This window comes from Pseudophryne corroboree, chromosome 11 (genome assembly GCF_028390025.1).
Source record: "Pseudophryne corroboree isolate aPseCor3 chromosome 11, aPseCor3.hap2, whole genome shotgun sequence".
NCBI classification, from domain to species: domain Eukaryota; kingdom Metazoa; phylum Chordata; class Amphibia; order Anura; family Myobatrachidae; genus Pseudophryne; species Pseudophryne corroboree.
In genome coordinates, this window is record NC_086454.1 from 67,733,342 (window position 1) to 67,877,520 (window position 144,179).

General features: G+C 47.6%; 1 protein-coding gene across 1 annotated transcript; it reads right to left on the reverse strand.

Annotated features, from left to right (window-relative positions):
• Positions 1–7,514: 7,514 nt before the first annotated feature.
• BEST1 (bestrophin 1) lies at positions 7,515–54,154 on the reverse strand. The gene is made up of 9 exons (XM_063946096.1): positions 53,994–54,154; positions 42,552–42,646; positions 17,947–18,180; positions 17,461–17,615; positions 14,379–14,456; positions 13,306–13,458; positions 13,150–13,230; positions 12,640–12,791; positions 7,515–8,883 (listed from the first exon to the last, which is right to left on the reverse strand). The coding sequence occupies exons 1-9, from the start codon at positions 54,143–54,145 to the stop codon at positions 7,989–7,991; spliced, it is 1,995 nt and encodes a 664-aa protein (XP_063802166.1). The 5' UTR covers positions 54,146–54,154; the 3' UTR covers positions 7,515–7,988.
• Between the last annotated feature and the right edge of the window lie 90,025 nt (positions 54,155–144,179).

The following is a 144,179-nucleotide window of genomic DNA, read 5'->3' on the forward strand; positions in this document are numbered from 1 at the left end:
CCACAGCCTCTCATTACATTCAGGAGGTGGCCTCTGAAGCCAGTGTTCTGGCGGCCAAAGTGTCTACTACGTCCATTCTGGCTCACCGGATTCTGTGATTGCGGTCCTGGTGGGTAGACCTGCACTGTAAAAAGACCTTGGAGGTGATCCCTTTAAAGGGAGACATAATTTTCGGAGAAGATTTAAACAAGATTGTTGCTGATTTAGCGTCTGCTAAAACCGCATGTCTACCAAGTACTAATCCTTCAGCACCGAAGGCTAAAAGTACCTCCTTTCGTTCCTTTTGACCTCCAAGTAAAGCAATGGGTCAGGCGTACCCGAAACAGGCTCACACTTCCAAAACCTCTAAGCCCAAGCCTAAATGTTCTTGGGCTACCCGTCAGCCGGCTTCCAAACCAGGCAAGCCTGCTGCATGATGGGGCGGGCCTTCCCCTGGGGGATCCCAGGGCGGGAGGCCGACTTCTGTGGTTCACCCTGGTATGGTTACAGACCACTTTAAATGCATGGGTGAGGGAAGTCGTCACTCGCGGATACGCCATCGCTTTTAAGACAAGTCCCCCTCACAGGTTTTGCACGACGGTTATCCCTTCGGATCTGTTAAAGGCAAAGACTTTACGTTTGGTGGTGCAATCACTCCTGGACACGGGAGTGATAGTGCCGGTGCCTCAGTCTCAGAGGTACTATTCAACGCTTTTCCTAGTCCCGAAGCCGAATGGATTCTTCCGGCCCATTCTCAACCTCAAATCTTTAAACAAATTTGTGACGGTATCCAAATTCCGTATGGAAACTCTTCGATCTATTGTTTTGGCTTTGGAGCCCAAGGATTATATGGTATCCCTGGACATACAGGATGCTTACCTACACATACCTTTTGCCGTATCGCATCAGCAGTATCTGTGGTTTGCTATTGGCAACCTACATTATCAATTCCAAGCCTTTCCCTTTGGACTGACTACAGCTCCTCGGATCTTCACCAAGGTCATGGCTGTCATGATGGCCATTCTCCGTCGGCAAGGTATCAGGATCCTGCCATATCTGGACGACTTGCTGATCCTGGCGAACTCCCCAGAGGTTCTCACATGTCACCTGGAACTGACGGTCCAATTCCCACAAACACACAGGTGGCTCATCAATTGGAAGAAATCCTCACTGGTCCCTGCTCAGAGCATACTACAGCTGGGGGCATTACTGGACACACACAACCAATGTTTGTTCTTGTCTCCAGAGAATGTCCTGAAGCTTCAGGATAGGATAAGATGCTTCCTCTCTCGCCCACAAGTGTCGATACACTCGGCGATGCAAGTACTGGGCCTCATGGTGTCGGCTTTCGACATGGTAGAGTACGCTGAATTTCACTCTTGACCACTGCAGAAGCTAATCCTTGCCAGGTGGGATGGCATGCCTCACCGGATCAGATCTCACATGATCTCCTTGACTCCGGAGGTTCGTCGGTCACTGAGCTGGTGGCTACAGGACCAACAATTGAGCAGGGGTCGTCCCTTCTGGATCTCCAACTGGGTCCTCCTAATGATGAATGCCAGTCTGCAGGGTTGGGGTGCGGTGTTGGAGCAACACTCTCTTCAGGGTCGGTGGACCAGGGAGGAATCTTTCCTCCCGATAAATATTCTGGAGTTGTGGGCAGTGTTCAATGCTCTGAAACTTGCCCTGCCTCTGGTACAGAACAGGCCTGTTCAAGTACAGTCGGACAATGCTACTACGGTGGCATACATTAATCATCAAGGCGGCACACGAAGCCGCATGGCAATGTTGGGAGTGTCAAAGATTCTTCAATGGGCAGAACTCCATCTGCCAGCCATATCAGCAGTGTTCCTTCTGGGGGTCCTCAACTGGGAAGCGGACTTCCTCAGTCATCAGGACGTACACGCCAGAGAGTGGAGCCTCCATCCAGAAGTATTTCAACTCCAAGTGGACAAGTGGGTCCTACCAGATGTAGACCTGATGGCGTCTCGACACAATCACAAGGTTCCGGTCTTTGGAGCAAGAACAAGGGATCCTCAAGCAGCGTTCGTAGATGCACTGGCAATTCCATGGAACTTTCGGCTGCCGTGTGTGTTCCCTCCGATGTCACTCCTGCCCAGGGTAATAAGGAAGTTTAAGCAAGAAGGAGAAATACTACTTCTAATCGCTCCAGCGTGGCCCAGACAGCATTGGTTCCCAGACCTGCAGGGTCTCTCGATAGAGCATCCGCTTCTGCAACGCCCAGACCTCCTCGTTCAGGGCCCTTGTGTCTACCAGTATCTGGCCCAACTGGCTTTGACGGCATGGCTCTTGAAGCTTCACTCCTGAGGGCCAAAGGATTTTCTGAGGCAGCCATTCAAACTATATTGAAAGCCCGTAAACCAGCTTCGGCTCTGATTTATTATAGTGTCTGGAATTCTTACTTCACATGGTGTGCTGCTAAGAATTATGATGTATACAAGTTCAATACTGCCAGACTTTTGGCTTTTCTGGAACAGGCCTTCGCCTGTCCTCCCTCAAGGTTCATATATCTGCCTTGGTGTGGTTTCAGAGAAAGATTGCATCTGTTCCTGATGTTCATGCTTTCACTCAGGGTGTTTTACGGATTCAAACTCCCTATGTCCCTCCTGTGGCTCCATGGGATTTGTCTGTTGTTCTGAATGCCCTGCAAGAGTCTCCATTTGATCCTCTTGAGTCTGTGGACCTTAAATGGCTTATGCTTAAGGTCTTATTTTTGCTGGCTATTGCCTCTGCTAGACGGGTTTCAGACTTGGGTGCCTTGTCTTGTCGGTCACCCTTTCTGATTTTTCACCGTGACCGTGCGGTTCTTAGAACTCTGGTTATCTACATAAGGTGGTGTCATCTTTCCACCTTAACCAAGAGATTGTGGTTCCAGTCTTTATCTCTCCTGAATTGTCCTCCAAAGAGCAGTCTTTGGATGTGGTACGGGCTCTCCATATCTATGTGAAGAGAACCGCCTCCCTTAGGAGATCTGATACTCTCTTTGTCCTTTTTGGTTTTCACAAACGTGGCTGGCCTGCGAATAAGCAGACCTTGGCCAGATGGATTAGAATGGTGATTGCACAAGCTTATGCGCAGGCTGGACTTCCAGCTCCTGCTGCTATTAGGGCCCATTCCACTTGGTTTGTTGGACCTTATTGGCCGGCCCGACGTGGCGCGTCTCTTGAACAATTGTGCAAGGCGGCTATGTGGACCTCAGTGAACACGTTCATCAGGTTCTATGTCTTTGATACCTCTGCCTCCAAAGATGCCTCCTTTGGACGCCGGGTTCTTGTGCCCGCTACAGTGCGTCCCCTCCCATGAGGATCTGCATTAGGAAATCCCGATGTTATTCCCTGTGGAATCCCAATGTACCCCGCTGCAGAAAAGGAGATTTATGGTAAGACTTACCATGGTTAAATCTCTTTCTGCAAGGTACACTGGATTCCACAGGGTGCCCACCCTGTTGCACTTAGCTTCTTTGGGTGTGTATGGCATTAGCCGCTGGTACCTTCTCCTGTCATGAGATTGTGGTTCTATGTGGCTAACATCTACCATCTCTTTTACCTGCTACTGCATTGGACTGGTTAACAAAACTGATCTCCAGTGCCTGGAGGTGGGGATATAGAGGAGGCGGTGCAGTGCATCTTGGGAACAGTCAAAGCTTTAGCCTTTTGGTGCCTCGGATCAATATCCAACTCTACACCCCAATGTTATTCCCTGTGGAATCCAGTGTACCTCGCAGAAAGAGATTTAACCATGGTAAGTCTTACCATAAATCTCCTTTTTTTTCTGAGTAAAAAAACATTGAAGAAGCATCGGGAAAAATTTCCCGAAGCTTCATCATTGTTAATTGAATATCCCTCTTAATGTTTGATCACTCATACGATGAGCATAGATTAATTGAGAGCTGTTGCTGCCAGTGGTATAATGTACTTACAGAACAAAATGTAAGTTGCACCTGAATTGCACTTCCTAATTGATTTGAGCAACTTACATTTTGTTCTGTTAGTATGAGGGGCATGGATGGGACCAGTATTTGGAGGGTATGCTGGTCTCTGTATTGCCATTTGGAGATCCCGGGGGTATCTTCAGGTAAGTTAGCTCTCAATTCGGATACATTTGCTCAGATGCCATTATCATGTGGCATTATGTTATATTACCCGGAAGGGTTGTTATTATTATTATTATTAGTAGTACCTGGGGTGGGTCTGGGGTGCGGTTCCCCCTGGATTGGTGGGGCTGGGCTGCTCTGGGGTAGCACACTGCGAGATCTTATTTAGCACCCCCTTAACACATTTATTAATCCTTCTGGTCTTTTAATTACACTCTCACTAGTATATTAATTTTTGCATATAGATTTTGTTTTCCTTTTATTAACACATACTAACACTTTACCTTCTCGCGTTGTGCTGCCCTGGGGTAGCTGACCTTTACCGGTTTGTGGGGTCCTGCAAACCCGGGCCCATACCTAGAGTTAGGGACCACCAGCATCAGAGCAGCCTTGTCGGGGCCTGGTGGCTTATCATATGTTTGCAAACTGTATGTAACTAAGACCTCTGGATTTCTATTATATGTGTATATATATATATATATATATATAGTCTTTCATGTCTTGGTACAGGTACAGCTCGGTGTGCTGGGGGACACCAGGGGTTTATCCCCAATGTATTTCTAGCCAGACTACCCCCTCCCTTTCATGCACCTGAATTGTACTTCCTAATTGATTTGAGCAACTTACATTTTGTTCTGTTAGTATGAGGGGCATGGATGGGACCAGTATTTGGAGGGTATGCTGGTCTCTGTATTGCCATTTGGAGATCCCGGGGGTATCTTCAGGTAAGTTAGCTCTCAATTCGGATACATTTGCTCAGATGCCATTATCATGTGGCATTATGTTATATTACCTGGAAGGGTTGTTATTATTATTATTAGTACCTGGGGTGGGTCTGGGGTGCGGTTCCCCCTGGATTGGGGGGGCTGGGCTGCTCTGGGGTAGCACACTGCGAGATCTTATTTAGCACCCCCTTAACACATTAATGAATCCTTCTGGTCTTTTAATTACACTCTCACTAGTATATTAATTTTTATATATAGTTTTTGTTTTCCTTTTATTAACACATACTAACACTTTACCTTCTCGCGTTGTGCTGCCCTGGGGTAGCTGACCTTTGCCGGTTTGTGGGGTCCTGCACCCCGGGCCCAGACCTAGAGTTAGGGACCACCAGCATCAGAGGAGCCTTGTCGGGGCCTGGTGGCTTATCATATGTTTGCAAACTGTATGTAACTAAGACCTCTGGATTTCTATTATATGTGTATATATATATATAGTCTTTCATGTCTTGGTACAGGTACAGCTCGGTGTGCTGGGGGACACCAGGGGTTTATCCCCAATGTATACTGTACTTATGCTGCTATGTTTTAATATCTTTTGAACATCCAGCACTGCATACACTGTGTGACACATAATAAACCATAATAATTCGAGACATCTTATTCTGCCCATTGAGATGTGTAAACATCACCATACATTGTAGTTGACAACTATAAATATATTCCTTGTGTGGTGCTACCTTGATGCTAGGATTTATAGAGCCCTGACACCTCAACAGCATTCATGGTGGTCACTACTTCTCATTTGACAAATAAAATATCACCAGTATTAACCTACATGCAGTGTTGTAGCATCCATCCATCCTCTTCGTATATGATACATGTCGTCATCATCAGTGCTTCCATCCACTCGCCATGACTGAACATTTCCAACATGAAAATGCTCCATCGTGGCACACTCACACCCCTTCATTTTGATATATTTGGCTGCATTGCATATTACCCATCGAAGCAAATGCTTCCAGACCAGGTGCACAGCGAATACCCGCAATATACGCATGGCAAACAGACTTGCCTTGAACTCTTCTTCTTCATACCCTCCAACATGACCCAATCCATTAGGTACAAAATGCTCTGTTCCTAGACTTCCTTGCCAGTGGCAGTTACAGTGGTGGGGCTGCAGCACAGTCCAAAATTCAAATAGGGGAGCCACACTAACTGCCACTCCAAACACTGCCAAACATCACCGGGCAGGACTCAATGGCAGTTGGTGTGGCTCCCCTATTTGATTTTTGGACTGTGCTCCAGCCCCACCTCTGTAACTGCCACTGGCACGGAAGTCCAGGAACAGAGCATTTTGTACCTAATGGAATGGGTCATGTTGAATGGTATGCCTCTTCTTTTGATAGAACCTGACACTTTACCATACACGTGTTCCAGTTCTACTTTAGAAGGAAAACAAGACATTTGCAGGTCTCTCCATACGCCCTTCTTAATAAATATTTATTATTATTTATTAGCAGTTATTTATATAACGCACACATATTCCACAGCGCTTTACAGAGAATATTTGGCCATTCACATCAGTGAATAATTTGCCTAATAAGCTGCTTAGTATTTGCACGTCTATAAGATGTTGATAAAAGAAGCTTTGCTAGTACATTAAAATAAATAATATATTTGTTTTACAAAATTAAGTTCCATATTTCTAAAATGACATATTTATTCTACAGTTTGTTGAGTGAAGATATACTGTATATAAAACTCTAGTTGGGAAGCAGGTATCTCAGGTAGCTGGTTTAAACTTAGGCTGGGTACACAACAGGACGATACCGGCGCGACAAATCGCACATATCGTCTGATGTGTATGTCAGATTGCATGCTCAAACGGATCGCATGCGACATCTTATGCTTGGTTGTGCTGCATGGTCAATCAGAAGATGTTGCATGTGACCCAGTGCAATGTAATGAAGGACGAAGCAAGGTATTGGGGGTCATTCCGAGTTGATCGTAGCCGTGCAAAATTTTGCAGGGCTACGATCATGTCCATAGACATGCGGGGGGACGCCCAGCACAGCGCTATCCCTCTCCGCATGTCAGTGCCGCCCCCCACCCGCAGAAGTGCAAAAGCATCGCACAGCGGCAATGCTTTTGCACTTTAGGAGTAGCTCCTGGCCAGTGCAGCCTTAGCATGCTCGCCGGGAGCTACTCATCACTCCCCGGCCTGCAACGCCGCCATTGCGCCCCCGCCCAGTGACCGCCTCTGCCTGTCAATCAGGCAGAGGTGATCGTACCGGCCCGGCGGCCTTAGGCCGTCGGGCATGCGCCTGCGCACTGCGGCACTGGTGCATGCGCAGTTCTGACCCGATCGCGCTGCTGCGATAAACTGTAGCATGCGATCCGATCAGAATGACCCCCTTTGTTCCTTTGTTCGTTACATTGGGCTGGTGCAGAGATTCTCAAACGCAGATTTTAAGTTTATCTGTGCTTGGCTACAGGCAACTTAGGGCCTAATTCAGACCTGATCGTAGCAGAAATTTTGTTCTCTAATGGGCAAAACCATGTGCACTGCAGGTGGGGCAGATATAATATAACATGTGCAGAGAAATTTAGATTTGGGTAGGGTATGTTGAAACTGAAATATAAATTGCAGAGTAAAAATAAAGCAGCCAGTATTTACCCTGCACAGAAACAATATAACCCACCCAAATCTAACTCTCTCTGCACGTTATATCTGCCCGACCTGCACTGCACATGGTTTTGCCCATTAGAGAACAAATCAGGTCTGAATGAATTAGCACCTCAGTCAATTTGATGTATTCATCTGTGCTGAGCCATGGATATACATAAAACCAGGACCGTTGGGTGCTTTGAGGACCACGTTTGAGAACCTCTGGGCTACTGTGCATGGGAAATCTTGGGTGTTTCCTGGGTGAAGGGAAATCGCCGCGACCATTGTCCCGATTGCCCGTCGGCCTGATGTGTACCCACCCTTACACTGAAAGACAATCCATCCAGCGTTGAGACTGACACAACCACATCATGTTCTGCAGAAAATGGGCTCTGCACAGGTGTAACTGCTGATTGAGCCCTCTTACATACAGTACATCTATTTATGATCATAAGCTGTCTGCTGTTATGCTAATAGGCTTCTGTTTTCTCCTGCTTTTTGTTTATTATCCACTTTTTCCATCCTGTTCAGAGGGCTCACCAGCCTCCATTATTACCTCCATGAGCTGCGTAAAGTCACCCTCAGCTAGGCTGATTCCTGAATCTTTGGGAGATGGGCACTGACTTCCATGTGGTTCCTTAGTGCCTCCCTCGCAGTTTGCATCCATCTGCCCATGAGAGATTCTGGAAGCCCTCTGCAAACTTGGGGAATTTATAGGTGAAAATGAAAAGATTGAATTCGGTGCCTTGCGTCCTGGGGTGTGCCTAGCATCAGGTGATGCCAGTGCTTGGTTTCCCAGGAGCAATGCAGAAACACGCTGGGCTCTTGCTACCTTTCTAGGGACCGGTCTAGGACTCTGTACAGATTGGTCACTGGGTTTTAGGGTTGGAGTGCTTTCCACAATTGCTTCTTCTTGCTTCTCCATATTGCCCAGTGGCCATACAAAGCACTCTTTTGATCCAGGAGATAGACTCGTCTCGTCGGCTGTTTCACTAGATGTTTCCATCTTCTTGGTCCACTGTGTTTGATAAATGTTTGGAGTTACTTGGACAGGAAATCGGGAAGGATTGAAAGTTGGACCTCCGTTAAGTGGTGTTTGAGGAGCACTGTAAAACCCTGGCCTGTCATAAAAAGGGGTGGACATGAAAACGTTAAGATCACGAAGGGCTTCCCCACCCCTGAGATTTCCCATATCACGGTGTGTAAAATGATGGAGTCCAGAAGTAACCCCACTCCTGCGTCTCATCAGCAAGCTCAGACGAGAGTTTGAGCGAGGTGAACTTGGAGAGTGAACTCCTAGCAACCGTCCAAAAGGGCCGATCAGTGGTGTAGAGTGGTTAGCCTCCTCATTTTCATTAATCTGCTCAAGAGGTGGGAACTCCAAGTCCTCTTTTTGCAAACTGCAGTAAGATAAAAGGACATCTTTAATATTCAGTAATAATATACAGTATATACACTATATACAATATTACTAATTATAATCAAATGGTACTGTTTTAATAAGTAAACTGTTTAAATAACAATGTTGATATTCCCAATATAGCATTTTTTAGCCAAAACGTCTAGAATAATACCCAAACCCTGCAAGTACGTGATCAACATGTCTTTCTGTTTAACAGATCCTTAAAGTACGTCCATTATCTCCACAGTGTAGGTGGCCATTTTGGAGACAATGCATCAGTATTTAAAAATAATGTGACCCCTCCTAAATATTGTCTCTCCGTACTCATGTTTTTTTTTTTTTAATGAAGTAATTCAGTGATGTCACCGGTTTCTAGTTAAATGATGGGCCGTGTTCTGTGTTTAAATATAGAACAAGCAACTAATGTTTATATTAAAGAAATACATTTTTATTACTTTTTATTGTAGTTAAAAAAATAAAATAAAAAGTAAAACATACACCCCTTCCTCCCTCTTCAGCCTGAATATCTTTCAGGGAAATTATTTATTTTTTCCTCTGCACACAAAGATTCCAACCCAAAACTATTTTATTTTTATTTTTAGGACAGTTTCCTGAAAAGACCTAAGCCCATTTATCATACAATATTTTCAGCTATGTCCCTGAAAACACTCGGTAAGTGGGAGGGGCTAGCCACAAATATTATGTATCCCAGCAATGTAAGGAGGGATCGCTGCAGGTATCTCTGATACCTGCTGCAAAACCCCATTGCCGCCAGCAGGCGGCAAATCATTGATGCTGCCAAATTTACCAATATCCAGAATGCAAAGCATTCCGGATATTGGCCCCCGCAGCTACCACAATCTTCTGATTGCGGTAGCCCATTGTAGCCTATGGGCTACACGTCAGGAGATGTAGTTCCAGCAGGGTTCCTCAGGAACCTTCCGCCAGAAATGGACCCTGTGCATGGCGGTCACGATGACTGTGCATGACTGACACATCCTCTAAATATGTAGTGCTGCCCACCCCTATACTCCATCCTGGTACCTTGGGGTAAATTTATTAAAGATCGAAGTTAATCAATTTAAAAATGTATATAAAAAATTGATTACAATTGACCACAGTGTTTCTATTACAAATAGATCATTTACTAACAGTCGATTTTGGTTCCATTGTGAACTTGATGTTGCATTTGTTTGAAGTTCTAAATATGTTCTATTCGCCCTCAATAGAAGCAAAAATCTACCACAAATCGATCAAAAATTTACCAAATTGTACAGAAGCCCCACATGCTTCTCCCCCATGTATTTACCATCATATTGAGGTTTCAGACATTTTGATATGGTTTAAAATAAAATAGAACTGTTTCTGATGGTTTGAAATGTTCGATTCTCGGCCAATTTACAATCAATTTTACAAATAAAGCTCTGATTTACATCATACTCACGAGAAAACAATGTTTTCCGATGTACTATTTCAGTTTATTTTGACTTAGTTTTGGGGCGATTTGGAACGATTTTTGCTTGTTTCTGCCTATTTTTATTTTTAGTAAATCTCCAACATGCAAAATCGACCATAAATCGGTGGAAAACACAAAACCAACCTAAATATAACCCTGTGTTTCTTTTGTTTCCTGTCTCCTCCAAGAAAACCAAATGCTGGTCCTAATTAGGCTGAAGTACCCAAAAATTGGTTACCAAGACCCATGATAGCTCTGGCATAACTTTTTATTAGAGCCTCAGTCTCTTGTGCTGAGATACATTCCTGGTGATATCAGTAGATATATGTGAGATATATGCAGATGTAATTAATTGCCTGCGCAACGGGATTAAGCTGCTTTCTTAGATTGGATTTTTATGATGTTTAAAAGAAAGCGCTAGAGATGTTTAGATGAAATATTGCACATGATGGTTACTAAAACCGTAAATATAAAAAATGAATGTAAAGCGGTACCTGTAAAAAAGACAAAGTTGTTAATATTAAAATGTTTACACTCTTTTGAGTGAATGTGGAAGAGGAGGTAGCCAGCAACACTTTATTAATACTGAATGTCCATGAATTCCTACCTTTCCCTGTGCTAAACTCCGGTGCCGTGGAGCACACTGATTGCAGGGACCGCCGGGTGCCAATTGAGAAGCCGCTGGACGCCGCTGTGAGCACTGCGGCTCCGGTGTTGTTCGTCCGCGGCTGATGGTAGTTGGTGGTGCTGGCGGTGCTTCCGAGTACCGCTGAGTCCAGGGCTGGCAGCGTTCCCGTGTCCTGCTGTGTCCTCCGAGATGTATTCCGGCGTGATGTTGATATCAGCTGAAGTTGCAGCGGGTTCTGCTCCTCGAAAAAGTGCATTAAAGTGCATGAAACGCGTTGGAGATTATCTTTTACACTTCAAAGAGGAAAATCCATCAATAGCCGCAACACAAGCAGAACCCGCTGCAACTTCAGCTGATATCAACATCACGCCGGAATACATCTCGGAGGACACAGCTGGACACGGGAACGCTGCCAGCCCTGGACTCAGCGGTACTCGGAAGCACCGCCAGCACCACCAACTACCATCAGCCGCGGACGAACAACACCGGAGCCGCAGTGCTCACAGCGGCGTCCAGCGGCTTCTCAATTGGCACCCGGCGGTCCCTGCAATCAGTGTGCTCCACGGCACCGGAGTTTAGCACAGGGAAAGGTAGGAATTCATGGACATTCAGTATTAATAAAGTGTTGCTGGCTACCTCCTCTTCCACATTCACTCAAAAGAGTGTAAACATTTTAATATTAACAACTTTGTCTTTTTTACAGGTACCGCTTTACATTCATTTTTTATATTTACGGTTTTAGTAACCATCATGTGCAATATTTCATCTAAACATCTCTAGCGCTTTCTTTTAAACATCATATGTGAGATATATGACAGAGAAGACACAGCAGAGTATTTAGGAGATGGTCTAATCCAGTAAGGAGCCAGAATCAGGAGACAGGCCTAAGTTAGGGGAGGCTTAGGGACGAGGAACCTTTACTTGTACCAGTTGGTACCTAATTTACCTAGGATAATGAGTAATGCTATATCTATTGTAATCCTGGGATTACAATATAATTTATTGGGATGCTATCGGGATCTCTGCACTTGGGATGCCGCAGTCAGAATACCGATAACAGCATCCCGACACCTGGAAGGTAAGTATACTAACCCTTCTCTTCTACCCCCCCCCGACCCTCCCTTCACACAGTCTGACCCTAACCCCCCCCCCTGCAGTCTAACTCTCCCCACTGGTGTCTCAACCTAACCCCCCTTTCCTGCAGTCTAAACCTGACTGTCCCACTCCCTGCAGCCTAAACCTATCCTCCCCCCAAGCTTAACCTTTACCCTCCCCCTGTAACCTAAACTTAATCCCTCCCCCTGCAGCCTGATCCTATGGAGCCCCATCATACTTACGTTCGGGATGCATGCCGGCTCCGGCATTTTGATCCATGTTGGGATTCCGACATCGGCATTCCGACCAATGTTGGGATTTTGGAATTGGTATTCCAACTACCAGTATCCCGAACGCTGGTATGCTGACCTCATTCCTAATTTATTGTCCTATTTTGTGCCAACACTAAATCCACAGCAACGAATCAGAAATCAGTATGTTACTGTCGAGTGCAAAGTATATCGGATTAGCAAAGTAACCACTTCTGCCCTTTGTTCTTTTTGAGAGTTGATCTATCGTTAAGCCCCAACCCTCAAACCATCAAGTTTCCAGTCTCTGTGAGTCTCTATCTTTACCTTATATCAAATGCAGAGCCTAGAAATGATGGTCTACGAGTGTCTATTGTAGAAGCAGTGTACGGGGGCTGAGGGTCTAAATCATCCCAGTATAGGTCTTTTTCCAGTGGAGGAAGATTCTGGTGCATTTCATCCACTGCTAACAGAGAGACCTGGTGGAGAAGAACAGTGAATAGCAGATTTACAAAGCGCCTGCACAATTCTTGATGTTGTTAATGTTTCTATATTTCCAAGTTTCTATATTATCTTTCTGATTTGTTTGTCTGCGTTTCGCCAAGGCCTTTATATCATCGTATATGTTTGGTGTCCTTTTATTGGCGTCCTGACACTGCTACCCTACTGATTGGAAATAATTGTATCTACAGGTACATTTTATGTAGTATCTAAGGACAATTCATTAAAAGCATCAATGTATATAGACCTCTGAGAAAAGAACTGGCTGCAGGGAAACCACTCCTATTGGGAAAGTTCCTATTTTCAGTCTGAAATTTCCTTTTGTTGCCATTTTACCTGAAAGTTTCTGTCAATTAACCAATTGGTCTCAAAGTCATCGTCATCTTGTCCGAAGGGGTTTATTAGTTGCTCAGCCACCTGCACAGAGACACATTATTATTATGTGTTATTTCTAATATGTCTTGTTTGTCTAAAAAATGGAGTTTGACCTACCTTTAACCAGCCAGCATAGAAAAAGAATTGTAAGAGTGTAAACACTGGCACATAGAGGTCTAGCTCGTGTCCAGGATAGCCCTTCTGGGGATCTAGGAACTGACGGCCGATCAGGCAAGCCAAAAAAAAGCTGTATACAGCTACTGTGACTACCTGAGGAAAAAGGAAGAGATCTGTTGTAATGCAGATGAGGAGAACATTACTTCGTTACTAGTGCGCAAGGCACATACAAGGCCTGATTCTGAGACGGGCAAAAGTGACAATGCAGACGGACCTCAAGGATATCTGCAAACTGACCATGCACCACACCATGCACACCGTACCTGCCTGCTCTCCATGAAAGTGCCGGAGAGTCCTGATTTTTCAAGTAGCCTCCCACACCCCAGGAAGAGTGGTTTGGACTTCCGCATTCCGTCCACAACCTAGTGAAGTGGTGGTATGGGAAATAATACTGGGAATTGCGGCTCCGTATGGCATGGACAGAGATAAATTATGTAAATTGTGCCCTTTTAGCCCCACCCCTTCCCAGTTCAGGAAATGGTCAGTTGTATCTCCTCTCTGAACTTCTCCTGGAGAGGAGCAACTAAAAGTTGTTGAGTATGATGATTATGCACATGAACAGAGATTGCAAGTGTGGATGGACTGATCCATCCGTTGACGGATCACTCTTTCCATGAGATTTCTGTGGCAACCATGTGATCGCTGGAACTGATCCATCTATTGGGAGTGTCATGGCACTGCTATGGGAGTGTAAGCCAACTTCCGAGCTCATTCATTCATAGCGTGCAAACAGAAATGGAACGCCTGTCCCAGACAGAACTTTTACACCCAGCACTGAGTGGGTGCAACTCCCCATACTATTGATAGCAGCTGCGGGCTTAAAGCCAGTTGGCAGGCCAGCCTCCCCAATGCAGATGCATAGATATCCAGCATACACGGGCAGACACTTGCATTAGCATATGGTAGTAAGCGGGCTGTACGGGGGAATGGGCTGCAGATGATTCCAACTCAGAATCAGCCCCACAGTGTGGAAAGCCGATAACAGAACACATTAGGAAAAGATAAAGAAGCACCTGGGTGTAAACAAGAGGAATACTGATCCAGTCGTATGCAAACAACCGCCCACATCGTGTACGCAAAGAGTTCAGCTCCTGAGACAGAGAAGGGGTGAAAATCCTAATTAGTCACTGCAAGGTCATACTGTTTGAAAAGAAAAAGTAGCTTGGTTGGCATAGTACTACTGCCTCACTGCACTGTGGTCATGAGTTAAATAATAATGTGAAGTTTGTATGTTCTCCCAGTGTATGTGCAGGTTTCCTCCAGATACTCCAGTATCCTTACGCACCCCAAAAATGTACTGAATGGTCAATTGGATGCTGAAAAAAAACTAACCCCAGTCTGTGTAGTGTCTTCATGTGATAGGGAATTATAGATTGTAAGGTCCACTGAGGGACTGATGTGAACAACTGAAATATTCTTTGCAAAGCGCTGAATAATATGTGTGCACTATATCAATACAGTCTCTGTTCATAAAAATAAAGTTTTCAGTGACATAGGAGTATGACTGCAGTAAAGGTCACATAGAGGTCACCCTGCACAGCAGAGTTGTTTAGTGGTCATAGTGAGCAGAGGCGGATTGGCCATAGGGTCTACAGGAAAGATTCCCGGTGGGCCGACACACCCGCGGGGCCTGTTTTGTTTGAGGACATGTGGTCCTTTTTATATACATAATGAATAAGATGCCAAACAATTTGCATATATGAAAATGACTTTGCCACTTAGCCTGTGATTGCAGGTGATCTAGTATATGCTCTGTTCGCCTGCTTGGCTGATATATAAGATTGAGTGAATAGTGATTGGGATACGGTTGGTGTAATAAGCAAGAAAATATATCTTTCTAAAGAATTATATCGTTTCCTAAATTCTGAAGATGTATCACATAATGTGCTCATAATATTTAATTGTATTTCTTTTTAACTTCCCCCTTGATGCTGGACATGCCCACTATCTGGAAAGTCTTGGGGGGAGGGTGCTGCTGCCATGGCCCATGGCTAGACCCTACATCTCTGGTGCTGCCCATGTGGGGCCACTAGTACAAATTTTTTCCAGGGCCGCTTTTTGTTCCCAATCCGCCCTTGATAGTGAGTATGGTGTCACAGAAGCTACACATCACAGACTGGGACACAGAGTAGTGGGGGGTGGCGGGGGCTGATTATCTAGTCCCGGTCCTCTTGGAGGGGCCCAGCATGTGCCCAGGCCAGCTGCTAAGGGGAAGTAATATCCATCTTTGCAGTGCACAGCACTGCTTCCCAGCATAGGACTTTCATTATATTTTTCAGAGGGGCATGGCCACGTCTAACTGATTTGGCCACATCCCCTTCAGTACCCAGGCCCTGCAGCTGTCTAATGGATCTGATCACAGAGTGTGAAACGTGTTATGTACACAGGGCCTAATCAATGTTTGCATGCAATCACCGATGTTCACACAAATGAGCAGTTATCTGCAGTCTGCACATGCGCAGCAATCGCACAGTGCATGTGTCAATGTGCCTTTGCGATAACACTCGCACTGAGATATTTATAGCAGAGTGACAAAGAAGGGACCGCTTGTGGGCAGTAACTGGGAGTGGCAGCAAAAACACAGGCGTGTCATGCCCATTTTCGGGGCATGTATATGCCATCAGCTTCAAACATGTACCTAGAGAAACATGGTTCCTGCATTGCTACTACTGGTGCCAGTCTGCGTGGCCATAGAATAACTCTAGCAGTCGATGTTCCTGCATGTGGCCAGCTTCCCAACGGTCACAATCCTACCCGTCAGAATACTGGTGGCGGTATCCCGACTGGTGAAATTGGCAACTTGAAACGGTAAGTATGAGGGTTAGGGTTACGCTGCCGAAGGGGAGTTTTAGGGTTAAGCTGTGGGGGGATGGGCTGTTAGGGTTAGCCTGCGGGAGGGGTGGGTTAGGATTAGGGTTGGGGTTAGAGCATACTTGCCTACCCTCCCGGAATGGCTGGGAGGCTCCCAAAAATCGGGTGACCCTCCCGGCCCCCCGCTTTCCCTGCAGCAGCTCCACGACCCTCCTCAGCCGCCCGCAGCAGAGAACAAGTGGGCGGTCTCAGGGGGTCTGATGATGCGATTCGCGCTGAATCGCGTCATCGTAGCTCCGCCCCCCCCCTATACAGTGCCTCTTTCCTTGGCACTGCACAGCAGGGGCGGAGTCACAATGACGCGACCCTGATGCCACGCCCCCGGCCCGACCACTTTCTTGTCGGCCACGCCCATGGACTGCCCATCCTGCTGCTGGCCACGCCCCCATGTACCTACAACGCTGCCTCCTCCCGGAGGAGGGGGCAGCAAAGTGGGTAAGTATGAGTTAGAGTCAGCCTTAGAATACTTACCAAAGATTGCTGGCATTTTCACTGTTAGGATCCTGCTATCGGCAATCAGACGGTCAGGATTTTGTACTCAACCCGATGTTCCTCATTATTGCGTATAGGCTGCTTATGTGTACACGGTTGCGAATGAGTTTACAATGGCTTATCTGGGTGGCAGATTCACTTGGTACGATTTGCAGTTCTGAAGTCTTAAAAATTGCAATTGTATACAAACATGAATTAGGCCCAAAGTACCTGTCTGTGCTGGGATGTAGTCATGTGACCAGTGGTCGGGAGACCGCTGGTCACTATACTGACGCCGGAATCCAGAGCGTTGGACAGCCTGACAGTCGGCATGCCGACTAACAGGGACTATTCCCAACCCGTCTGTGCCTATGTAGCATTTGTCTTTCCCATATATTGGGATTGCAGTGAAACCCTGGTATGTTAATGCTGGTAGAAGATATGGGAACCTAAGATGCAGTGAAATTATACAGTATAATAAAAGGTGACAATTCTGATTTTCTGTGTATCCTCCTCACCTGTACTACCAGTACTTTCCTATTATGGCGGGAAAATCTGGGTGAGCCTAACAGTGCTGGATGTTTAGGCAGCACCAGTAATGCTGTATTTCTACAGCATAAACTGTAAAAAGCTGATACGTATTGCAATGCTAATCAATATTTCATCTCCTTAATTAATATATTCTATACATGAGCTGAAAGACCCTCATATTTGCCCAGTCTCTGTGGTGATACACATAATGCACTCTCTCACTTTGAGTATGAGCTGCAACACCATGCTGTCACGGATCCGTCCCTCTGTCCTAGCTGTCACTGCCAGATTAGAAAACCAGACACATGGAATCCAGAACTTGTTGTGGGGAGAGGAAATGGCATCAAATTTTAAATGCTCAGCAGGTGTCATGAAACCTGTGGTGAGAGAACATGGAAAAAAAGATGTAAGGCCTGCTGTCAAGAATGCATTGCCTACCAAAGTGTATCTGTCAACACACACAGCAGGGTCAGACACATTTTCTATTTACTAAGAATTATTGACACCACTGAGGTATAAGACACCCAATAAAGTCATTAATTCTCAGTGAAATAACAGGTTTCATTTTCCTGAATATTGATGGAGCCCCCAAAATGGCTGCTTTCCACCACACAAAATGGCTGCCTGCACTGAGTGTAGATGACAGAAACACTTTCAATGTTCCTTTCCCATTACTAGTTGTTACCTAGGTACCAGCATCATACTTACCAGCATTCACAACATGCTGTAGAGTGGGGAACCTCTTATAAACAGCGGTACTAATAGAGCGCAGGATAAGAACCCCACACAGAGAGGCATATCGCATAAGTGTCCTTCGCAGTATTCTTCCTCGCTCATCTGTGCCATGTACATTGCTGGACACCAAGCACATGAGGCGGTCTAACCAAGGTATACTCTCATACTGGGCCCACCAGCGCGAGACCACCAGTGTCACATAGAAACCTAACAGCAAGTAAAAAGAAAAGTAGATCTGACTTGAACCCATAGCACAAATATCTGTGTAGTGACCTGTATTTTGGAATTAATTTGCCATATGAGTACCAAAACAATTTTAGCTAAGCAACAGAAGATGTAACTATTATATAGGCCAGTTTCTTATATTAGCTATGTTCATAATTTCTATGTGTAATTGTTAGTGACAATTTTAGCCACAATTTTATCACATACACTCCAAATGTTAATAAAAGTAGAATCTAAAAATGTATACTAAATAAGCAAGCCTATTAGGTGTGTGTATGTTTATACATAATGTATAGTAATGAAATAGGTAGAAATGTACCATTGATGAGTTGTCTTGTCTAGAAGAAAACTTTAGATACAGTGACTGAGGCAAATGTACTAAGCCTTGGAGAGTGATATAGTGGAGAGAGATAAAATACCAACCAATTAGCTCCTCACTGTAGGTAGGTTAGGCAAAACCGTTGGAGCAATCTAACTGCTGGAGCAGTCTTGACAGTGAGCAAATGAGGAGGCAACCAGTGTTGGACTAGAGCAGTGGTTCCCAAACTTGGTCCTCAAGGACCCTAACGGACCAGGTTTTAGGTATATCCATGCTTGGTCACAGGTGTCTCAATTAGTACCTCAGTCAGTTTGATTTAACCATCTGTGCTGTTAGGGGTCCATGAGGGTCGAGTTTGGGAACCACTGGACTAGAGCGTGAAGGACCCATTGAAGGTATGCAGCGGTAGGGGCCCAAGCTTAAGTGGTGTGGCCAGCCACCAGTCCATGGTCCTTCTCCACCAAGTAACTGATTCTCTAATAGTGTAACAAAGTAGCCATATCAGGGAACATTTACTAAAGTGTGGGTTTACAGAAGTGAAGATGTTATCCATAGCAACCAATCAGACTATACTTATCATTTATCTATCCGCTTCTAGAAGATAATAGCTGGAATCTAATTGGTTGCTATGAGCAACATCTCCACATCTGTAAACCTGCACTTTAGTTATTATCCCCTAGAGTATCTGGAACCTGACCTGTAAGGCATGTCCTCACCAAGTATATCCCCTGACTTCTGTGGGGCAGTCCGATCCTGAGGGCAACCATTATTTATTGTCAAAGGGGGCATAAACAATTACTAAATATCTCATGGGGAGGCCAAATAATTTTAACAGTAATATAAATATATTAAGGGGGAAATTTTCTTTGATTTTTAATAAAGGAACTAAAAATGTATTTATGACGTGGGCAATAAACAGGATTCGTGCCAGTAAATAATATACAGTGTCTAAAATAATAATTGTTGCCCCATCTCGTATAAATAATTTACTTATTTGCCCCATAATATATTTAATACTCTTGCCCTCTTAATCCAATGATGCATTCATTTGGGCCTCTTAATTTATTCATAAAATAACTTGACCCTAATAAGATATATATATATATATATATATATATATATATATATATATATATGTGGAATAGTGGTAGTATGGCGCCACAGGTGTATGCGAATAAAGTAAGTGGAATTATGATGAATCGTGGACACTCCTTAACAGATATAAGGTGTCAGCTAGCCCCCAAATAGATACAGGCAGTGATAAGCTGCCTTAGATTTAGGGATAGATAAATGGGGATGGGGGCGCCAGCGACCAACGGTGTCAAAATAAGTCTAAAAATATTTTCTATAAGAAGTGGCTGGATACGTTCAGATTAAAAAGTAAAATTACATTTATTTATAATGGGATTTAAAATATCAAAAAGTTGTAGAATAAAAGTAAAAAATGACATAAAAAAGAGAGCTGGAGGACATAAAATGAAGTAAAAATATATATATAAAAAAATACAAAACATACAAATACCGAGTATCAAAATCTGATATGATAAAAGAATAGTGCTTATCTTTAAAAAATGGAGGGTCAATTAGAGGTACTCCCAACGCGTTTCGTCCGTTCAGACTTCTTCAAGACCCCTTCTTATAGAAAATATTTTTAGACTTACTTTGACACCGTTGGTCGCTGGCGCCCCCATCCCCATTTATCTATATATATATATATCTATATATATATATATATATATATATATATATATATAATGGTTTTATCCACTTAATCAATAAATAATGATTGCCCTCGTAATGGGCCTGATTCTGAGTTAGACGCTGTTGCGCAAATTGTTTTGTACTGCGCATGCATGCAAATTCCACAGCACGTGTTCAGATTCCATGCATAGAGTCACAGTTGTAGTTCTTCTGACGCACAGTTTCAGATGAGTCTGGAAATTGTATTGGGAGTTCCTGGGCGGTGACAGGAAGGTAACAGGAGGTGGCTATTCAGATGCACGGGATTGGTGCTGTAGGCGGCACAAAGGGAGGCTGGATGTGCAGAACCCATTTCAAAAAGGCCTGAACCTCCGGGAGGGAAGCCAACTGTTTCTGGAAGAAAATAGATAGGGCTGAAATCTGGACCTTTACGGATCCCATCCTCAGGCCCATATCCACACCAGCTTGCAGGAAGAGGAGAAACCGTCCCAGTTGAAACTCCACCGTAGGAAACTTCTTGGACTCACACCAAGATACTTTTTTTTTCTCAAATACGATGGTAATGCTTAGTCGTTACTCCTTTCCTAGCCTGTATCAGGGTAGGAATAACCTTGTTCGGAAAGCCCTTCCGAGCTAATATCTGGCGTTCAACCTCCATGCCGTCATACGTAGCCGCGGTAAGTCTTGATAAGCGAACAGCCCCTGCTGCAGCAGGTCCTCCCGAAGAGGAAGTGGCCTCGGCTCTTCTAGCAGTAGATCCAGAAGATCCGCATACCAAGCCCTTCTTGGCCAGTCCGGAGAAATGAGGATCGCCTGAACTCTTGTTCTCCTTATGAGTTTTAGAACTCTTGGAATGAGTGGAAGTGGAGGAAACATGTACACCGACTGGAACACCCATGGAGTCACTAGGGCATCCACCGCCACGGCTTGCGGGTCCCTCGACCTGGAACAATACCACCAAAGCTTCTTGTTGAGACGAGAGGCCATCATGTCTAATTGAGGTACACCCCAAAAATCTGTTACCTCCGTGAACACCTCCGTATGGAGTCCCCACTCTCCTGGATAGAGATCATGTCTGCTGAGGAAGTCCGCTTCCCAGTTGTCTACACCCGAAATGAAGACTACCGACAGCGCCAATGCGTGTTTTTCTGCCCAGAGGATGATTCTTGTTACCTCTGACATTGCAGCTCTACTCTTCGTTCCGCCCTGTTGGTTTATGTAAGCCACTGTCGTTACATTGTCCAACTGCACTTGAATGGCTCGATCTTCCAGAAGATGGGTTGCTTGGAGAAGACCGTTGTAGACGGCTCTTAGTTCCAGAATGTTTATTGGTAGGCTGGATTCCGGGCTTGACCACCTTCCTTGGAGTTACTGCGCCCCAGCCCCAGAGACTTTCATCTGTGATTAGAAGGATCCAGTCCTGAATCCCGAACCTGCGGCCCTCCAGAAGGTGAGGTAGTTGTAGCCACCAGAGGAGTGAAATCCTTTCTTTTGGCGACAGACGTAATCTCTGGTGCATGTGTAGATGAGATCCCGACCACTTGTTCAGGAGATCCAGTTGGAAAGGCCAAGCATGAAACCTTCCGTTGTTAGCGGTGGTGGTGTAGCGGGACGCGCCAGCTCCCGGACGTTGCTTGGCAACCCAGCTGGTTGCTCGGCAACCAGGGACACCAGGTGGCCGCTCTGTACAGCGGTTCCGGCGGTTGCTAATCAGCCGGGACGCTGTGCGTCGCGCGCCCAGGGACAGCTGCAGCAATCAGGATCCGGGGGCTGGGCTGCCTGATTGGTCTGCAGGGCTTTTTATGGAAGTCAGACCAAGGCAGCCCCGCCGGTGATAGCTTCTTGTTGAGCTGCTTCCTGCCTTGGAGTGTTTCTGTTCGGTGATCCTGCTTTCCTGTGATCCTGTAATCCTGAGTCCTGGTGTCCGGAGTCTGTTATTGGTGACGATCCAGCCTTCCAGTCCTGTGTGCCAGTGTCTGCAGCTGTGGGGTTCCTGTTCACCTGCATGCACCTGTATCAGTGTTGTGAGTAGCGGCTTTGCCGCACCTTACGGCCTTGGCCGTATCACTCTCTTAGTTTTACTTTGAGCTTTTTCTGCGGAGGTTTCGGATTTTTGCTGTCCTCGACGAGATACGACAGGTGTCGTGTTCATTTAGTTAGAGGTTCCCCTTGTTCTCGCCACGTCTCGGTTTACGCCTTGTCTCCAACTAAGACCGGAGGGCATCGGAGTTGGGCAGACCTAATCCGCCCTTCAAACGCGGCTGCCGTGGGCCCAAGCAAACATAGTCTCGCAGGCGTAGACTGACCACGTAGGCGAGACAACAGAGTCAGGGTTCTGAAGGGGTTGCTGCTGAACTCCTGTTCCTACTGCAGCATCACGTTCCTGTACTTGGGGCTCATCCGCCCAGTCTGTGGAGTACCAAGTACAGGGAACGTAACATTATCACCGGGCCAAAAAAGACAAATTTTACTACCAGGGTGGCTTTGAAATTCTGTCATGAATCCGTTAGTGTTAGGACAGAATCCCAGCCAGGTATTGGCCAACCAGATTCAGGAGCTCACTCAGATGGTGCAGGATCTTACCCTCCGGGTGAGGTCTCAGGAGGACCTTTTACAAGCTTTCCCGAGTGTGAGCCCTGAACCTAAAATGAATCTCCCTGATCGCTTTTTGGGAAACTGAAAAGAGTTCTTTAATTTTCGGGAGGGCTGTAAACTTTACTTTCACTTAAGGCCCCGGTCCTCAGGTACAGAGTCCCAACGGGTTGGTATAGTGATGTCCTTACTTCAAGGGGACTCACAAACTTGGGCCTTTGGGCTAAAATCCGATGACGCGGTCTTACTCACTGTGGATGCCTTTTTCAAGTTATTAGGTCTGTTGTATGACGATCCTGATAGGGAGGCATCTGCAGAGAGCCATTTACATGCACTAAAACAGGGTAAAAATCCCGCCGAGGTGTATTGTACTGAGTTTTGCCGTTGGTCGAACGACTGTGGCTGGAATGATCCTGCTCTGCGCAGTCAGTTTTGCCTCGGCCTGTCAGAAGTGATCAAGGATAGTCTCATTCAGTACCCGGCTCCGAAGACTTTGGATAAGCTCATGGAGCTAGCTATTAAGATCAATCACCGTCTCCGAGAACGGAGGACTGAAAGAGTGGCTAGTTTCAGGCCTAGTTCATGTGTGTATGCTCTCTCTGAGGAGCCCATGCAAGTGGGTCTTTCCCAGCTGTCCCCTGAGGAGAGAACCAGAAGGGCTCTGCTTATACTGTAGCGGCAAGGGACATGTTGCGCTTAGCTGCCCAAATAAACAGGGAAACGCTCAGACCAACTGAATTGTGAGGGGGTTCACTTTGGTCTGCAGTTAGTCTCCTCACATGATTCCTTACTAGTTCCCGCCAAAATATCTTCAGGAGTACTTTTGTTTCAGCGTTTGTTGATAGCGGAGCTGCCGGGAAATTTATGGATCTTGCCTGTGCTCAGGCTCTGGGAGTTCCGCTGCTTCAACTAGATAGACCGATTACTATGCGCGGGTTAGACGGTGGTCCTCTTTCTAACAGTAATTACCCATTGGACCCCACCGGTACGATTGATGGTGTGTGCGTTGCATTCTGAGAGGATTGTATTTCTTCTCACCCATTGTCCGGCAGTGCCGCTAGTCTTAGGTCACCCCTGGCTCGCCGTCCATAATCCAACCATTGATTGGCAGTCTGGGGAAATTTCACGGTGGGGTTCCAACTGTGCTATGGGGTGTATTTCTCGCCCACTACGGGTCGCGGCCGTTACTTCGGAATTTATACCCTCAATATACCAGGACTACACAGATGTGTTCTCTAAGGGTAATGCTGATGTCCTTCCACCCCACTGGTCTTATGACTGCACTATTGACCTCGTTCCCGGTGCCACTCTGCCAAAAGGGAGACTTTATGCACTTTCTGGCCCCGAGACTAAGGCCATGGATGATTATGTGCAGGAAAGCCTAAAAAATGGGTTTATTAGGCCCCTGAAATCCCCATTGAGTGCAGGGTTTTTTTTGTTGAAAAGAAAGATGGGTCTCTTAGGCCATGCATCGACAACCCGCAGGGCCGGTGCAAGGTTTCTCAGCACCCTAGGCAAATCTTCCCCCCGCCGCCCCCGCTCCCCCCCCCCTCCCCTTTAACCTTTAATACCCACTCCTGAGGTGAAAAAGAGAATTAGGGTTGGGTTAGCGGTAATGATATTAGGGTTCGTTTACTGGATTGGGCTAGGATATTTGGGATATGGCATTAGGGTTGTTTTAGCGGTTTGTGTTAGGGAATTAGGGTTAGTTAGATAGGATATTAGGGTTGGTTTAAGGTATTAGGGAAAGGTTCGGAAATACTATATATAGATATTGATAGATAGATTCCTGTACTTATGGGTGGCACTCCGCGGCTTTCAAAGAAGTATGCACTTACGCATAAATAGCTTAGCAACGTTTCAGACGCATGGAAAGATGCAGTATTACAGCACCTGAAACCTTGATAAGCTATTTCTGCGTATGTGCATACTTCTTTGAAATCCGTGTAGTGCTGCCCAGAAGTACAGAAAAATGTTTGAAATTGGCAATTTCAGGGAGGGCACTCAGGTACATGCAAAAACTTTCTTTTTAAATATACTGTATATATACAGTACATATACACATAAACACCAGAGATATGGCTCTCCCGAGTATTGTATAATGATCTGGGTGCCCGCACATGAACAAGTATATAAGAGATGGAGGTGCAGCACTCACAGATATAGAAATACACTTACTACTGCAACATGTCCCAGCAACGTTTCACTGTTTTTAGTCACAGCACTGTCATCTGCCCGACTCTGTTGTGAATAAGTGTATTTCCTTACCTGTGAGTGCTGCACCTCCAGCCTCACACACACACACACACACACACACACACACACACACACACACACACACACACACGCACACACATGCACACACGCACGCACGCATACATATACAGATGTACACGCGCTCATTGTGGCTACATCTCAGCGAAGACGTGTGCGCATCCAACTCGCAGTGAATGGGGCGGCTAATTACGCAGTTAAGCACAGGTGTGCCGAGACTGCTTGTCTGCCGCAGATGTAGTCACGATGAGCGTGGCTACATCTGTAAACATATATACATACATAGATACAGTACATATATATATATATATATATATATATACATACATACATACATGTAAGGATGTGCCCTGTGGGCACATCCATGTGGCTGTCCCTAGCTGGGGGCAGCGCTGGGGCAGCTTGTCTGTCCCCAGCGCGGAGTGTGCGGCGGCGGGTGCCTGGTGCAGGGATCGGATGTTTCCCTGCACCAGGCTGTCGGCGGCGGAGAGCAGCGCGGCGGCGCTTTAAACTTGGCGCCGCTGGGGCCGCCAATGAGAAGCGCCGCCCGCGGCCTTTTGAATCCGGCGCCGTCCGCGAGCCAATCACGGCTCGCGGGGCGCCGGCCAATCAGGAACAGGCGCGGCGAGCCAATCGGCGCTCGCCGCGTCATAGGCCCCGCCCCCGGCGTCTGACGTCAGACGCCGGGCGGGAGCCTGAAGGAGAGGCCGCGCCGAAGAGCGGCAGAAGACACGTGTGGGAGCAGCGGAGGAGGTCGTCGGCGCGCCGGAGCGCAGAAGAGCATCCGGCGCAGAGGAGAAGACGACGGCCGTGGAAAGAAGAGCTCCGGAGGCCGCTGAAGAGGCCGGAAGACGTCGGGCTCCGGGAAGATGTCCAGCGGCGGCTGGACGCAGCGAGGAGACGGCGGCGCCGCTGGCCAGGACGGGCCAGCGGCAGAAGAGTTCCTCCAGGCCGAGAAGCGCTGCAGTGGTGGGAAGCAATTGAGCTGTGCAGTTCCCCACTGCAGCCTTCTCCACCGCAGGTAGGCCCTTCTAAGGTGCCCCCCCCCCCCCCTCTCCTCCGCTAGACCACCGGGTGTTCGGGCAATAGGCCCGTGGGCACAGTCAGGCCCTCCTGGCCTGTGGGCATTGAGTCGGGCCCTCCCGGCCCGTGGGCATTGAGTCGGGCCTCCTGGCCCGTGGGGCATGTAGTCGGGCCCTCCAGGCCCGTGTCCAAGATAGGCAGGCACTAGGCCTGGGGGCACAGGTTGGGCACTAGGCCAATAAGGATAGTCAGGCCACAGGCCTGTGGGCAGTTAGGCGGGCACTAGGCCCGGGGCACATATCAGGCACTAGGCCTGTGGGACGATAGAGGGCATTAGACCCTAGCGTATTTTGGCCAGTAGGTACGATAAGGTGACCTTGGGCACAAGGCCCAGGTCACCCAACGGGCAGCAAGGTAGGCGGGCGCTAGGCCCGTGGGCAAAGTCAGGCCTCCGGCCTGTGTGCAGTTAGGGGGCGCTAGGCCCATCGAAGCAGTGTTTTCCCCGAGGTGAGTAAAGGTGGCACTGGGCGTTAGGCTCAGGCCACCCTGAGAGTACGGTAGGTGGGTGAGCTGTGCGGTCCCCACTACTGGGTGTTCTGAGTCGGGTAGACAAAGGGACAGCACCGTTTTATGTTGTAACTCCGATAGTGTGATATATGTTGTTACCGTGCAGGGCAAATTGCTGTTATGAGGTTTGTGCTAGTTATGTTGCACCACACCCACAGAGCTAGTTTGAGGGCTCTGTTGTTGTAGTTAGTATAGGGTGTGACACTAGGTCAGAGTTAGGCCCTGCACGGCTGTTTCTCTTTGCCTCCTTACAGGGACCTGTAAGTGGAGAAGATCGGAGTGCAAGACTCGTGACGGTGAGTAGCATCCGTGTACGTCTGTCCCTTGTTTGTCCCCGAGCGCCGGAGTTAGGATTGCTCACGGACGTGAGAATCCCTTTTCATCACACTACGTGCGAAAGCGCGAGTGTGTGAAATCTGGGTGGCTGAGGCTTTGTGCCGGTGATGACCATTCGCCCAACCGGTGAAGGTCGCGGCCACCCCTGGGGTATCCCCTGTTCCACCGGAAGCAGGGTCGATACCCCCTTTGATGTAAACCCTTCTCTCCTCAGCTAGGTCGTCGGTCAGCTCCGAGAGGGAATCGCCGTGTCCGGATCCGACTGAAGATTTCCAGGTCCGTTGAAGGTTCCGGTACCTGAAGGTGAGAGAGAGCGGCGCCTGGTGAGTACTGAGTCTACACCTGCACGGCAGCAGGCACCACCACACGCACCGCAGGCCCGCACCTCTCACACTTGGCGTAGTCGGCAGGATCGAGAGACCGGATCACGGACACGATGTGGAACGCCACCAAGAAGACCTCCCTGCGGACGGCTCCGGAGAAGACTCACCCCCGGACGTGTGCGGACCAGAGCGACTGGGTGACGGTGTCTGGGGCAGACATCCTGAAGATGGTGCAGCGGTCGGTCCAGCGTGAAAAAGAAGAGCGCCGGGAGAAGGGGCGCAAGAAGGCCGCTGTGACGCCCTGCAAGAAATGTCGGCAAACAGGTCACTTTGCCGACGAGTGTACTTGGCGAGAGACGTCCCCAAAGAAGGTGGTCCAGGAAGCGGACCGAAGACGTCAGAAGGGCCAAGCGAAGAAGGAGTCCTGGTGTTTGCTCTGCGGAAACTACGGGCATGAGCACAACAGTTGTCCCTGGGACGAAGAGTTGAGCGAAGACGAGGTTGATTCCCGGTGTGAAAGCTGTGGAGATCCCCGACATCGGCTCCTGGAATGTCCATGGACGGAAGACAGGACGGACTACGAGGCCACGGTGAAGCAGCTGACGGAATCTCGTCAGCAGCTTTGGGACCGGGTGGCTGCAGAGCCTGTGTGTGCGCTCTGCGAGGCGAGAGGGCATGCGCTTCCCGATTGTCCGTGGAATGAAGACCGGATGATTGCGGATGGTCGCGCCCAGAGATGGGAGGAGGAAACCAGGGAAATGGAGCGGAAGGCCTTGCTTGAAGTTAATTCGCAGGTGCCCATTTCCTCTGAGCCGGAACCAACGGGTGAAGATTCCCCAGTGAAGGAGGTGGACCAGGAACCCGTCTTGGAGAAGGTGGCAGTGGCCCTCCCTTGTTGGAAGTGTCGGCGACCAGGACATGCGGCCAGTGAGTGCCCCTGGGAAGATGCAGCGGACCTACTCTGTCCCAGGAAAGTGACCCCAGTAAGGCAGAATCCTTTCCCGCATGAGGCGGAGGTGGACGACTGGGAGGTGAAGAGACCACGCTGCGAAGAAAAGCGTGAAGACCCAGTGACGGAGACGTCCGGAATCTCCCCGCGATGGAACCGTCCACGACCAGGACGTGCGGAACAGGAGTGTCCTGGGTACCAAGAGATGCCAGCGGAAGCAAAGGAGTACGCTGAGGAAGTAACGATGCCAGCGGAAGCGAAGGAGTACGCTGAGGAAGTAACAATGCCAGCGGAAGCGCAAGAGTACGCTGAGGAAGCAGAGGTGCCAGCGGAAGCGAAGAAGTACGCTGAGGAGGAAAGTAATACCCCAGTCCAGATATCGGAGGAGGACTCGGACTACGGTGAGCTGTCCACCGACGAATCCCTCCCAGAACAGATGGAGGACGACTCTGGCATCGGAAGCGCCGACGAGAGTGACTGGCAGGATCGGGTGGAGTCATGCTCCCAGTTGAATGCCCTCCGTGAAGAGGAGGAGATAGTCCTGGAGCAAGAGTACCTGCCGGGAGTGCCGAGATGGACCGACGTACGGGGACAGGATCGTGATGCCGTGGGAGGACCCGTTTCAGAGGAAGAGACAGGACCTTTGGAGATGCCCCACGAGGAAATTCGACATGTGGTGGCTGTTGCCCGGGAGGAAACGGATGCCCCGGAGGATTCCGCTGTTGGGTGGTGGTCGATACCACACCCGGAAGACAGGGACGAAGCCACAGACGATATCGGAGGCCAAGAGTGGGTGACTGTTGTCCCCGTGGAGGAAGATTCCCCTTGGTGGCCAACGTCAAGCGACCGTGAGGAGATGCCACTTCCCCAGAGGATCCACCGATGGAGGTCAGGAGGAACGAAGAAGAGGAACCCGGAGCTGGAGGTGGAAGGATGTGGGGTCACAGCCTGTCCGGGCTGGACCCTTGAACACAACCTCGCCGGAAGGACCTCGGAATTCCCTGACCCGCGGACAATGGAAGTCGTGAGGAACTTTGTAGGGACTACAAAGGAAAAAGGGGGGGGAAATGTAAGGATGTGCCCTGTGGGCACATCCATGTGGCTGTCCCTAGCTGGGGGCAGCGCTGGGGCAGCTTGTCTGTCCCCAGCGCGGAGTGTGCGGCGGCGGGTGCCTGGTGCAGGGATCGGATGTTTCCCTGCACCAGGCTGTCGGCGGCGGAGAGCAGCGCGGCGGCGCTTTAAACTTGGCGCCGCTGGGGCCGCCAATGAGAAGCGCCGCCCGCGGCCTTTTGAATCCGGCGCCGTCCGCGAGCCAATCACGGCTCGCGGGGCGCCGGCCAATCAGGAACAGGCGCGGCGAGCCAATCGGCGCTCGCCGCGTCATAGGCCCCGCCCCCGGCGTCTGACATCAGACGCCGGGCGGGAGCCTGAAGGAGAGGCCGCGCCGAAGAGCGGCAGAAGACACGTGCGGGAGCAGCGGAGGAGGTCGTCGGCGCGCCGGAGCGCAGAAGAGCATCCGGCGCAGAGGAGAAGACGACGGCCGTGGAAAGAAGAGCTCCGGAGGCCGCTGAAGAGGCCGGAAGACGTCGGGCTCCGGGAAGATGTCCAGCGGCGGCTGGACGCGGCGAGGAGACGGCGGCGCCGCTGGCCAGGACGGGCCAGCGGCAGAAGAGTTCCTCCAGGCCGAGAAGCGCTGCAGTGGTGGGAAGCAATTGAGCTGTGCAGTTCCCCACTGCAGCCTTCTCCACCGCAGGTAGGCCCTTCTAAGGTGCCCCCCCCCCCTCTCCTCCGCTAGACCACCGGGTGTTCGGGCAATAGGCCCGTGGGCACAGTCAGGCCCTCCTGGCCTGTGGGCATTGAGTCGGGCCCTCCCGGCCCGTGGGCATTGAGTCGGGCCTCCTGGCCCGTGGGGCATGTAGTCGGGCCCTCCAGGCCCGTGTCCAAGATAGGCAGGCACTAGGCCTGGGGGCACAGGTTGGGCACTAGGCCCATAAGGATAGTCAGGCCACAGGCCTGTGGGCAGTTAGGCGGGCACTAGGCCCGGGGCACATATCAGGCACTAGGCCTGTGGGACGATAGAGGGCATTAGGCCCTAGCGTATTTTGGCCAGTAGGTACGATAAGGTGACCTTGGGCACAAGGCCCAGGTCACCCAACGGGCAGCAAGGTAGGCGGGCGCTAGGCCCGTGGGCAAAGTCAGGCCTCCGGCCTGTGTGCAGTTAGGGGGCGCTAGGCCCATCGAAGCAGTGTTTTCCCCGAGGTGAGTAAAGGTGGCACTGGGCATTAGGCTCAGGCCACCCTGAGAGTACGGTAGGTGGGTGAGCTGTGCGGTCCCCACTACTGGGTGTTCTGAGTCGGGTAGACAAAGGGACAGCACCGTTTTATGTTGTAACTCCGATAGTGTGATATATGTTGTTACCGTGCAGGGCAAATTGCTGTTATGAGGTTTGTGCTAGTTATGTTGCACCACACCCACAGAGCTAGTTTGAGGGCTCTGTTGTTGTAGTTAGTATAGGGTGTGACACTAGGTCAGAGTTAGGCCCTGCACGGCTGTTTCTCTTTGCCTCCTTACAGGGACCTGTAAGTGGAGAAGATCGGAGTGCAAGACTCGTGACGGTGAGTAGCATCCGTGTACGTCTGTCCCTTGTTTGTCCCCGAGCGCCGGAGTTAGGATTGCTCACGGACGTGAGAATCCCTTTTCATCACACTACGTGCGAAAGCGCGAGTGTGTGAAATCTGGGTGGCTGAGGCTTTGTGCCGGTGATGACCATTCGCCCAACCGGTGAAGGTCGCGGCCACCCCTGGGGTATCCCCTGTTCCACCGGAAGCAGGGTCGATACCCCCTTTGATGTAAACCCTTCTCTCCTCAGCTAGGTCGTCGGTCAGCTCCGAGAGGGAATCGCCGTGTCCGGATCCGACTGAAGATTTCCAGGTCCGTTGAAGGTTCCGGTACCTGAAGGTGAGAGAGAGCGGCGCCTGGTGAGTACTGAGTCTACACCTGCACGGCAGCAGGCACCACCACACGCACCGCAGGCCCGCACCTCTCACATACATACACTTTTTTTCTTTCACACATTACTGTTTGGCATGTTATTCTGGCAGCTGACACCTCTCAGGCACTAGAGAGGTGCAGCTGCTTCAGAACCTATGGCCGGTCACATGAATAACCAGCCAGCTGAGGTGCGAGCAGAGGCACTGACCGTGGTTGAAATTATTCACTCGTTAGTGGCTGCAGAGCTTGGACTCTCCACCGTCGCCGACAGTCAGGGCCGGCTGGGATGGGAGATAGATCCGTTCAGCCCTTGTCACCGTGGATAAAGGTGCCGCCCCTCCGGTCGTGGCCTCGGACTCCAGTGGCTTCCTGCAAGATTTAAGATCCCGGCAGGGGGAGCAGATCTTCTCCCCGGTCATTGGGACGGGGAAGGGGGGTAAGAGCGTCGCAGATAGGGGAGATGGGGACAGGCTCCGTACATGCGGCTCCAGCCCCAGCCCGACAGATCCTTCACGCTGAGCGCAGCACATATCTTTTAATTTTTTTTTTTTCCTTCAGCGCCGCCCTTCAAGGGCCGGCGCTCATAGGCAGCTGCCTAAAGCTGCCTAATGGTGGCGCCGGCCCTGACTACCGGGCCCTGAATAAGTTTTCTGTTAAAAACACTTACCCTCTACCTTTAATTTCAGTATTGTTTGATCAACTCCGCACCGCGTCATTTTTTCTAAGATCGATCTCAAAGGAGTGTATAACCTCGTCTGAATAAGATCTGGGGATGAGTGGAAGATGGCTTTTAGTATGCAGCCTGGACATTACGAGTATCTTGTGATGCCGTTCGGTCTATCTAACGCTCCTGCGGTGTTTCAGGATCTTATAAATGATGTCCTCCGCGACTTCTTAGGACGGTTCTTGGTTGTTTATTTGGATGACATCTTGATTTATTCAGAGTCTCTGGAACAGCATGTTGTCCATGTGCGGCAAGTGCTTCAAAAATTGCGGGAGAACCATTTGTACGCCAAATTGGTGAAATGTGATTTCCACATTACTGAGGTGTCCTTTTCAGGATATATTATTTCCCCAGAGGGGTTTTTTATGGAACCTAAGAAGCTCCAGGCTATCTTAAGTTGGGCTCAACCCACTAACTTGAAGACCATTCAGAGATTTCTGGGTTTTGCGAATTATTATAGACGTTTTATTCATAGTAACATAGTAACATAGTATCTGAGGTTGAAAAAAGACAATTGTCCATCGAGTTCAACCTATTTGTGGTGTCCTATGCATGATGATTTGACTATAATTTCTGACTGATGCTGCTGTCAGCCATTGCATTTTATCCCTATTTATAGTAACTATAATGCATGACTATGCACCATACCCCTGGATATCCTTATCCAATAGGAATTTATCTAACCCATTCTTAAAGGTGTTGACAGATTCCGCCATTACAACTCCCTCGGGCAGGGAATTCCAAACACGTATTGTCCTTACCGTGAAAAAGCCTTTACGCCGTATTGTGCGGAATCTCCTTTCCTCTAACCTGAGCGAGTGTCCACGAGTCCTCTGTGTTGATCTAACCAAAAACAGGTCCCGCGCAAGCTCTGTGTATTGTCCCCTTATATATTTGTAGATGTTGATCATATCCCCTCTTAGTCTCCGCTTTTCCAATGTAAACATGCCTAGTCTTTCAAGCCTTTCCTTGTATTCCATCGTCTCCATGCCCTTAATTAGTTTGGTCGCCCTCCTCTGTACCTTTTCAAGCTCCAGGATATCCTTTTTGTAGTACGGTGCCCAGAACTGTACACAGTATTCAAGGTGTGGCCTCACTAGTGATTTATATAACGGGAGTATAATACTCTCGTCCCTAGCATCAATACCCCGTTTTATGCATGCTAATATCTTATTAGCCTTCTTTGCTGCAGTCCTACTTTGGGTACTACTGCTTAGCTTGCTATCTATGAGGACACTTAAGTCCTTTTCCAGTACAGAATCCCCTAATTTTACCCCATTTAGTAGGTAGGTGTAATTTTTGTTCTTGTTACCACAGTGCATTACCTTACACTTGTCTGTGTTGAAGCGCATTCTCCATTTGGCTGCCCATGCTTCTAATTTAACTAAGTCGTTCTGAAGAGACTCGGCATCCTCCTCTGTATTTATAGCCTTACACAATTTGGTATCATCTGCAAAAATTGACACCATGCTCTCTAGACCTTCTGTTAGGTCGTTAATGAAAATATTGAACAATAGCGGTCCTAATACTGAGCCTTGCGGCACACCACTTAGCACTTCAGTCCAAGTTGAAAAAGATCCATTAACCACAACGCGCTGCTTCCTATTATCTAACCAGTTTTTGACCCAAGTGCATATTGTGCTTCCTAGCCCTGATTCTTGTAGCTTGTATATAAGTCTCATGTGTGGTACAGTATCGAACGCTTTGGCAAAGTCTAAAAAGATTACATCCACGTCTTTACCCTGATCTAGGTTTGCGCTTACTGTTTCATAAAAGCCAAGTAAGTTGGTTTGACAGGATCTGTCCTTCATAAACCCATGTTGATTCCTTTTAATGACCTTATTGGTTTCAAGGAACTTCTGAATACTATCTCTTAGAATACCTTCCAATACTTTCCCCACTATAGATGTAAGACTAACTGGTCTATAATTACCTGGTTCAGCTTTACTTCCCTTTTTGAATATAGGCACTACTTCCGCTATACGCCAGTCTTTGGGAACCATACCTGATATAACTGAATCCTCAAAGATCAAAGATAGCGGTTTTGCCAGTTCAGAGTGAAGCTCCATTAGAACCCTTGGATGAATACCATCGGGCCCTGGTGATTTATTAATCTTTAAATGTTTTAATCGGTCACAGACTACTTCCTCGCTTAAATAAGTACCTATCAGTGTGATATTGTCATTATTGAGATTGTGTGTCAGTCCCTGAATTGTGTCCTCTCTAGTGAATACTGTTGAAAAAAACTCAATTAGTGTGTCCGCTATGTCATTATCATTTTTGCTTAAGACTCCCAACTTGTCTTTCAAAGGGCCTATACTCTCCTTTTTTAATCTCTTGCTATTAATGTATTTAATTCATGCCTTTTACGAATTGGTTGCTCCTATTGTGGCATTAACTAGAAAGGGTGCCGACCCTTCTAAGTGGTCACCTCAAGCCGAGTCGGCCTTCCAGGCTCTGAAACAGGCCTTTGTCTCGGCTCCTGTCCTCAGACACCCCAACCCTGATCTTCCTTTTGTCATCGAGGTGGATGCCTCTGAGGTCGGAGTGGGAGCCATCCTATCTCAAGAAGACCCCAAGTCTCTGGTGCTACACCCTTGTGCCTTCATGTCCAGGAAATTCTCTTCTGCAGAATCCAACTATGATGTTGGTAATCGGGAATTGTTGGAAGTCAAATGGGCCTTTGAGGAGTGGAGACACTGGCTTGAGGGAGCTAAGCATACCAATACGGTATTCATTGACCACAAGAATTTGCAATATATTGAGTCAGCAAAATGGCTTAATTCCCGGCAGGCGCGCTGGGCGCTGTTCTTTACACGGTTCAAGTTCATCATCACCTACAGGCCCGGTTCTAAGAACACCAAGGCTGATGCCCTGTCACACTGTTTTCTTCCTGCTCACAATAACCAGTTTTCCGCAACTCCCATTATTCCAATATCCTTTATCCAGGCCGGCTTCGCACAGGATTTGATCACACAGCTAGTTTAGGTTCAGCAGCAGGCTCCCAGTAATACGCCTGTTTGTCGTCTCTTAGTTCCTGAGTTCTTGAGAGGCAGTGTCCTCAAAGAGTTTCATGATAATAAGGTTGCTGGCCATCCCGGTGTTGCTAAAACCTTGGAGTTAATCTCTCGCTTGGTGTGGTGGCCTAATCTTTCTAAGGATGTTAGGGAATTTGTTCTCTCCTGTCAAGATTGTGCTAAGCACAAAGTGTCCCAGTCCCTGCCCGTCAGGTAGCTTATGCCTCTGGCTGTTCCACTCAGGCCATGGTCACACATTTCCATGAATTTTGTGGTGGATCTTCCTCTGTCATCTGGGTTTCAGGTGATCTGGGTAGTCGTAGACCGTTTTAGCAAGATGGATCACTTTATTGCTTTACCCCGATTACCGTCCGCTCAAGTTTTGGCATTCTTGTTCCTCCGCCATGTTTTCAGGCTTCATGGATTACCCGTGGATATTGTCTCAGACCGGGGACCACAGTTTATTGCCCGTTTTTGGAAGCTTTTTTGTGCCTCATTAAACATGAAACTCAGTTTAACCTCGGGGTACCATCCGCAATCCAACGGGCAGATGGAGCGGGTTAATCAATCACTGAAGCAATATCTGCATCTTTATACTGCCAAGCTTCAGAATGATTGGTCAGATTATCTTCCCCTTGCAGAGTTTGCTTACAATAACGCGTGTCATTCTTCCACCAAAATGTCTCCATTCTTTTCGGTACTGGGCTTTTATCCTAGAGCCAGTTCCTTGACTCCTAATTGTCCATCTTCTTCCTTGAATTTCACTTACCGCCTCAGAGCTATTTTGAAGAAGGTACATCTTGCTCTTAAGAAAGCTGCCTTCCAGGATAATTTTTTTTCAGATAGGTTCTGACGCCCATGCACCTTTAAGGTGGGAGACAAGGTGTGGTTGTCAACACATAACATCAAACTCCGACAACCTTCAGCTAAATTGGGACCTAGGTTCATCGGGCCATTCCTTATTATCAAGAAGGTCAATCCGGTTGCTTTTCGGCTACAGTTGCCGAAGTCACTTAGAATCTCTAACACCTTTCATTGTTCTCTGTTGAAACCATGTCTTCTTTCCAGGAAATTTCTTTGGAAAATTGTCCGGGGCAGAGCATCTGTGGATGTTCAGGGCCAACAGGAGTCCCTGGTAGAGAATGTTTTAGATTCCAAGTTTTCCCATGGTCCGCTTTGTTTTCTGGTCCATTGGAAGGGGTATGGCCCAGAGGAAAGATCTTGGGTCCGGGACAAGGATTTGCATGCCCCTAAGTTAAAAAATGCCTTTTTTGGGGGAATTTCCTCATAAACCCGGGTGTAGGGGTCCGTTGACCCCTCCTCAAGGGTGGGGGGGGGACTGTTAGCGGTGGTGGTGTAGCGGAACGGCTCCCGGACGTTGCTTGGAAACAGGGCCGGCGCGTCACTTCCGCCTGTAGCTCCCCAGCTGGTTGCTCAGCAACCAGGGACGCCAGGTGGCCGCTGTGCACAGCGGTTCCGGCAGTTGCTAAGCAGCCGGGACGCTGTGCGTCGCGCGCCCAGGGACAGCTGCAGCAATCAGGATCCGGGGGCTGGGCTGCCTGATTGGTCTGCAGGGCTTTTTCTGGAAGCCAGACCAAGGCAGCCCCGCCGGTGATAGCTTCTTGTTGAGCACTTCCTGCCTTGGAGTGTTTCTGTTCGGTGATCCTGCTTTCCTGAGATCCTGTAATCCTGAGTCCTGAGTTCTGGTGTCCGGAGTCTGTTATTGGTGACGATCCAGCCTTCCAGTCCTGTGTGCCAGTGTCTGCAGCTGTGGGGTTCCTGTTCACCTACGTGCACCTGTATCGGTGTTGTGAGTAGTGGCTTTGCCGCACCTTACGGCTTGGCCGTATCACTCTCTTAGTTTTACTTTGACCTTTTTCCACTGAGGTTTCCACTTTTCGATGTCCTCGACGAGATACAACAGGTGTCGTGTTTGGCGTCAGGACAGCGTCGCCTTTTTTACTGTTTGTCTTGGTGGCCGTGCCGCACATACCTTTGTTACTGTCTGTTTTGGCGGCCCCGCCGCACATACCTTTGTTGCAGTTTTTTGTAGCCTCCCCCTACCTCCTGTGTTCCATTTAGTTAGATGTTCCCCTTGTTCTCGCCATGTCTCGGTTTATGCCTTGTCTCCGACTAAGACCGGGGGGCATTGGAGTTGGGCAGACCTAATCCGCCCTTCAAACACGGCTGCCGTGGGCCCAAGCAAACATAGTCTCGCAGGTGTAGACTGCAGGCGAGACAACGGAGTCAGGGTTCTGTAGGGGTTGCTGTTGAACTCTGTTCCTACCGCAGCATCACGTTCCTGTACTTGGGGCTCATCCACCCAGTCTCTGGAGTACCAAGTACAGGGAACGTAACATCCGTACTGTAGAGCCTCGTAAGAGGCCACCATCTTCCCCAGAAGTTGAATGCACTGATTAACTGAAACCCGGGCTTGCTTCAGGACATCCCGGACCATTGTTTGTATCACCAACGCTTTCTCCTCTGGAAGAAACACCTTCTGCACTTCTGTTTCGAGAATCCTTCCCATAAAAGACAACCTCCTGGTCGGCTCCAAATGTATATTTTGGAAGATTCAGGATCCAACCGTATTCCCTGAGCAGATGAGTCATGAGAACAATGGACTGCAACAGCGTCTCCCTGGACGATGTCTTTATTAGCAGATCATCCAGATATGGGATTATGTTCACCCCCTGCCTGCGGAGGAGAACCATCATCTCCGCCATCACCTTGGTGAATACCCTCGGTGCCGTGGAGAGGCCGAATGGCAGTGCCTGGAACTGAAAATGACTGTCTAACAGTGCGAATCGGAGAAAAGCCTGATGCGGTGGCCAAATCGGGATGTGGAGGTACGCATCCTTGATATCCAGGGATACCAGGAATTTCCCCTCCTCCAGACCTGAGATCATCGCCCTCAGAGATTCCATTTTGATTTAGCGATTTTAAGTTCAAAATGGGCCTGACCGAACCATCCGGTTTCAGTACCACTAAAAGGTTTGAATAATAACCTTTGTTTTGCAGATGAGGTGAAACTGGTACAATGACCTGTGACTCTGCCAACTTTTGGATGGCTTCCTGTAGGACAGCCCTGTCTGCCAGCAAATCTGGCAAGCCTGATTTGAAGAACCAGTGAGGCAGGAGTTCTTGAAACTCCAGCCTGTACCCCTGGGACACAATATCCTGCACCCAAGGGTCCAGGCCGGACGACACCCTGACGTGGCTGAACTGCCTGAGCCTCGTCCCCACCAGCCCGACCTCCACCGTCATGCTGAGGATTTTGATGTACCTGAAGCAGGTTCCTGTTCCTGGGAACCCGCAGTAGCAGGTTTTTTTTATTTTGCCCGACCTCCTCTAAAGTAGGGTGTAGGCGCTGGCTCAGGGCGCCCCTCACAGTGCCACCACATGTACCGTTGAGCCCCCAGATCACAGTTTGTACTATGCTCCATATCCTGTTGCCGCCATCTTCACACCGGCTCCCTGCTTGCCAGGGGGGCCGGTGACTAACTCGCCACTGAAGTCTTCTGGCTCTGTAAGGGGGTGGCGGCATACTGCTGGGGTGAGCGATCCCCTGTTGGTGGCGAACATTCGATCCTCTCAGGAGCTCAGTGTCCTGTCAGCGGAGAGATTGGCTCAGACCCCGCAGGGCGGACACTACTCCCCCCTTAGTCCCTTGAAGCAGGGAGGCTGCTGCCAGCAGCCTCCCTGTGCCTAAACTCAAAAAAAATAAAAAAAATAAAAGAATGCCTATTGAGCTCCCCTAGCTGTGACCGGCTCCTCCGGGCACAGTTTCTAAACTGAGTCTGTTAGGAGGGGCATAGAGGGAGGAGCCAGCCCACACTTTCAAACTCTTAAAGTGCCAGTGGCTCATACTGGACCCGTCTATACCCCATGGTACTAATGTGAACCCCAGCATCCTCTAGGACGTAAAAGAAAGACAGCCATGTGACGTGAATTGCAGACCTAACTAAAGCCCCCAGAGCTGCGTGGATTATTGTTACTTAATGTAAAGATTACTGCAACATGTTTTGGTCTTACTTTTATTTTTCTGTTTCCCTCTGCCAAGTAGTCTGAATTATACACATGGGAGACACACTCACAATTGTATTGGGATCAAATGCAACAGATAAACAGCACACACAGTAAGAGCCTGTGCATATTCCCTCTTGCAGAACAGCATTGTTTAACACACTTAAGACTTTATAATCTGTTTATAAACCTGTTTATAAACCCCTCATGCATGTGTAGGTAGTAGATATACCATCGGTCAATAGTTTGCTTATGCAATCCCCTAGTGACTATTACACATGTGATAAGTTTAATGTATACGGGTATGGGTCGTTGGGTCGACACTATTGGTCGACATGCATGGTCATTAGGTCGACATTTACTAGGAAACAGGTCAAAAGGTCGACATGAGTTTTGTTACTTTTTTTGGTGTCGTTTTCTTCGTAAAGTGACGGGGAACCCCAATTAGTGCACCGTGTCCCCTCGCCATGTTTCGGGCAAGGTGCCTCGCTCCGCTACCGCTGCACTCAGTACAGGTTACCGTTCCCAATTGTACCACGTGGATTGTAAAATATGAAAAAGTTCAAAACTTGGAGAAAAAAAACAACAACTCATGTCAACCTTTTGAACTGTCGACCTAGCACATGTCGACCTAATTACCATGTCGACCTAGCGACCCTGTCGACCAATAGTGGTCGACCTAATGACTGTCGACCTAATGACCGTATCCCATGTATACAATTATCAAGACACAGATTAAACTCTATATAAAATTAGGGATAATCTCAAGCATTGATCAGATTACAGGATACATTTATTCAGTGCTAATTGATACCTTGCATAAGTAATTGTAAAACAGAGATATGGCTGCAGTTAGACATATAGAAGAAGCTTATTATTACGTTAAGTGTTTCTGCATAAATACAGTGGATTTCATAATACAATATTTCTGCAAGCTTATTAAAGCCTCTATAAAACACACACACTGAAAACTATTGCACATGCATCAAGTAAAATGTAAATAAGAATTATAGTACATCAATTATAATTTTATAATCTCCTGTAAGTGATAGTTATGCTTGGACAGTAGTGATGTCAGCAGGGATAATTGGTCCCATGTTAGTATTCACTGCGAGCAATGTTACGCACCCTGAGACAGATTCTGAATTGGGAGCAGGGCCGGTGCTAGGGTGTTCGGCGCCCCCTTGCAAACTATAAATTTGCGCCCTCCCGTACTTCACAAAGGGACAGCGCACATAATGCTTATACACACAATGCTCCCTGTAGTAGTGGGACTTACACACGTAACGCCCCCTGTAGCATTGATGGTTACACATGTAAAGCACCCTGTAGCATTGATGGTTACACATGTAAAGCACCCTGTAGCATTGATGCTTGCACATGTAACGCCCCCTGTACCAGTGCCGCTTACACACGTAATGCCCCCTGTACCAGTGACGCTTACACACGTAACACTCCCTGCAGCAGTGATGCTTACACACGTAACGCACCCTGTAGTGTTGATGCTTACACATGTAATGCACCCCGTAGCAGTGACGCTTACACACGTAACACCCCCTGCAACAGTGACGCTGACACACGTAACGCACCCTGTAGCATTGACGCTTACACATGTAATGCACCCTGAACCAGTGACGCTTGCTCACGTAATGCCCCCTGTACCAGTGACGCTTACACACGCAACGCCCCATGTGCCAGTGATGCTTACACACGAACGCCCCCTGTACCAGTGACGCTTGCACACATAACGCCTCCTGTACTAGTAACGCTTATACAAGGTGCAACGCCCCCTGAAGCAGTAACACTTACACACATTATGCTGCACAGTCACACATACACCACATACACATATACATACACACACATGTACATACTGGGGGTCATTCCGAATTGATCGCACGTAGCAACTTTTTGCTGCCCGTGCGATCAACTCGACGCTGCCTATGGGGGAGGGCTTTTTGTAATAGCAAGGCTGCGAACGCTTGTGCAGCCCTGCTATGCAAAAAAAGGTTTGTGTAGAACTAGACCAGGGTAATAGTTACCCTGTGTGATGAATCCAGCGATGCAGGTCCTGGAAATTGACGTCAGACATCCACCCTCCAAATGCCTGGACACGCCTGCGTTTGCCGAACCACTCCTAGAAAACGGTCAGTTGACGCCCTGGAACGCCTTCCTCCTGTCAATCTTCTTGCGGTCGCCGCTGCGACAGCTTTCTTCGTTTGCGACGTCACTGCGCGGCGATGACTGTCGCCGGGCAATGACGCACCTGCGCAATGCAGCCGCCTCGCATGCTTAGTTCCGACCCGAGCATGCAATCGGATTGGAATGACCCCACTGTACACACACACACACACACACACACACACACACACACTGGAAACTCGTCCTCCTGTGATGCAGGCTGCAGCCTGGTCCCGTGTAGCTTCGCCCCTTATTCTTGCGAAGCTCCGCCCCCTTTTCAATCCGCCCAGCACACTGAGACTGGCTGCACTGTGAGCATGTGACAGGGGAGGAGGAGAGGGGGAGAGGAGGCTTCATGATGCCGGCGCCGCTGCCTGTCATAGAGTTTGACAGGCGCAGCAGCCGGCATCAGCAGGGCAGGGAACTCAGCACAGGGATGCAGGACAGGTAGGTGCCTCTCCCCCCTGGCGCCTACCTGCACTACATCCCTTTGCTGAGTGGTATGCGCCGAGCCTGATTGGAATCAAAGTAAATGAAAGCAGGTAATTTTGCACCTGGGCCAAAACCATGCTGCCCTGCAGGTGGGGCAGATTTACAATGTGCAGAGAGATTTAGACGTGAAAGGGGAGATTGCAAACTCAGATCTAAACTTAGTGTAAGAATAAATCTGTTCAATATTTCTGGGCTACATAATGCAAAAGCAGCTGGTATATACCCTGCATACAAGAAGAACACATGTATTGCACTCCTTGCATTGCAACATGGTTTGTCTAGGTGCAAAGTTACTTGCTTGTTTTTTGCTTTTCTCCCTGCCCAGAATCACCCCCTTGCCTGCTTTCCTACTCTCCTGGAAGGTACAGGAGACTCCTGATTTTTCGAGTAGTCCCCTGCATCCCTGAAAGAGTGGGTAAATCTCCAGCATCCTGCTCACTTCCATGAAGTACACAGGATAGGGAGATAATACCAGGAATTGCAGGTCCGTGTGGAAGGGGAGGGGCTAAATGGTGCAAATCACGTCATTTTAGACTTGCCCCTTCCCTACAGACTTGCTATTCAAAGCATTTTTTCACAGTGGGGAAAGGCAAATGATGCAAAGGGCCTACCCCTAAAATGGTCAGCTGCATCTCCTCTAGGCTCCTCCCAGACAGGAGCAACTAAATGTCATCATATCTGCCCCCCTTGTGTTACAGTTAGATAGCACCTTTTGTAGTAATTATATCACAGGGTTTATTGCCTTAAGTTAATACAGTTAGTTTGTAACATGATATATCTTCACAATATGCATTTGTAGGTACAGCAATTATTATGTATATAATGTTCCTGCTCTTACCTAGAACAAATGATATAGGGATCAACTCTGCATAGTTGTTACAATACAGCGCCAACTTCTCAAAGTGAATCTTCTGCTGCTCACTGAGTAATAGCCTGCAGTACAGATGGAATGAGGTCACTGGAATGTAGGGGGGAGGCAAAATCAGGGTGATGTCTTAGCAATCAGGGAGGAGGGCATAATGGCAGTGTCTAGAATCAATAATCAGGGAGAAGGCATAATGGCAGTGTCTAGATTTAGTAATCAGATAGGAGGGCATAATGGCAGTGTCTAGAATCAGTAATCAGGGAGAAGGCATAATGGCAGTGTATAGAATCAGTAATCAGGGAGAAGGCATAATGGCAGTGTATAGATTCAGTAATCAGGGAGAATGCATAATGGCAGTGTCTAAAATCAATAATCAGGGAGAAGGCATAATGGCAGTGTATAGATTCAGTAATGAGGGAGAAGGCATAATGGTAGTGTCTACAATTAGTAATCAGGGAGAAATCATAATGGAAGTGTCTAGAATCAATAATCAGGGAGAAGGCATAATGGCAGTGTATAGATTCAGTAATCAGGGAGAAGACATAATGGCAGTGTCTACAATCAGTAATCAGGGAGAAGGATTAATGGAAGTGTCTAGAATCAGTAATCAGGGAGAAAGCATAATGGCAGTGTCTAGAATCAATAATCAGGGAGAAGGCATAATGGCAGTGTATAGATTCAGTAATCAGGGAGAAGGCATAATGGCAGTGTGTAGATTCAGTAATCAGGGAGAAGGCATAATGGCAGTGTCTAGAATCAATAATAAGGGAGAAGGCATAAAGGCAGTGTATAGATTCAGTAATGAGGGAGAAGGCATAATGGCAGTGTCTACAATCAGTAATCAGGGAGAAGTCATAATGGAAGTGTCTACAATCAATAATCAGGTAGAAGGCATAACGGCAGTGTCTAGAATCAGTAATCAGGGAGAAGGCATAATGGCAGTGTATAGATTCAGTAATCAGGGAGAAGGCATAATGACAGTGTCTAGAATCAATAATCAGGGAGAAGGCATAATGGCAGTGTCTAGAATCAATAATCAGGGAGAAGGCATAACGGCAGTGTCTAGAATCAGTAATCAGGGAGAAGGCATAATGGCAGTGTATAGATTCAGTAATCAGGGAGAAGGCATAATGACAGTGTCTAGAATCAATAATCAGGGAGAAGGCATAATGGCAGTGTCTAGAATCAATAATCAGGGAGAAGGCATAGTGGCAGTGTCTGGATTCAGTAATCAGGGAGGAGAGCCTAATGGCAGTGTCTACAATCAGTAATCAGGGAGAAGGCATAATGGCAGTGTCTAGATTCAGTAATAAGGGAGGAGGGCCTAATGGCAGTGTCTACAATCAGTAATCAGGGAGAAGGCATAATGGAAGTGTCTAGAATCAATAATCAGGGAGAAGGTATAATGGCAGTGTATAGATTCAGTTTCAAATTAAAGAGACTCCCGCACCAGATTATGGATAGATAATAATTTTACAGGGAATATTTGTAATCTAACATTTTGTGCTGATCAAAACAATATTTCAACACAATTGTGTTGCGGTGGTGCTGCTTGTTGATCTAAATATATAATGTTAACAGAAAAAGAAAAAAGCAGATCAACTTTTTATAGCAGCACTCATTCCCTGAATAATCACTAATTATAAATATGATTCTTTCAAATAACTTATAAGTAATAATATTGACTACAAGAAAAGATTCTCAATACCCATATGTGGTATAGATACCTTTATTGTTACCACATATGATGTATTATATGTCCCCTTTGTTCTAACGGGGACAACTAAGTGAAATATTAAAAAATTTGATAGAGACAGAATAACGTGTATGGAAAAATAAATTAAATTATGTGTAGAGAATATGTTAAAAAAAATGCTAGTGTGCTGTCTTGATTTGCAGATCAACAGAACCTGTGAATCAAATGTTTTTTGATTTATTTTGATTTACTTTGATTGAAAAAGTTAGTGGTGGTTTTATCAAAATAAATCAAAAAACATTTGATTCACAGGTTCTGTTGATCTGCAAATCAAGACAGCACACTAGCATTTTTTTTAACATATTCTCTACACATAATTTAATTTATTTTTCCATACACGTTATTCTGTCTCTATCAAATTTTTTAATATTTCACTTAGTTGTCCCCATTAGAACAAAGGGGACATATAATACATCATATGTGGTAACAATAAAGGTATCTATACCACATATGGGTATTGAGAATCTTTTCTTGTAGTCAATATTATTACTTATAAGTTATTTGAAAGAATCATATTTATAATTAGTGATTATTCAGGGAATGAGTGCTGCTATAAAAAGTTGATCTGGGAGAAGGCATAATGGAAGTGTCTAGAATCAATAATCAGGGAGAAGGTATAATTGCAGGCTGTAGAATCAGTAATCAGGAAAAAGGCATAATGGCAGTGTCTAGAATCAGTAATGAGGGAGAAGGCATAATGGCAGTGTGTACAATCAATAATCAGGGAAAAGGCATAATAAAAGTGTCTAGAATAAGTAATCAGGAAGGATGGCAGAATGGCAGTGTCTAGAATCAGTAATCAGGGAGGAGGGCAGAATGGAAGTTTCTAGAATCAGTAATCAGAGAGAAGGCATAATGGCAGTGTCTAGAATCAGTAATCAGAGAGAAGGCATAATGGCAGTGTCTACAATCAGTAATCAGGGAGAAGGCATAATGGAAGTGTCTAGAATCAGTAATCAGGGAGAAGGCATAATGGCAGTGTCTAGAATCAGTAATCAGGGAAAGACATAATGGAAGTGTCTAGAATCAGTAATCAGGGAGAAGGCATAATGGCAGTGTCTAGAATCAGTAATCAGGGAGAAGGCATAATGACAGTGTCTAGAATCAGTAATCAGGGAGAAGGCATAATGGCAGTGTCTAGAATCAGTAATCAGGGAGAAGGCATTATGACAGTGTCTAGAATCAGTAATCAGGGAGAAGGCATAATGGCAGTGTCTAGAATCAGTAATCAGGGAGAAGGCATAATGGCAGTGTCTAGAATCAATAATCAGGGAGAAGGCATAATGGCAGTGTCTAGAATCAATAATCAGGGAGAAGGCATAATGGCAGTGTCTAGATTCAGTAATCAGGGAGGAGGGCATAATTGTAGTGTCTAGAATCAATAATCGGGGAGAAGGCATAATGGCAGTGTGTCTAGAATCAGTCATCAGGGAGAAGGCATAATGGCAGTGTCTAGAATCAATAATCAGGGAGAAGGCATAATAAAAGTGTCTAGAATAAGTAATCAGGAAGGATGGCAGAATGGCAGTGTCTAGAATCAGTAATCAGTGAGAGGGGCAGAATGGAAGTTTCTAGAATTAGTAATCACAGAGAAGGCATAATGGCAGTGTCTAGAATCAGTAATCAGAGAGAAGGCATAATGGCAAAGAGAAGGCATAATGGCAGTGTCTCCAATCAGTAATCAGGGAAAAGGCATAATGGAAGAGTCTAGAATCAATAATCAGGGAGAAGGCATAATGGCAGTGTCTAAAATCAGTAATCAGGGAGAAGGCATAATGGCAGTGTCTAAAATCAGTAATCAGGGAGAAGGCATAATGGCAGTGTCTAGAATCAATAATCAGGGAGAAGGCATAATGGCAGTGTATAGATTCAGTAATCAGGGAGGAGGGCATAATGGTAGTGTCTAGAATCAATAATCAGGGAGAAGGCATAATGGCAGTGTCTACATTCAGTAATCAGGGAGGAGGGCCTCATGGCAGTGTCTAGAATCAGTCATCAAGGAGAAGGCATAATGGCAGTGTCTAGATTCAGTAATCAGGGAGGAGGGCATAATTGTAGTGTCTAGAATCAATAATCGGGGAGAAGGCCTAATGGCAGTGTGTCTAGAATCAGTCATCAGGGAGAAGGCATAATGGCAGTGTCTAGAATCAATAATCAGGGAGAAGGCATAATAAAAGTGTCTAGAATAAGTAATCAGGAAGGATGGCAGAATGGCAGTGTCTAGAATCAGTAATCAGTGAGGGGGGCAGAATGGAAGTTTCTAGAATTAGTAATCACAGAGAAGGCATAATGGCAGTGTCTAGAATCAGTAATCAGAGAGAATGCATAATGGCAAAGAGAAGGCATAATGGCAGTGTCTACAATCAGTAATCAGGGAAAAGGCATAATGGCAGTGTCTAGAATCAATAATCAGGGAGAAGGCATAATGGCAGTGTCTAGAATCAGTAATCAGGGAGAAGGCATAATGGCAGTGTCTAGAATCAGTAATCAGGGAGAAGGCATAATGGCAGTGTCTAGAATCAATAATCAGGGAGAAGGCATAATGGCAGTGTATAGATTCAGTAATCAGGGAGGAGGGCATAATGGTAGTGTCTAGAATCAATAATCAGGGAGAAGGCATAATGGCAGTGTCTACATTCAGTAATCAGGGAGGAGGGCCTAATGGCAGTGTCTAGAATCAGTCATCAAGGAGAAGGCATAATGGCAGTGTCTAGAATCAATAATCAGGGAGAAGGCATAATAAAAGTGTCTAGAATAAGTAATCAGGAAGGATGGCAGAATGGCAGTGTCTAGAATCAGTAATCAGCGAGGAGGGCAGAATGGACATTTCTAGAATTAGTAATCAGGGAGAAGGCATAATGGCAGTGTCTATAATCAGTAATCAGAGAGAAGGCATAATGGAAGTGTCTACAATCAGTCATCAGGGAGAAGGCATAATGGCAGAGTCTAGAATTAATAATCAGGGAGAAGGCATAATGGCAGTGTCTAGAATCAGTAATCAGGGAGAAGGAATAATGGCAGTGTCTAGAATCAATAATCAGGGAGAAGGCATAATGGCAGTGTATAGATTCAGTAATCAGGGAGGAGGGCATAATGGTAGTGTCTAGAATCAATAATCAGGGAGAAGGCATAATGGCAGTGTCTACATTCAGTAATCAGGGAGGAGGGCCTAATGGCAGTGTCTAGAATCAGTCATCAAGGAGAAGGCATAATGGCAGTGTCTAGATTCAGTAATCAGGGAGGAGGGCATAATTGTAGTGTCTAGAATCAATAATCGGGGAGAAGGCCTAATGGCAGTGTGTCTAGAATCAGTCATCAGGGAGAAGGCATAATGGCAGTGTCTAGAATCAATAATCAGGGAGAAGGCATAATAAAAGTGTCTAGAATAAGTAATCAGGAAGGATGGCAGAATGGCAGTGTCTAGAATCAGTAATCAGTGAGGGGGGCAGAATGGAAGTTTCTAGAATTAGTAATCACAGAGAAGGCATAATGGCAGTGTCTAGAATCAGTAATCAGAGAGAATGCATAATGGCAAAGAGAAGGCATAATGGCAGTGTCTACAATCAGTAATCAGGGAAAAGGCATAATGGCAGTGTCTAGAATCAATAATCAGGGAGAAGGCATAATGGCAGTGTCTAGAATCAGTAATCAGGGAGAAGGCATAATGGCAGTGTCTAGAATCCGTAATCAGGGAGAAGGCATAATGGCAGTGTCTAGAATCAATAATCAGGGAGAAGGCATAATGGCAGTGTATAGATTCAGTAATCAGGGAGGAGGGCATAATGGTAGTGTCTAGAATCAATAATCAGGGAGAAGGCATAATGGCAGTGTCTACATTCAGTAATCAGGGAGGAGGGCCTAATGGCAGTGTCTAGAATCAGTCATCAAGGAGAAGGCATAATGGCAGTGTCTAGAATCAATAATCAGGGAGAAGGCATAATAAAAGTGTCTAGAATAAGTAATCAGGAAGGATGGCAGAATGGCAGTGTCTAGAATCAGTAATCAGCGAGGAGGGCAGAATGGACATTTCTAGAATTAGTAATCAGGGAGAAGGCATAATGGCAGTGTCTATAATCAGTAATCAGAGAGAAGGCATAATGGAAGTGTCTACAATCAGTCATCAGGGAGAAGGCATAATGGCAGTGTCTAGAATTAATAATCAGGGAGAAGGCATAATAAAAGTGTCTAGAATAAGTAATCAGGAAGGATGGCAAAATGGCAGTGTTTAGAATCAGTAATCAGTGAGGAGGGCAGAATGGAAGTTTCTAGAATTAGTAATCACAGAGAAGGCATAATGGCAGTGTCTAGAATCAGTAATCAGAGAGAAGGCAAAATGGCAAAGAGAAGGCATAATGGCAGTGTCTACAATCAGTAATCAGGGAAAAGGCATAATGTAAGTGTCTAGAATCAATAATCAGGGAGAAGGCATAATGGCAGTGTTTAGAATCAGTAATCAGGGAGAAGGCATAATGGCAGTGTCTAGAATCAGTAATAATGGAGAAGGCATAATGGCAGTGTGTAGAATCAGTAATCAGGGAGAAGGCATAATGGCAGTGTCTAGACTCAGTAATCAAGAAGAAGGCATAATCGTTGTGTCTAGAATCAATAATCAGGGAGAAGGCATAATGGCAGTGTCTAGATTCAGTAATCAGGGAGAAGGCATAATGGCAGTGTCTAAAATCAATAATCAGGGAGAAGGCATAATGGCAGTGTCTAGAATCAGTAATCAGGGAGGAGGGCATAACTGTTGTGTTTAGAATCAATATTCGGGGAGAAGGCATAATGGCAGTGTCTAGATTCAGTAATAAGGGAGGAGGGCCTAATGGCAGTGTGTATAGAATCAGTCATCAGGGAGAAGGCATAATGGCAGTGTCTAGAATCAATAATTAGGGAGAAGGCATAATAAAAGTGTCTAGAATAAGTAATCAGGAAGGATGGCAGAATGGCAGTGTCTAGAATCAGTAATCAGCGAGGAGGGCAGAATGGAAATTTCTAGAATTAGTAATCAGGGAGAAGGCATAATGGCAGTGTCTATAATCAGTAATCAGAGAGAAGGCATAATGGAAGTGTCTACAATCAGTCATCAGGGAGAAGGCATAATGGCAGTGTCTAGAATTAATAATCAGAGAGAAGGCATAATAAAAGTGTCTAGAATAAGTAATCAGGAAGGATGGCAAAATGGCAGTGTTTAGAATCCGTAATCAGTGAGGAGGGCAGAATGGAAGTTTCTAGAATTAGTAATCACAGAGAAGGCATAATGGCAGTGTCTAGAATCAGTAATCAGAGAGAAGGCAAAATGGCAAAGAGAAGGCATAATGGCAGTGTCTACAATCAGTAATCAGGGAAAAGGCATAATGTAAGTGTCTAGAATCAATAATCAGGGTGAAGGCATAATGGCAGTGTTTAGAATCAGTAATCAGGGAGAAGGCATAATGGCAGTGTCTAGAATCAGTAATAATGGAGAAGGCATAATGGCAGTGTGTAGAATCAGTAATCAGGGAGAAGGCATAATGGCAGTGTCTAGACTCAGTAATCAAGAAGAAGGTATAATCGTTGTGTCTAGAATCAATAATCAGGGAGAAGGCATAATGGCAGTGTCTAGATTCAGTAATCAGGGAGAAGGCATAATGGCAGTGTCTAAAATCAATAATCAGGGAGAAGGCATAATGGCAGTGTCTAGAATCAGTAATCAGGGAGGAGGGCATAACTGTTGTGTTTAGAATCAATATTCGGGGAGAAGGCATAATGGCAGTGTCTAGATTCAGTAATAAGGGAGGAGGGCCTAATGGCAGTGTGTATAGAATCAGTCATCAGGGAGAAGGCATAATGGCAGTGTCTAGAATCAATAATTAGGGAGAAGGCATAATAAAAGTGTCTAGAATAAGTAATCAGGAAGGATGGCAGAATGGCAGTGTCTAGAATCAGTAATCAGTGAGGAGGGCAGAATGGAAGTTTCTAGAATTAGTAATCACAGAGAAGGCATAATGGCAGTGTCTAGAATCAGTAATCAGAGAGAAGGCATAATGGCAAAGAGAAGGCATAATGGCAGTGTCTACAATCAGTAATCAGGGAAAAGGCATAATGGAAGTGTCTAGAATCAATAATCAGGGAGAAGGCATAATGGCAGTGTCTAGATTCAGTAATCAGGGAGGAGGGCATAATTGTAGTGTCTAAAATCAATAATCGGGGAGAAGGCCTAATGGCAGTGTGTCTAGAATCAGTCATCAGGGAGAAGGCATAATGGCAGTGTCTAGAATCAATAATCAGGGAAAAGGCATAATAAAAGTGTCTAGAATAAGTAATCAGGAAGGATGGCAGAATGGCAGTGTCTAGAATCAGTAATCAGTGAGGGGGGCAGAATGGAAGTTTCTAGAATTAGTAATCACAGAGAAGGCATAATGGCAGTGTCTAGAATCAGTAATCAGAGAGAAGGCATAATGGCAAAGAGAAGGCATAATGGCAGTGTCTACAATCAGTAATCAGGGAAAAGGCATAATGGAAGTGTCTAGAACCAATAATCAGGGAGAAGGCATAATGGCAGTGTTTAGAATCAGTAATCAGGGAGAAGGCATAATGGCAGTGTGTAGAATCAGTAATCAGGGAGAAGGCATAATGACAGTGTCTAGACTCAGTAATCAAGAAGAAGGCATAATCGTTGTGTCTAGAATCAATAATCAGGGAGAAGGCATAATGACAGTGTCTAGATTCAGTAATCAGGGAGAAGGCATAATGGCAGTGTCTAAAATCAATAATCAGGGAGAAGGTATAATGGCAGTGTCTAGAATCAGTAATCAGGGAGGAGGGCATAACTGTTGTGTTTAGAATCAATATTCGGGGAGAAGGCATAATGGCAGTGTCTAGATTCAGTAATCAGGGAGGAGGGCCTAATGGCAGTGTGTATAGAATCAGTCACCAGGGAGAAGGCATAATGGCAGTGTCTAGAATCAATAATTAGGGAGAAGGCATAATAAAAGTGTCTAGAATCAGTAATCAGGAAGGAAGTCATAATGGCAGTGTCTAGAATCAGTAATCAGGGAGGAGGGCAGAATGGCAGTGTCTAGAATCAGTAATCAGGAAGGAGGTCATGATGGCAGTGTCTAGATTCAGTAATCAGGGAGGAGGGCAGAATGGCAGTGTCTAGAATCAGTAATCAGGAAGGAGGTCATAATGGCAGTGTCTAGATTCAGTAATCAGGGAGGAGGGCAGAATGGCAGTGTCTAGAATCAGTAATCAGGGAGAAGCCATCATGGCAGTGTGTCTAGAATTGATGGTGTTGGATATACTACATTCAGGTTGTGATATGAACGTCTTTTGCTGTACTTGCCAAACTGAGACTATATAGAGAAAGCTCTATCTACAGCGAAAACACCCTTGTTCACTGTGAATAGAGCTTTTTGTCATATCATAAATATAACTCTATATGCCAGTGATAGGCAACGGGCAGCTGTAGGGCCAAATGTGGCCCTCCAATCGTTTACTTCCACCTCCATGCTCTTTCTTGCTTTGTTGTCTATTTGTATGTTATCGCTTGTAATGCTTGTGTAAAAGGTCTGCTAGTGTGCTATTACAGTACAGATAGCTGTCCATTTAATTGAAAACAATATCTTAACACATTACTTTAACTTAATACTGAGCATAAGAGTAATGTGATGCCATTTTGGATGTTAAAGGGCCATACAATGCAGCTCCCAAAGTGTATCAGGTTGCAGGGCTGTAATCAGGGGTGTTCAACATCATCACTGCCCGAGTGGTACCTTTCTCTGGCTTGTGGGGTGCATGGAAGGGCACCCTGCTGCTTGGAGAGGCGCCCCTTGCCCAACTCCTTGCTACTGGCTCCCTTATCTGTGACATGATAATATCACATTTGCTGGGGGCAGGAGTGGCTAAACCAGGGAGCAGCAGTGTCTTACTATAGCAGAGTCAGCTTGCCTATCACTACTATATGCTGTCCTAGATGCCATTACGGAACGACCGCTCCAGGTGCTCTAGAAAATTACGCTTTCCAGAGATTGATGAATATGAGCACATTACAAAATAAAAGATTATATCATATGCGCTACAATACTTGATGGGTATATACACACAAGTTGTCAGACTGGTTTACTTTCAAGTGTCCCAATGATTGCAATTGCAGTCTCAAAATGATTTCTCCACGAGCAGGTACATGTGAAGGAAAGACAAAGACAAAAATTTCCAATGTGTAGTAGTTCTTTTCACAATGTGAGGAATATGACGTGACTGAAGGGTATCAATTATCCACTCCTTTGTGTCTTTATATGGTATTATGGGACCACCCGGAGAGTGTTTTGATTAAAAACACAGAATGCTCACTTTCTTGCTTACTTTATAATACATGGACGAACTCCTATAAAGGTTTCTTTCGATTTTTTCACCAAAAGGCACCCTCTTCGCTTGTTAATATAGATGTATCTCTCAACAATGGTGTGTAAGGAAAAAGAGAAAAAATTCCAATGTGTAAATGTTTTCCTGAACCTTATATTATAAATGGGATATATGGGTGATGTTCTGACCCTTTCCCCTTCGTGTCTTATGAGTTTTTTAAAGGGTCACCCAAAATTGTGTGAAAGATCACAAATACAGAAAAAAGCTTACTTTTGCTTACATAAACACAAGCAGGTATATACGTATAAAGGTATCTTTCAGACTTGTATAAACCACAAGAAACAGGTATCTTCTAACATGACATGCTTACACGTATGCTTAGGAAGACTAGAGTAGTCGAAACGCGTTGGTGGCATGCTTTCAGTGAGAACCTGACGGAGGAGTTTGAAAGAAACCGCTATAGGAACATACCCTGCACACTTCAAGTAAGCATACGTGTAAGCATGTCATGTTAGAAGATACCTGTTTCTTGTGGTTTATACAAGTCTGAAAGATACCTTTATACGTATATACCTGCTTGTGTTTATGTAAGCAAAAGTAAGCTTTTTTCTGTATTTGTGATCTTTCACACAATTTTGGGTGACCCTTTAAAAAACTCATAAGACACGAAGGGGAAAGGGTCAGAACATCACCCATATATCCCATTTATAATATAAGGTTCAGGAAAACATTTACACATTGGAATTTTTTCTCTTTTTCCTTACACACCATTGTTGAGAGATACATCTATATTAACGAGCGAAGAGGGTGCCTTTTGGTGAAAAAAATCGAAAGAAACCTCTATAGGAGTTCGTCCATGTATTATAAAATAAGCAAGAAAGTGAGCATTCTGTGTTTTTAATCAAAACACTCTCCGGGTGGTCCCATAATACCATATAAAGACACAAAGGAGTGGATAATTGATACCCTTCAGTCACGTCATATTCCTCACATTGTGAAAAGAACTACTACACATTGGAGATTTTTGTCTTTGTCTTTCCTTCACATGTACCTGCTCGTGGAGAAATCATTTTGAGACTGCAATTGCAATCATTGGGACACTTGAAAGTAAACCGGTCTGACAACTTGTGTGTATATACCCATCAAGTATTGTAGCGCATATGATATAATCTTTTATTTTGTGACATTGGTTTTTTCCGGTAGATAACTCCGGAATATATCTATATCTGCAGCTGTAATACGTCCAGCGCAGGGAAGTGCACTTTGTTTTTTCATGAGCACATTACAGTCCCATAGAAATATAACAAGAGATATACCTGTAGGTAGCACTGATGATGAAGTAACAGCCGATGAAGATGAGGAACTCTTGGTACAGTAATTTGTAGATACTGCCTCGCCAACGGAGTAGCAGCCGGGAGAAGGTCCCCAGTTTGGCATCTGCTACACGATTGCTGTAGGTGACTGTCATGTTTATAGGTAGTCCTATAGCTTGGAAGGATAATGAGAAGTTAATAATGTAGAGTATTTGTCATGATATATATGTAGGTAATGGTGGCGGATGCAGCCCCGGTTATGCTGTATGTAATATATGTGCTGGCTGGTTATCCCGGGGATCAGCAGCAGTGTGTGTGTTTTAAGCCACCATGTGACACCTGAGACTCAGAATTAGGCTTCTCTTCTCGTTCTAAGCCCATCCCCAGACTGCTGGGAAACTAGCCAATAGGAGACTGGGGGCGGGTCTAGAAGGAGAGTACAGCTTAATACTGCTGAGTCCCAAGTGCCGCACGGCGGTATAATATAAACACAGTGCTGCCGATCCCCGCGACAATCGGCCAGCACATATACTGCATAGTACATACATCATAAATAACATGTATGTTTATATGTGCTGAGCGCCTCGCCCTCCTGCCCAGGAGAATTTGAGATATGTTTATAATAATTTTACCTTAACTTTATAGTAGGAAAAGGCTAAAGACATATGATATAACTAGGTGATTCATTGCGCCCTACGGGTGCACTTCACACCGTCGTAAGGGGCTATGCCCCCTTAACCCTTGCATACCCTTGTGACGTGCAATATTTGTATTATATGGAGTATTACCTCCAATCATAATTGTGTGAGTGGTTAAATATTGCACGGACAAAGGGTGTGCGATGGTTAAGGGGTTGTAGCCCCTTGCAATGGCGTGAACAGCGCACGCAGGGCCGGATGAATCACCTAGTAGGTGCTGTGGTCGGGGGAGTGGCGGGTGCGGGGGAGAAGCAGATGGGGGAGGGGGTCCGGGGGTGGTGCGGGTGGGGGAGAAGTGGTTGCGGGGGTGGCGCGGGTCGGGGAGGGGCTGGTGTGGTGGTGGGAGAGGGGCGGGCACGGGGGGTGTGCGGGTGGGGGAGGGGGTCTGGAACCACCGTGGGTGGGGGAGGAGGGTGTGCGGGTGTCGCGGATGGGGCCCAGAGGTACTGCGAGTGGGGTAGTGGCGGGTAATGCTTTTCCTGCTTCTTCTCCTGGAAGCAGCTGGGCTGCTGTCCTCCCTTTGGCAGTGGCTCTCCCGGAGTCTCGCACAGCAGTCAAGCAGCCAGTCACTATTGTTAGCGCCGATGTCCCAACGCGCCACATTACAGGGAAGAAGATGAACTCAATAAACTACAGCTTCCAGCAGGCCTTAGCACCGGAATGCTTCGGCGCTAAGGGCTGCTGGGAGCTTTAGTTTATTTAGTGCGTCTACTTCCCTGTAATGCGGCGCGTTGGGACACCAACGCTAACAATAGTGATTGGCTGGCAGAACTGACTGACTCGCTGAATCGATGTAAAAGGTGAGTGCTGTGCAGAGTCAGTGACACTGCACACCCACTGCACTGCACAGCACTGTCACCTTTTACATTGATTCAACGTCCAGACATTACCCTCCACGATATCACCCACTGTATCCTATATATTAGCCATCTCTGTGCTTCCAGGCCGGCAGTTCAAGTGCTGTGTTGCGGAGTCAGGGCCTCTGGGGATCTGGGCACGGCTGTGGCGGGGAGGCACTTCTGTGACATCATGCGCAGAGGAGTCTCCAGGGCTCAGAGACTAGAGAGGGCTTTGAAAGCCTTCCACTGCGCCGCTTTCATACACATCTATGCCGGTGGCCGCAGCAGCTTTTGTTCCACCTGGGCCGTGGTTATCGAGTGGGGATTGTTGATGCCGGAGGGGGCAGGTGGACTGGCAGCAGGACATAGGGGGTCATTCCGACTTGATCGTAGCTGTGCTAAATTTAGCACAGCAACGATCACTTACACTGACATGCAGGGGACGCCCAGCACAGGGCTAGTCCGGCCCGCATGTCAGGCCGCCCCTTTCCCCGCCCAAGTACAAAAGCATTGCACAGCGGCGATGCATTTGTACTTGAAGAGTAACTCCCAGCCAGCGCAGCTCCTGCGGCTGTCTGGAGATACTCGTCGGTGCCCTGGTCGCAGCGGCTGTGTTGGCCGGAATGTGCCCACAAAACGGTGGGCAAACGCTGCCGTGCCCCCCCCTCTGCCCAGCGGCCGCCTCTGCCTGTCAATCAGGCAGAGGCGATCACTAGGCAACGACAGCCGTCGGCTGTCAGCCATGCGCGGGTGCACTGCGGTGCCGTGCATGTGCAGTTCTGACCTGATCGCTGCGATGAACTGCAGCCAGCGATCAGATCAGAATGACTCCCATAGGACGCTGCAGTAAAAGTTAATTTTTTTCCATATCTACAGCGCAGAGACTTGCTGCAGATGCAGTGGCATGCCCTCCAGCTGCACCTTTTTGGCAGGTACAGTACCTTTATTTATAGTCTGTACCGATATTTGGCTCTCCAAACTTCCATTGAAAGTATAGGAAAAGGGGCGTGACCATGCCACTGTACCAGTGGCCACGCCCCCTTTTCAAATTTGTAGCGATTTTTATGTGTAAATTGTTGGAGGGTATGTTGCTGCAGATGCAATGGGCCTATTATGGGGTGTGGAGCTGGAGCTGCGGCCCCATCAGCCCCATTGTTAATCCTGCTCTGGGAACACACAGCAGACAAAGGGCAGAGCCTCCCATTGGAGGTAACCTGTGTGGGAGGGCGTTTCTCACCCAATCAGCTGTGGACTGGGTGTGATAGACCTGCTGCTAACCCAATGAGAGCTTCTAGCCACGCCCAGCATTATCCACACAGTCACAGAGTCACAGATCTGGGCAACTATATAGGAGATACATGCATTAAGAATATGTAAGACATGTTTGTGATTTAAATACAGATAGATATGTGCTTAACATTAGTCGATGGGGGAGATGTATCAATCCTTAGAGAGAGATATACAGCAGATGCGTCTGCTGGCAGTCACCCTTCTACGACTTTATGCAAATACCACGACAAACCCTTTCCTGGTGCATCTGTGCATATGAATGTGGAAGGACTGAGGCACCCACTGCTGTGTCTGTAGATGCTGCAATACTGCCTGCTGCGTCTGTAGACACCACTATCGCTGGCACCACCAGCCCTGTGACAGGTGCAGTCTTCTTCATCTGAGTATGGCCTCATGCGTGAGCGCCCAATCAGCCCACTTTCATGGATCTCTGCGCACCACCTCAGGAGGGTGTGAACAGAAATAATGCAGTCCTGCCCAAGCGCCAAAAACAATTGAATAGCTATGTCAAACAGCCATTACTTATGGGTGCCCAAAAAAACAATTGAATCCTTCTCATGAGTCTCATGGATGGCGGTCATTAGGTCAACATGAGTTAGGTTGACATACATTGTGTCGACCATGTTTGGTCGACATGCATTAGGTCAACATGATCACTAGGTCGACATTGTCATCAGGTCGACATGTACTAGGTTGACCTGGAAAAAGGTTGACATGAGTTTTTTACCATTTTTTTCATTTTTTTGACCTTTTCATACTTAACGATCCATGTGGACTACAAATGGGAATGGTAACCTGTGCCCGAAGCATGGCGAGCGAAGCGAGCCACGCGAGGGGTTATGGTGCACTAATTGGAGTTCCCCGTCTCTTTTCAAAGAAAACAACACCAAAAAAAGTAAAAAAAAATCATGTTGACCTTTTTCCACGTCGACCTAGCACATGTCGACCTACTGATCATGTCGACCTAATGCATATCAACCCAATGTATGTCGACCTAACTCATGTCGACCTAATGAACCACACCCGAGTCTCATTCCAAGTTGAATGCCTCTCCGCTGTAACAGTAGCCACATTATGGGGGTCATTCCGAGTAGTTCGCTCGCTAGCTGCTTTTAGCAGCCGTACAAACGCTAGGCCGCCGCCCTCTGGGAGTGTATCTTAGCTTAGCAGAAGTGCGAACAAAAGGATAGCAGCGCTGCTACATAAAAAGATTGTGCAGTTTCAGAGTAGCTCGAGACCTACTCCTAGCTTGCGATGACTTCAGACTATTTACTTCCTATTTTGACGTCACAAACGCCCTGCGTTCGGCCAGCCACTCCCCCGTTTCCCCAGCCACTCCCGCATTTTTATCTGGCACGCCTGCGTTTTTTACACACACTCCCCGAAAACGGTCAGTTACCACCCAGAAACACCCACTTCCTGTCAATCACTCAATGATCAGCAGTGCGACACAAAAGCGTCGCTAGTGCTTGTGTTAAACTACTTCAGCTTTTGTGAAAGTACGACGCGCGTGCGCAGTGCGCCCCATACGCATGTGCAGAATTGTCGATTTTTGGACTGATCGCTGCGCTGCGAACGAAAGCAGCTAGCGATCAACTCGGAATGACCCCCTATATACACTGAAATAACAGCAAATCTCCGATGCTACTCAGAGTCAGGTAAATATTTGTAGATGTATACAAGGGAAAAAAGTTGCAGGTGCACTATCTCACACTAGCTCAACCTGTAATAACCAAAGGCATTTAGCATAATCCTGGCCAGGGCTATGAGTTTACCCACCGTGCCAAGGTAGCCTCTCATTGGGTAAGTCCCTAACACTAACTCTAGGGGTTCAGGTCCGTGGTGCAGGACACCCCAGAGCCACCCAGCCAGACAACCCTAGGGCACCGCAAGAGTGATACAAATAAAGGGTTAAAGAGGTAGGAGCAGCTGCTGCTGCATGTGTGAGTGATGTGAGGAGTGAAAGAAAATGATGTGAAAGTGTTACATATATATAAAACAAACTATAAGTGCCATATTGTATAGAAATAGTGTTAGATTGTGATGCCCCAGGGACATCCAGCCGCGGTAGGCACAGGGAGCCCCGCACCCCAGAGAATCCCCCCAATTGACTATCATAGTAAACAAATGTAGGAGTCTTAGGTGACACGCTTATGACTCACCTTCCAGTTACTTAGCCTGCATACAAATGCTCAATTGCTCACAACTCCTCCCATTCAGTGGCAAGTGGAGATATGGCAGTGATATGGATGACTGAAATGTGCGTAAGTACTCTCGGGACGCATGTGCAGTGCAAAAAAAAAGTGTGGAACTGAGAATCAGGCCCAATTGAACGGTCAAGAATCTTGTGGACAGTGTATTTAATTAGCATGACAATCCTGAGTGCATTATGCCCACGTGGCATGGTTATGGATCATAGGGTCAACCTGAGTAAAGTTGCCAGTCATTAGGTAGAAACCAAAAGGTCGACAGACACTTAGTCGACATGTCAAAAAAGTCGACATAGAAAAGGTTGACACATGAAAAGGTCGACATGTGGGGGGTTGTGTGTGTGGGGGGTTGTGTCGATTACTCCATAAAGTGACCAGGAACCCCAATTAGTGCAATTATATGGCCCAGAGAGGGTACTGTTATCATGCAGTGTAGTGACCTCCAGTATCAAAGAAGCCTTGATGTTGGCCTGGAGGCTTACCATATTTTTGCAAATATATGTAACTAAGATCTCTGAATAATTATCTACTACCATGTAGTTTTTAAAATCTTATTTCTAATGCCCCTTGCTGTGCTGGGGAAATTCTGTTTTGTGTATCTTTCTAATTTAGAACAACCCCTCCCTTTCAGCACCTAGGGGTGTAGATAATTGCTAATTTGATTGAGCAGTTAACATTTCATACTTCAGTTTAGAGAGGCATAGATGGGTCTTACATTTGGAGGACCTAGCGGTGACTCCTGGTAAGCTGGCTCTCAATTCATTATCATGTAGACAATTATATGGCCCAGAGAGGGTACTGTTGTCATGCAGTGAAGGGACCTCCAGTATCAGAGAAGCCTTGACGTTGGGCTGGAGGCTTGCCATATTTTTGCAATTATATATAACTAAAATCTCTGAATTATCTACTACCATGTAGTTTTTAAAATCTTATTTCTAATGCCCCTTGGTGTGCTGGGGGAAATCTGTTATGTGTATCTTTCTGGTTTAGAACATCCCCTCCCTTTCAGCATCTGAGGGGTATTACCAATTTGATTGAGTAGATTCCATTTTATACTTCAGTTTAGAGATCCATAGATGGAACCTGCATTAGGAGAGCATGCTGGTTCCTGCAGCACACCTCCCAACATGATCCATTCCAGGAGGGACAAAATGCTCTACACCTGGACTTGCCTCTTAATTTATGATTGCTGTCATCTGTATTGATCTAGTTAATAAGAAAAGGTGTTTCAATACAGCTGATGGCAACCATAAATTAAGAGGAAGTCCAGAAACAGAGCCCTTTGTCACTCCTGGAAATGGGTCATGTTGGGAGGTATGCTGTAGTGTAATTTGGAGGTTCTAGGGGTGACCCCTGGTAAGCTGATTCTAAATTTAGCTATATTTTTGTATGTGCTTTTAGCATGTAGCCTTACAGAAGACAATTATAAGGCCCAAATTGGTCACTGTTATCAAGCAGTGTAGTAACCTCCTGTATCAGAGACGCCTTGACATTGGCCTGGAGGCTTAACCATATCTTTTCAAATATATGTAACTAAGATCTCTGAATTACCTACTACCAGTGCTTAAAGTGGTCCTAGAGAGGTGGTGGAACCCCCTGGTGCCAGTGCAGTAAAGGTTTTGCGCATGCCACAAAAAGGGGGTGTGGTCTCAAAAAGAAAGGGGCATAGTCACCCAATAGTATCCCCAATTCAAATTATGCAGCACAGTAGCCCAATCTTATTCACATTACACCACATAATAGTGTCCCTTATTCATGTTATGACACATTAGCTGCCCTTATACACAAAACCCACAGTAGTAGCACCCCAAATTCACATAATGCCCACAGCAGTAGTGCCCCTTATACAATGCCCACAATAGTAGTGCCCCTTATGCAATGTCCACTGTAATGGTAGTGACCACAGTGGTAGTGCCCCTTAGTTATAGCCTATAGTATTAGTGCTCCCTATACAATGCCCTCACTACATGCCCCCATGTAGTATTGCCCCAGTAGTGATGCCCCATGTAGTATTGTACCCAGTAGTTATGCACCCAGTACTCATGCCCCCTGTAGTTATGCTACCAGTAGTAATGCCCCCTGTAGTTATACTCCTAGTAGTTATGCCCCCAATATATATGCCCTCTGTAGTTATGCCCCCTGTATTTATGCCCCCCAGTAGATATGCCCCCAGTAGTTATGCCCCCTCTAATAGCACCACTTACATACAAAAAAATAATAAACACAATATACTCACCTTGAGCCTTGCTCCTGCTTCCCACTGCTGCCATCCTTCCCTGCCGCCCGCTCCTCTGAACTATGGGAGAGACATCATGATGTGTCTCCCACAGTGCGCTGCACACTGCCAGAGCCGGAAGCCCGAGCTCAACAGTGAACTCCTGGGGGCGTGGCCTGGAGGCTGATTGAGCAGGCTGCACTTTACATGAGCTCCCAGGGACCTGGGAGTTTCTGAACTATAAAACAGCCTCCTCACACCTATTTACCTGCCCTACGTGCTCTGGCCAGCATTCTATACCAGAGGTGTTAGCGGTGAGTCAGTGCTGCGGAGTCGGGGAGCCGGTTTCCTGGCTCCCACGGATTGCGGCCTACTCACTGCCCTGAAGCCGGGGCCTCAATTTCTGCTCATCTCCCCAGCCGAGTGGTTGGCCCCCCCCGGGACACCTGAGAAACCTGCCTGGACCCTGTCCCCTGCCAGGACCTCTCTCCAGCCTGCTCAGTGCTCCCTAACGAACAGCAGGAACAACCCAGGACCGGACCGGAGCCGAGCACTCCGGAGCCCAGGCGGTGGCCATCTTGGTTGCCGAGCGACGGGGAGAGACTCGGCGGGAGCCTGGAGGAGACGTCCAGCGGCACCCGGGTGTGTGCGGCCCGCTACCCCGGCCTAACTGAGGTGAATACACCTTCCCCTCCCCACGAGCTCTGGATGGGCTTCCGTCCCCCACTGCTGCGGGCGGACCGCTGGCCCGGCCGCGGACCCCCCCTGTCTAAGATCAGCGGCTCTCTCTGAGGTTGCCCCCCCGTGCCCCTGGGGTCTCACCCAGCTGATCCTACCACATCCCATACAGCACCTTCCCGCCCCGAGGCAAATACTGCCCCGTGCGGCCGACGAGTCCCCCCCCCCCCGCTTGCTCACCTCTGGGCACCCGGGGGTCCTGCAGCACCCCTGCCCCTCCACAAGTCCGTCCATGGCTGTGGGTGACTCACTAGGCAGCACAGGAGGATTGCGCAGCTCCCTCCGTCACCGGGCGGCTGCGGCCTCCAGCCACTTTACACTGGACCCGGGGGCTGAAGTTTAACAGTAATACGGCCGTGGGGGCGACCACGGCGGGCCTTACCTACGACCCTACTGACGCCTCCCTCCTCCGCCTGGAACCCTCCCTTGTGGATAGGCTGCAACTCTGTCACCCCTCTATCTACACCTGGAGCTGCCAGGAGTTCTTCAAATTATAATTATCATTATAGCAGCCTTGATTATATATAGCCTGCCATCCTAGCCTGATTATCACCAGTGCGCTTGGGGTGCTGGGCTGGAGCTCCCCCCGGTATCTCTTCTGTGTCTCTTATGCGTACATAAGAGGATGGCTAGTCTCATAGCCCTGTCAGCCCTGCTCATGCCAATGTAATGCGAGAGTTATCTCCTACCCCTGTCATTATCTACGAGATGTCTTGATAGTCCCTGAGACAGTGGAGCCTTCAGATTTTTCTATCTTCTGTGTTTGGAAACGTTGAGCTGTTTTCCTCTGTGCCTTATTATGCCTTCTCGACGCGGCAAACCTTCAAAACCTGTCCCACAGCTTTCATTTTTCAAGTCATCTCCGAAAATGTCTCGTCCTAAAGCCACTGGGACCTCCACTAAGGACGCAGTTCTTCAGACCCCTCCCCCTATGGAGGCGCCCCCTTCGGCATCTACAGCCGCTTCGAGTTTGGACAAGGTCGGAGATGGAGATGCCCTCACTGTGGGCACTATGAAGCTACTTTTGTCTCGCTTTAAGGAGGAGGTGGCGGCCGAGTTCCGTACCACCTTAACGGCATGTCAACAATCTATAGATGACCTGGGTGGCCGCACTGACCATTTGGAAACTAAAATGGAGGAAGTCGTTGGGTTTCATAACGGCCTACTGGACTCTCATGATGCATTAGAGGCGGAGGTGAAACTTTTATGGGCCATGTCACGGATTTGGAGGACAGATCACGACGTAGCAATCTTAAACTGTGTGGGATCCCCGAGTCGGTGTCACACAGCAGTTTACATGATTACGCAGTGGCCTTATTTAAAGCTCTATTACCTCAGTCTCCCTCTGCAGACTTCCTTATTGATCGGATACATCGGCAGCCAAAGGCCAGAGCGGCTCCAGACGATGCCCCTAGAGATGTCCTAATGAAGATGCACTACTCTCACGTTAAAGAGGCCTTATTGAAAGCATCTAGACCGACTTTCTGCCCTTCAAGGACTTCAACTCTTTGGTGATTTGTCTGCAGCCACCCTCTACAAACGACGATCGTTTCATCCCATCACTGCAGCCCTCAGAAAGGCTAATATCCCTTATCGCTGGGGTTTCCCTACTAAACTGTTGATTCCTCGAGATGGCTCCACTGTCTCTATTTCTAATGCGGATGAAGGGGCGAAATTGCTTAAATCATGGAACATTGCGGGACCTTCTGCGGACTCCTCCCCCCGTCGACTTCAGCAGGACTGGTCCTCGGTGAAGTGAAGGCGCCTGCTCTGGGTCGTGCAGCTTACATAGTTACTATGTTTCTACTGTTATGACTCCAGTGACTCTCCGGATATAGTTGTGTGCTGTGTCAATATTACCTTTGCCTCAATCTGAGTTTTTAAAGGCCGTGGTGTGTTTGGGGAGGCGCTGGGTACGGTGTGCGATTTATCCGTGTTTCGGATGTGTTTTCCTGATTGCATATTTTGTTTTACTAATTGCTCTGTTTTTCGGGCATTGTGCCGGGCGCCTCCTCGGACATAGCAGTTTATTATTAATGTTGCAACAAGTAAAGGGCAAAGGGAAAGGGAACAACTTCTGCACTAGTCAAAAGGTCAATATATGTTCTTTCTGATATAATATAAACCCCATTAATACATATATTATGATGTTAATTCACTGTCATATGTTGGGGGTGCCGCCATAGACAATAAGATTGAGGACACAAAAGAGATAGAGAAGATTGTCTCTTGGTTGGCGCACAAAAGGAAGAAGAGATTAATCAATCTAAAATATAACTTTTAATGATAATCAGTTAAAATTGATGTGAAATATATATGGAATTTTATTTTTTTTTATTAATAAAAGAAACCGTATCTATTAAAAATTATATATATTCACTGTGTGTCATTTATTGTGTTTCCATTTATGGTAGTATTGTTATTTAAAGGATCCGGACCACTCGTGACAGTCTGAACATTTCCAATATAATCATGTAGATAGGAGTCCAGCAAATTGCTACAATTTCTTGCAATTTTTTAATAATCTCCAAGTAATATACCTCTGAGCAAAGGACCTAAAATAAGGCTTATATAGGATGGGAAATTCCCTGTATTCCTATCTAACCCTGATTTAAGTATGATACTGGCCAAACTGTCATTGGACAGTCCTAAGATAATGGCCTATTCTTTATAATAGGGTAAGATATTTATCAGTGTAGTAAATAGGTCCATTCAAGTCCCCTATCCACATTATTATTGGTTTGTTACAGAAAAGGCACCCCGTGATATATTACACTTTTGGTGCAGTGCTATTTATCTGATACCCCCGTCCTGTGATTTCTCATACAGGGTTAATCCTTTCAAGATCACCTGTTAACATTACCAGGCTGATTTATTGAAAGAAAACAAACTGTAACATATTAGACCATACAATGTTGCGATTCCCTTTTACATTATCGCAGCACTGTAACTGTTTGATATATTTAGTTCTCCTCTATTGTAGAGAGATTCATAGATAAAGTGGGACGGGTTAGCATATATAGTGTGCTTTTATTCAGCTTCACGAGCGTGTCACTAACAATGTAAGCTTATATTAGCATGCTACCACTGTAATTAACTTTATAATTTAATCCCGCTATGTCGATCTTTAGTGAGGAGTCACTGAGAGTAGAGAGTTACCATACCACTTGATAGCATATATCTATTAATTTACACATATGCCGTCTTGTTATCATGTGCCATATGTATGGCGCGGTATTAATAATGTGATTGATTTCTCATATGTGTCTCACAGAATAGAAGCAAAGGATCACTGATGCATATATAATAAATTATATCTCTGTTGATACATTCATGCAGCCGCTTCTATTGCGTGCATAGTTTAATCACCGTCAGCGTGTCTCTGCAGCAGCTATTTGGTACGAGTGTAGCCTATATTGCACTGGTTCACCTAAGCTAATTACTATGAGTGTCAGTACATGTTTTCATACAATTGCTTCTATTGTGTATGTGTTTAAATCACCGTCATCACATGCCTGTAGAGGCTTATTACAAGTTTAATAGCATATAGCTACCAATTCACACATATGCTGTCTTATTATCATGTGCCATATGCATGGCGCGGTATTGATGTAATTAATTTCTCATATGTGTCTCACAGAATAGAAGCAAGGGACCACTGAGACATATGTAATAAGTTATATCTCTATTAGTACGTTCATGCAGCCGTGTATAGTTTGATCACCGTCAGCGTATCACTACAGCAGCTGTTTGGTACGAGTGTGGTCTATACTAATTCGCCTGAGCTCATTACTATGAGTGTCAGTACATGTTTTCATATAATTGCTTCTATTGCATGTGTATTTAGATCACCGTCAGCACATCCCTGTAGCGGCTATTAGTACGTGTGTGGCACATATCATACTGGTTCACAAAGGCTCATTGCTAAAAGTATCCATACACATTTATCTTGCTGCACACACATATAGCTCTCTTAATTAATGATTCCCTCGACTCTCTCCTTGTCTAACTAAATTAGTGGTCCTTCAGTACAAGTGATCCTAATCCTATTGCATATAACTTTTAACTGTTTTCCATTGCAACAAATGATTTCAACATTTTACAGTGAATATAGCAGGCAAATTCATGCCGCTCTGAAACGCCACCCAACGTGCACGTTTCACATCAGCTTCGTCAGGGCAAACCCGATTGTCCTAACAAGGATAGCTGTAAAGGGGAGATCAGCCAATCATTTCAAAGTATCTTGTCACATGGTCGCATGCCACGTCATCCCTACCCGTGCTCATACTAACACCATAATTAGGATGCACATCTCCTTAAGCTAGACGTATTTAGTCCTAATAAACAATGCCTAATGTTTCAAAATAACCCAGACATAAATGAACACCGATCACATATAGATTTAAAAGGTATATTGCTTGGGTACATAACAGAAGTTCATAAGAGAATTTGTAATGATAACAAAAAAGTTTTTAGCTTACTTTGAGAGATACTAATCATTGTATACTATGATGAATAAACGCCCCATAATCAGTATAATCTAATGTACTAAAAAAGAATAAAAAGGACACCTATAAATATAATTTTGACCAACCTGGATTTACAAAAAGAATGGGAAACCGTTCTCACACAGTGTTCAAAAGAATTGATTAGGATTCTCATCAAACATGATGAGATCTTGCTTAATAAGTATACACAAGAGATTGCAGCTTTGGGGGACAAGTTGAAGAGGTTTGAAATAGTGGAAAAATTCCAGGTAACATATAATAAATACAAGAAAGAGATTGAGGAAGTGGAGAAGGTTGTCATTGAGAGAACATGCAGGAAACTACATAGGGATATAACAGATTTCGCACAAAACAGAGCATACAAATGGAAATCTTATGCAGTAAGAGAGAGAACACACAGTGTATCGAATTACACAACTTCTGATGTTGATTCATCAGAAGGGGAAGGTACTATCAGTATGTTCAACAGAGAACGCGGTAGATATCATTTTTTAGAGAGAACCCCGAAGGAACTCCGAGAGGGTATTGGTCGAGAAAATATAAGATCAGGAGGGGGAAAGGGAGAAAGAAGAAAGCGAGATACGCGCGATTGGAGAGAAGAACCCAGGGAACAGAGGAAATACAGGAAGTAACATCTGATGATTTACGTATTATTGATCTGACAGAGAGAACTCTGACACCCAATCAGATTTCTCTCCTATCCAAGGGTCTCTCTTTCTCCCCTGTGACTAAGCCTGATCGTTTTGAGTGTGAGAAGGATCTTCACCTCTTCACTCGCAATATATTACTAAAGAAATTTTTCAAGTACAGGGATTCCCTCCCCAAACAAAGCAATCCTTCACAAGAGTCCATAACTACCACAATATTATCTGCTGAAGATCAATCCATGCTAAGGATGCTGGAAGAATTGAATACTGAAAATGAAACAGATTCTCATGAATTACAGCCTTACGATGCATCTAAAATCAAAAAGAAATCAACCTTTTTCCCGGATTTCAAAATCTGTCCGCCGGTCAAAGTATATCTAGACCTGGTATCAAGAGATTTAGATAAGTTATTTAAGGAACACAATTTCCATCAAGTGCAGAATGACAATCTCACGAGGGATGAAAGATCTGCCCTAAAAGATATTTCCGAGTGGCATGATACTATTATCAAGCCCTCGGACAAGGGGGGCAATGTGGTCCTCTGGCCTAGAACTCTTTATGCAAAGGAACTGAACAAACAATTGAGACCGTTCATGTTACAAACCTCTGACTTTTAACCCAACATCTAATTTTCAGATTCAATATAACAACATCATCACACAGGCAGTAACTCAGGGTATTATCTCTAAAAAAGATTTTGAATTTCTGCAGACAGAGAAACCTACAGTTCCAACCCTATACCTACTCCCTAAAGTTCACAAGAATGAGGTCAATCCACCTGGGAGACCGATTATCTCTGGCATGGGAAGTCTGACTGAAAAAGCTAGTATTTATGTAGATCAATATCTACGACATTTTGTCTTAGCCTTACCTTCCTACGTCAGGGACACCATGGATGTTCTCAATCGAATTCAGAACATCACTGTGACCCCGGGTACTTGGCTAGCGACATATGATGTCGAGAGCCTGTACACCAGTATAGATCATATGAAAGGTATCAAGGCAATCACATTTTTTCTTGATATGAATATACAACACGAGCTGAATGCATTTCTCCTCTCCCTACTTGAGTTCATATTAACGAAAAATAATTTTACATGTAATGAACGATACTATCTCCAGGTTAGAGGCACAGCTATGGGGACGGCTTGTGCCCCCACGTATGCTGGCCTCTACCTGGGATGGTGGGAGAGGGAGACGGTTTTTCAGGACGGCTATGCGAAATATACAGATCATATTTTACTGTATCTTAGATACAGAGATGACGTCCTTATCCTTTGGGATGGGGACCAGAATCTATTGGAAGAATTCATAACTATACTTAACATCAATGATCTGAACCTGAATCTTACAGGCGTAATGAGTCAAGAAACCGTCAACTTCTTGGACCTCACTATAAATATTAATAGCGATGGCTCAATTTCCACTGACACTTTCAGGTAAAAAAACTGCTACCAATAGTATCCTTCATGCTGACAGCTCGCATTTGCCTACAACCATCAAAGGAATACCCAAAGGCGAATTATTACGTATCAAGAGAAATTGCTCAGAACCAACTAACTTTGCTATAAGAGAACAACAGCTCGTGGACAGATTGAAACAGAGGGGATATAGTAATAGGGTCCTGAAGACAGCTAAACGTGACATTAAAACATACTCCAGAGAGTCTTTACTTGTCCCAAAGCCCAAAACGGTAAAGGATGAGCCAGTACGATTTATAGGCACTTTAAACAATAAATGGCGCAAAATAAATACCATCCTACAGAATCACTGGTCAGTCCTAAAAACAGACGATGATCTGAATGAGATCTTACCGAATAAAGTCCAAATTTGCTGGAGGAGATCGCGTAATTTGAAGGACTTTTTGGTGAGAAGCCATTTGCCATCTTTAAAGAAACCTCCACATCAAAAGAAAGGATCCTTTTGTTGTAGACAATGTAAAGTTTGTCCGGCTTTTTGCCATCCGGAAAAAACCGGAGTGTGTGTTACAGCCCTTACAGTGCTGCGGTAATGTAAAAGGGAATCGCAACATTGTATGGTCCAATATGTTACAGTTTGTTTTCATTCAATAAATCAGCCTGGTAATGTTAACAGGTGATCTTGAAAGGATTAACCCTGTATGATAAATCACAGGAGGGGGGTATCAGATAAATAGCACTGCACCAAAAGTGTAATATATCACGGGGTGCCTTTTCTGTAACAAACCAATAATAATGTGGATAGGGGACTTGAATGGACCTATTTACTACACTGATAAATATCTTACCCTATTATAAAGAATAGGCCATTATCTTAGGACTGTCTAATGACAGTTTGGCCAGTATCATACTTAAATCATGGTTAGATAGGAATACAGGGAATTTCCCATCCTATATAAGCCTTATTTTAGGTCCTTTGCTCAGAGGTATATTACTTGGAGATTATTAAAAAATTGCAAGAAATTGTAGCAATTTGCTGGACTCCTATCTACATGATTATATTGGAAATGTTCAGACTGTCACGAGTGGTCCGGATCCTTTAAATAACAATACTAAATGGAAACACAATAAATGACACACAGTGAATATATATAATTTTTAATAGATACGGTATCTTTTATTAATAAAAAAAAATTTTTGTCCATGTATATTTCACATCAATTTTAATTGATTATCATTAAAAGTTATATTTTAGATTGATTAATCTCTTCTTCCTTTTGTGCGCCAACCAAGAGACAATCTTCTCTATCTCTTTTGTATTATTTATGTTGGCCTGTTGGGGAATTTTGATAAGTAGTGAGAGTCGCTAGACTGATTCTAGTGTTGGATTATTGCGTTGTGTTACCATGTTGGAGCGCTTCTGCTCCGCCTTATCTTCCCTTACTGTTTTGCTCAAACACATGTGTATTCATCTGTTCTCGGATTATTACGATGTTCTCGTGTTCATTATTTTAAAGTATAAATGTATGGTGGCGGGTAGGAGATATGCCACTAATCCCCCCTTTAGCTTACACAGCCGCCACATTATGGCGACTGGTTGTGATCTCAAGAGAGATCAATTTAGTTTTGTCTTTTTCATTTTCCTTATGTCTTCCCACCTGTTTTCTGATGTGTTCCCCCCCCCCCATATCAGGTATATCAGTTTATGCACAGAAATTGGTCTGCAGAGTCATCGGCTCTATTTGTAGTTGAATATGGTGCACATAGTCTCTATTAATGCCAAAGGGCTTAACTCCCCCCAAAAGCGAAGATTGGCCTTAAATTACTTTCATAAGCTTAGGGCGCATGTGGTCGCGGTACAGGAGACGCACTTTCAGAGTCAGAATCCCCCCCTCTTCACTAATTCACATTACCCCCATTGTTATACTGCAAATGGGCCCGCCAAGAAAGCTGGCGTGGCTCTTCTTATAGCGCAACACTGCCCGTTTGTTTTGTCTTCTAAATATGAAGACCCTAGTAGGTCAGTTAGATAATGTAGAGACCACTCTGGTTTCTTGCTATGCCCCAAATACCAAACAAATCTCATTTTTTAGAACCTTTTGTAGAATTCTCCAGGAGCATACTAGAGGTGCGCTTTTGATCCTTGGAGACTTCAATATGGTGTTAGATCCTAATAATGACCGCTCCCGTCCAACCCGAACCCTTCGTAGGAGTCCAACCCAGGATCCCTCAGGCAAATTTGGTCAACTGCTAGCTGAGTATGCGTTGTATGATGTATGGAGGGCCAAGCACCCTACAGAGCGGGATTACACTTTCTATTCCCATGTCCATAGCTCATACTCTAGGATAGACTTGGCATTAGTGGATAAGTGGACGTTAGCGTCTATAAGTAAAGTTGATATACTACCTATGTCTTGGTCAGATCACTCACCACTTGTCGTAGTTTGGGATACCAGTAAAAGGGTAGTCCCCCATGGTCCCTGTAGACTGGGTTCGTACCTTCTTGCCTGCCCTGAGGCTCACCAGGCCATCCGGCAATCTCTAGATCTATATCTGGCTACTAATTGCCCCAAGGATACATCCGTTTTCGCTCATTGGTGTTCTCTGAAAGCCGTGGTTAGAGGCTCTGCAATCCAAATAGTGGCTAGACTTAAACGTGATTATAGAGATAGATACGCCTCGGCCGAAAGAGAGGTCTCCTGACTGGAATCTGCACATAAAATTAGCCCTGCTAACAAATCCCTCTTTAAGCAACTTCTTGCTGCCCGTGAAAAGGTAAATACGTTTGCCTTAGCAGAAGTTCACCGCAATTTGCAGCGGCTAAATAAAAAATATTATATGCTTGGCAATAGAGCGGGGCGTTTGCTGGTGCATAAACTGAGGGGGCGTAGAGCTAAGGACCGCATACATGCTATTCATACGTCTACTGGAGTTAAAGTAACTGATCCGGTTGAGATAGCTAATACATTTGCCGAATATTATTCGCGACTGTATAACCTCAGAGATGACCCTGGTACCCCTCAGCCTACTCTGGCGGATATTAATGGGTTTTTGGATGGGTTGTCTCTCCCCACTATTGATCCTAAGACTCGTGAGTCCCTTAGCTCTCCCTGGTTACTCGGAGAAGTCGAGGCAGCCATAGATTCCTGTCCCATGGATAAGGCCCCTGACCCAGATGGGTACCCCTCTAACTTTTATAAAACGTTTAAATCAACCCTTGCCCCACTTTTGACGTCAGTTTTCAATAAAGCCTCTGACTCCACATGTTTCCCGAAGGAGATGTTAGAGGCCCGGATAGTTACTATCCCTAAACCAGGCAAATCACCCACAGTAGTTCAGAATTACCGCCCAATAGCATTGCTGAACACTGACCTTAAATTGTTTGCTAAAATGGTTGCGAATAGGATATCCCCTCTCTTACCTAGTTTGATCAACCCTGACCAGGTGGGTTTTGTTATGGGCCGGCAAGCGTCAGATAATACACGTCGGGTTATTAATTTGATTGAACGCTGCCAGGTCCGGGGCGAGCCTCTCTTGGTCCTTTCTTTAGATGCAGAAAAAGCATTCAATAGGCTCCACTGGGACTATTTGCGGGTTACACTGGGCCGTTTTGGGTTTGCAGGCAGGATACTCGACTCCATTTTGGCTTTGTACTCCTTGCCCTCGGCTTCAGTTTTCACCAATGGTTGCAATTCTTCTACATTTAATATTACTAATGGTACTCGTCAGGGTTGCCCCTTATCACCCCTCATTTTTGTTCTGGCTGTTGAGCCTCTGGCAGAGCGGATTAGGGTATTGAACTCAATTGTGGGCCCGGTTTTGGGGGGGATGCCCCATAAAATCTGTCTTTTTGCTGACGACATTTTAGTATGCCTTAGAGAGCCTGAATCGTCTTTACTACATTTACATTCTCTCCTGGATTCTTATGCAGCGGTCTCCCTCTGAATATTTCTGATAGCGCACTTAGGGGTACATTTACTAAGCAGTGATAAGAGCAGAGAAGTGAGCCAGTGGAGATATTTCCCCATCAACCAATCAGCACTGAAGTAACATCTATAATTTGCATACTATAAAATGATACAGAGCTGCTGATTGGTTGATGGGGAAATATCCCAACTGGCTCACTTCTCCCCTCTTTTCACTGCTTAGTAAATGTACCTCTTAGACGTCTAAAGAATGATTACAAGTACGCGTGGCAACTCAGATCGCTTAAATATTTAGGTGTACATATATCTAGGGAGCGGGATTTACTGGGATGTAACTACGACCCACTCTTTCGGGCATTTGAACTGTTTATTAAAGACTGGATGATGCAGGAGGTTTCCTGGGTTGGACGGGTGGCAGCTGCGAAAATGCTTCTCTTACCAAAATTGATGTACCTTTTCCGTACTATCCCGAGGACCTTTCCTAAAGATATTTGCAATAGATTTAATCGTTTATTATCCAAATATATATGGGGGGGCTCAAAGCCGAGGATAGCGAAATCCACTTTAATTGCTCCAAAGTGTGCAGGTAGAGTCGCATATCCAGATTTAGAGAGATACCATACTGCTTGTTTACTCACTCAGGCCAGGGATTGGTTCACCCAGGGCACTTTTAAACCATGGGTATCCTTAGAACAGAATGATGTATTTCCCTTTACACTGCCGGACTTGTTCTGGTTGCCCACCATTTCAATCCCTGCTAGAGTTGCTGATTGTTCCGCGGTCCACGCAACGCTGTCTGCATGGAGAACCGTAACTAGATCTCTTCCAGCTGGCGCTCTGCCCTCCCCCCAGCTGTCTCTCCATGCTATAGCCCTATTGATCCCAGATTTACACTTACACCATTGGCAGGACCTAGGCCTCTCCACCCTACAAGATGTCCTTCGAGACGGTGTTTTGGTCCCCTTTTCCCTACTCCAGGAACAATTTCATATACCTAAACAAGATTTTCATAAATATCTGCAACTGCGGCATTGGCTTCAAGGCTGCCTTCCCAACCGAGTCCTCCATACTGGTCTCCCTAAATTATTGATGTCTCTTCTAGTGCCTAGAGGTAATAGAGGTGGCATCTCTAGATGGTACCAACATCTTGTAACTGAATCCAGCCATGGAGTATTCCCCTCACAGACTAAATGGGAAAAGGACCTCCCTACGGTTTTCTCCGAAAATATCTGGAAAGATATATTTAAATCTTGCTTCAAAATTTCTAAATGTGTGAATCATTGTGAAATGTATTATAAATTGGTTCATAGAGTATATTTTACACCGGAACGTCTGCATAAGATTTGGCCTGATGTCTCCTCTAGTTGCTGGAGGAATTGTGGGATGGTGGGAGATATCCTTCATATTTTCTGGCTATGTCCGGCAATCCGGTCGCTTTGGAGTGAGGTGTTTCTTTTCATTTCTAATATACCAGGAGTGGTTCTTATACCTGACCCCCTCTTGGCACTTTTTCACTATTACTCTGGTGAGCTGTCTAGTTGTGATAGATACCTTTTGGGCCACATTCTCATAGCCTCTAAGGCCGCCATTGCCTACAAGTGGAAGTCGGCGGTTATCCCCAATATATTGATGATAGAAAATAGAGTCCATCAACATTATGTTTTTGAAACAGCGGAGGGCAATTACTCTTCAGGGACTACCTATATTAGTAAGAAATGGTTTAAATGGTCCCTATATAAGGAGAGATCAGGCCAAATAGGTGTATCTGGTGCCTCGACTGACTTACCCGACCTTTCTGTGCTTCGATCTCCGGTCCACACAGGACCTTAACTTGCTGATGCAGACTTCCTTTCCTTCATCATACTCTGCTTTCATTGTTTGTATTAAGATTTCCCTGATATATACCCTTCCTCCCCCTTGTCCTTATTAGTTTTGTTGTGTTCGTGTCTTTTCCCTTTTTTGGGGGTTTTCCCTATCTGCCGCTGTGGGGAAGGAGCTTGGCGTCCGCTGGTAACAAAATCTCAGTGAGCGCCCAGCATCTCCCTGCGGCTCCGGGCACAGATTCTGCGTTGGGTGGGCCGAAGGAGGTGGAACTGGTTCTGCCTCCAAATGGAAATGATGGAATGAAGTTCCGCCCCATACTGGGCTCACTTTAACCTCTTTCTAGTTTGGTGACATGCAGACCCTGGTCTTTACCCTCCCAGAACCCCATGGGCATCAAACGCAGGCCTCCTTCAACCCCCTGCCCACCAGGTTAATGCTGCTGCCTATAAATCAGGTATTGGCAGAGGGGAACTGCGGACAACAACGCAAGATCCGTTCTGGACTTTGCACAGCAGCAGATTCCCAATAATCGTGAATCTGCGTGTTGCTCCAGACCTGCGGCCAGTTTTCAAAAGTGCAGTAAGTTAGACCAAGGGTATGTACACACAAGTGGTCGCAGAGCAGTCCGTTGTACAATATTCTGCAGTATGTTAAACATAACATGTAAGTAGCATTATTCCCTGTCAAAAGACAATGTAGCACTATGGGCCTGATTCAGAGAATTGCGGTAATGGCATCGCCACTATGTATTTATACACAGCGGTGATGCAAAAATATGTAAAAGCAGCAGCAGGAGGTGTCTGTTGTAGACAAACAAACAATACATGGTTTTATGATCCGCTGCTGCATCCAATGACGCAGCATCGGATCATCTGTATGAACATCGGTATGGCTGGTGATTTCACACTGCTTGGGCCAGTGAAGCGGCGTACAAGGATGCAGCCACTGGTCTAGCCACTCCCAGAAAACAAGGGCAGTATTTCCCATTTTCTGGAACGCTACCCAGCACGATCCCATCCCTGCCCCCCAACTGGCTGCAGGATGTCAATCATGCTATGGGATCACAGATCAGGATCTGCAGACGCTCAGTGTGTCTTCTGCACATGTGCAGATTAGAAAACATTGCGGTATTGTGAAGACATTGCCATACTGTGATAGCCTGAATCAGCCCTATGACCACTAGCGGCAGATTTTAAAAATGCTGGGTGGGCCATGATCTAGTGTGGGAAAACAGACCGCAGGCAGATTTATAACTGTGAGGAGTTGGGTACGATATCCCGGCAGTCGGAATCCCGACATCAGAAGACTGACAGCGGAATCCCTATGGACAGAATCCTTGTACTTTCACCTCTACCCTAACCTTCCTCTCCTTGCAGCCTAACCCTAACCTTTCCCTCCCTGTAGCCTAACCCTAACCATCATCCCTGCAGCCTAACCCTAGCCATCACCCCTGCAGCCTAACCCTAATCATCTCCCCTGCAGTCTAACCCTAACCTTTCCCTCCCTGCAGCCTAACCGTAACCATACCCCCTGCAGCCTAACCCTAACCATCATCCATGCAGCCTAACCCGAAGCTCTGCCACCCCCACAATCTAACCCTAACCCTTCCCTAGTGCCTAACCCCAACCCCAACAACCCCTGTACTTACATCGGGTGTAGTATGTTATGCCGGCGGTCGGGCTCCCGGCGGCCAGCATACCGGCGCCGGAATCTCGACCGCCGGCATACCGACACCTGGGCGAGCGCAAATGAGCCCCTTGCGGGCTCGCTGCGCTGGCCATGCTGCGGGCACGGTGGCGCGCCACGCTATCTATTCTCCCTCCAGGGGGGTCTTGGAGGGAGAAAAGCTGTCGGTATGCCGGCGGTAAGGATTCCGGCGCCGGTATGCTGGTCGTCTGGAGCCCGGCCGCCAGCAAACTGAAGACCACCTCTTACATCAGGTCCTGCGCCTGTGCAGTTTCCCGATTATCGGGAAACTGCACAGGTGATCACATGATCATTACTGAATTTAACTACATCAACAATGTAGCTGTTTAAATATCAGTTTTCAAAAGGAACTTTTTTTATTTATTTTTTATAAATGTTTTTATTGAAACGATGAATGTTACAATAAAGAACAATATTAATTCAACAGTTACCGGCAGTCCGTACTCTTTTTAAAGAAAATAAGTAACAGGCAATGTCATTACGTACAATAAAAGACAATTTACACAGTATACATTACAAAGTATCACAAATACAAGAAAAGAATTCTGGAAGTTACATTGTATAGATTGAGAAAACAACTTTTGCATCTTCACATTTAGCTCACCTAGTAGGTGCACAGGTGTAAACATTACTGGCTGACACATTTTAAAACTTCCAAAGGTGGAGCAAATTATTTCACCTTTGATTTTGTGAAGAGACCTGGAAAACATTCACTGTGTGGGGTCTTCACGACAGAGTTTGAGAACCTATGGTATAAGCAGTGATGGGGAACCTTTGACACTCCAGCTGTTGTTGAATTACACATCCCAGCATCCCAGCATGTCCTGTTACAGTTTTGCTATTTGGCCATGCTAAGACTGTAGCAGGGCATGCTGGGATGTGTAGTTCAACAACAGCTGGAGTGCCAAAAGTTCCCCATCCCCGGTATAGGTATGGCATTTCCAAACAAATGCTTCATCAGGAAGATTAAAGAACATTCAAAGAAAAACTGATTATAGGTTATTTAAAAGTATAACATCTTAATAGATTAGTTAAAATGATTTTTTTAGGGTAAGGATTATTTTTAATATCTTCTGGATCACTGTTAAGTCCATCATAGAGAAACTCAGAGGACATGTCACAAATACGAATTTGTCTAGAACAGGCCATCCTGAAACACTAAATATATATGTGAGAAGGACATGTATTAGGAAACCATCAATAGGCCCATCACAACTCTGTAGAGAGAATAATTAAACATTCACATACCACACAATAGTGCAAATGTGGAGAACATATAAACTCCACACATATACGGCTCTGATTGGGAATTAACCCATAGACCCGTCACCCGTGTCACTCATGATGCTACTCCGCATCAGCAGCTGGAAAACATATAAAAAATTCTAAATAAAGGACTAAATAGATAAGACAAGATATAGATGAACCTTGGAGAAAATCTTCCGGCGGTCTGCAAAACACCTGGAAGGCTTCAGCAGGACAGGCATTTTTTAAAGCCATCAACTGTGGGAAATTCTGCCAGTGGAGTTTAAAACAGCAATGCTGTCGCATACACAGCCAGGAGTGTTTTGTATATGATATTATTGTCCTTTTTAAATCTTGCGGCAGAATAACAGACAATTAGAGTAATGCACTCAAAGCCCAGCCTTCAATCTTGGTATCCGATCAGATGGTCGACAATGTTAACGTCGACACTCATTAGGTTGACCACTATTGGTCGACATTGACATGTTCGACATGGACAAATGAAAAGGGTGGACACGTGAAAGGTCGACACATGAAAAGGTCGACATGAGTTTTTAAAAAAAAAATCTATTTTGGAACTTTTTCATACTTTACGATCCACGTGGACTACGATTGGGAATGGTAACCTGTGCTCAGCGCAGCGGTAGCGGAGCGAGGCACCTTGCCCGAAGCATGGCGAGCGAATGCGGTGCACTAATTGGGGTTCCCCGTCACTTTACGCAGAAAATGACACAAAAAAATCATGTCGACATTTTCACACGTCGACCATTTTCACATGTCGACCATTAGTCCATGTCGACCATGTCAATGTCGACCAAGAGTGGTTGACCTAATGAGTGTCGACCTTAACATTGTCGACCATTCATACCGGAACCTTCAATCTTATAGACAGTGGGCCTGATTCAGAGGTGCTGCCTCCGCTCTTGTGTCTGTTGCCAGAGTCATGGCTGCGACAATATGCAAATGCTAGTGTCAGCCTTCCCCTGGTATATGTGTCTGCATTTGAATGTGCAAGGACTGAGACGCCCACTTTCAGCGTCTCTGCATGCTGTGGCACCATACTTGCCAACTCTCCCTGAATGTCAGGGAGACTCCTTGAAATAGCAGCGACCTCCCTAACTCCCTGAAGATTCTGCAAATCTCCCTGATTGCACGTTAGCCCCATTATGTAGCTGTTATATTCTTTGGAGAGAAAAAATAAATCTGAGATATATGCATTTAAATGGGATCATCAGTGTCATTTCCCTGCAATGGTTATGAGGCATAATGATCCCTAGGGCTGCATGTATTTTTTTAAAAGGTTTCTCATGGTCACTTATATGGAGGATGCGGTCAGGATCTTGGCAGTCAGAATACTGACAGCAGCATCCCAATGGCCAGAATTTTGATGGATTCATACAGTAAGTCCAGGGGGTTGGACTGCCGGTTAGGGTTAGGCAGCAGGAGAGGTGGATTAGGGTTATTCTTACTGGGATCCATGGGGGTCATTCCGACCCGTTCGCTCACTGCGTTTTAACGCAGCAGAGCGAACGGGTCTCTGCTGCGCATGCGCTGGCGCTGTAGTGCGCATGCGCTGGCGCTGTAGTGCGCATGCGCATGCGGGACGGCCGAAGGCCGTAGCATGATAGCGATCGCCTCTGCCTGATTGACAGGCAGAGGCGATCGATGGGCGGGAGGGGGCGTGGCCGGACCAAATGGGAGGCGGGCCGCAGCGGCTGCATGACGTCATACGCAGCTGCTGCGGGCCAGGGAGCGAGGAGTAGCTCCCGGCCAGCGCGCTAAAGCTGCGCTGGCCGGGAGCTACTCTTGCAGTGCAAAGGCATCACCGCTGTGCGATGCCTTTCCACTTCTGCGAGGTTGGCAGGACTGACATGCAGGGCGGACTAGCCCTGTGCTGGGCATCCCCCCGCATGTGAGGAAAGATGATCGTAGCTGTGCTAAATTTTGCACAGCTACGATCAACTCGGAATGACCCCCCATGATAGGATGCCACTGTCAGCAACCTGACTGGTGGGATTTCAGCTGCTGGGATAATATTGTACCCCACCATTAAAGTATCAGTCTCCTTTTCATCCACAAGTAGATCTTACTAACTGCCCTTACATTTGGATGTAAGTCATTTTTATGACACGCCTCTCAGATGCAGCAGTGCCCATCCACGCTTATAGGCTTTCCTTTCACAATCTCCATAAAATGCTTTTTCAAACGTAGGCAACTATGTGTAACACCGCCAGTTATACTGTACACCACCATCGGCGCACCATTGACACTTGCACCAGTCCTTTGGCAGGTGCAGTTTCTCTGTGTGACTATGGCCTCTGTGGCTACGGCTGTGCGTTTAGGAATGCAGACGCTGTCACTGACACTCCTGTGACATTCCCATAACACTCTCATGAGACTGGCATTTTTTGCGTTCACTTCAGGCCACCTCCAAGTCACTGCCCAGGCACGGCGTCACTTTTCCACCCAATTTCTGATACCATCAGTCGCAATCGCAATAGCATCTTTGTGCCTCTGAATCAGCCCAAATCTGTGTAAGGTTATAACAAATGTGGTACACCGGCAGTCTTGATCCAACCTGATGGAATTCTACCGCAAGAATTGGCAAACAATGCAGTGTCCATAAAAAAATGTTGGCTGTTTAAATATAATAAAGCTGTGAGACTTTATACATAAGGACTCCTTGCGTATAAAGCCTCACAGCTTTATTATATTTAAACAGCCAACATTTTTTTTATGCATATTCACATTGCAGTGTATTTTGTGTTGATTAGTGACTGGGACAGGTGAATACTATTTATAGCTATTGTATTGAAACGATTACTATTATGTACTGCACGTAATACTGAGAAGGTGTAAACACAGAAAATTAACAATTTGATGAAAGATAACAGTAATGTTAAAATCCATTTCTAGTCCCCAATACATGTACAAAAAACACACACTGCAACAAAGTGGGATCAAATAATTCCTACTAATTTAACCATGTTCCATTTAGTTTCCTGTAACACATCTATTTTAGGCAGAGTTAAATGTCCTGATGTCATTGTCACAAATGGGTTTAAGGGGTAATCTTCAGTTTGCCGGCTGTCGGGATCCCGGCGCACAGTATACCGCCGCCGGATTCCCAACAGCCGGCATACCGACACTTTATCTCCCTCTTGGGGGCCCACCACGTCCCTGGAGGGAGAATAAATAGCGTGATAGCGCGCCACCGTGCCCGCAGCGTGGCGATCGCAGCGAGCCCGCGAGGGGCTCATTTGTGCTCGCCACGCTGTCGGTATGCCGGCAGTCGGGATTCCAGCGCCGGTATGCTGGTTGCCGGGAGCCCGGCCGCCGGCATACAATACTACACCCGGTTTAAGGCAGCGTGCACTGACTTCGTATACTAGTATGCATTAAGGATGGTGTGCCAGCCAGGTGTGGATACTGGCATCTCTGTATGGGCAGAGTTTATTACATTCTTTTACAGGCAATGTTGTGTATAAGGATGCAATAAAGGCATGTGTCTCGAATAGATATACAGTATTTGTATCACATTATTGTCACATGAGTCTGTATAGTAAATACATACAGAAAGAAAACTTATTGAATCCCTATAGTGGTAATTCTATAAGGTAACTCACCAGTCACTACCAGACCCCGTGTCCTACTTATTCCCGTCTTCACCCATCGAGCAGCACAGCCGAAATGGCCAAGTCTTTTCTGTGGTCCTGTGATTCTATAATCCCCCCTTACAGTATCCACTTTGTTGTCCCTATAACTACCCCCCCCTTCCCCCTGCACACACACACACACACGCCAGCGTCCGCGCACAGTTGTGGTATTAGTCTACGCAGATCCTGGCACCGCTCTCTCTATCTAAACGTAAACTGTTTGCTCTTTAAATCTTTTCCTGTTTGGATTTTCTTTGAGATTAATAGGGAGAGAATTAACAACAACACAATGTGTAAGGTTGGCCTAAGCCATCTTAATGCCATAAGAGGGTGTTCTAAAAATATCAGGAATCATATTTTCCTGGAGGTGACCGTATTAAAGTGGAAGTTCACAAATTATGTGTATCTGTGAGTTTCAGAAGTCTACAGAACCATCAAATAGATTAGAATAGATTTCATGCTACAGTGCTCCATGGGGGTAATTCCAAGTTGATCGCAGCAGGAATTTTGGGGGTAATTCCAAGTTGATCGCAGCAGGCTTTTTGATAGCAATTGGGCAAATCCATGTGCACTGCAGGGTAGGCAGATATAACATGTGCAGAAAGAGTTAGATTTGGGTGGGTTATTTTATTTCTGTCCAGGGTAAATACTTGCTGCTTTATTTTTACACTGCAATTTAGATTGCAGATTGAACACACCCCACCCAAATCTATCTCTCTCTGCACATGTTATATCTGCCTCCCCTGCAGTGCACATGGTTTTGCCCAATTGCTAACAAAAATCCTGCTGCGATCAACTTGGAATTACCCCCTTTGTTAGCAGTTGGGCAAAACCATGTGCACTGCAGGGGAGGCAGATATAACATGTGCAGAAAGAGTTAGATTTGGGTGGGTTATTTTGTTTCTGTGCAGGGTAAATACTGGCTGCTTTATTTTTACACTGCAAATTAGATTGCAGATTGAACACACCACACCCAAATCTAACTCTCTCTGCACATGTTATATCTGCCTTCCCTGCAGTGCACATGGGGGGTCATTCCGAGTTGTTCGCTCGTTATTTTTTTCCGCAACGGAGCGATTAGTCGCTAATGCGCATGCGCAATGTCCGCAGTGCGACTGCGCCAAGTAAATTTGCTATGCAGTTAGGAATTTTACTCACGGCATTACGAGGTTTTTTCTTCGTTCTGGTGAACGTAATGTGATTGACAGGAAGTGGGTGTTTCTGGGCGGAAACTGGCCGTTTTATGGGTGTGTGCGAAAAAACGCTACCGTTTCTGGGAAAAACGCATGAGTGGCTGGGGAAACGGAGGAGTGTCTGGCCGAACGCTGGGTGTGTTTGTGACGTCAAACCAGGAACGACAAGCACTGAACTGATCGCAGTTGCCGAGTAAGTGTGGAGCTACTCAGAAACTGCTAAGAAGTGTCTATTCGCAATTTTGCTAACCTTTCGTTCGCAATTTTACTATGCTAAGATTCACTCCCAGTAGGCGGCGGCTTAGCGTGTGCAAAGCTGCTATAAGCAGCTTGCGAGCGAACAACTCGGAATGAGGGCCATGGTTTTGCCCAACTGCTAACAAAATTCCTGCTGCGATCAACTTGGAATTACCCCCATGCTCCAAAACCAGTCTAAGCGGATATTATGTACATGTGTGAGCTAGCTATCAGGATAATGGGGATGTGGTTATGTGACCGGTGGTCGGGAGACCGGTGGTCACTATACCGACGCTGGGATCCCGAACAGTGAACAGCATGACGGTCAGCATGCCGACCAACAGGGGCAACAGTGATTATTGTCCATGACACCCATAGAGTGGGAATAGAACTTGTGGCAAGCGCAGCGAACCACGAGCCTGCAAGGGGCTTCGTTGCACTCCCCTCCCTTCCCCCTTCCCCCTGCCGCCAGCCATCTAAAAGCCAATATCCCGCCGTCGGTATGGTGACAAAACACCCGGATGATGATCTCGCAGTGGAACTGAAAGACTACTTGGCAGAGAAGAAATGATTCCGGGGGTTGATGTATAGGCATACTGTACTTGCTTACTTTTGAAAAAGCATATCAGGGAGATCGTGAAAGTAAAGCCTATAAGCGTGGACATGTACTGCTGCATCTGAGAGGCGTTATAAAAATGTAAATGATCCCCAAAGCAGTTAGTAAAATCTACTTGTTGAAAAGCCACTGATCCTGTCCAGGGCTTGCTTGTATGTTGGGGATCATTCCGACCCGTTCGCACGCAGCGGTTCTTCACTGTGGTGCGAACGGGTCAGAAATGCCCAGCGACGGCAACGACATGCACAGCGAAAAAAGAAGACGCAGCGCCGATCGCAAGAAGATCGACAGCGGAGAGGCGTTCCGGGGCAGATACTCACCGTTGGATGCCGTTTTCGAGGAGTGGTCATCCGAACGCAGGTGTGTCCAGGCAAACGGAGGGCGGATGTCTGACATCAAAGCCGGGAGGAACGTCGCTGGATCCGTCGCACAGGGTAAGTAGATCCAGCCTTACTCTTCAACAGCACAAAACTTTTTTAGCTAAGCAGGGCTGCACAAGCGAAAGCAGCCCTGTTAAGCTAAAATACACTCCCCCATAGGCGGGGATTAGTTGATCGCACCAGCAGCAAAAAGTTGCTGGCTGCGATCAACTCGGAATCACCCCCATTGTGTTTTTTAAGTGTTTCCATATAAGGGTTATGTATGATATCCCGGCAGTTGAGATCCCAAGGGATCCTGGTAAGTATTTTAACCTTAACCCACCCCTCATGCAGCCTCAACCTCGCGAGAGTAGCAAGATCCCGCGCAGGTACACTGGAGCCAGCCGGGATAGGGAGACACAGCACTACAGCACTGAGCTGATGCGCTGTGTGCTCGGGGGACATTGCCAGACTTCAGCAGACAAGATGTTAGTACATCTTGTCGATATTCCTTCCTGCTTCACCTCGGTAATGAGGCGAAGCAGGAAGTGTTATAGCCGCATGATCCATGCCACTATAATACATTTACCCCTATATGCCCAACCAATGGTGCTGATGATCCCATTTGAATGTATACATGTTTTTTTGCTCCAAAGAATATAACAGTAACATAATGGGGTAAGGTGCAATAAGGGAGATTGCCAGGCTCTTCAGGAGGTGTGCAGTTAAAATACCGGCTGTCAGGATCCCGGTGTTCAGGATACTGACGCCGGAATCCCGACAGCCAACATTATACCAGCGGCTGGAATCCTGACACCCACCTGGAATTCCCACTCGGTTGGTGGGTCCATGCCACCAACCGAGTGGGAACAGAAAGCTCACCACCAGGTCTGAAGCGCGGCCAGCGCAGTGAGCCCGTGAGGGGACTCATGGCCTCGCTGCCTGGATTCTAGCAGACGGGATGCCGATGTCGCTATACTGACAGTTGTCATCCCCATCTGCCGGTACTTCATACCGGATCCCTTCAGGGAGATCACTGCTATTTCAGGGAGACTTCCTGACATCCAGGGAGAGTTGGCAAGTATGCTTATAAGATGAAGTCCTATCACTAGTGAGATAAACCCATAGTTTGCCAGGCATAAGGTTTCTCCTCCGATAATAAATAGATCCTACAGCATACGGAAGGGCTGGGAGGCTCCCGAAAATTAGGTGGCATTCCCGGCCTGCCAGGGAAGTATGCAAGTCTCCCGCATGCTGCTCCCCCCCTGCTCACCGCAACTCGCTCGCCATAGCATCCCATCACACAGGAGAAGGGGGCGGGGCAATGATGCGGTTCACGTTAAATCGCGTCATCATAGTCCCGCCCCATGCATTATAATGCCAGTAATGTGGGCATTGTACAGCAGGGGGCAGAGTTATGATGACATAATCGCTCCACCATGCCCCTGTACCACCTCCTCCATGCACCCTTCTGTGTGCCCTGGCTGCTCCCTCCCGGAGGGAGCAGCCAAACAGTAGGCAAGCATGTCCTACAGTGTTGAAGTAACAGGAATAGTGGTGGAAGTAAATACTACTGGATACAGAGCCCTTGGTGCCCAATGGCAATGCCTACGTGTTACACTGGTTCCTAGTACACTTGAGTGAGTCAGAAAGGAAATAAGGAGAACAGGCAGAGTGGTCAGACTAGTAACATGTAGAGATCCCTGAGATCCGAACCCTACCGAACCTCCCTACTCGAGTCCGGATCCGAGACAGGCTCAGGTTTTCCCACCAGACTCAGAAACTAGAATGAGGAAAAACGTCATCATCCCGCTGTCGGATTCTCCCGGGATTTGGATTCCATATAAGGAGCCGCGCGTCCCCGCCATTTTCACTCCGGCATTGGAGAGTGTAGAGAGAGGACATGTCTTTGTTCTCAGTGTCCGTGTCTTGTGCTGTATTTGTCCAGTCACAGTGGTTGTGTCCTCTTGCTGCCATATGTCCATTGCTGCTGTGTTGTGCTGCATCAGTTCAGTGGTGGTGTATTGTGCTGCATCAGTCCAGTGGTACTGTCCTGTGCATCAGCCATCAGTCTTTCCAGTGACCAGTCACAGTGGTATCCTCTGCTGCCATATGTCCAGTGCTGCTGTATAATAATAACAAGTCCCTTACAGTGTTGCTGTGTTGTCCTGCATCAGACCAGTGGTAGTGTCCTGTGCATCAGCCATCAGTCTTTCCAGTGACCAGTCACAGTGGTATCCTCTGCTGCCATATGTCCAGTGCTGCTGTATAATAATAACAAGTCCCTTACAGTGTTGCTGTGTTGTCCTGCATCAGACCAGTGATAGTGTCCTGTGCATCAGCCATCAGTCATTCCAGTGACCAGTCACAGCTACCTCGGTGCAACTTTTAGGCCTAAAAACAGTAATGTGAGGTGTTCAGAATAGACTGGAAATGAGTGGAAATGAATGTTATTGAGGTTAATAATACCGTAGGATCAAAAATACCCCCAAATTCTGTGATTTTAGCTGTTTTTATGTTTTTTCAAAAATAATCCAGATCCAAAACCAAAACTCGAAAGGGTGGTTTTGGCAAAACCAAAACACGAGTTGGGAGTTAGAACCAAAACCAAAACACGAAAAAGTGCCCACATCTCTAGTAACAAGGGATTGCAGGCATTGGGGAGACAGACAAGGAACATGGATCAGCTACTGTATGTTCCGCAGAAACGTTGGCAGCATATGTAAAACATCCATGGACGAAGTCGGTGCATTGTGTCGTGTTTCTGTGTGCTTTCTGGGTGTAGTTGTTGTTACTAGTGATGGGGTGACACGATGACACATGTTTACTGTTAGCAGTATTACGGTACTGCTAAACAAGGATATGTGCACATTTTTCCTTGAGTGTCCTTATAAGATTTATCACAAACACCATTCCAGAAGATAGCATTCATATTTAAATTCAGCTAGTCTATTTTGCAAAGATACAAGTCCTGTTGCTGTAAAGAGCGGGTGTGTACATTGAGTGAGTCAGATCAGCACTGACGCACCTCTCTACAAGTGGCCACCTCTATGGATTAAAGCAGCTTCATTATTAGTGCAGCGAATAGTAAACAGGGGAAGTAAATAACTGGTAGCTTCTATTTGTCTGCACTGTCTTCCTGATCTGAAGTACAGTACTGAAGCTCCTCTGCTTATTTCACTGAAGAATCAATGCACAGATATTATTAAATAAAGGCCAATAGATACTGTAGTTATTATCGGCAAATGGATATGGAGGGTCATTCAGACCCGGCTGCTAATTCGGCCTGCAGTGCAGTTTGCCGATGGCGGCAAACTGAGCATGTGCAGCGGCTGCACAGTGACTGCGTGGATACTCACATTGCGGTCGCATCCCTGATGGGGATACCAGGTTACTGGTATCACTGAAAGATGCAATCAACAAATAATCAGCTTTGTATCTTCAGTGCGTTTCATCACATACCCACGGCTTTCTCAAGAAGGCGGAAACACTGTTATACAGTAGGTCAGGTTGACAGAAATATATAGCAAAGTCACTAGTCCTCCACAGGTGCTAATCAGCTGGACTCATAGACTCATAATAAATAGTTCTATAGTAAATTGTAGTGCCAAAAGTCATGGAAAAGGTGCCTAGTATTGTGTAGGACCCTCTTTAGCCCAATGAAGTACAGCAACTCAATGTGGCATCAATTCCCCAACTGAACGGAAGACCTCTAGAGAGATGTTGACTTATGCTGTCTGGATAGCTCTCCACAGCTCCATGATATTTGTATGTGAAGGATCTTGGGTGAAAATAGACCTCTTCACCACATCCCATAAATGCTCAATTGAGCTAATGTCGGGCAACATGGTGACCACACCATTCGTTGGAGATCTCCAGAATGCTCCTTCAACCTATTCTGCACAACTAGTCCAACCCAAGCCATTTGAACATTATGGAACCACCACCAGCCTACACGGTGCCTTGTTGACAACTGGGGTCCATGGCCTCATGGGGTCTGCACCACACCCGAACCCTACCATCAGCCCAAAACTACTGGAACCGTGACTCATCACACTAAGCCACATGTTGCCAGTCCTCCAGGGTCCAATTAGCAACGTCACAAGCCCTGGTGAGAGTCTGTGTCCGGTGTCATAGTGTTAACAGGGGAACTCTGGTGGGTCTTTTGCTCTCACATCTCATGGAGGCTAAAGAATGCTGCACTGACCTGCTGGATATAGTAACATAGTAACATAGTATTTGAGGTTGAATAGAGGCAAATTGCCCATCGTGTTCAACCTGTTTTCAGTTGTGATGATTCAACATACTTGCTGAATAATGTTTTATGACTAGTTAGCTACTATAACTCATGTTACCCCTGGATTAACCACGTTGATATTTTAAGTATTATAACCTTGGATAGCTTTTTCATTCAGAAATGTATCCATTCCTTTTTTAAATCCAATTACAATAGAGATGAGCGCCTGAAATTTTTCGGGTTTTGTGTTTTGGTTTTGGGTTCGGTTCCGCGGCCGTGTTTTGGGTTCGAACGCGTTTTGGCAAAACCTCACCGAATTATTTTTGTCGGATTCGGGTGTGTTTTGGATTCGGGTGTTTTTTTCCAAAAACACTAAAAAACAGCTTAAATCATAGAATTTGGGGGTCATTTTGATCCCAAAGTATTATTAACCTCAAAAACCATAATTTACACTCATTTTCAGTCTATTCTGAATACCTCACACCTCACAATATTATTTTTAGTCCTAAAATTTGCACCGAGGTCGCTGTGTGAGTAAGATAAGCGAACCTAGTGGCCGACACAAACACCGGGCCCATCTAGGAGTGGCACTGCAGTGTCACGCAGGATGTCCCTTCCAAAAAACCCTCCCCAAACAGCACATGACGCAAAGAAAAAAAGAGGCGCAATGAGGTAGCTGTGTGAGTAAGATTAGCGACCCTAGTGGCCGACACAAACACCGGGCCCATCTAGGAGTGGCACTGCAGTGTCACGCAGGATGGCCCTTCCAAAAAACCCTCCCCAAACAGCACATGACGCAAAGAAAAAAAGAGGCGCAATGAGGTAGCTGACTGTGTGAGTAAGATTAGCGACCCTAGTGGCCGACACAAACACCGGGCCCATCTAGGAGTGGCACTGCAGTGTCACGCAGGATGGCCCTTCCAAAAAACCCTCCCCAAACAGCACATGACGCAAAGAAAAAAAGAGGCGCAATGAGGTAGCTGACTGTGTGAGTAAGATTAGCGACCCTAGTGGCCGACACAAACACCGGGCCCATCTAGGAGTGGCACTGCAGTGTCACGCAGGATGTCCCTTCCAAAAAACCCTCCCCAAACAGCACATGACGCAAAGAAAAAAAGAGGCGCAATGAGGTAGCTGTGTGAGTAAGATTAGCGACCCTAGTGGCCGACACAAACACCGGGCCCATCTAGGAGTGGCACTGCAGTGTCACGCAGGATGTCCCTTCCAAAAAACCCTCCCCAAACAGCACATGACGCAAAGAAAAAAAAGAGGCGCAATGAGGTAGCTGACTGTGTGAGTAAGATTAGCGACCCTAGTGGCCGACACAAACACCGGGCCCATCTAGGAGTGGCACTGCAGTGTCACGCAGGATGGCCCTTCCAAAAAACCCTCCCCAAACAGCACATGACGCAAAGAAAAAAAGAGGCGCAATGAGGTAGCTGACTGTGTGAGTAAGATTAGCGACCCTAGTGGCCGACACAAACACCGGGCCCATCTAGGAGTGGCACTGCAGTGTCACGCAGGATGTCCCTTCCAAAAAACCCTCCCCAAACAGCACATGACGCAAAGAAAAAAAGAGGCGCAATGAGGTAGCTGTGTGAGTAAGATTAGCGACCCTAGTGGCCGACACAAACACCGGGCCCATCTAGGAGTGGCACTGCAGTGTCACGCAGGATGTCCCTTCCAAAAAACCCTCCCCAAACAGCACATGACGCAAAGAAAAAAAGAGGCGCAATGAGGTAGCTGACTGTGTGAGTAAGATTAGCGACCCTAGTGGCCGACACAAACACCGGGCCCATTTAGGAGTGGCACTGCAGTGTCACGCAGGATGTCCCTTCCAAAAAACCCTCCCCAATCAGCACATGATGCAAAGAAAAAGAAAAGAAAAAAGAGGTGCAAGATGGAATTATCCTTGGGCCCTCCCACCCACCCTTATGTTGTATAAACAAAACAGGACATGCACACTTTAACCAACCCATCATTTCAGTGACAGGGTCTGCCACACGACTGTGACTGATATGACGGGTTGGTTTGGACCCCCCCCAAAAAAGAAGCAATTAATCTCTCCTTGCACAAACTGGCTCTACAGAGGCAAGATGTCCACCTCATCTTCACCCTCCGATATATCACCGTGTACATCCCCCTCCTCACAGATTATCAATTCGTCCCCACTGGAATCCACCATCTCAGCTCCCTGTGTACTTTGTGGAGGCAATTGCTGCTGGTCAATGTCTCCGCGGAGGAATTGATTATAATTCATTTTAATGAACATCATCTTCTCCACATTTTCTGGATGTAACCTCGTACGCCGATTGCTGACAAGGTGAGCGGCGGCACTAAACACTCTTTCGGAGTACACACTTGTGGGAGGGCAACTTAGGTAGAATAAAGCCAGTTTGTGCAAGGGCCTCCAAATTGCCTCTTTTTCCTGCCAGTATAAGTACGGACTGTGTGACGTGCCTACTTGGATGCGGTCACTCATATAATCCTCCACCATTCTATCAATGTTGAGAGAATCATATGCAGTGACAGTAGACGACATGTCCGTAATCGTTGTCAGGTCCTTCAGTCCGGACCAGATGTCAGCATCAGCAGTCGCTCCAGACTGCCCTGCATCACCGCCAGCGGGTGGGCTCGGAATTCTGAGCCTTTTCCTCGCACCCCCAGTTGCGGGAGAATGTGAAGGAGGAGATGTTGACAGGTCGCGTTCCGCTTGACTTGACAATTTTGTCACCAGCAGGTCTTTCAACCCCAGCAGACCTGTGTCTGCCGGAAAGAGAGATCCAAGGTAGGCTTTAAATCTAGGATCGAGCACGGTGGCCAAAATGTAGTGCTCTGATTTCAACAGATTGACCACCCGTGAATCCTTGTTAAGCGAATTAAGGGCTGCATCCACAAGTCCCACATGCCTAGCGGAATCGCTCCCTTTTAGCTCCTTCTTCAATGCCTCCAGCTTCTTCTGCAAAAGCCTGATGAGGGGAATGACCTGACTCAGGCTGGCAGTGTCTGAACTGACTTCACGTGTGGCAAGTTCAAAGGGCATCAGAACCTTGCACAACGTTGAAATCATTCTCCACTGCACTTGAGACAGGTGCATTCCATCTCCTATATCGTGCTCAATTGTATAGGCTTGAATGGCCTTTTGCTGCTCCTCCAACCTCTGAAGCATATAGAGGGTTGAATTCCACCTCGTTACCACTTCTTGCTTCAGATGATGGCAGGGCAGGTTCAGTAGTTTTTGGTGGTGCTCCAGTCTTCTGTACGTGGTGCCTGTACGCCGAAAGTGTCCCGCAATTTTTCTGGCCACCGACAGCATCTCTTGCACGCCCCTGTCGTTTTTTAAAAAATTCTGCACCACCAAATTCAAGGTATGTGCAAAACATGGGAAGTGCTGGAATTTGCCCATATTTAATGCACACACAATATTGCTGGCGTTGTCCGATGCCACAAATCCACAGGAGAGTCCAATTGGGGTAAGCCATTCCGCGATGATCTTCCTCAGTTGCCGTAAGAGGTTTTCAGCTGTGTGCGTATTCTGGAAAGCGGTGATACAAAGCGTAGCCTGCCTAGGAAAGAGTTGGCGTTTGCGAGATGCTGCTACTGGTGCCGCCGCTGCTGTTCTTGCGGCGGGAGTCCATACATCTACCCAGTGGGCTGTCACAGTCATATAGTCCTGACCCTGCCCTGCTCCACTTGTCCACATGTCCGTGGTTAAGTGGACATTGGGTACAACTGCATTTTTTAGGAGACTGGTGAGTCTTTTTCTGACGTCCGTGTACATTCTCGGTATCGCCTGCCTAGAGAAGTGGAACCTAGATGGTATTTGGTAACGGGGGCACACTGCCTCAATAAATTGTCTAGTTCCCTGTGAACTAACGGCGGATACCGGACGCACGTCTAACACCAACATAGTTGTCAAGGACTCAGTTATCCGCTTTGCAGTAGGATGACTGCTGTGATATTTCATCTTCCTCGCAAAGGACTGTTGAACAGTCAATTGCTTACTGGAAGTAGTACAAGTGGGCTTACGACTTCCCCTCTGGGATGACCATCGACTCCCAGCAGCAACAACAGCAGCGCCAGCAGCAGTAGGCGTTACACGCAAGGATGCATCGGAGGAATCCCAGGCAGGAGAGGACTCGTCAGACTTGCCAGTGACATGGCCTGCAGGACTATTGGCATTCCTGGGGAAGGAGGAAATTGACACTGAGGGAGTTGGTGGGGTGGTTTGCGTGAGCTTGGTTACAAGAGGAAGGGATTTACTGGTCAGTGGACTGCTTCCGCTGTCACCCAAAGTTTTTGAACTTGTCACTGACTTATTATGAATGCGCTGCAGGTGACGTATAAGGGAGGATGTTCCGAGGTGGTTAACGTCCTTACCCCTACTTATTACAGCTTGACAAAGGGAACACACGGCTTGACACCTGTTGTCCGCATTTCTGGTGAAATACCTCCACACCGAAGAGCTGATTTTTTTGGTATTTTCACCTGGCATGTCAACGGCCATATTCCTCCCACGGACAACAGGTGTCTCCCCGGGTGCCTGACTTAAACAAACCACCTCACCATCAGAATCCTCCTGGTCAATTTCCTCCCCAGCGCCAGCAACACCCATATCCTCCTCATCCTGGTGTACTTCAACACTGACATCTTCAATCTGACTATCAGGAACTGGACTGCGGGTGCTCCTTCCAGCACTTGCAGGGGGCGTGCAAATGGTGGAAGGCGCATGCTCTTCACGTCCAGTGTTGGGAAGGTCAGGCATCGCAACCGACACAATTGGACTCTCCTTGTGGATTTGGGATTTCAAAGAACGCACAGTTCTTTGCGGTGCTTTTGCCAGCTTGAGTCTTTTCAGTTTTCTAGCGAGAGGCTGAGTGCTTCCATCCTCATGTGAAGCTGAACCACTAGCCATGAACATAGGCCAGGGCCTCAGCCGTTCCTTGCCACTCCGTGTGGTAAATGGCATATTGGCAAGTTTACGCTTCTCCTCCGACAATTTTATTTTAGGTTTTGGAGTCCTTTTTTTACTGATATTTGGTGTTTTGGTTTTGACATGCTCTGTACTATGCCATTGGGCATCGGCCTTGGCAGACGACGTTGCTGGCATTTCATCGTCTCGGCCATGACTAGTGGCAGCAGCTTCAGCACGAGGTGGAAGTGGATCTTGATCTTTCCCTAATTTTGGAACCTCAACATTTTTGTTCTCCATATTTTAATAGGCACAACTAAAAGGCACCTCAGGTAAACAATGCAGATGGATGGATTGGATACTAGTATACAATTATGGACGGGCTGCCGAGTGCCGACACAGAGGTAGCCACAGCCGTGAACTACCGCACTGTACTGTGTCTGCTGCTAATATATAGACTGGTTGATAAAGAGATAGTATACTCGTAACTAGTATGTATGTATAAAGAAAGAAAAAAAAACCACGGTTAGGTCACTGGTATATACAATTATGGACGGGCTGCCGAGTGCCGACACAGAGGTAGCCACAGCCGTGAACTACCGCACTGTACTGTGTCTGCTGCTAATATATAGACTGGTTGATAAAGAGATAGTATACTCGTAACTAGTATGTATGTATAAAGAAAGAAAAAAAAACCACGGTTAGGTCACTGGTATATACAATTATGGACGGGCTGCCGAGTGCCGACACAGAGGTAGCCACAGCCGTGAACTACCGCACTGTACTGTGTCTGCTGCTAATATATAGACTGGTTGATAAAGAGATAGTATACTCGTAACTAGTATGTATGTATAAAGAAAGAAAAAAAAACCACGGTTAGGTCACTGGTATATACAATTATGGACGGGCTGCGGAGTGCCGACACAGAGGTAGCCACAGCCGTGAACTACCGCACTGTACTGTGTCTGCTGCTAATATATAGACTGGTTGATAAAGAGATAGTATACTCGTAACTAGTATGTATGTATAAAGAAAGAAAAAAAAACCACGGTTAGGTGGTATATACAATTATGGACGGGCTGCCGAGTGCCGACACAGAGGTAGCCACAGCCGTGAACTACCGCACTGTACTGTGTCTGCTGCTAATATATAGACTGGTTGATAAAGAGATAGTATACTCGTAACTAGTATGTATGTATAAAGAAAGAAAAAAAAACCACGGTTAGGTCACTGGTATATACAATTATGGACGGGCTGCCGAGTGCCGACACAGAGGTAGCCACAGCCGTGAACTACCGCACTGTACACTGGTTGATAAAGAGATAGTAGTATACTCGTAACAACTAGTATGACGACGGTATAAAGAATGAAAAAAAAACCACGGTTAGGTGGTATATAATACAATTATGGTTGGACGGACTGCCTGCCGAGTGCCGACACAGAGGTAGCCACAGCCGTGAACTACCGCACTGTACACTGGTTGATAAAGAGATAGTAGTATACTCGTAACAACTAGTATGACGACGGTATAAAGAATGAAAAAAAAACCACGGTTAGGTGGTATATAATACAATTATGGTTGGACGGACTGCCTGCCGAGTGCCGACACAGAGGTAGCCACAGCCGTGAACTACCGCACTGTACACTGGTTGATAAAGAGATAGTAGTATACTCGTAACAACTAGTATGACGACGGTATAAAGAACGAAAAAAAAACCACGGTTAGGTGGTATATATTATAATACAATTATGGATGGACGGACTGCCTGCCGAGTTCCGACACAGAGGTAGCCACAGCCGTGAACTACCGCACTGTACACTGGTTGATAAAGAGATAGTAGTATACTCGTAACAACTAGTATGACGACGGTATAAAGAACGAAAAAAAAACCACGGTTAGGTGGTATATATTATAATACAATTATGGATGGACAGACTGCCTGCCGAGTTCCGACACAGAGGTAGCCACAGCCGTGAACTACCGCACTGTACACTGGTTGATAAAGAGATAGTAGTATACTCGTAACAACTAGTATGACTATGACGACGGTATAAAGAAAGAAAAAAAAAACCACGGTTAGGTGGTATATAATACAATTATGGATGGACGGACTGCCTGCCGAGTGCCGACACAGAGGTAGCCACAGCCGTGAACTACCGCACTGTACTGTGTCTGCTGCTAATATAGACTGGTTGATAAAGAGATAGTATACAATACTACTAATATACTGGTGGTCAGGCACTGGTCACCACTAGTCACACTGGCAGTGGCACTCCTGCAGCAAAAGTGTGCACTGTTTAATTTTAATATAATATTATTTATCATGTACTCCTGGCTCCTGCTATAACAACCTGCAGTGCTCCCCAGTCTCCCCCACAATTATAAGCTTTATATACAATACATTGATGTGCAGCACACTGGGCTGAGCAGTGCACACAGACTGAGTCACTGTGTGACTGTGTATCGTTTTTTTCAGGCAGAGAACGGATATATTAAATAAAACAAACAACTGCACTGTCTCTGGTGGTCACTGGTCACTGTGGTCGTCAGTCACTAAACTCTGTCTGCACTCTGCACTCTCTTCTAATCTACAGTATCACAGCAATCTCTCTCTCTCTCTCTCTCTTCTAAATCTAATCTAAATGGAGAGGACGCCAGCCACGTCCTCTCCCTATCAATCTCAATGCACGTGTGAAAATGGCGGCGACGCGCGGCTCCTTATATAGAATCCGAGTCTCGCGATAGAATCCGAGCCTCGCGAGAATCCGACAGCGTCATGATGACGTTCGGGCGCGCTCGGGTTAACCGAGCAAGGCGGGAAGATCCGAGTCGCTCGGACCCGTGAAAAAAAAAGTGAAGTTCGTGCGGGTTCGGATTCAAAGAAACGGAACCCGCTCATCTCTAATTACAGAGTCCGCCATTACCACCCTCCCCTAACAGTGAAGAACCCTTTCCTCCTTTGCGTTCGGAACTTTCTCTCCTCCACTCGCAGCGAGTGCCCACGTGTCCTAAACTGTGTTCTTTTAATAAATAATTCCTCTGATAACTCTTTGTGATGTCCCTTTACATATTTGAAGATATTAATAATATCTCCTCTTAGGCGCCTCTTTTCTAGTGTATACATATTCAGCCTAGTAAGTCTTTCCTTATAGTCCAGTCCTTATGCGTCTGGTACCTCCTGCATTGAATGTGGATGTAATTTGAGCCAGTGTTGTGTCTCTGTTGCCACTGACAATTCTGGGCAGATGCCCCTACTCACAATCATTAAGAACCTGTGGTCAGCCACTACGCTGTCCATGGTGAGTGGTAATGCCTTCCATGAGGTATTCCGGGCGGACACGTGACACCGTAGATCAAGGAATGTTAAATGTCGGCACAACTTCAGAAATGGAATGTTCCATCCTTCGGGCAACCACTATCATGCCACATTCGATCTTGGATAATTCCCTTCACCTTGCCCGGAGCAGCCTAGCCGGTGTTCAAACTGACTCACGAGACGTCAGAATACAATTCATGTAGATCTGGCCTTTTCCAAGATACCCCCGCATGGTGGCATACTCTACCATTACCTTTACATACTGCTATCCCATGACTTATAGTTTTCATAACTAATTCCAAGGGGTCAATTCAATTAGCCGCAAGCAAGTTAGCATTCGGCGCAAATCTGGAGCAACATGGGGCGAGGTTAGGTCACATAGCTGTTGCAACAGAACTTTGCCTCAACTGCCATCAGAAGAAAAGCACTGGATCTGGGGTTATATTATATAATAAAAACTGTCTTCTATTACTCAGCAGTCTGTAGCAATATAAGTGGCAAAAGCTGAGACGTACATCCAGAATATAAATGGAAAAATTTTTCAATTTTGCCCATTATGTGAACTTCGAGAAGAAAAATATGTCTGAAATATCTATACTAAAAGCATACTTGCCTAATCCCCCAGAATGTCCTGGTGACACCCGAATCTTGGGGGGCTTTCCCGAACACCCGTAAAAGCAGGAAGTTTACCAGAGGCTGCCTGCTGCCACCCACTTCTCAAGTGAAGTGGGATGTCCAGAAGGCTTGACAACATGATTTATTTATTATTTATTAACAGTTTCTTAGCATATTCCGTTGCACTTTACAATTGTAAATAATTTGCACTGAATCGAGTCCTGTGGCCCGACCCCCGACTTTAGAATGTCAATAATCACTGACTTGTAGGGATGGGGCCAAGATGATGCAATTGTGACATCATGCTCTCTGCCCCACCCACTTGACTATGCTATGCCCTCCCATCACCTCCGATCTGGCTGCTTCTTCCCGAAAGGGGCAGCCAAAGAATCGGCACCTGTGACTAAAATCAAACTTATAGTTCCAATTCTGACTAAGCGGGTTGCCTGTGTCTGATGTTTTCAGGCCGGGCTACTGATGTAATGAGAATGGAAACCCATTGGTTCCAATCACCCCATAAACACTAGCTTTTACGGTAAGAAACATTTGTATTCGTGCACTATTTTTCCAGTTCTGAGAATTCCATTTACTTACATTCACGACAAGCGAGTGCATTTATATTGACAGGGACAAACAATTTCCATGGATAAATATTTAAATGCTGGAACATTCTCTGAAGATTAGGAGGAATTGGAAACAATAGTCTAATTGTGCACAACAGAAGTAAAGATATGCAGTTTTTTTTGTCTTTGTTTTTTATTGTTAGGTAAATTCCACACATTATTACTAGTCAGGGACGGGCATATGCCCGATGTGCTGGCGGGCCGGTACGGTCTCACAGAGAACCGGGAAGGCCACGTGCTGCGCAGCCTCCAGCTCTCTAGTTTAGCAACCCCCCCCCCCCGCACGCCCCTGTGCATTGTGTCCGTGCACCCCTCTGTGACACATACGCAGCCCCCCCCCCCCCCACACACACACACACCTCCTTCCCTGTGGCGTGCGGGTGCTCCTTTATAAATGCCAGGGCCAATTCGTAGCCCGTCCATCCCTGTTACTATTGACTATTGTCATTCTGGTACATAGGGGTCTATTTACTAAGCTTTGGATGGAGATAAAGTGGACGGAAATAAAATACCAACCAACCAGCTCCTGTCATTTTTCAAACCCAGCCTGTGACATGGCAGTTAGGAGCTGATTGGCTTTATCTCTGTCCACTTTATCTCCCTACAAGGCTTAGCAAAAAATAGACCCCTATATTACTGGAATGACAGAAACAGGACCCTCTTATTCAGATAAATGACATAAAGGGAGTATTACATAATGCTGTTCTTCTGCAGCTCCTTGTAACTTTAGAGACTATTTCTTAGCCTGCAGTGCAAAATGCAACAAGCTGCCAACACACCACAGCCTTGCACCTACATTTCTGCTGGGGATATACATTCTGTAGACAGTACCAGAGCAGAGTGATTTTGGGGTCTATGCCAGCCCCGCCACTGAACATGCGATGACATGACATCACACTAAGGGGGTGTGGCCACTGGCATCAGGAAGTATAGCACTGCCTGGTACATTCTTTAGAGGCCCCAGCGGATATAAAGGCTGCAAGCCAAATGCTTGTGCAGTGGGGGCAGTGATGGTGCTGCTCCCAGGCAGAGGCGTAACTAGGGTTTTTGGAGCCCAGGGCAAGAGCAACAATGGCGCCCCTCCCCCCCCCCCCAAAGTATGTGCGCACACTACCGGTTTCACTGTATATAAAGATGTCAGGGTGTGTATGTATAGATGTAGGTGCAGTGGTCGAAGTGGAATTTTTGAAGAGGGAATGAAAAAGTGAAGGTAGCAGTAATGCGCGCGCGCTCCGGACAAGGGGGCGTGGTCACTCAGAAGGGTGCGTGTCCTTCAGTGTAGTAGGTCCAATTATACTATCTAGTACTGGTGCCCCTTTCACATTGTAGCACACAGTATGAGCCGAAATTCACATTATAGCACCTGGTATGAGCCAAAATTCACATTATAGCACATGGTATGAGCCGAAATTCACATTATAGCACACTGTATGAGTCGAAATTCACGTTATAGCACACGCTATGAGCTAAAATTCACATTATAGCACACGGTATGAGCCGAAATTCTCATTATAGCACACGGTATGAGACGAAATTCACGTTATAGCACACGCTATGAGCCAAAATTCACATTATAGTACACGCTAAGAGCCAAAATTCACATTATAGCACACACTATGAGCCGAAATTCACATTATAGCACACACTATGAGCCGAAATTCACATTATAGCACATGGTATGAGCCAAAATTCACATTATAGAGTGAAGGGATCCTACCCCCTTAATTAACTAGGCCTGTGGGATACTGTGGTGAGGGGAGCCTACCCCCTTAATTGACTAATTGCAGAGTTTAGCAGCGGAAGGGTTGCAGCAGTTTCTCACCACAAGCGCTTCTGCCACCTCCGACACTCCATGTCTTCGGCGCCACCCGGGATGCAGAGCACCGCACCGGGGATGCACTCTTTTCAGTATGGTCTGCTGTGCTCTGAAGGGGGATCTTCTCTCCTGCTGCAGGATCCCGATGTGTGCCGTCCTCCCCGCTGTTCCGCGCAGTTTTCTTTAAGCCAGCCAGGGTCTTCTGCGGGCCCTTGCTCCGGTAAGTGGGTGTCCTCCGCAATGCCGGTGCTCCAGTCGCTGGTCAGTCTCCTCCCTTGCTGCAGGGTCCTGGTCCACTGAAGGTTGGATGTCCTTACCCGGTCTGTGGCTGGCTGGACTCCTCCTCTTCTACGGTGTCTTCTCCACTCAGCGCAGACAGCTCTGGTCGCTCTGGTGACAGGCAGCTCCTCCCTGGCGTTGGTCCTCTCCTGGTCCTGCAGCTCGCTCCCTAACGTCTCTCCAGCTGGTGCGCATGTCTCCGCTCCTCCTCCGGTCTTTGGTGAGTCCTCCAGGGCTCCTTCCTACGTGTTGCTGCTGCTGTCTGCTATGTAAAAAAAATATATAAACTTCCGGGTCTGCCGCTACTTCGATATATATATTATATATATATATATATAGGGTTATTTGTTCATAAACATCAAATCTCCGAATTGTCAAAGGAGAAGGAGGAATCTATTAAAGTTATTTCAACTGGTCCTCTGTACTATATGGTGTTATCTGCAAGAAGAGATACTATACCGTTTTGTATCATTGCTTTTATGTTGTAATAAATTTTACATGGAACATGTTAAATGTGGTTTTATGCTCACGAATTAGGAGTAAATATCTTAGGGAGACTGCTGTTTTTCCCCATTGAATATTGGGTGGAAAAACAACCCAAGTGCGCCCATTCCTCTACTGGCACATATATATATATATATATATATATTCCATGATCTTTCCCAGACCAACCTCCTGAACCCAAGATAAGCACTTTATACACATTTACTGCAAACTGATGTATACCTTGTACTTTTAGATTTTTTTCTTCTCTCATTTTTTAAATCATATTTTCGTTCATTTTATATAAATTTTTTATGAATTCTTATGCTTAAGCATTTTTTCTTAAAACTAAAGTATATCAGTGTTTTTAATCGTGTAAAATAAATATGCTTTTTCTTTTTATATAAAAATTATTTTTACGTTCCTTTACTATAGACACCATTGGTCGCTTGTGCCCATATTCTTGGTTTCTATAACACTTTTTACAGCAGCTTACCACTGCTGTTTTTATTTAGGGGCCTGCTGACACCCTTTGTACCAAGGGAGTGTATTTCTGGACATATATTGTACATAACTGTGAGGGTTAACTTACCACAAGTGGCGCTATTTTTTCCTTTTATTGCATATATATATATATGTATATATATACACACACACACACACACACACACACACACACACATGAAACACACACAGAAAATACACAATTATACGCAAACACACTGAACACATACACACATAAATATACACACAGATAGAAAATATACACATATAAATACACAGATCACACACACACATGCAACATGCACTTTTACAAACACAGACAGAGCTACCACCCTCCCGTCTGCACTCTGACCACTGCTATTTCTCCCCTTACCGGGTGTGTGGACCGCGGCAGAGGCACAGGGTTAACATGGAGAGAAGGGAGAGGCCAGCGGGGAGGAGTGACCTGATCTACGAATTCGCGCTGCTGATCACCACTGTCTCTGCTGCTCCCTCGGTGTCTCCGTCCAGAGGGGCTGCGACCCGGCATCCCCGAGCCCGTCACTTCCGCACAAAGCAGCAACACGGCCGCCGCCTCCGCTCCTAGTCAGCAGCGCGGGCTCCGAAGGGGCTGGTGACGGGGGAAGCGGCCTGTATGATGAAACACATGGCGCACCCCTCTGTGGAGAGCAGAGCTCCGGCGGCTGTGGGCGCATGGGGCGAGCGGGCCGTGCAGGTGCCGGTGGCGCCCCCCTCTGCTGGGGCTGCCACGGTGCCCAGGGCACGTGCCCTGCTCGCCCTGTGCTAGTTACGCCTCTGCTCCCAGAGCCCTGCACCCTTGGCAATGGCACCTCTCACACACCCCTAGTTACAGTCTTGTTTGCAGAGCAAGAAGTACGTATATGTGGAGGAGCAGAAGTTTAGGTGGGTAGAATAGAGGGAGTCAGGAGGAGTAGAGCCCCCTTTTGAAGGGATGGAAACTGTATTTTGTAGAGAGATTACTGTAATAAGATTAGCTGGTCCAGAGGGTGCATTTTGCAAAATTACTTGAATTCTGAAAGACTTATCAATAATCATATCTGCAATGCTACCTGGGCGTGATACTAGCACCCAGTATTGCACAGCAGAATGCCATCTTATCGCCTGTATGTATCACCTGGCAAAGACAGGGACATCGGCTCTGAAAAGGAGCACATCCCTACGATGCGCTGGTTGTGGTGCGGGCCACTGCGCATGCGCTTTCAGGATGACCGCCAATCACAGCGGTCATTTCCGGCGGAGGGTTCCTGGGGAGCCCTGCTGGATCTACATACCGCAAAGTGTAGCCCATAAATTTCAATGGCCCACGACAATGAAAGGATTGCAGTAGCTGGGGGGTGGGGGTCCAATCTGGCAGCACTGCACCCCCCCCTAGAAACCTATGGGTGAACAGGCTGCAGGGAGGAATGGAGGGATCGCAGCAGTATTGGAGATACCTACTCTGATCCCTCTTTCTTACATTGCAAGGATACATAATATTTGAATCTAGCCCCCGACCGAGGGTGTTTTCAGGGACATAGCCGCAAATATTTGATAAATGGACCTCATAATCAGTAGATCTATGCTTATAATGAGACAAAACACTTCTAAAATACAGTATACACTGTATAATTAAATATTATTAACAAAACAGGCAGAGCGCCTCCCTTCTCGTCAGTCTCAATCTGTTTTCCTTTAACAAGGCCACACGCATTTTGACAGAAATTGTTTGCCAAACTCCTACATACAGAAATATTTCTGTATAGTTCTGACACCAAGAACATAATCCCCGATAAGTGCCTACATTTGGGGCAAGAGTGTGCCGCATCGGGGCTAATTGTATAGCCCCTGGCAAACCTCTTAGCAGCGGTAAATTATAAATGCGGATAGAATACCCCCCTAAGTTCTAGATCTGGTTTCTTGTTTTAAAATAATAGCAACGCTACCATAAGTTGTACATATTTCCCACTGATTGGGTTAAGTTGTGTAGGTAGAACTTTAAATCTTATGTTTTACCCTGGCAGGTAATACATACTAATAAAGACTAATAGATCAATCTGCAACAAGCTGCCAACTATCCACGACCTCTTTATCTCCCACTCTTTTAACCTTCTTGCCATCACTGAATCCTGGCTCTCCTCCTCTGACACCACCTCCCCTGCTGCCCTCTCCTATGGAGGCCTCTCCTTCACCCACACGGTCAGACCTGATGACCGCCAGGGTGGAGGCGTGGGCATCCTTCTCTCCCCAAATTGCACCTTTCATGTCATCCCACCTGAGCCCTCCCTCACCTTCTCCACCTTTGAGGTCCATACTATCCTCCTACCCCATTCACCTCCATGTGGCAGTGATCTACCGCCCCCTGGCCGTTGTTCACCTTTCCTTGACAACTTTGTTGCCTGGCTTCCCCACTTTCTCTCCTCCGACCTTCCCTCTATCATCCTCTGTGACTTTAACATCCCTATTGACATCACTAATGCAGCTTCCACTAATCTTCCTGCCCTTTCCACCTCCTTTAGACTTTCTTAATGGACCTCCACACCTACTCACAATGACGGCAACTCCCTCAACCTTGTCTTCATCCACCAATGTGATCTGTCTGATTTTTCAAACTCTTCCTTCCCTCTCTCTGACCACCATCTGCTTTCTTTCACCCTCTCATCTTCCCCTCTCATCTCCACGCCCGGGCCCACCAATCTCTGGTCACTCAACCCCGCTGTCCTGTCCTCCCTCGAGACTTTCCTCTCTCCTCTTTCCACTATGACTTGTCCTAATCAGGCAGCCTCCTTCTATAACTCTTACCTTACCGCTGCTCTCGAATCTGTGGCCCCACTCTCCTCTGTCCCCCTCCGCCGCTCCAAACCCAAACCCTGGCACACCAATCTAACACGATTCCTACAAAAATGTTCACGCTCTGCAGAATGCTCCTGGAGGAAATCTCACTCTCTGGCGGACTTCCTCCATTTCAAGTTTACTCTCTCCTCCTACAGCTCTGCTCTTTCTCTCGCTAAGCAATCCTTTTTCCAAGTACTCATCTCTTCTCAGTCCTCCAGTCCACGCTGTCTCTTTGAAACTTTCAACACTCTCCTTCGCCCCCCTCCTTCTCCCCTCCCATCCTTCCTTACTGCCACTGACTTTGCCTCCTTCTTCATCTCCAAAATTGAGGATATCCAACATGCCATCTCCTCCTGTCACCCCCCTGCTGCCCACTGCCCCATCATCCCTCCCCTCCATCTATCCCACCCTGTCCTGCTACCGTCCCACCTCAGACAAGGAAGTCCACTCCCTCATCTTATCCCCCCTTCCCCCTCAACCTGCCCCCTGGACCCTCTCCCATCCCATCTTCTCTGCTCCCGCTCCCCCACTGCCTGCTCCCACCTTTCTCACCTCTTTACCTATCGCTTCTTTCCCTCACCATTCAAACATGCTCTGGTCTCACCTATTCTCAAAAAAACCAACCTCAACCCTTCATCACTCACTAGCTACCGCCCCATCTCTCTTCTCCCATTCACCTCCAAACTACAGCCATCTCACAAGCTACTTCTCTGACAACTCCATCCTTGATCCACTACAATCTGGCTTTCGCCCACTCCGCTCCACCGAGACTGCCCTGGTGAAAGTCACCAATGACCTGCTTTTGGACAAATCCAGGGGCCACAGAGGAGGGGGGGGGTTTAGGTTTAGGCTGCAGGGGAGGGTTAGGGTTTGGCTACAGCCTGGGGTTACATTTAGGCACCACCAGGGTGGGTTACGCTGTGGTAATGGTGTTGGTGGGGGAGAGGGGGTTAGGTTTAGGCTGCTAGAAGGGAGGGTTATGGGAACAGTGGGGGAAGGTCAGTATACTCATCTTCCCCTTTCAAGATTATCATCATCGGGATGTCGCTGTCAGTATTCTGACCACCATTATTCCAACTGCCGTCATTTCAATCCCCGCCCATATGTACAGAGTGTAATATAATTGCATTATTGTCATTTGCAGTGGATAAGGCATATTGGGTAGAGGTAGTCCTATGTGGATATGGAGTGTTCCAAACCTAATATGTATAGTTTTATCTGCCAAATAGCAGGATTCTTTTGGAAGCTGTTTAGAAATGCTAATAGGAATGGATTACAGAAAGAGACTTTGCTACATCAAACATATCAAACACAGTTCATCTGGGGTTATTACAGTCTCTCTTGTTTTACAGCACCATTACCAGTGTTTAAAGTGGTCCTAGAGAGGTGGTGGAACTCACCCCCCTTCCCTGGCGCCCATGTAATAAAGGTATTGCGTGCGCCCAAAAAAAGCGGCGTGGTCTCAAAAAAGGGGCGTTGTCACAGAATAGTAATGCCCACAGTAGTAGCACCCCTAATACACATAATGCCCATAGTAGTAGCACCCCGTAATACACATAATGCCCACAGCAGTAGCGCCCCTTATACAATGCCCACAGTAGTAGTGCTCCTTATGCAATGTCCACTGGTCTGGAAATGCCCACAGTGGTAGTGTCCCTTATATAGAACCCATAGTAGTGGTGCCCCTTACTCAATGCCCTCAGTAGTAGTGCCCCTTATGTCCCCAGGAGTGATGCCCCTTATGAGTGCCACCTTTACAATGCCATCATTAGTAGTGCCCCATTAGTAAAGTCCTTAATGGTAATGCCCCTGTGTAGTATTCCCCCCAGTAGTAATGTCACCTGTAGTAATGCCCCTGGTCATTTAGCCCCAGTAGATATGCCCCCAGTACTTTAGACCCCAGTGGTAATGCCCCTGCAGTTATGTCCCCAGTAGTTTACCCCCCCCCCTTTAGTTTAGCCTCCCAGTGGTAATGCCCCCAGTAGTTTGGCCCTCATGTAGTTTGCCCTATGTAGTTTAGACCCCCTGTAGTTTAGCCCACAGTGGTAATGCCCCTGTAGTTTAGTCCCTGCAGTTATGCCCCCAGTAGTTTAGCCCCCAGTAGTTTAGCCCCATTAGTAATGCCCTTAATAGTTTAGCCCCTGTAGTTATGCCCCCAGTAGTTTAGCCCCTGTAGTTATGCCCCTAGTAATGTAGCCCCCTTGTAGTTTGTTCCCTTGTAGCTTAGACCCCAGTAGTAATGCCCCCAGTAGTAATGCCCCCCTGTGGTTTGCCCCCCTGTAGTTTGCCTCCATGTAGTTTGCCCCATTAGTAATACTCCCAAGTAGTTTAGCCACCTTGTAGCTTAGCCCCCAGTAGTAAGGCCCACAGTAGTAATGCCCCCCTGTAGTTTGCCCCCAGTAGCAAGCCCCCTTATAGTTTGCCCCCATTAGCTTGCCCCCTTGTAGTTTGACCCCAGTACCTTTCCCCCTTGTAGTTTGACTCCAGTACCTTTCCCCCTTGTAGTTTCCCCCCAGTAGTTTAGCCCCTGCAGTTATGCCCCTAGTAGTTTAGCCCCCTTGTAGCTTAGCCCTCAGTAGTAATGCCCCCCTGTAGTTTACCCCCTTGTAGCTTGCCCCCAGTAACTAGCCACCTTGTAGTTTGCCCCTACTAGCTTGCCCCCAGTAGAAGCAGTCACACGTATAAAAAAAAACAAAAAACCACAGACCATACTCACCAAGTCCCGCTCCCGCATCCGACCGCTGCAGTCTTTCTGGCGTCTGCTCGTCAGCACTATGAGAGAGACGTCATGACGTCTCTCCCATAGCGCGCACTGACAGAGCCCGAAGCTGGAGCTCAGTAGTGAGCTCCTACCTCCGGCTGATGCTGTGGAGAGAGAGTCGGGCGCCCGCTGGTAACATGATCTCAGCGGGTGCCCGGCATCTCCCTTCAGCGCCGGGCACACATCGAATTAGGTGAGCCGGAGGATGCTGAACTGCGTTCCGTCTCCAAGTGGAACTGACGGAATGCAGTTCTGCCCCGTTCCGGCTCACTTTAACCTCTGACCATTACCATTTGCTACCTAATAAATACCCTATCATTTGTTATTGTTGTCCCTGTTTAAACTTGATGGGCCGGATATAATGACGCTCGAGATCGCCGGAGGTGCGAGATGTTGGTTGATTCTGGACTTTTTTTAAAGGTGCAATCACTTACACAGCATGTGTCACGATTCTCCGCTCTGCGATTCTCCAGATACGCCAATCTGAGAACGCTGCCCCGTGACACCTTTACTGATTACCTCAGCATGTGATAAATTGCCACCAGTAGAAGTACCAGTCGCTGCGTCTGCCAGGCTAAGCAACTTTGAGGGACCACGCCCAGGGTGAGCTCCTGCTCTCACCCGCACACAAAGTTATTAATACGTAAAAAGGTAGGTAACCTGACCTCGGTCGAGGCTTTGGGTTTAGGAAACACAGGTACCCGAAATAAAATTAAGAATTTTTTAAACCAAGTATAAACTTCAAAGCTTAGTGTTACAGAAAAAAAAGAAAGTTACAAGAATATAATAGTTGTAAATGGTCACACACGTAAATACAATTTCAAATAAAATAACAAAAATAGGACTAAGCACAGCTTCACCTGAAGTTGGGCTGGCAGATTGAGGCCTATCCTTGATTGACTTATTGGAACATCTGTATTCTTCGACAGCCTCATGCAGAATGAACACCTTCCAGCCTGTGTTCCTGATATTTAAAACCCAGGCTGCACTCACAGGCCCCACTCCCTCTGGAGAGTTTGTTTAACCCTTCCAATGCCAAAGTGAATGGAGTCTTAGCTTATACTGTGGGGTCTCTTAACCATACTAACAGGGGTGGATGGCCTTATCTTTCAATTGCTTGTTTGATGCTTACAGAGTTGGTACAGGCCCCCCTGGTCACATGAGCAGGGATTATTTAATTACCCATCTCATTTTGTTTGAAGGTATGAAGCAGGCTTATCCATTATACTGGGACAGTTTTTACAAATGGCTAAGAGGACATTTATCACATGTTGTAGCCAAACATCTTCGATAACCCATAAGGATGCACCCCTTGTTGGGGAAGTAACTTGTTTGAAATGACCCAAGCCAGGCCTGACCCTGGCCTCTGAAATGCTGTTCCTTTGCAATGTTAATTGCCACAATATACAGATAAGCTCAGGCAGAGCATTGCAGCTCGTCACCTTTCCATATAGCACAACCTTTGAATTGTTTACTATTTCTGGACTCCTGATGTGTTTGAGTAAACACTACAAGGCAATTAACTCTCACCCCAGGTTCCATCCACAGACATCTGTTTCAATACAAAATACATTGATAGAGCAATCAGATATCTTGATATCACATACATTGACATTATTAACAGGCCTATTCCTACTTGAAATAGCCTGGATCATGACAGCATGGTTTTGTCTTGTAAGTGATTGCCCCTTTAATAAAGTCCAAGAACGGCCAGCATCTACCACCTCCGACGATCTTGGGCTTCATTGTATCCGGCCCTAAATCGACGTATGCTGGAAATGCCTTATGTTTCAGCATGTTATTTATCACCATAGATGGTACGCAGCCCACGGGATGTCCTCTCTGCATCTCAGCCAGCTTCCAGGGAAGAGACAGACTTTTAAATCCATGTTGGATGATGACAAACTCCTGTATCCAAATTTAGGGGGTCATTCCGACCTGATCGTAGCTGTGCTAAATTTAGCACAGCTATGATCACTGACACAGACATGCGGGCTGATGCCCAGCACAGGGCTAGTCCACCCCGCATGTCTGGCCCGGGGTGGACTAGAGTAACTAGAGTTACTCTACAAGCTTTTGTACTTGTAGAGTAACTCTCAGCCAGCACAACTCCTGCGGCTGGCTGGGAGTTACTTGTCACTGCCAGGGTCGCAGCGGCTGCGTGTGATGTCATGCAGCCACTGCAGCCCGCCCCCCCTGCCCCCCCCCCCCGTATAGTCCGGTCAAGTCTGCGTTGGCCGAACCGCGCCCCAAAAACGGCGGCAGATGCCGCCGTGCCGCCCTGGCCCGGCCCCACTGCACAAGTACAAAAGCTTTTGTACTTGTAGAGTAACTCTCAGCCAGCACAACTCCTGCGGCTGGCTGGGAGTTACTTGTCACTGCCAGGGTCGCAGCGGCTTCATGTGATGTCATACAGCCACTGCAGCCCGCCCCCCCGCACAGTCCGGTCACATCTGCGTTGGCCGGACCGCGCCCCCAAAACGGCGGCAGATGCCGCCGTGCCGCCCCCTCCTGCCCAGCGACCACCTCTTCCTGTCAATCAGGCAGAGGCGATCGCTAGGCAACGACGGCATGCGCAGTTCTGACCCAATTGCACCACTGCAAAAAACTGCAGCGTGCGATCGTGGCAGAATGACCCCCATAGAGCAGTTTCACTTTAACCATCTTGGATTCAAAACTAGTCTGCATCTTCTCTGGAAGCCGACTTAGATGCAGGGAGGAGACAACAGCAGAAGTCTATGGTATCGATCCTATTAGCCACGATGATATTGCGGGTGCGAATCATTGCAGCAGCAGCAGCACTTTATGGTGGGCCAAATTTGCACAAAGGTGCTCGCTGTCCCATAGGGCTCCGAGCACTTTGGTGCGAATTCAGCCCGAAATCACCCAGCGAAGGGTGTGCGAGATCGTGTGCCATTGCCGGTGTTTAATCGCTGTGGTAACGGCACATCACACCCTTCGTGGGTAATAGGATCAACCCGGGGGCGTATCTAGAGAGGAGGGGACCCGTGTGCAGTCTCCGGGTGTGGGCCCCCTCCTCTCCCATCCCGTAGCCAGCAGCAGTGCTATTAGCACTCGGTCTGAGCGCTAGAGACTCTGGCACAGTGCCAGAGTCTACAGCGCATGCGCAAGTCTCCGAAAAATGGCGCAGCGGCCATTTTTACGGAGACCTGCGCATGCGCTGTAGACTCTGGACTGTGACAGAGTCTCTAGCGCTCAGACAGAGTGCTAATAGCACTGCTGCTGCGGCTGCCGGCTACGGGACTCGGGAGAGGAGGGGACCCACAGAGGGGACTGGACACCAGAGGAGGGGTCCAGAGGGGACCAGACACTAGAAAGGTAAGCATATAGAAGAAATGGGTGCAGTGTGTGCGGTGGGGGCCCCATCTGGACCCAGGAGACCGTGTGCATTGCACACACTGCACCATTTTAGATTCACCCCTGTAAATGATATTTAAGGTTGTTGTTCACTTTTTAACTAATAGCTTTTTTGCTTACCCCTATACTCCAATGTACCAAATGAATTGGTCCTTTCACTGTCACCTAAAAATTGGAGCAATATTGCATTTTCTCTTAGGTCCTAGAGGATGCTGAGGACTCCAAAAGGACCATGGGGTATAGACGGGATCCGCAGGTGACATGGGCACACTATAAGACTTTGAATGGGTGTGAACTGGCTCCTCCCTCTATGCCCCTCTTCCAGACCTCAGTTAGATTCTGTGCCCAGAGAGACTGGACACACACTAGGGGAGCTCTTCTGAGTTTCTCTGAAAATACTTTGTTAGGTTTTTTATTTTCAGGGAGACCTGCTGGCTACAGGCTCCCTGCTTTGTGGGAGTGAGGGGAGAGAAGTCAGACCTACTTCTTCTGAGTTAAAGGCTCTGCTACTTAGGCTACTGGACACCATTAGCTCCATAGGGTTCGATCACTTGGTGCGCCTAGCTGCTTGCTCCCGGAGCCGCGCCTTCAACCCCCTCACAGAAGCCAGAAGAAAGAAGCCGGGTGAGTATATAGAAGAAAGAAGACTTCAGTGACGGCAGAAGACTTCAGTAACGAGGTAGAGCACAGCGGTCGCGCTGCGCGCCATGTTCCGACACACACTTCCAACGGCACTTACAGGGTGCAGGGCGCAGGGGGGGGGGTGCCCTGGGCAGCATGTTACTGAGGCAAAATAACTGGCAAAGAGACATATTATAAGTGCCTAGGCACTAAATATAAGCCTCTGCCAGTATAAATATTTAAAATTGAGCGGGACTACAGCGCGCCGAGGTGGGGGCGGGGCTTAGCCCTCACAGCTTACCAGCGCCATTTTCTCTCTTCACAGACTTGCAGAGACGCTGGCCCGGACCTCCACTCTCCTGATCAAGTACAGGGAGCAAAAGAGGCACAGAAATTTGGTGCTATATAACAGCGCACTCATCATATATTATTTTTCAGTATTATATAGGCGCTGGGGTGTGAGCTGGTATACTCCCTCTGTGTTTTCTCTAACAGGCTTCCCTGTGGGTCTGTCCCCTATAGCCAGTGTGAGTGGGTGTGTGTCGGTACGGTGTGTCGACATGTCTGAGGCTGAGTGCTCCTCCCCGGAGGAAGTTACTGGGGGCGCAGAGAACGATTTGGGAGTGACTCTGTTGGCACCGCCGACAGCTGATTAGGTGAATATATTGAGTACATTGAATGCAAATGTAACGTTATTGTCTAAAAGGCTGGATAAATCTGATTCTCAGACACAAACGTGGAGAAAATCCATGGAGGACGCCTTATCCCAGGTACAGGCCCCCTCAGGGTCACAAAAGCGTTCATTTTCCCAAATAGCTGATACGGATACCGACACGGACTCTGACTCCAGTGTCGACTATAGTGAGGCCAGTTTACATCCAAAATTGGTCAAGAGTATTCAGTACATGATTGTGGCTATTAAAGATGTTTTACATATTTCTGAAGTGCCTGCTGTTCCTGATACAAGGGTTTGTTTGTATAAGGGAAAGAAGCCCGAGGTGACGTTATCCCCCTCTCATGAACTGAACGCTCTTTGTGAAAAGGCTTGGGAATCGCCTGATATAAGGTGGCAGATTCCCAAGAGAATTTTTATGGCAATCCTTTCCCCTCTGACGACAGGGAAAAGTGGGAGTCAACTCCCAATGTGGACAAAGCTCTGTCACGGCTGCCCAAGAAGGTGACGCTTCCGTCTCCCGAAACTGCTGCCCTCAAGGATCCTGCGGATTGTAAGCAGGAAACGACTTTAAAGGCCATTTATGTCACTACGGGTGCACTCCTCAGACCGGCCGTGGCGTCGGCATGGGTGAGTAGTGCTATTGCTAAGTGGGCTGATAATTTGGCATCTGACATGGATACCCTGGATAGGGATAACATTCTGTTGACTCTCGGTTATATCAGGGACGCTGCAGCTTACCTAAAGGATGCGGCGAGGGATATTGGCCTTTTGGGATCAAGGGCCAATGCCATGGCAGTCTCGGCCAGGAGAGCACTGTGGATTCATCAATGGAATGCTGATGCCGACTCCAAGAAAGCTATGGAAGCTCTCCCTTATAAAGGTAGTGTCTTGTTTGGTGACGGCCTCGCTGACCTTGTGTCTACCGCTACAGCGGGTAAGTCATCTTTTCTTCCGTATGTTCCGGCACAACAGAAAAAGGCACCCCATTATCAGACGCAGTCCTTTCGGCCTAATAAATACAAAAAAGGAAGAGGCTCATCCTTCCTTGCTTCAAAAGGTAGAGGAAGGGGAAAAAGGTCGCCTGCTGTGTCAGGATCCCCGGACCAAAAGGTCTCCCCGGCCTCTGCCAAGTCCACCGCATGACGCTGGGGCTCCCCTACGGGAGTCCGTGCTGGTGGGGGCGCGTCTCAGATTCTCCAGGCAGGTCTGGTTTCATTCGGGCCTAGATCCTTGGGTCTTAAACATAGTGTCCCAAGGGTACAAACTGGAGTTTCAGGAGGTGCCCCCCCCCCCCGCCGATTTTTAAAATCAGCCTTGCCAGTTTCTATCCCAGAAAGGGAAGTAGTGAGTGCTGCGATCCAAAAGCTGTGTCAACAGAGTGTCATTGTCCCGGTACCCCCATCCCAACGGGGAGAAGGGTTTTATTCGAGCCTCTTTGTCGTACCAATGCCGGACGGCTCGGTTAGACCGACCCTGAACCTAAAATCCCTCAATCTTTATTTGAAAACTTTCAAGTTCAAGATGGAATCTCTTCGAGCAGTGATTTCCAGTCTAGAAGGGGGGGATTTTATGGCGTCAGTCGACATAAAAGATGCCTACTTACACGTCCCGATATATCCTCCACATCAAGCTTTCTTGAGATTTGCGGTGCAGGATTATCATTACCAATTTTAGACGTTGCCGTTTGGGCTTTCCACTGCCCCGAGGGTCTTCACCAAAGTGATGGCGGAAATGATGGTAATCCTACGCAAGCAAGGTGTCACAATTTTCCCGTACTTGGACGATCTCCTGATAAAGGCGAGATCGAAGGAGCAGTTGCTAAGAAACGTGGAACTCTCCCTGACAGTTCTGCAACATCATGGTTGGATTCTAAATTTGCCAAAGTCTCAGATGATTCCGACAACTCGGCTGCCTTTCTTGGGCATGATCCTGGACACGGAACTGCAAAGAGTGTTTCTTCCAGTTGAAAAAGCTCTGGAAATCCAATGCATGGTCAAGGAGATTCTGAAACCGGCAAGAGTGTCGATTCATCAATGCACTCGAGTGCTAGGGAAGATGGTTGCGGCTTATGAAGCCATTCCATTTGGCAGGTTTCATGCCTGGGTGTTTCAGTGGGACCTGCTGGACAAATGGTCCAGGTCTCACCTACACATGCACCAGAAAATAAGCCTATCTTCCAGGACCAGAATTTCTCTCCTGTGGTGGCTGCAAAGTTCTCACCCTCTAGAGGGACGCAGGTTCGGAATCCAGGATTGGATCCTGCTGACCACGGATGCAAGTCTCCGAGGCTGGGGAGCAGTCACACAAGGAAGAAGTTTCCAGGGAAAATGGTCAAGCCAGGAAACTTGTCTCCACATAAACGTTCTGGAGTTAAGAGCCATTTACAACGGCCTTCTGCAAGCGGAACACCTTCTTCAAGGTCTACCTGTCCTGATTCAGTCGGACAACGTAACAGTGGTATCATACGTAAACCTCCAGGGCGGAACAAAGAGCAGAGCGGCGATGGTGGAGGCCACAAGAGTTCTCCGCTGGGTGGAAAAGCACGTGAGCGCTCTGTCAGCAGTCTTCCTTCCGGGCGTGGACAACTGGGAAGCAGACTTCCTCAGCAGACACGATCTCCATCCAGGAGAGTGGGCTCTTCATCAAGAGGTATTTGCAGAAATGACAAGGCGTTGGGGAATTCCTCAAATAGACATGATGGCGTCTCGCCTCAACAAGAAGCTTCCGAGGTATTGTTCCAGGTCAAGGGACCCCCAAGCCAGTGCAGTGGACGCCCTGGTAACTCCGTGGGTGTTTCAGTCGGTATATGTGTTCCCTCCACTGCCTCTCATACCAAAAGTGTTGATGATCATAAGACGAACAAGGGTTCCGGCAGTACTCGTCGTTCCAGATTGGCCACAGAGGGCCTGGTATCCGGCCCTTCAGGAATTGCTCATAGAAGATCCTTGGCCACTTCCTCTCAGAGAGGAACTGTTACTGCAGGGGCAATGCGTATTTCAAGACTTACCGCGGCTGCGTTTGACGGCGTGGAGGTTGAACGCCAAATCCTAGCTCAAAAGGGTATTCCTGAAGAAGTCATCCCCACTCTCCTTAAGGCTAGAAAGGAGGTCACGGCGACGCATTATCTCCGTATTTGGAGAAAATATGTGTCGTGGTGTGAAGCCAAGAAAGCTCCTGCGGAGGAGTTTCAGCTGGGTCGTTTCCTCCATTTTTTGCAGGCAGGCATGGATGCAGGCCTGAAATTGGGTTTCATCAAAGTGCAGATTTCGGCTTTATCTATTTTCTTTCAAAAAGAATTGTCCGTCCTTCTTGAAGTTCAGACTTTCGTGAAGGGAGTGCTGCATATCCATCCTCCGTTTGTGCCACCTGTGGCACCGTGGGATCTTGATGTGGTGTTACAATTTCTTATGTCTCACTGGTTTGAACCTTTGCGAAAGGTTGAGTTGAAATTTCTCACTTGGAAAGTGGTCATGCTTTTAGCCTTGGCGTCCGCCAGACGGGTGTCGGAATTGGTGGCTTTGTCTCACAAGAGCCCATATTTGATTTTCCATGTGGATAGAGCGGAATTACAGATTCGTCAACAATTTCTGCCGAAGGTGGTTTCTTTGTTTCACATAAATCAACCTATTGTGGTGCCTGTGGCTACGGATGCCGTGGCGGTGCCAAAATCTCTCGATGTTGTAAGAGCTTTGAAAATTTATGTCGCCAGAACGGCTCTTGTTAGGAAAACGGAGGCTCTGTTTGTCCTGTATGCTTCCAACAAGATTGGAAATCCTGCTTCCAAGCAGACTATTGCACGCTGGATTTGTAATACGATTCAGCACGCTCATTCTACGGCTGGATTGCTGTTGCCGAAGTCAGTGAAGGCCCATTCTACCAGGAAGGTGGGCTCATCTTGGGCGGCTGCCCGAGGGGTCTCGGCACTTCAACTTTGCCGAGCAGCTATGTGGTCGGGTTCAAACACTTTTGCTAAGTTCTACAAGTTTGATACCCTGGCTGATGAGGACCTCATGTTTGCTCAGTCGGTGCTGCAGAGTCGTCCGCACTCTCCCGCCCGGTCTGGAGCTTTAGTATAGACCCCATGGTCCTTTTGGAGTCCCCAGCATCCTCTAGGACGTAAGAGAAAATAGGATTTTAATACCTACCGGTAAATCCTTTTCTCCTAGTCCGTAGAGGATGCTGGGCGCCCATCCCAGTGCGTACTGTTACTTGCAGTGTATTGTTAGTTGTTGTTTTCGGTTATACGAAGGTTGTGTATCAGTTATGTTCAGCTTGTTGCTGTTTGTTGTTCATACTGTTATCTGGTATTCCTGGTAATCCAGTTGTACGGTGTGTTGTGGTGTGAGCTGGTATGTATCTCACCCTTAGTGTAACAAAAATCCTTTTCCTCGAAATGTCCGTCTCCCTGGGCAACGTTCCTATAACTGAGGTCTGGAGGAGGGGCATAGAGGGAGGAGCCAGTTCACACCCATTCAAAGTCTTATAGTGTGCCCATGTCTCCTGCGGATCCCGTCTATACCCCATGGTCCTTTTGGAGTCCCCAGCATCCTCTACGGACTAGGAGAAAAGGATTTACCGGTAGGTATTAAAAAAATCCTATTTTTTTTTCAACATTACAAAATTGGAAGCAATAGGTATCTCTGACTTTCTGCCCCTAAGTTATAACCGGAATGTTGCTAGTGGTAGGGCGGAGATGCTAGTTGCACAGTAGTAGTGTTTGAAAGCAGTAGACAGCCACAAGAGGATATCTGTTTTATTATAAACCTATATGTTTCCCTGGAAATTTCTAGAACAGCATAGTGACATTTATATATGTATATATTTAAATTGAAAGTAAGCCACTATTTGACATAAACGATAGATTACTAAGCTAAAAATTATAAATCAAATAACAGAATTGTTAATAATTAATTATACCCATCATGGTCTCTATTTATTAGAGATGTGCACCGTAAATTTTTCGGGTTTTGTGTTTTGGTTTTGGGTTCGGTTCCGTGGCCGTGTTTTGGGTTCGAACGAGTTTTGGCAAAACCTCACCGAATTTTTTTTGTCGGATTCGGGTGTGTTTTGGATTCGGGTGTTTTTTTTAAAAAAACCCTAAAAAACAGCTTAAATCATAGAATTTGGGGGTCATTTTGATCCCAAAGTATTATTAACCTCAATAACCATAATTTCCACTCATTTTCAGTCTATTCTGAACACCTCACACCTCACAATATTATTTTTAGTCCTAAAATTTGCACCGAGGTCGCTGGATGACTAAGCTCAGCGACCCAAGTGGCCGACACAAACACCTGGCCCATCTAGGAGTGGCACTGCAGTGTCACGCAGGATGGCCCTTCCAAAAAACACTCCCCAAACAGCACATGACGCAAAGAAAAAAAGAGGTGCAATGAGGTAGCTGTGTGACTAAGCTCAGCGACCCTAGTGGCCGACACAAACACCTGGCCCATCTAGGAGTGGCACTGCAGTGTCACGCAGGATGGCCCTTCCAAAAAATACTCCCCAAACAGCACATGACGCAAAGAAGAAAAAAAAGAGGCGCAATGAGGTAGCTGTTTGACTAAGATAAGCGACCCTAGTGGCCGACACAAACACCTGGCCCATCTAGGAGTGGCACTGCAGTGTCACGCAGGATGGCCCTTCCAAAAAACACTCCCCAAACAGCACATGACGCAAAGAAAAATGAAAGAAAAAAGAGGTGCAAGATGGAATTGTCCTTGGGCCCTCCCACCCACCCTTATGTTGTATAAACAGGACATGCACACTTTAACCAACCCATCATTTCAGTGACAAGGTCTGCCACACGACTGTGACTGAAATGACGGATTGGTTTGGACCCCCACCAAAAAAGAAGCAATTAATCTCTCCTTGCACAAACTGGCTCTACAGAGGCAAGATGTCCACCTCATCATCATCCTCCGATTCATCACCGTGTACATCCCCCTCCTCACAGATTATCAATTCGTCCCCACTGGAATCCACCATCACAGCTCCCTGTGTACTTTGTGGAGGCAATTGCTGCTGGTGAATGTCTCCATGGAGGAATTGATTATAATTCATTTTAATGAACATCATCTTCTCCACATTTTCTGGAAGTAACCTCGTACGCCGATTGCTGACAAGGTGAGCGGCGGCACTAAACACTCTTTCGGAGTACACACTTGTGGGAGGGCAACTTAGGTAGAATAAAGCCAGTTTGTGCAAGGGCCTCCAAATTGCCTCTTTTTCCTGCCAGTATACGTACGGACTGTCTGACGTGCCTACTTGGATGCGGTCACTCATATAATCCTCCACCATTCTTTCAATGGTGAGAGAATCATATGCAGTGACAGTAGACGACATGTCCGTAATCGTTGTCAGGTCCTTCAGTCCGGACCAGATGTCAGCATCAGCAGTCGCTCCAGACTGCCCTGCATCACCGCCAGCGGGTGGGCTCGGAATTCTTAGCCTTTTCCTCGCACCCCCAGTTGCGGGAGAATGTGAAGGAGGAGATGTTGACAGGTCGCGTTCCGCTTGACTTGACAATTTTCTCACCAGCAGTTCTTTGAACCCCTGCAGACTTGTGTCTGCCGGAAAGAGAGATCCAAGGTAGGTTTTAAATCTAGGATCGAGCACGGTGGCCAAAATGTAGTGCTCTGATTTCAACAGATTGACCACCCGTGAATCCTTGTTAAGCGAATTAAGGGCTCCATCCACAAGTCCCACATGCCTAGCGGAATTGCTCAGTGTTAGCTCCTCCTTCAATGTCTCCAGCTTCTTCTGCAAAAGCCTGATGAGGGGAATGACCTGACTCAGGCTGGCAGTGTCTGAACTGACTTCACGTGTGGCAAGTTCAAAAGGTTGCAGAACCTTGCACAACGTTGAAATCATTCTCCACTGCGCTTGAGACAGGTGCATTCCACCTCCTATATCGTGGTCAGTTGTATAGGCTTGAATGGCCTTTTGCTGCTCCTCCAACCTCTGAAGCATATAGAGGGTTGAATTCCACCTCGTTACCACTTCTTGCTTCAGATGATGGCAGGGCAGGTACAGGCGTTTTTGGTGTTGCTCCAGTCTTCTGTACGTGGTGCCTGTACGCCGAAAGTGTCCCGCAATTCTTCTGGCCACCGACAGCATCTCTTGCACGCCCCTCTCGTTTTTTAAATAATTCTGCACCACAAAATTCAAGGTATGTGCAAAACATGGGACGTGCTGGAATTTGCCCATATTTAATGCACACAAAATATTGCTGGCGTTGTCCGATGCCACAAATCCACAGGAGAGTCCAATTGGGGTAAGCCATTCTGCGATGATCTTCCTCAGTTGCCGTAAGAGGTTTTTAGCTGTGTGCGTTTTCTGAAAAGCGGTGATACAAAGCGTAGCCTGCCTAGGAAAGAGTTGGAGTTTGCGAGATGCTGCTACTGGTGCCGCCGCTGCTGTTCTTGCGGCGGGAGTCAATACATCTACCCAGTGGGCTGTCACAGTCATATAGTCCTGAGTCTGCCCTGCTCCACTTGTCCACATGTCCGTGGTTAAGTGGACATTGGGTACAACTGCATTTTTTAGGACACTGGTGTGTCTTTTTCTGAGGTCTGTGTACATTTTTGGTATCGCCTGCCTAGAGAAATGGAACCTAGATGGTATTTGGTACCGGGGACACAGTACCTCAATCAAGTCTATAGTTGGCTCTGCAGTAATGATGGATACCGGAACCATGTTTCTCACCGCCCAGGATGCCAAGGCCTCAGTTATCCGCTTTGCAGCAGGATGACTGCTGTGATATTTCATCTTCCTCGCAAAGGACTGTTGGACAGTCAATTGCTTGGTGGAAGTAGTAAAAGTGGTCTTACGACTTCCCCTCTGGGATGACCATCGACTCCCAGCAGCAACAACAGCAGCGCCAGCAGCAGTAGGCGTTACACTCAAGGATGCATCGGAGGAATCCCAGGCAGGAGAGGACTCGTCAGAATTGCCAGTGACATGGCCTGCAGGACTATTGGCATTCCTGGGGAAGGAGGAAATTGACACTGAGGGAGTTGGTGGTGTGGTTTGCGTGAGCTTGGTTACAAGAGGAAGGGATTTACTGGTCAGTGGACTGCTTCCGCTGTCGCCCAAAGTTTTTGAACTTGTCACTGACTTATGATGAATGCGCTGCAGGTGACGTATAAGGGAGGATGTTCCGAGGTGGTTAACGTCCTTACCCCTACTTATTACAGCTTGACAAAGGCAACACACGGCTTGACACCTGTTGTCCGCATTTCTGTTGAAATACTTCCACACCGAAGAGCTGATTTTTTTGGTATTTTCACCAGGCATGTCAATGGCCATATTCCTCCCACGGACAACAGGTGTCTCCCCGGGTGCCTGACTTAAACAAACCACCTCACCATCAGAATCCTCCTTGTCAATTTCCTCCCCAGCGCCAGCAACACCCATATCCTCCTCATCCTGGTGTACTTCAACACTGACATCTTCAATCTGACTATCAGGAACTGGACTGCGGGTGCTCCTTCCAGCACTTGCAGGGGGCGTGCAAATGGTGGAAGGCGCATGCTCTTCACGTCCAGTGTTGGGAAGGTCAGGCATCGCAACCGACACAATTGGACTCTCCTTGTGGATTTGTGATTTCGAAGAACGCACAGTTCTTTGCTGTGCTTTTGCCAGCTTAAGTCTTTTCATTTTTCTAGCGAGAGGCTGAGTGCTTCCATCCTCATGTGAAGCTGAACCACTAGCCATGAACATAGGCCAGGGCCTCAGCCGTTCCTTGCCACTCCGTGTGGTAAATGGCATATTGGCAAGTTTATGCTTCTCCTCCGACTATTTTATTTTAGATTTTTGAGTCCTTTTTTTACTGATATTTTGTGTTTTGGATTTTACATGCTCTGTACTATGACATTGGGCATCGGCCTTGGCAGACGACGTTGATGGAATTTCATCGTCTCGGCCATGACTAGTGGCAGCAGCTACAGCACGTGGTGGAAGTGGATCTTGATCTTTCCCTATTTTTGGAACCTCAACATTTTTGTTCTCCATATTTTAATAGGCACAACTAAAAGGCACCTCAGGTAAACAATGGAGATGGATGGATACTAGTATACTTATGGATGACGAGTGACTGACGACACAGAGGTAGCTACAGCCGTGGACTACCGTACTGCGTCTGCTAGTATAGAGATGATAATGATATAAAAAATATATATATATCACTACTGCAGGTATATATAATATAATGACGGACCTGCTGGACACTGTCAGCAGACTCCTAAACTACTAGTATGAAGAAGATAGAAAAAAAAACCCCACCACAGGTAGGTATACAATTATGGACGAGCACTGACGACACAGAGGTAGCCACAGCCGTGGACTACCGTACTGCGTCTGCTAATATAGAGATGATAATGATATAAAAAATATATATATATCACTACTGCAGGTATATATAATATAATGACGGACCTGCTGGACACTGTCAGCAGACTCCTAAACTACTAGTATGAAGAAGATAGAAAAAAAAAACCCCACCACAGGTAGGTATACAATTATGGACGAGCACTGACGACACAGAGGTAGCCACAGCCGTGGACTACCGTACTGCGTCTGCTAATATAGAGATGATAATGATATAAAAAATATATATATATCACTACTGCAGGTATATATAATATAATGACGGACCTGCTGGACACTGTCAGCAGACTCCTAAACTACTAGTATGAAGAAGATAGAAAAAAAAACCCCACCACAGGTAGGTATACAATTATGGACGAGCACTGACGACACAGAGGTAGCTACAGCCGTGGACTACCGTACTGCGTCTGCTAGTATAGAGATGATAATGATATAAAAAAAATATATATATCACTACTGCAGGTATATATAATATAATGACGGACCTGCTGGACACTGTCAGCAGACTCCTAAACTACTAGTATGAAGAAGATAGAAAAAAAAACCCACCACAGGTAGGTATACAATTATGGACGAGCACTGACGACACAGAGGTAGCCACAGCCGTGGACTACCGTACTGCGTCTGCTAATATAGAGATGATAAAGATGATAGAGATGAACAAAAAAAATATAACACTACTGCAGGTAAATATTTATATAATATAATGAATGACGGACCTGCTGGACACTGTCAGCAGAATGCGTTTATAGAATAAAAAAAAAAAAACACCACAGGAGTGTTTAACTTTTTCAGGCAGACAATATACTGGTGGTCACTGGTCAGTCACACTGGCAGCAAAAGTGTGCACTGTACTCCTGCTATAACTGCACCCCAGTCTCCCCCACAATTCAGCTGTGTGAGCAGTGAGCACTCAGCACAGTCAGATATACATAGATGATATTATCATGCAGCACACTGAGGCTGAGCACAGATATGGTATGTGACTGTGTATCATTTTTTTTCAGGCAGAGAACGGATTATATTAAATAATAAAGTGGTCAGTCACTAGTAACTAACTATCAGCAAAACTCTGCACTCTGAGTACTCCTAATGCTCCCCAAAATTACTAAGTAATCAACTCAAGTGTCTCTATCTATTCTAACGGAGAGGACGCCAGCCACGTCCTCTCCCTATCAATCTCAATGCACGTGTGAAAATGGCGGCGACGCGCGGCTCCTTATATAGAATCCGAGTCTCGCGATAGAATACGAGCCTCGCGAGAATCCGACAGCGGGATGATGACGTTTGGGCGCGCTCGGGTTAGCCGAGCAAGGCGGGAAGATCCGAGTCTGCCTCGGACCCGTGTAAAAAGGCTGAAGTTCGGGGGGGTTCGGATTCCGAGGAACCGAACCCGCTCATCTCTACTATTTATTAGCCTTTGTTTTCCATGTTAGGAATATAGGGGGTAATTCTGAGTTGATTGCAGCAGAAAGTTTGTTAGCAATTGGGCAAAACCATGTGCACTGCAGGGGGGGCAGATACAACATGTGCAGAGAGAGTTAGATTTGGGTGGGTTATATTTAGTGATGTGCACCGGACATTTTTCGGGTTTTGTGTTTTGGTTTTGGATTCGGTTCCGCAGCCGTGTTTTGGATTCGGACGCGTTTTGGCAAAACCTCCCTGAAAATTTTTTGTCGGATTCGGCTGTGTTTTGGATTCGGGTGTTTTTTTTTTACAAAAAAACCTCAAAAACAGCTTAAATCATAGAATTTGGGGGTCATTTTGATCCCATAGTATTATTAACCTCAATAACCATAATTTACACTCATTTTCAGTCTATTCTGAACACCTCACACCTCACAATATTATTTTTAGTCCTAAAATTTGCACCGAGTTCGCTGGATGGCTAAGCTAAGCGACACAAGTGGCCGACACAAACACCTGGCCCATCTAGGAGTGGCACTGCAGTGTCAGGCAGGATGGCACTTCAAAAAAATTGTCCCCAAACAGCACATGATGCAAAGAAAAAAAGAGGCGCACCAAGGTCGCTGTGTGACTAAGCTAAGCGACCCAAGTGGCCGACACAAACACCTGGCCCATCTAGGAGTGGCACTGCAGTGTCAGGCAGGATGGCACTTCAAAAAAATAGTCCCCAAACAGCACATGATGCAAAGAAAAAAAAGAGGCGCACCAAGGTCGCTGTGTGACTAAGTTAAGCGACACAAGTGGCCGACACAAACACCTGGCCCATCTAGGAGTGGCACTGCAGTGTCAGGCAGGATGGCACTTCAAAAAAATAGTCCCCAAACAGCACATGATGCAAAGAAAAAAAGAGGCGCACCAAGGTCGCTGTGTGACTAAGCTAAGCGACACAAGTGGCCGACACAAACACCTGGCCCATCTAGGAGTGGCACTGCAGTGTCAGGCAGGATGGCACTTCAAAAAAATAGTCCCCAAACAGCACATGATGCAAAGAAAAAAAGAGGCGCACCAAGGTCACTGTGTGACTAAGCTAAGCGACACAAGTGGCCGACACAAACACCTGGCCCATCTAGGAGTGGCACTGCAGTGTCAGGCAGGATGGCACTTCAAAAAAATTGTCCCCAAACAGCACATGATGCAAAGAAAAAAAGAGGCGCACCAAGGTCGCTGTGTGACTAAGCTAAGCGACCCAAGTGGCCGCCACAAACACCTGGCCCATCTAGGAGTGGCACTGCAGTGTCAGGCAGGATGGCACTTCAAAAAAATAGTCCCCAAACAGCACATGATGCAAAGAAAAAAAAGAGGCGCACCAAGGTCGCTGTGTGACTAAGTTAAGCGACACAAGTGGCCGACACAAACACCTGGCCCATCTAGGAGTGGCACTGCAGTGTCAGGCAGGATGGCACTTCAAAAAAATAGTCCCCAAACAGCACATGATGCAAAGAAAAAAAGAGGCGCACCAAGGTCGCTGTGTGACTAAGCTAAGCGACACAAGTGGCCGACACAAACACCTGGCCCATCTAGGAGTGGCACTGCAGTGTCAGGCAGGATGGCACTTCAAAAAAATAGTCCCCAAACAGCACATGATGCAAAGAAAAAAAGAGGCGCACCAAGGTCACTGTGTGACTAAGCTAAGCGACACAAGTGGCCGACACAAACACCTGGCCCATCTAGGAGTGGCACTGCAGTGTCAGGCAGGATGGCACTTCAAAAAAATAGTCCCCAAAAGGCACATGATGCAAAGAAAAAAAGAGGCGCACCAAGGTCGCTGTGTGACTAAGCTAAGCGACACAAGTGGCCGACACAAACACCTGGCCCATCTAGGAGTGGCACTGCAGTGTCAGGCAGGATGGCACTACAAAAAAATTGTCCCCAAACAGCACATGATGCAAAGAAAAATGAAAGAAAAAAGAGGTGCAAGATGGAATTGTCCTTGGGCCCTCCCACCCACCCTTATGTTGTATAAACAAGACATGCACACTTTAACGAACCCATCATTTCAGCGACAGGGTCTGCCACACGACTGTGACTGAAATGACTGGTTGGTTTGGGCCCCCACCAAAAAAAGAAGCAATCAATCTCTCCTTGCACAAACTGGCTCTACAGAGGCAAGATGTCCACCTCATCATCATCCTCCGATTCATCACCCCTTTCACTGTGTACATCCCCCTCCTCACAGATTATTAATTCGTCCCCACTGGAATCCACCATCTCAGGTCCCTGTGTACTTTCTGGAGGCAATTGCTGCTGGTGAATGTCTCCACGGAGGAATTGATTATAATTCATTTTGATGAACATCATCTTCTCCACATTTTCTGGAAGTAACCTCGTACGCCGATTGCTGACAAGGTGAGCAGCTGCACTAAACACTCTTTCGGAGTACACACTGGAGGGAGGGCAACGTAGGTAGAATAAAGCCAGTTTGGGCAAGGGCCTCCAAATTGCCTCTTTTTCCTGCCAGTATACGTACAGACTGTCTGACGTGCCTACTTGGATGCGGTCACTCATATAATCCTCCACCATTCTTTCAATGGTGAGAGAATCATATGCAGTGACAGTAGACGACATGTCAGTAATCGTTGGCAGGTCCTTCAGTCCGGACCAGATGTCAGCACTCGCTCCAGACTGCCCTGCATCACCGCCAGCGGGTGGGCTCGGAATTCTTAGCCTTTTCCTCGCACCCCCAGTTGCGGGAGAATGTGAAGGAGGAGATGTTGACGGGTCACGTTCCGCTTGACTTGACAATTTTCTCACCAGCAGGTCTTTGAACCTCTGCAGACTTGTGTCTGCTGGAAAGAGAGATACAACGTAGGTTTTAAATCTAGGATCGAGCACGGTGGCCAAAATGTAGTGCTCTGATTTCAACAGATTGACCACCCGTGAATCCTGGTTAAGCGAATTAAGGGCTCCATCCACAAGTCCCACATGCCTAGCGGAATCGCTCTGTTTTAGCTCCTCCTTCAATCTCTCCAGCTTCTTCTGCAAAAGCCTGATGAGGGGAATGACCTGACTCAGGCTGGCAGTGTCTGAACTGACTTCACGTGTGGCAAGTTCAAAGGGTTGCAGAACCTTGCACAACGTTGAAATCATTCTCCACTGCGCTTGAGTCAGGTGCATTCCCCCTCCTTTGCCTATATCGTGGGCAGATGTATAGGCTTGAATGGCCTTTTGCTGCTCCTCCATCCTCTGAAGCATATAGAGGGTTGAATTCCACCTCGTTACCACCTCTTGCTTCAGATGATGGCAGGGCAGGTTCAGGAATGTTTGGTGGTGCTCCAGTCTTCGGCACGCGGTGGCTGAATGCCGAAAGTGGCCCGCAATTCTTCGGGCCACCGACAGCATCTCTTGCACGCCCCTGTCGTTTTTTAAATAATTCTGCACCACCAAATTCAATGTATGTGCAAAACATGGGACGTGCTGGAATTTGCCCAGATGTAATGCACGCACAATATTGGTGGCATTGTCCGATGTCACAAATCCCCAGGAGAGTCCAATTGGGGTAAGCCATTCTGCGATGATGTTCCTCAGTTTCCGTAAGAGGTTGTCAGCTGTGTGCCTCTTCTGGAAAGCGGTGATACAAAGCGTAGCCTGCCTAGGAACGAGTTGGCGTTTGCGAGATGCTGCTACTGGTGCCGCCGCTGCTGTTCTTGCTGCGGGAAGCAATACATCTACCCAGTGGGCTGTCACAGTCATATAGTCCTGAGTCTGCCATGCTCCGCTTGTCCACATGTCCGTGGTTAAGTGGACATTGGGTACAACTGCATTTTTTAGGACACTGGTGACTCTTTTTCTGAGGTCTGTGTACATTTTCGGTATCGCCTGCCTAGAGAAATGGAACCTAGATAGTATTTGGTACCGGGGACACAGTACCTCAATCAAGTCTCTAGTTGCCTCTGAATTAACGGTGGATACCAGAACCACGTTTCTCACCGCCCAGGCTGCCAAGGCCTGAGTTATCCGCTTTGCACCAGGATGACTGCTGTGATATTTCATCTTCCTCGCAAAGGACTGTTGGACAGTCAATTGCTTACTGGAAGTAGTACAAGTGGTCTTCCGACTTCCCCTCTGGGATGACGATCGACTCCCAGCAGCAACAACAGCAGCGCCAGCAGCAGTAGGCGTTACACTCAAGGATGCATTGGAGGAATCCCAGGCAGGAGAGGACTCGTCAGACTTGACAGTGACATGGCCTGCAGGACTATTGGCTTTCCTGTGTAAGGAGGAAATTGACACTGAGGGAGTTGGTGGTGTGGTTTGCAGGAGCTTGGTTACAAGAGGAAGGGATTTAGTTGTTAGTGGACTCCTTCCGCTGTCACCCAAAGTTTTTGAACTTGTCACTGACTTCTGATGAATGCGGTCCAGGTGACGTATAAGGGAGGATGTTCCTAGGTGGTTAACGTCCTTACCCCTACTTATTACAGCTTGACAAAGGCAACACACTGCTTGACACCTGTTGTCCGCATTTGTGTTGAAATAATTCCACACCGAAGAGCTGATTTTTTTTTTATTTTGACCAGGCATGTCAATGGCCATATTCGTCCCACGGACAACAGGTGTCTCCCCGGGTGCCTGACTTAAACAAACCACCTCACCATCAGAATCCTCCTTGTCAATTTCCTCCCCAGCACCAGCAACACCCATATCCTAATCCTGGTGTACTTCAACAGTGACATCTTCAATTTGACTAACAGGAACTGGACTGCGGGTGCTCCTTCCAGCACTTGCAGGGGGTGTGCAAATGGTGGAAGGCGCAAGCTCTTCCCGTCCAGTCAGAGCCGGCCCTAGGTATAGGCAAACTAGGCAATTGCCTAGGGCATCTGGTATGCCTAGGGGCATCAGCAGTTTCTGCTGATTAAAATGATATGCTGCATGCCTATATTCTGTGTGTAGCATTTCGTATGCAGATACAGACACAGTCGCACACAGTATATAGGCATGCCACATATCATTTTAATCAGCAGAAGCTGCTTGTGCATCCTAGCCACATAGCAATGCAAATAAGATGCATTTTCATAAAAAATAGGCACCCGACGTTAGCAGAGCTGCCAGTTGACTCACGCTGGGAACTACATGTGTCATTATGTGTATAAGGGCATTAATAATGTGTAACATATGTGTAAGGGGCACTATGTGTGTCATTATGTGTATAAGGGCACTAATAATGTGCGGCATATGTGTAAGGCCAAATGTGCACACTGTTCTTATTTAAATTACAGGGGGTAGGAAAACAAAAAAAAGGACTGCTATGGGTGGGGGGTGATGGTGCTGGGAAAGGGGTGCAGGGTCAGAGGCGGAACTAGCGGTGGTGCTAGGGGGCACCAGCCAAAATCTTGCCTAGGGCATCATATTGGTTAGGGGCGGCTCTGCGTCCAGTGTTGGGAAGGTCAGGCATCGCAACCGACACAATTGGACTCTCCTTGGGGATTTGTGATTTAGAAAAACGCACAGTTCTTTGCTGTGCTTTTGCCAGCTTAAGTCTTTTCATTTTTCTAGCGAGAGGATGAGTGCTTCCATCCTCATGTGAATCTGAACCACTAGCCATGAACATAGGCCAGGGCCTCAGCCGTTCCTTGCCACTCCGTGTTGTAAATGGCATATTGGCAAGTTTACGCTTCTCATCAGACGCTTTAAATTTTGATTTTTGGGTCATTTTACTGAACTTTTGTTTTTTGGATTTTACATGCTCTCTACTATGACATTGGGCATCGGCCTTGGCAGACGACTTTGATGGCATTTCATCGTCTCGGCCATGACTAGTGGCAGCAGCTTCAGCACGAGGTGGAAGTGGATCTTGATCTTTCCCTATTTTAACCTCCACATTTTTGTTCTCCATTTTTTAATGTGTGGAATTATATGCCAGTATCAATAGCAATGGCCTACTACTATATATACTGCGCACAACTAAAATGCACCACAGGTATGGATGGATAGTATATTTGACGACACAGAGGTAGGTACAGCAGTGGCCTACTGTACCGTAATGCTATATATTATATACTGGTGGTCAGCAAACTGTGCAAAACTGAAATTCACCACAGGTATGGATGGATAGTATACTTGACGACAGGGCCGGTGCTAGGGTGTTCGGCGCCCTCCTGCAACCTATCAATTTTGCGCCTTTCTACAAATACATATGTGACTGATCTCATCCTCAGAGCTGTAACTAGACATTTTGGTGCACCCCCCCCCCTCAAGATCCATAAATATACGGTCATAAAAAGATTACCTATGATATAGAGACGTTAAATAATTATGATGCACAGTAGTCTCTATTATTCAAAATTACACTACACAATAGTACCACTTACATACATTACGCCAGGTAGTGCCCTTTATATTCATTACGCCAGATACAGCCCCCTTTTACATATTGCACCAGGTAGAGCCACTCACACATTATTCCAGATAGAGCACCTTTTTACACACTGAGCCAGGTAGAGCACCTTTTTACACTTTGCGCCAGGTAGCGCACCCTCTTACACATGCCACTTCCCCCAGCAGGGGGAAGAGCCAAAAATATAGGGGCCACAGAATAGTACCAATTCACATCACACTGCACAGTAGTGTTCGCAAGTCACATTACACAGCACAGTAGTGTCCGCTAGTCACATTACACTGCACAGTAGCGTCTGTTACTCACATTACACTGCATAGTAGTGTCCGTTACTCACATTACACCGCACAGTAGTGTCTGTTAGTCACATTACACCGCACAGTAGTGTCCGTTACTCACATTACACTGCATAGTAGTGCCCGTTACTCACATTACACCGCACAGTAGTGTCCGTTAGTCACATTACACCGCACAGTAGTGTCCGTCAGTCACATTACACTGCATAGTAGTGTCCATTACTCACATTACACCGCACAGTAGTGTCCGTTAGTCACATTACACCGCACAGTAATGTCCGTTAGTCACATTACACTGCATAGTAGTGTTCGCTAGTCACAATACACCGCATAGTAGTGTCCGTTACGCGCATTACACCGCACAGTAGTGTCCGTCAGTCACATTACACCGCACAGTAGTGTCCGTCAGTCACATTACACCGCACAGTAGTGTCCGTCAGTCACATTACACCGCAGAGTAGTGTCCGTCAGTCACATTACTCTACACAGTAGTGTCCATCAGTCACATTACACCACACAGCAGTGTCCGGCTGGGCGGCCTTGTGCTTGTGCAGAGGTGAAAGCAGATACGGCTGCGTATGCAGCGATCTGCGTTCATCTCTGAATGACCCCCTATGCCTGCCAGGTACAGCCTTCATTCCCTCCACAGTGCGGCCCCGGTACCTGCAGGAGGTCCCGGCTCGGGCGCTGCTCCTCCTCTCCCTTCTTCTCCGGTTTCTCACAGACTCCGTTACTCCAGTGGCTCTGTAGGATGTAGTGACCCAGAGATTGGGAGGGAGCGGGTACTAATTACTTGGGCCTGGGACTGATGGAAGGGCCCTGGTACCCTGCATTCCTAACCACCTCCCCCCTTACTGGGCAGCAGCAGCAGCTCTCATGTTGGCTGCACAGTGTGCTGTGCTGCAGTGGGGCAGAGTGGCTGCTGCTAATGTTATTGTTCCTATAAGGATGGAGAGGGTGACCTTCTGGTGCCCCGCCGGCTTGCTCTAATCAAATAACTGGAGACGAGACTTGTAATTTTGTGCAAAGAATAAATGGTCACAGCTTTATTTCCACCTAATACCAAAAACACACCATTGCAGGGTAAAAAGGAGAGGAAGCGGTGCACGGCTCTCCCGCTGTTTAGAGAAACGCCTGGGGCGTGCCTTACGCCGCCTTACCGGTAACGGCCACGCCCCCTCCCCGCCTGAGGCGTACCCGGCCCGCCCTTGCGGGCCGACGGACCACGCCCCCTGCGCTGGGGGACCAGCTACCATGCGCATAACACCCTACCACGGCGCGCAACCCGTATGGCCCCTGCCGCATTTAGCTGGAACCAGGCGTACGGCCTACTAATTGGTGACTTATGCGAGGCATTCTGACAATCCCCCCTTACCATGCCTTGTGCACCGCTCCTTCCCCGCAACCCGCTGTGACAAGAAAATACAAACGATTTACACCAAACCATGTTTATTGCGATAAAACAAAACACCGTAATAACTTTTCACAACGTGTCATTTGTAAGCAAGTGATGTAAAAAAAAAACTGCCTAAGTCCTGCGCTCCCTTGGCCCATACCCCTGTCTTAGCTACTACCGAACCTGTTCCCTGCCAACTCAGGGCGGGTGGGTGGGCTTCCTTTCCTGTGTGGGGAAAATGGAGCTATTAACTCCCTCCCCCCCGGCTGCTGCTTTTATTTGCCTCTCCCCCCTCACCCCCCCCCCCCCCCCCGCCTCTGGGCCGCACCTTTTACTGGCCCAGGGCTCCCTGCAGGTGATGCAAAGGGGAGGGGGTCCCGCCTCCCTGCAGCCAACCCCCCCTCCCCCGGCATTCGCGCCTTCGGGCCGCCCGGCACCCCTCCTCCTTATCCTGCTGCGGCGCCATTGCTGCCCCCTTCGCCCCTGTAAGGATGGAGAGGGTGACCTTCTGGTGCCCCGCCGGCTTGCTCTAATCAAATAACTGGAGACGAGACTTGTAATTTTGTGCAAAGAATAAATGGTCACAGCTTTATTTCCACCTAATACCAAAAACACACCATTGCAGGGTAAAAAGGAGAGGAAGCGGTGCACGGCTCTCCCGCTGTTTAGAGAAACGCCTGGGGCGTGCCTTACGCCGCCTTACCGGTAACGGCCACGCCCCCTCCCCGCCTGAGGCGTACCCGGCCCGCCCTTGCGGGCCGACGGACCACGCCCCCTGCGCTGGGGGAACAGCTACAATGCGCATAACACCCTACCACGGCGCGCAACCCGTATGGCCCCTGCCGCATTTAGCTGGAACCAGGCGTACGGCCTACTAATTGGTGACTTATGCGAGGCATACTGACAATCCCCCCTTACCATGCCTTGTGCACCGCTCCTTCCCCGCCACACGAGGTCCCAGCGACCTGCGGACCGAAGCCCCACCCTGCACTACCACCGCAAACCCTCCAACGCATCCTGCAACGCATTGTTGAAGATATCAAGGCCTATGTCCGACAGGTGCACCCCATCGTGCCTGTAAAAACCCTCACAGCTCCCTGCAAGGTCATTGTGGTGTATAACGCTTCCCCTGTTGGCTGTGACCACTTTACCGATGGCCGCATTGACTTTCTTCCTAGCTCTGTCTATTCCGTGCCCTGACCTAGCCCCCCTCCAGGCTAGTCGCGGGATAATTTTTGACCAGACTATGCGCACGTTGCTCCACCGCCCTTTTATCCAGGCAATGTCCTCCCTGGCCTGCCTGATCAGGTCCAGCGACTTTGTTTTCCCGATATCGTTTCCCCCAAGGTGCAACACCAACACGTCGGGCTTTCCCAATGCCCGCTCGGCTTTGAGCCAGGCCTCCCTGGCCTGCTCCCATACCATGCCCCTGTTGCCCAGCCAAAAAACTGCTGCCTCTTCTCGCCTCATCCCCAGCTGGCGCCCGTATGGTCTTTTTGCGGCCCGTGCCGCTGCCCAGAATATGTATGAATGGCCGAAGATCCAACACCGCTTCCCGGCGATCCCTGCGAAGATTAGAGGAAGCGGGGGGGGGGTGTTAGGACAGTTGTCAATTCCTTTTATTGCGGCGGCGCCCTGGCCACCGGCCTGACGTAAGATTTGTAACTGTTTGACTTCCACCCCCCTTTCCCCTTTATCTCTTCGGCTGAGCATCCCTGGCTTGCGGCGGATGTTGCCGCGCCGATCCTAAATGAGTGGGTTCCGAACTTCCTCGGGTTCCAGCCTAACTCCTTGATGCATTTTTTAAATATGGCTGTGAACTGGAACCTGGTAAGTGCCGCCTGATCCACATGAATAGGGAAATTCTCGCCCCCTTTTGGCCTGACCTCCAAAAAATTTTGTACCGCCTCGATTGGACAGACTGTTGTGTCCGGGTGCCTGCCCAACTGGACCCATCTTCCCTTCCCTATCTGGTCCGTTTTTGACTTGTGAATTTTGCACAAGATCGCGCCCTGCGAGGCCGTTACGTTTTTTACCAACAGGCCTGTTCCGGTGGCCGTTTTTGACTGCGCTACCAGCTCCCCGACCCTAAATGCTCCGCTAAACGCCATGATAAACGCTGCTTTAAATGGTGTTTCCTCGTACTCTCCGCTACATACTTTCGCCACTATGTGAATAATGCTCTTAAGCCTCTCTATGGTTACTGGCTCCCGGGAGTCCGGTCTCCGTATCTCCGCTCTGGCCCATCCCTTCATCACTGTGCGCACTACGAATGCCTTAGTTAGGTCCTCTTTCCCTAGCAACTTTGAAAAGAAAGATACCCCTGCCAGCCTGGTGTTTGCCACTGCCCTTGATGCTCCCTCCTCCTTACTCTTGCCTAAGAATTCCAACAATTGCTGCAGGGGCGCCTGGCCCTCTGAGCTTACATTCCCCTGGAACTGCTGCCATTTCTCCCATGCTGCCACGTACGCTTTCCAGGTCTTTGGCGCCAGGGACCTTTCCACCAGCTCGTTCAAACAGGTTCGGCTATCTGCCAAAGATGAGAAGGGCATGTTAAACCTTGGCCCCGCGCGAACGGCGCTGCCGCCCTAAACACCTCCCATTTCTGACGTGACAGCGCGTCTGCGATAACGTTCTCGACTCCTGGCACATGCTTTGCCCTGAATGTGATGTTGTGCCTCAAGCATGCCGCTACCAACCACCTCAGCAACCTAATCACCGGTGCGGACGGGGCAGATTGGCTGTTTATGGCCTGTACCACACCCATATTGTCGCACCAAAACTGTATGAACTTATTCTCTAGCCTGCGGCCCCAAACCTCTACGGCTACCACTATAGGAAACAACTCCAAAGCTGCCAAGTTCTTAGTCAAACCGCTGTCCTTCCACCTTTGCGGCCATTCTTCTGCGCACCACTCTCCCTGCAAGTACGCTCCGAAGCCTATGGCTCCTGCTGCGTCTGTGAACAGCTGCAGTGCATGGTTTGGCGATATCTTGCTCGGCCACATGCGTACCCCGTTAAACTGTTTCAAGAAATCCTGCCATACTAACAAATCTTCCTTCAATTCCCTGCTGATGCGGATGAAGTGATGTTTCTTCCTCACTCCCGCTGTTGCCCTTTCCATACGTCGCTTGAAAATCCGCCCCATAGGGATTACGCGACAAGCAAAATTCAGCGACCCTAGCAATGACTGCAACTGGCCCAAGGTAACTGACTTCGCTTGGGCGCATGCACTGATCTCTCGCTCCAACTTTTCGATTTTTTCTGTTGGCAACCGGCACTCCATCTTCTCTGTGTCGATCTCTATACCTAGGTAAGAGATAACCTGTTTTGGGCCCTCAGTTTTCTCCCCCGCTATGGGGACTCCGAACTCGTTCAGCATCTTTGTAAGCTCTTGCAGCAACTGCGCGCACTGCCCAGACTGAGCTGGGCCTGCCAGCAAGAAATCGTCCAGGTAGTGCGCTACTGCCCTACAGCCTGTCCGTGCTTCCAAGCACCAGTGCAAGAAGGAGCTGAAAATTTCGAATAACGCGCAAGATATTGCGCATCCCATAGGCAAACATTTGTCCACGAAATATTGGCCCTCAAACTGGAAACCCATAAGGTAAAAACTGTCCGGATGCAGGGGGAGTAGCCTGAACGCTGACTCGATGTCCAGCTTCGCCAACAAGGCCCCTTTCCCTTGCCTCCTAACCATTTTTATCGCATGGTCAAACGACTGATATTGCACCGAGCACTGTTCCACGTCCAGTGCATCATTAACCGATGCCCCCTCCGGGAAAGATAGGTGTTGAATAAGTCTGAACTTTCCCGGTGCTTTCTTGGGAACTAACCCCAGCGGTGACACTACCAAATTTTCAATTGGGGGGGCCGCGAATGGCCTGGCCATCCTGCCCATCTCCAATTCTTTTCCAATTTTCTGTCGCGCCACCTGCGGCTGCTCCCTGATGGAATGAAGGTTCCTATTGCGGTCGCCCGGAAGGACGTCCCGTCTTACTGGGATCTTGAACCCTACTCTAAAACCCTCCTGCAACCGCTGGGCTTCTAAACGCTTGGGGTACCTGGCTAGCCATGCCTGCATACCCTCCAGCCTCACTGGGCTACTTGCCTTTGACAGGCACAAGCGCTCCGGATACCTTTTCCCCTCTCTCTCCCTGTTGGCCTTTTTTTCTAAAGCAATCTTTTGCCGGGTGACTTCCGCTGCAGTGCGTGCATGCGTGCTTGAATTTGCAGAACGCCCGTGTGCACCGGGTGTCATTGAAGGCGTAGCATTTGAGCATATCTTGTCTATGCGTGCCAGGCCTCCCTGCCCCCTGCCTTTGCGCTGTTGCTTCTTTATCGCTAGCCCCTCTTGCCTGCGCCTTGAGCCACAGCTCGATATCCTTTGTCCCAAACTTGATGGGTTGCTGCCCTTGCGCTCTTAACCTAAAGGACTCGTCGTATCTGCGCCACGCAGTTCCCCCATAATCCTTGTACACTGAATAAACAAGATTGATGTATTTCATCATGGCCCTCATTCCGAGTTGTTCGCTCGGTATTTTTCATCGCATCGCAGTGAAAATCCGCTTAGTACGCATGCGCAATGTTCGCACTGCGACTGCGCCAAGTAACTTTACTATGAAGAAAGTAATTTTACTCACGGCTTTTTCTTCGCTCCGGCGATCGTAATGTGATTGACAGGAAATGGGTGTTACTGGGCGGAAACACGGCGTTTCAGGGGCGTGTGGCTGAAAACGCTACCGTTTCCGGAAAAAACGCAGGAGTGGCCGGGGAAACGGTGGGAGTGCCTGGGCGAACGCTGGGTGTGTTTGTGACGTCAACCAGGAACGACAAGCACTGAAATGATCGCACAGGCAGAGTAAGTCTGGAGCTACTCAGAAACTGCTAAGTAGTTAGTAATCGCAATATTGCGAATACATCGGTCGCAATTTTAAGAAGCTAAGATTCACTCCCAGTAGGCGGCGGCTTAGCGTGTGTAACTCTGCTAAATTCGCCTTGCGACCGATCAACTCGGAATGAGGGCCCATGTTCATTGCCATATTTGGGTAAGCTTCTATGTAGCAACCAGAGTATGCGAACATCCCGGTCATCCAATTGTCAATTGTCTTGTAGGATTCCCCGCGCCCTACTCCCTTCTCGCTGCCCCTCTCCTTGTCCCTGAGACCCTCCTCTGTAAGGGAGCATATGTCGATGAAATCCCCCTTCACAATTTCCTTCCTAATTTCTTTAGGCAAATGCCCTGCCAATGCGCCTAGCTCGTGATCCAATGCGCCTCCCTGCTGTAAGAAAACTGGCTTAGCTGCTCCGGTCTGACCTAGCTTACTCCACGCTGTATCTGCCCCTGGGGCTGACAACTTCTTCTTCTTGTGATTGGCCCTGGCCAACCGCAGTTGCTCTTTCAATACCTTGCATGCCTCGTCGTCGTCTGACTCGGACGCGCTGCTATTGCCCCGCTTGCCCGCCTGATTATCTGCGGCGCTGTTACCCTCCCATTGTGTGTTCGCTACCTCGTTTAAGGTGGCCCCCCTGCCATTTGCGCTGTTTTGGTGCAACCCCTGCCTCTGCCCCTTTTCAGTACCACCCCTCACACTTTGTGTATTGCTATTATACAACGGCATAACATTCACATTCTGCATATTAAATACATGGTTCATCTCACCGTTCCTGAGTGATGCTGTGGATACGTTTTCTCTGGCCGGGCTGGTCACGGCACCGGCCTCCGCTGTATTCTTCTCCACCGCTCTTGCAGCGGCAAGATGCCGCACTGTCTCTGTAACTGCTGTAATTGTCTTGGATTCTCACTTGTGGTTGTGATGTGAAATCTTGCGATTGTGATGCGAAATCTTGCGCTTGTGATGTGAAATTTTGCGCTTGTGATGTGAAATTTTGCGATTGTGATGTGAAATCTTGCGATGTGGCTCCTTGCTCCCGATTGCTTGCTTGCGGCGTTTCATGGCCCCTGCTCTGTCCTGTGACTGGCGTTGGTGTCTGCTGGTACATTCTCCTGGGCGGGGATATAAACGCAGGGGAGCGGGCAAGCTGGTTTCGCAACCCTAGTGTAATGTCCCTGTCCTGTGCGTTCCCTGCGCCCTGTCCCCAGTTACCCCCTTGCCTAGGAGTGCCCTCTGGCTGCCTAGCCGGGCTATTATATTGCTGTGTCTCTGCCAGGAATACCCATCTCCCCCTCACTTCGGGTGACCCTGCCCCGCTAGCTGTGTCAGTGAGAATAACTCCCCCTTCCTGGCATGCTGCTCCTACGTTCCTAGCCTGTGTTGGGGTATTCTGCAACCGTTGTGCTGCAACGTTAATAGGGGTTCCCTTGGACTGTAGTGGGCCATAGCCGCTCTGCCCCTCCCCCCTTGGGCCTAAAAAGGCTGCCCCATTCCCCCTTTCTCCTATGCCTTCTTGCCCCGGCTGGTACTCACCCCCCTCTTGCCCTTGCTCCTTTCGCAGGGCTGCTGGTCGCTGCTGCCTTCCGGATCTAGCAGTTGGTTTTCCTGCCTTCTTTCTTTCTCCCCCTGGTTGTTTCTTCTTATGTGTCCTCCGGCCACCAGATGGCGCCCCAGCACCATTTTCACTGCTCCTGTGCTGCCTTTCTGGAGAGGAACGAACGGATGGGCCCTGCAGCTGCTGGCCAGAAATGCTGACCTCCCGGCCTCTGTATCGTGCTGGAAGCTCCCTTCTCCTCTCTGGCCGCTCTGCCAAGCGCTGCCCGACCCTTGCTCCCTGCTGTGATGGTGACCTGCCTCCGGTCACTGTGGATGCCATGCCTGGATCCCTGGAATTGCAGCAGCCACCGGACAGACACAGGTACTTCCTTTCCTGTGTGGGGAAAATGGAGCTATTAACTCCCTCCCCCCCGGCTGCTGCTTTCATCTGCCTCTCCCTCCTCACCCCCCCCCCCCCCGCCTCTGGGCCGCACCTTTTACTGGCCCAGGGCTCCCTGCAGGTGATGCAAAGGGGAGGGGGTCCCGCCTCCCTGCAGCCAACCCCCCCTCCCCCGGCGTTCGCGCCTTCGGGCCGCCCGGCACCCCTCCTCCTTATCCTGCTGCGGCGCCATTGCTGCCCCCTTCGCTCCTGTATGGGTGGGTGGGGGGATTGTGATCATAGTGATCACACTCCCTCCTCGAATTGACCATGGCTGAGGGGCTCAGGGATCAGGGACTACACTTACCCTGCTCTGTACAGCAAAATACTTTTTTTGTTAAAGATTTTCCCCATAAAGGGGCGTGGCCACGGGTCCCGCGATTAGGCCACGCCCCAACCCGCGAGGCAACTCCGTATGTCAGTGGCAGCAGCGCTGTGTGTACGCTGAGGCCACACACACACTGCGTGCAGGCTTTCTGGGGAGGAGAAGGGGTGTGAGCCGCGCTGCTGGCTGCCAGCGCCGCTACTTGTCATACAGTGTGACTGGCGCAGCGGCAGCTGGCAGCAGGGATGCAGAGCAGGGAGAGGCTGAGCGCCTCTTCAGTTTGGCGCCTCCCTGCACTGAATCCCTTTGCTGAGCGGCTAGCGCCGTCTCTGCTTGACGACACAGAGGTAGGTACAGCAGTGGCCTACTGTACCGTACTCCTATATATTATATACTGGTGGTCAGCAAAATTATGCACTGTACTCCTACTATATACTGTCTACAATGCAGCACAGATATGGAGTGTTTTTCAGGCAGACAACGTATACTGGTGGTCACTGGTCAGCAAAACTCTGCACTGTACTCCTATGTAATATTATACTGGTGGTCCCCAGTCCCCACAATAAAGCAGCACACTGAGCACAGATATGGAGTGTTTTTCAGGCAGACAACGTATACTGGTGGTCACTGTCAGCAAAACTCTGCACTGTACTCCTGCTATATAATACAGCTGCTCCCCAGTCCCCACAATTAAGCAGTGCGAGCACAGATATATGCAGCACACTGAGCACAGATATGGAGCGTTTTTTTCAGGCAGAGAACGGATAAAACTGGTGGTCACTGATCAGCAAAACTCTGCACTGTACTCCTCCTATATTAATATACAGCTGCTCCCCAGTCCCCACAATTAAGATATAAGCAAGCACAAATATTTGCATCAACAATGACTAAACGGAGAGGACGCCAGCCACGTCCTCTCCCTAACATTTCCAATGCACGAGTGAAAATGGCGGCGACGCGCGGCTGCTTATATAGAATCCGAATCTCGCGAGAATCCGACAGCGGGATGATGACGTTCGGGCGCGCTCGGGTTAACCGAGTTATACGGGAGAATCCGAGTATGCCTCGGACCCGTGTAAAAAGGGTGAAGTTCGGGGGGGTTCGGTTTCCGAGGAACCGAACCCGCTCATCACTAGTTATATTGTTTCTGTGCAGGGTAAATACTGACTGCTTTATTTTTACAATGCAGTTTAGATTTCAGTTTGAACACACCCCACCCAAATCTAACTCTCTCTGCGCATGTTATATCCTCCCCCCTGCAGTGCACATGGTTTTGCCCAACTGCTAACAAAATTGCTGCTGCGATCAACTCAGAATTAAGCCCATAGTGTTTCTCTTTATCGTATCACTGTGGTGCTAAAGTGCGATTGACAGGCTTTCTGTCTTGCTCTGCTGAAAAGGGATCTGGGCCCTCATTCAGAGTTGATCGCAGCCAGCAACTTTTAGCTGCTGCTGCGATCACCAGTCCACGCCTATGCGGGAGTGTATTTTAGCTTAGCAGGACTGCGATCGCTTGTGCAGCCCTACTAAGCTAAAAAATTTCAAGCAGTTTCAGAGTAGCCCTGGACATACTTACCCTGTGCGATACTCCCTGCGATGCTGAAGCTGCTTCTGACGTCAGACATCCGCCCTCCGTTGGACTAGACATGCCTGCGTTTTTCGATCCACTCCCCGAAAACGGCCGTCAACGCCGTGGAGACGCCCAGGACCGCCTTCTTCCTGTCAATCTTCTCAGCGGTCCGCTCTGCGACCACTTTGTTCTTTGGACACGTCATAACCGAGTGACCTCTGTCGCCGGGCAACGTCGCGGCCGCCGTGCATGCGCATTCCGAACCCATTTGCACTGCAGCGATAAACCGCTGCGTGCAAACGGGTCGGAATGACCCCCCTGGTCGGGATGTAGTCATGTGACCGACGGTAAGGAGACTGACGGTCACATAACCTCCCCCTACATCCTGCCCCCTCACTATGCCGACGGTCAGCATGCCACCCAACAGGGACTTTTCACACGTTGCCACCGAGCCCGCAAGGGGCTTGCTGCACTTGACCCCCCCCCCCCCCACCGGGATTCTGCAGGGACCCCAGCGTCGGTATGCTGACCGGCGCTCTCCTGACCCACGGTCACACACATACTAAACCCATCTGGTCAGCATACCACCGGAATCCCGTTATGGATCACAATGCCGGCGCCGAATCCCAACTGCCAGCATCCCAATCATAAGTATGCCGGGGAGAGTTAGGGTTTGACTGGGGGGGGGGGTGAGGGAGGTTAGTTGTAGCCTGAAGAGGGAGGATCAGGGTTAGGGTCAGGTTGCGTTGGATGGGGAGGAAGGAAAGGGTTTGGCTGCAGGAAGGGAGGGTTAGGGTTACGCTGAGGGCAGGGAGGGTTAAGTTTAGGCACTAAGAAAGGGAGTTAGGCACTAAGGGCGGAGAGTTAGGGTTAGTCAGCAGGGAGAGAGGGTTAGGGTTGGCTGTGTTGAGGGGAGGGATGGTTAGGGTCAGGGTGCAGGGAGGGAGAGTTAGGGTTAGGCTGTAGGGAGAGAGGGTTAGGGTTGGCTGTGTTGAGGGGAGGGATGGTTAGGGTCAGGGTGCAGGGAGGGAGAGTTAGGGTTAGGCTGTAGGGAGAGAGGGTTAGGGTTGGCTGTGTTGAGGGGAGGGATGGTTAGGGTCAGGGTGCAGGGAGGGAGAGTTAGGGTTAGGCTGTAGGGAGAGAGGGTTAGGGTTGGCTGTGTTGAGGGGAGGGATGGTTAGGGTCAGGGTGTAGGGAGAGAGGGTTAGGGTTGGCTGTGTTGAGGGGAGGGATGGTTAGGGTTAGGCTGTAGGGAGAGAGGGTTAGGGTTGGCTGTGTTGAGGGGAGGGATGGTTAGGGTCAGGGTGCAGGGAGGGAGGGTTAGGGTTAGTGAGGGAAATGGTGAGGGTTAGCATACTTACCTAGTAGATGTTAGCATCCTGCGCTTCAGGATGCCGCTGTCAGTATTCTGACCGCCGGCATCCCAAGTGCCGGGATCCTGATACCATCCCACTGAAAACGCACTTCGAATTGACAGAGTCTTACAAGGGAACAAGGCCAATAACATCACTGAAAATGAAGTCACATACTTGCCCTGATTCAGATCAGTGCTGCAAGTATGGTGGAACGGGGCGGTACGGCGTACCTGTAAGAAAATCCCAGCAGGTAAGCCGTACCGCCAGCCGCCGCCTTGCAGACACCGGGTGTTGGAGAGAGGAGAGCGCAGCATATGCCTCTCCTCTCCTGCCTGCCCGAGTCCTCTGTGTCCGGCAGCGTGCACTGAGCTAGTTCGTGAGCCAATCACAGCTCTCGGATCGGCAGCCAATCAGGAGCCGCTGCTGCCGGACCGCAAGCCCTGATTGGCTCGCGGACCAGCGCCAGTTTTAATATACAGGAGACTGGACTGAGGGCAAGAGAGGGGCAGGAGGAGCGGGTGCTGCGCTCTCCTCTCCCCAGCAGCAGGCCAGCAGCAGAAGATAATGCCAGCCCTGAGCAGCAGCAACAACGGTGAGTTGCACTGCTAGGGCATATCTGGCTCTCTGGGGGCATGTGCATCTGGCACTGTGGGGGCACATCTGGTACTGTGGGGGCATGTACATCTGGCACTGTGGTGGCATATCTGTCACTGTGGGGCCATATGTGTATCTGGCACTGTGGGGGCATATCTGGCACTGTGGGGTCATTTGTATCTGGCATTGTGGGGGCATGTGTATCTGGCACTGTGGGGGCATATCTGGCACTGAAGGGTCATATCTGGCACTGAAGGGGCATATGTGTATCTGGCACTGTGGTGGCATGTGTATCTGGCACTGTGGGGGCATATCTGGCACTGTGGGGGCATGTGTATCTGGCACGGTGGGAATATATCGGGCACTGAAGGGGCATTTCTGGCACTCTGGGAGCATATGTGTATCTGGCACTGTAGGAGCATGTGTATCTGGCACTCTGGGGCAATGTATATCTGGCACTGTGGGGACATATATGGGGGCACTACTGGGGGCATTTGTGCATCTAGCACTGTGGGGCATTTGTGCATCTGGCACTGTGGGGCATTTGTGCATCTGGCACTGTGGGGCATTTGTGCATCTGGCACTGTGGGGCATTTGTGCATCTGGCACTGTAGGAGCATATCTGGCACGGTGGGGGCATATCTGGCACTGTGAAGGCATATGTTTATCTGGCACTGTGGGGGCATGTGTATCTGGCACTGTGGGGCATATCTGGCACTGAAAGGGTATTTCTGCTGTGGGGTATACTGGGCTCCATAGGGAATGACATTGGGGTGTAGAGTAGGATCTTGATCCGAGGCACCAACAGGCTCAAAGCTTTGACCTTCTTCCCAGAATGCCTAGCGCCGCTTCCTCTATAACCCCGCCTCCGTGCACAGGAGCTCAGTTTGCCATGCAGTTGGTGCCATGCAGTAAGCAGGCATACAACAGGGTGGGCCCTAGGAAAAAGCTTTTTAAAAATAAATGAAGACTTCAAGGGCTGCAGCAGAGGCACTGTAAGTGCTGGATGTCAGTCAGACATCTCCTGCTGCAGCTCCATCACAACCCCCAGTGGCGCTGTACACTTCAGCGCCCTGGTTGCCGGGTACCTACAGCGGAAACTCTGGTTTTCTTCCTGCTAGACACACATGACCGCTACTCTCCTGGATCATGTGGCTGCACTCTCTCCTGGATCGTGTGGCTGCACTCAGGGAGGAGGTAAGTGGGTCCCCCCGGCGGGAGCCCCGCTGTAAATCGCTATCCTGCGCAGCCAGTGGGAAGCGGGCCGCACGCTCTGACGTGGACACTGTGGCAGTACAGGGATCCCACTAGACCACCAGGGCATGTGCACAGGTCGTTTTTTTCTCTCATAAAAACGTTTATTTAAGCCTCCAGTACCAGGTGGTGAAGTCCAGCAAGGGGATAAGGCTTTAACTTGTAGCCCCTCCCCCAGCCCCAGGGCGCCATTTAGAGTAAATGTTCCCGCCCTGGAGCTGCATATCTCTCTCTCCCTCACTCCCTTTATTTATTTATTTAGGTTATTTAGTACAAGTACCCTGTGATATACATTCAGTCTTTACTGTGCATTGTTATATCTATTAAGTGTATAGCTATTCATAGTACTACTGTACTATGTATTGCTAGTCCAGTGCAGTTTTATTGCATGTCATAATTTCTGCATTGTACAAACTGTGACTCTGTGCAGGGCCGTCTTTTCGTATGGGCTCAATGGGCTCTTGCCCAAGGGCCCCAGGAGTATAAGGGCCCAAGGCTGATAGCTGAGGGTCCCCTCTTTCTAGGGGTACCAGATTTTTTTAAATCTGCCCTGGGAAACCGAAGATATCTGACTTGAAAGCAGTGGTCCCCATCCAAGCCTGTTAATTACTCTTCCCAGCCAGATATCTCGGGTTCTATCTGACTTTTTCTGTCAGAGTTTTTCTGAGGGTATAAGCCAAAAGCTGGGACTCTCCCCTTTCGGTGGATACTGGCAGATTGTCTGTACTCTACCCAGAATTAGAGATATCAGCCTTCCAGGAGCCGGTCCCTGCTCCAGCTCCACACGCCTAATATGCAGTTTTAGATTTTCGTTGGTGAATTGCTCTGGCTCCTGAACTCTGATCCCCAAGTCCTCAGAACCTTCTGAAAGATGGGACTCTCTAGTTTTGTATCCCATTCAAAGCTAAAAAATATATTTTCAGGAACTTGATATATCTGCAATTAAGCAAGCTGCCCTCCCACCGGAAAATGATAAATATTAAGCCCACTCCACTCTCTACCCCTCCCCTACGTATTAAACACTCCCTACCGCTCTGGAAGTCATGTACAAGAGCCCCTTCGTCCAGCCCAATGCCCTCTTCTATAGTTCAGCCCCATCTGTGCAGTAAAGGAGTAATTAGCAGAAATTACTGCTCCAGGTCCTATTGCTGAGCGGAAGATAAAACACCCCCTACCGCCCGTGGGACATCAAAGCCGCCACTGATAGCACCCACCACCACTACTGCTGGAGGATGGGTAGGGGGCCCAGTGGATTGCTGTGCTCAGGGGCCTACACTGCTGTTAAGATGGCCCTGGCTCTGTGTGTGTGCATATAGCTGCTGTGTGACCTCCATTTCATGTATCTCACTCAGATTACTATCCCTATATTCTATAACCTGAGTGGGCTAAGTGCGTCAGGTATATCATTAATATAGGTAGCTCACAGGATGTACTCAGTGTGTATTTTTCTCTGTGATTTCTAGTCACCATATACCTCTAGGATTCCCTGTTTGTGCTAAAATACACTACACGGGGTTCTTGTCAGGTATTGTGCTGCTGATATTGTACTGTGTTGCCTTGCATTGAGCTTTTGATTATGTCAGCTACAAAGGGCAACGGTGCTGGGGCTGATCCCACATTGCGTGGTGTTGACGCTGCAGACACATTTGAGGATAACATAGCAGCTGAGGGTTCAGGTTCTGGGGGTTCCTTACCCCCCAGTGGGACTGTAGCAATTGGGGTTCAAAATTACCCACCTTGGGCTACCTTCTCCACGCTGTTGAATACGCTGGTAACTAGACTAACGCCCCCTATGGGACCTCCTGTGCCGGTACAACCGCTTATGGTCCCCGCGGTTAACCCGCCGTGGGCAGATCAACTGTCCAATCGGTTACAGCAATTGAACCAATCACTGACTACTCAGAAGTCTTACCCTCGCCCGCCTAAGACCAAGGGGTCCTCTAAGTGGGAAATTACTTCCTCACAATACACCAACGTACCAGACACCTCATCTGATGAGGATGGCATTTATACTGACCCCACAGATTCTGATCCCGATGCTTCTGATGGGGAAGCTGTTTCACAGGTGGATGTTCCTGACTTGATGGAGGCTATCAGGCTCATTCTTCAAGTTGATGATGACCCAGAGCCTGATGCTGCCCCTAAGAAACCGGACAGGTTTAAACATCAGAAACTGGTTAAACAAGTTTTACCTCACTCTGACCATTTAGTTGACATACGTCAGGAGTCCTGGGGAAATCCAGGAAATAAATTCACGCCTCACAAGAAGATGCTGGCTCGCTACCTCCTCACTGCGGAGCTAAGTAAAAATTGGTAAACACCCCCGCCAGTGGATTCGCAGGTGGCGCGGCTGGTGGTATCCTCAGCTCTGCCTGTAACTACCATCACATCCCTGAGAGAGCCGACGGATAAGCGTGTGGAGGGTTGTTAAAAGGCAATTTACACCCTAACCGGTGCTGCACATAGGCCCACCACTGCAGCGACATGGGCTGTGGAAGCGTGGGCTCAGGAGCTGGAGGCGGAGTTGCCGTCCAACGCTTCTGATCATACTAGACAATGCTTGTCATATATTGTCACAGCATCTCATTACATTAAGGAGGTGGCTTCTGATGCCGGTATTCTGGCGGCCAAGGCTTCTACTACGTCCATTTTGACTCACCAGATTCTCTGGTTACGGTCCAGGTCTGTGGATCTGGACTCTAAGAAAACCCTGGAGGTACTCCCTTTTAAGGGAGACATTCTTTTCGGAGAAGACCTCAATAAGATAGTGGCTGACCTAGCCTCTGCTAAAACAGCATGTCTACCTAGTACTGCTCCTTCGGTGCCGAAGGCTAAAAGTACTCCATTTTGCTCCTTTCGTCCTTTAGGGAAAGCAAAAGGTCAGGCTTACCCGAAACAGGTTCGCACCTCCAAACCCAATAAGCCCAAACCCAAAAGGGCCTGGGCTGCCCATCAGCCTGCTTC

Coding starts and splice junctions, on each gene's coding strand:
- BEST1 (XM_063946096.1), bottom strand. CDS start 54,145: ATGACAGTCACCTACAGCAATCGTGTAGCAGATGCCAAACTGGGGACC. Junction 18,181..42,551: donor CCCTATATCATTTGTTCTAG/GTAAGAGCAGGA, acceptor ACTTGCTGTTAG/GTTTCTATGTGACACTGGTG. Junction 14,457..17,460: donor TGTTGCAGCTCATACTCAAA/GTGAGAGAGTGC, acceptor TCTCTGTCTCAG/GAGCTGAACTCTTTGCGTAC.